The 144,179-nt window shown below is 44.7% G+C and overlaps 1 protein-coding gene across 2 annotated transcripts; it reads left to right on the top strand.

Moving 5' to 3' along the window:
* Positions 1-62,652: 62,652 nt before the first annotated feature.
* On the top strand, positions 62,653-133,597 carry LHFPL1 (LHFPL tetraspan subfamily member 1). 2 transcript variants are annotated; one of them, XM_073560937.1, is made up of 4 exons: positions 62,653-62,727; positions 68,486-69,157; positions 107,480-107,578; positions 132,870-133,597. In XM_073560937.1, exons 2-4 carry the CDS (start codon positions 68,773-68,775, stop codon positions 132,986-132,988), a joined length of 603 nt encoding a protein of 200 aa, XP_073417038.1. In that variant the 5' UTR covers positions 62,653-62,727; positions 68,486-68,772; the 3' UTR covers positions 132,989-133,597. The 2 variants fall into 2 exon arrangements, with proteins under 2 accessions (XP_073417038.1, XP_073417039.1); XM_073560938.1 differs by lacking the exon at positions 62,653-62,727 and adding an exon at positions 63,852-66,884.
* The last annotated feature ends 10,582 nt before the right edge of the window (positions 133,598-144,179 follow it).

The raw sequence follows: 144,179 nt of genomic DNA, 5'->3' as shown, positions 1-144,179 counted from the left end.
CGGTTGTGACCAACTCTCCAACTTACCTGAAGATGCCCGCGGCCTCCTCAGTTCCGCCTGTGACTCCAGTGGCGGCCTGCTTCCCCTTGTCCGCGGCCGCTTCTGCTCCACCCTCGATTGCGGCCCGCCCACCGGACTCTACGGCCTATACCGGAACCTCCGTTTGGGTTGCTGAGATAATTGAAAAGAAAAAGGCCAGAGAGCGGGAGGTGTGGGCGCTACTCCATAAGGAAGGAGAGGCCGCTATGTCTGTTCCACGATCATACGGGCGGTTGGTGTACTTGAACAAAGGAAAAGGATATGGTTTCATTCGTGACCTTGCCACCGGCTATAAGTTCTATCTAAATGTAGCCTCCGTCCAGAATGTACATGACCTGCGGGAGGGAGGCTTGGTCTCGTATTATAAGGAACACTGTCCCCGTGGCCTCTACGCCATAGCGGTCATTGCTTACCCTGAGGGGTATGAGCCCCCAAAATAAAGACACTACTGGCACCCCAGAGACTCTACGGCGGTGGAGTCTCCTGTTACGGCAAGACAACGGCCGATAGGAGGTGGCCCGGAGGGCCCATACAATAGACTGCCGGGACTGCAGTGCACTGTTGCACAAAGAGGGGACTGTTCCGCTTCCCCATAGAAAGCATAAACTCCTCCTGATGTAACAGGAATGCCAGTGGGGGTGTTGTTCGTAAAGGAAGGGGGAGCACCCCTGTTCTCATTCTGTTAATACTTTATTTCTTTTTGTTTGTTTATTTAAAGAGTATTGTTTAACCCCTTAAGCCCCAAGGGTGGTTTGCACGTTCATGACCGGGCCAATTTTTACAATTCTGACCACTGTCCCTTTATGAGGTAATAACTCTGAAACGCTTCCATGGATCCCGGTGATTATGACATTGTTTTCTCGTGACATATTGTACTTCATGCTAGTGGTAAAATTTCATTCAAATAACTTGCGTTTATTTGTGAAAAAAAATGGAAATTTGGCGAAAATTTTGAAAATTTTGCAATTTTCCAACTTTGAATTTTTATGCCCTTAAATCACAGAGATACGGCACACAAAAAACTTGATAAGTAACATTTCCCACATGTTTACTTTACATCAGCACAATTTTGGAACCAAAATTTTTTTTGTTAGGAAGTTATAAGGGTTAAAAATTAACCAGCGATTTCTCATTTTTGCAACACCATTTTATTTTTACGGACCACATCACATTTGAAGCCACTTTGAGGGGTCTATATGATAGAAAATACCCAAAAGTGACACCATTCTAAAAACTGCACCCCTTAAGGTGCTCAAAACCACATTCAAGAAGTTTATTAACCCTTTAGGTGCGTTACAGGAATTTTTTGAATATTTAAAAAAAAAAAAATGAACATTTAACTTTTTTTCACAAAAAAAATACTTCAGGGTCAATTTTTTTTATTTTACCAAGGGTAACAGGAGAAATTGGACTGCAAAAGTTATTGTGCAATTAGCACTGAGTATGCTGATACCTGATATGTGGGGGGTACCACTGTTTCAGCGCATGGCAGAGCTCAGAAGGGAAGGAGCACCGTTTGACGTTTTCAATGCAAAATTGGCTGGAATTCAGATCGGACGCCATGTCACGCTTGGAGAGCCCCTGATGTACTGTACCTAAACAGTGGAAACCCCCCACAAGTGACCCCACTTTGGAAACTAGACCCCCCAAGGAGCTTATCTAGATATGTGGTGAGAACTTTGAACCCCCAAGGGCTTCACAGAAGTTTATAACGTACAGTGTTGTGAGTTCATTTTCCCCTTCGTCACTGAGGTCTGGTGAACTCCCTATTCTGGTAAAGGAAGGTAATGAGCCTGATTATCAGGCACCTGAGTCTAATGAGGATGACTGGCTGAGTGGAGTCACTGACTGGATATAAGGCTGCCGACGCCCTTCTGCTCTGCGGGTGATTTCTCTGTGGCCTTCTAGGACACCAGTCTGATTCCTGCTTCCCTAAAGCTAAGTTTCTGCTTTGCCTGTTTGCATTTATGTTTTGTGTTTGTTTTCCTTGCTTTTCTGGATTCTGCTATTCCCTGCTGGGATGAGCTGAATCTCCTTTTGCCGGTTGCTCTGTCTTCAGAATATTCCTGAGTACTGACATAGCTTTTTTGAAGCCTAGCGTCTTCAGGGCCTTTTTCACTGTCAGTCTGTTGGCTCTTATTTTCATAGGGTTTTTCACGGATTGCAGACAGCAGCCTTCCTGTCCTTTCCTATCTAGGTAGTTTGGGCCCCGTCTTTGCTCAGTCTATCTTTCTCTCTGTGTTAGTGTTTTCATCTTGCTTCACCGTCATTATACGTTGGGGGCTGCCTATTGCTTTGGGGTCTGCTCTGGGGCAGTTTAGATTTCCCCTTTCTTTCTTTAGGCCTATTTAATTCTCCGGCTGTGATCGAGGGGTCTAGGGCATCGTAGGAACCCCCACGGCTACTGTTAGTTGTTGTGATAGGATCAGGGGTCTGCAATCCGATAGCTGCCAACCTCTCTGGTTTTCTGGACTTAGCTAGCATTTTTGTTTTTGCCTCCTACGGTGACTCAATCATAACAGTACAGCCGTACAATTAAAAAATCATATTTTTTCCAAAAAATGATCTTTTCACCCCCAATTTTTATTTTCCCAAGGGTAACAGGACCCTAAAAGTTATTGTGCAATTTGTCCTGAGTACGCTGATGCCCCACATGTGGGGGTAAACCACTATTTGGGCGCATGGCAGAGCTCGGAAGGGAAGCAGCGCCATTTGACGTTTTTGGCTGGAATTGAGATCGGACACCATGTCGCGTTTGGAAAGCCCCTGATATACCAAAACAGTGGAAACCCCCCGTAAATGACAACATTTTAGATACTAGACCCCCCAAGGAACTTATCTAGATGTGTGGTGAGAACTATGAACCCCCAGTGCTTTACAGAAGTTTATAATGACCGGGCGAGAAAATAAAAAAATCGTATTTTTTCAACAAACATGATCTTTTAGTCACCAATTTTTTTTATTTTCCCAAGGGTAACAGGAGAAATTGGACCCCAAAAGTTGTTTTGCAATTTGTCCTGAGTAGGCTGATACCCTATATGTGGGGGTAAAACACTGTTTGGGCGCATGGCAGAGCTTGGAAGGGAAGGAGAACCATTTGACTTTTTCAACGCAGAATTGTCTGGAATTGAGATCAGACGCCATGTTGCATTTGGAGAGCACGTAATGTGCCCAAACAGTGGAAACCCCCAATTCTAACTCCAACCCTAAACCCAACACACCCCTAACCCTAATCTCAGCCCTAACCCTAACCCTAGCCCTAGCCCTTACCCTAATGGGAAAATGGAAATAAATACATTTTCCTGTAATTTTATTATTTTTCCCTTACTAAGGGGGTGATAAAGGGGGGGGTTTGATTTACTATTTATGGTGGGTTTTTATATTTGGCAGCTGTCACACACTAAAATACGCTTTTTATTGTAAAAATAGTTTTTGCATCACCACATATTGAGAGCTATAATTTTTCCGTATTTTGACCCACAGAGTCTTGTGAGGTCTTATTTTTTGCGGATCGGGTTGGCATTTTTATTGGTACCATTTTCGGGCACGTGACATTTTTTGATCGCTTTTTATTCCGATTTTTGGGACACAGAATGAACAAAATCCAGCGTTTCATGAATTTCTTTTGGAGGGTGCGTTTACATCGTTCCGCGTGCGGTAAAATTGATAAGGCGCTTTTATTCTTCGGGTCAGTACAGTTACAGCGATACCTCATTTAGGTCTTTTTTTAGGTTTTGTCGGTTTTATGCAATGAAAACTATTTTATATAAAAATAATTATTTTTGCATCGCTTTATTCTGTGAGCTATAACTTTTTTATTTTTTCGCTGATGATGCTGTGTGGCAGCTCGTTTTTTTGCGGGACAAGATGACGTTTTCAGCGGTACCATGGATATTTATATGCGTCTTTTTGATCGTGCGTTATTGCACTTTTTGTTCGGCGGTATAATAAATCATTATTTTTTGCTTCGTTTTTTAAGGGGTTCGCTAAAGGGGTTAACTAATGGGACAGTTTTATAGGGCAGGTCGTTACAGACGCGGCGATACCAAACATGTGTACTTTTATTGGTTTTTTTTTTTTTTTTACTTCCAAAAAATGAATATATTTTTTTCTAATTTACTTAGCGATTTTTTAAAATTATTTTAGCACTGTTTTTTTTTTTTAATAACTTTATTACATTGTCCCAGGTGAGACATCACTGTCCTGTGACAGATCGATGATCTGTCACATCACAGATCACTGTGACAGATCAGCGATCTGTCACAGGCAGTGTACCAGGCTTCCTCGTGCCTGCGCCCCTGACACATTGTGCCGGGTGTCAGCTGTGATAATTAGCTGACACCCGGCCGCGATCAGCGGCGCTCACCACGTGGGCGCCGATGATTGCTGTGACGTACTATCCCATCCTTGAGAATTAAGTCCCAGGGCACATAGACGGGATAGTACGTCACATGGGATTAAGGGGTTAAAGAAAAAAAAAAACGTGTTGCAGTAGACATGGTGAGGTGTGTGATGAAATTGCTATGTTGCAATGTTATTTTAGAAAAAATTGTGTGTTCAACAGGTTCTGGGTACATGCAGTATGACGACCACGATGTATTTAAGAAGACAGGACGTCAAGACAGGAAGAGTGTAGAGAGACCGGGGTACATGAGTCAGGCCTCCAGTACTACGTATCCCTCAGAGTAAGATTGTCGAGGACGACAATAGTCAAAGGAAGGCGGAATGTGAGGAGGTTGAGCTGATGGACAGGTCTATCTGTAGTGAGAGACAGAGAAATAGCGCAGTGTAGACTGAGATACAGAGAAAAGGGTGTTATGTGGTAGTTTGACCATTGGAGGGCAGTGGGGAGTGTAGGGGGGGGGACTGCGTAGCTGCCATGCGTCAAGGTAACTGCCATTGGTCAGAGGTTACTGTCAGGTGATAGTGGGCGGAGCTACTGGGACTGGGCGTATAAGAGGTCAGGGAAGGTTCTGGAAGTTCCAGTCAGCCAGGGGAGCTCACAAGAGAGGTGTTAGGAGCGGTGGAACGCACTAAATAAAATTATAAATAAAGTGCGTTCACTGCTCGGGGTCCACCGTGCGGTAGATGGTAAGACCGCTGCTAGGTGGTGGCAGAGGTATCTGGCGGTAGAGTGCACAGGGTTAAGGCTTCACCCGAGAGCACTGGACAAGCTCTGTTGCACTCACAGAGCACATGAACAGATAAGGCTGCAGCGAGCGCTGTTTCACTCACAGAGCTGCAAGCGTACGCAAGCTCTGTTACACACACAGAGCTGCAAGCGTACACAAGCTCTGTTACACACACAGAGCTGCAAGCGTACACAAGCTCTGTTACACACACAGAGCTGCAAGCATACACAAGCTCTGTTACACACACAGAGCTGCAAGCATACACAAGCTCTGTTACACACACAGAGCTGCAAGCATACACAAGCTCTGTTACACACACAGAGCTGCAAGTATACACAAGCTCTGTTACACACACAGAGCTGCAAGTATATACACAAGCTCTGTTACACACACAGAGCTGCAAGTATATACACAAGCTCTGTTACACACACAGAGCTGCAAGCATAAACACAAGCTCTGTTACACACAGAGCTGCAAGCATAAACACGTGCAACAATGCTGAGTCTGTTTGAATGTCACAGGAGCTCAGCGACACAGACGCGGTATCTGGTCACAGGAGCGGCCCTAGCTGACGGCACCAACTCCGTCTAGACCTACCGTGTACGTCTGGGAAATAGGGCGTTGCAAGTGCGAACGCACCTAGAGCTGCTACTGCAGCGCGGCGTTAACTAAGCCGCTGTAGAAACGCTGCTGTCAATCAGGCGCAAGCTGACGCTAGCTGCTGAGCGCTGGAGCAATGGCGCACTGGCACTAGTACTGGCTCTAACTCAAACTCTCACACATTTGTAATAACCAAGGAATGAGGGTTTCAAATGAGTCATTCACCAGTCCATGCATCCATCAACAAACATACAGCAGCAAGTATGACTATACTAGCTCATGGCGGAACAGCCATGCGCGCTTTTTATAGCGTACGGGACCTGCCGGAAATCTCCAGAACTCCAATAGGAGCCAATAGGATTCAGAGCAGGACCTGAGCACCTGACTCCCGAACTCCAATAGGAGCTCGTCCTGTGAGCATGCTCAGACGCTGGCACAAAGGACTTAGCCTCTGGAGATAAATGTGAGGACCTGGGTTTCTGCATAGGTATGGCAGAACTCAGATTCCTAACAAGAGGAGGGTCTGCTGTGAGGAGAGGCAGCAGAAGAACCCTCAGAGAGACAGACTGACAGTGGAGACGGTCACAGGGGGTGACCCAAAAGGACAGTGGCTGCGGACGGAGACAGACCGTGAGTCTCAGGTGAACGGCGTACTCTAAAGGGCGCAACGCTGTGGTGAAAGTGCCTAGAGCAGACACAGTGGGAAAGAGCCATAGAGGACGCCACGAACAGTAATACTGGGAAGAGAAAATACCCGGGTCTGTGTGCAAAATGAACTGTGAAAAAGTCCTGTGATGAAGTACGGTGGTCGCCCAGAAAACGGCCAATAAAATCTGAACTGTTGGACGCAACCCTTGTCTCTGTCTGCCGACGCCAAAAGTTGAGTCACCCCCCAGTTCTGTAGGATCAGCATCACAGCACACCTCCCCCGCTTATCCGCACTATTATCACAATCTCCTCAGCACCAACCTAATCGCCTCACTCTGCCCGAACCCTACATATGTGCCGTATCCAAAACTCTATTCACACAGCATAACATGTTATAGGCACTACACACGCTAGTCCTCCTCTGCCTAGTTCCCGTGGGTGTCTTGCACCGCTGCATCACAGCCTCTTTGCTCACACAGCCGTACACAGTCCAGGATATCCTCCAGATTGCAGCCGGGCACCATATCCACCTGTTTTGCAATCATTACACACGCCAGTCTACTTTTGGGCACAGAACTGTATACATCTGAGACCAGTCACCGTGGATGACTTGCATCTCTGTGTACACTGCCGGTTGCCAGGTCTCACTCTGGCCCTGACACACCTGAGACTCACTAAGCACTCATTCAGACCTCACAAGCCCTTTCCTGCAGGGCTTTTATCACAGAAACCTGTGGCTTTCAGCCACATGGAAAACTTGAATCTGGAATGGAACAGACTGCAACAAATTACTATCCTGCAGACTGCTTCACACACAACATCCAGTGAAGGTTTTCCCTACCTCTGTCTTGGACACTAACATGTCCAAGACTAACACTTTTATTATCAGTCTGCATTGCAGTCACAGCTACGCCCATGACTGCCATGCACACCTATGGACTTCGTACGCCTCCATGCACATCCTGGGGAGAACACATAGTGACCTCTACCTGTGACATCGGTCACTGCTTCTCTATTGCAATCCCAGCTACGCCTGTGACCGCAATGCATTCCCATAGCCTCAATATGCCTTGCTGCGCATCCTGGGGAGAACATACAGCGCTCCCTAGCTGTAACAGGGGTCACTGTCTCACACGATAGACCACATAGCAGTCAGGGCCTATGTAGGTAAGTTGTGACCCTTAAGGAATTTCAAAGTGTGTAAATTGGGTTGAACAATTTTAATTACAACTATACATACAGGGTGATGCAAGAAGGAGGGTGCAAAATAAAATCCTTGGTATTCAGAGAGAACATCACACATTTACTAACGGTTTTATATGTACACCACAAATGTTCAAAGTGATTTCCATTGGTGACATGTCAGATGTCTAGGTAGTAGTCCAGTTCTGTCCAGACACGTGCCAGCTCATCCTCAGACATGGACTCCACTGTGTCAGTGATGTGTTGTCACAGGTTGTTCAGAATCTGTGCCTGATATACTGAGTCCTTGATGTATCCTCACAGAAAGGAATCACTGTGTAAGGCCGGTTTCACATTTGCGCTCCAGGGCGCACGGCCGCCGCTAAGCCCCGCCCCTGGCACACCTCCGCCGGTAGCGCCGCCTCCGGGCGCATGACGCTGCATGCGTCATGCGTCCCCTATCTTTATCACTGAGGATGCAGGCCGTGCGCAGTATGCGTTTGGCGGCGCCTGCGTCCTTTTGACGGTGCGCCGACCAGCACCAAACGCAACCTGTTGCAATTTGGTTGCGCTCGGCGCACCGTCAAAAGGACGCAGGCGCCACCAAACGCATACTGAGCATGGCCTGCGTCCTCAGTGATAAAGACAGGGGATGCATGACGCATGCAGCGTCATGCGCCCGGAGGCGGAGCTACCGGCGGAGGCGCGGCAGGGGGCGGGGCTTAGCGGCGGCCGTGCACAGGCCGTCGCTGCGCCCTGAAGCGCAAATGTGAAACCGGCCTCAGATCTGACGATAATAGAGGCCAGGCAACATTTGTGAAATGACCTGAGACAACGCAGCACTAAACTTGTGGTATGAGTTTCATGCTCGGAAACCCTCCAATGTGGCTGAACTGCAACAATTCTGCAAAGATGAGTAGGACAAAATTCCTCCAGAGCATTGTAAAAGACTCTTTACAGTAATCACAAACACTTGATTGCAGTTGTTGCTACTAAGGGTGGTCCAACCAGTTATTAGGTTTAGAGGGCAATCACTTTTTCACACAGGGCCCTGTAGGTTTGGATTTCTTGTTACCTTAATAATAAACACCTTCATTTAAAAACTGCATTTTGTGATTACTTGTGTTATTTTTGTTTAATATTTAACATTTTTTGGTGATCTGAAACATTTAAGTGTGACGAATAGGAAACTAGGAAAGGGGCGAACACTTTTTCACACCACTGTATATTTCAGGTTTTTACCCTCACTCATGCCTTTTTAGTTTTTAATGATTGTTCAGGTTGGAACTAAGATTGCCACCAGCATCTCTATATATATATTTTCCCTTAAGCACTTCTTCTGAGGTTTTACAATTGTCTATTTCTAATTGCTATTTTCTCGCTATTATCCAGCTACATAAAGAGCACTTATAAGAGGTTTTTTTTTCTATAACCACCTAATTAGATTTTCCTCTTCTTTATGAGTGTTCCAAGCGCACACTAATATTATGAGTTATATATATATATACAGTGGTGTGAAAAAGTGTTAGCCCCCTTCCTGATTTCCTATTCTTTTGCATGTTTGTCACACTTAAATGTTTCAGATCACCAAAAAATGTTAAATATTAGACAAAGATAACACAAGTAATCACAAAATGCAGTTTTTAAATGAAGGTGTTTATTATTAAGGTAACAAGAAATCCAAACCTACAAGGCCCTGTGTGAAAAAGTGATTGCCCTCTAAACCTAATAACTGGTTGGACCACCCTTAGCAGCAACAACTGCAATCAAGTGTTTGTGATTACTGTAAAGAGTCTTTTACAATGCTCTGGAGGAATTTTGTCCTACTCATCTTTGCAGAATTGTTGCAGTTCAGTTCAACTCAATTGGAGGGTTTCCGAGCATAAAACTCATACCGCAAGATATGGCCTTCCCAAAACCTTGTCTGATGAACAAATGCACATATGGCAGGATGCAGCTGGTCTCCACTAATAAAGGCAAGGAGCAGCACAGGTGCAATCCACTGATAAAACAACCACCCCACACCTACCAGACCATGGAGGGGTTGACTGCCTAGTGGAAAAAATGCACATAGATAAAGGCTTGCTTTGGACGCCAGTCACACAGGCAAATGTGATGCACAGTGTCTGACTTGCAACCTAATAGTGACGCCGATAGTATTATCAGGCGGGCTGCTACAGCACTATAGTATGCAAAACACAGTGACAGATGCCCCAGACCAAGCTAACAGAAAGAGGCCCGGCTGCATCCTGCAAAAACTGATATAAGTGCAAAAATTTAATGCATACAATGAGTACATTAAATGAGGTATTGGTTAATATTTTGGCCAAAATAAATAAAGCTTGCAAGCCAACGTCAAGGCTCCTCATGATATTGCAGGTCCCTAACACTAATTTCAAAACGGCTTATTATAGGAAAAATTCAAAAAACTCATTCCACAAGATATGGCCTACCAAAAACCTTGTCTGATGAACAAATGCAGATATGGCAGGATGCAGCCGGCCTCCACTAATAAAGGCAAGGAGCAGCACAGGTGCAATCCACTGATAAAACAACCACCCCACACCTACCAGACCATGGAGGGGTTGGCTGCCTAGTAGAAAAAATGCACATAGATAAAGGCTTGCTTTGGATGCCTGTCACACAGGCAAGTGTGATGCACAGTGTCTGACTTGCAACCTAATAGTGACGCCGATAGTATTATCAGTAGAGTTGAGCGATACCGTCCGATACTTCAAAGTATCGGATCGGAATGGATCGGCCGATCTTAAAAAAAAGTATCGGTATCGCCGATTCCGATACCGGAAGTCCCATTCAAGTCTATGGGACTTCCGGTATCGGAATAAGAAAAACCCTGTTTTTGCCTTGTACAGCCTCTCTGGGGTCTGTACGGGCCTTTCGGGGGGCTGTGCCGGCCTGCCAGGGGGTCTGTGCAGGCTCCGGTGGTCTGTGCCGGCCTGCCGGGGGGGCTGTGCCGGCCTGCTGGTGGTCTGTGCAGGCTCCGGTGGGCTGTGCCGGCCTGCCGGTGGTCTGTGCAGGCTCCGGTGGGCTGTGCCGGCCTGCCGGTGGTCTGTGCAGGCTTCGGGGGTCTGTGCAGGCATCATCCGATAGGACTACAAGTCCCATCGGGCGATGCCTGCTACCATGACAGTGATTGACACATTAGCCAATGATGGGACAGTAGTAGTCCCATCATCCGGCTAATGTGTTGAATGTAAAAAAAAAAAAAAAAAAATTACATGCTACATACATGCTACATACATACAACATGCATTCTACATACATGCTACATTCATACTACATACTACATACATGCTACATTCATACTACATATATACTACATGCAACATACATACTACATATATACTACATGCATGCAACATGCATACTACATATATACTACATGCAACATACATACTACATATATACTACATGCATGCAACATGCATACTACATATATACTACATGCTACATACATACTACATATATGCTACATACATACTACATATATACTACATGCATGCTACATACATACTGCATGCTACATACATACTACATGCTACATACATACTACATATATGCTACATACATACTACATATATACTACATGCATGCTACATACATACTGCATGCTACATACTTACTACATGCTACATACATACCACATATATACTACATACATACTACATGCATGCTACATGCTACATACATACCACATACATACTACATACATACTACATACATACTACATGCATGCTACATGCATGCTACATGCTACATACATAACACATATATACTACATGCATGCTACATACATACTACATGCTACATACATACTACATACATACTACATGCATGCTACATACATACTACATGCTACATACATACTACATATATACTACATGCATGCTACATACATACTACATGCTACATACATACTACATATATACTACATGCATGCTACATACATACTACATACATACTACATGCATGCTACATACATACTACATGCTACATACATACCACATACATACTACATATATACTACATGCATGCTACATACATACTGCATGCTACATGCATGCTACATACATACTACATACATACTACATGCTACATACATACCACATATATACTACATACATACTACATACAATACATTCATACAATACATACATAGACATACAGTACATATAACATAGAGTAACATACTTACCAATACTTGTCACATTGTTCCCCGAAGCCATTGTCTTTTACGGAATAAATATTAACATAACAAACCACAAAAATACTCACCCACGATCCGAAGCAGTCCACGAGTGTGTCCCACGACGATCTTGGGTAGAGAACTGCAGCATCAGCTGATGCTGCCGTTCTCTACGGGCTGCAGGAATCCAATGACGGAAGGTAGGTATCCTTCCGCACTGTATTCCTCCGCCACTTAAAAAAAAAAAGTCCCTAGTCTCACTTTATGCCATTGCTGCGTGGGAAATTCCCATGTTACTCTATGTTATATGTACTGTATGTCTATGTATGTATTGTATGAATGTATTGTATGTAGTATGTATGTAGTATATATGTGGTATGTATGTAGCATGTAGTATGTATGTAGTATGTATGTAGCATGCATGTAGCATGCAGTATGTATGTAGCATGCATGTAGTATATATGTAGTATGTATGTAGCATGTAGCATGTAGTATGTATGTAGTATGTATGTGGTATGTATGTAGCATGTAGTATGTATGTAGCATGCATGTAGTATGTATGTAGTATGTATGTAGTATATATGTAGTATGTATGTAGCATGTAGTATGTATGTAGCATGCATGTAGTATATATGTAGTATGTATGTAGCATGTAGTATGTATGTAGCATGCATGTAGTATGTATGTAGTATGTATGTAGTATATATGTAGTATGTATGTAGCATGTAGTATGTATGTAGCATGCATGTAGTATATATGTAGTATGTATGTAGCATGTAGTATGTATGTAGCATGCATGTAGTATGTATGTAGCATGTATGTAGTATATATGTAGTATGTATGTAGCATGTAGTATGTATGTAGCATGCATGTAGTATATATGTGTTATGTATGTAGCATGCATGTAGTATGTATGTAGTATGTATGTAGCATGCATGTAGTATGTATGTAGTATATATGTGGTATGTAGTATGTATGTAGTATGTATGTAGCATGCATGTAGTATGTATGTAGTATATATGTGGTATGTATGTAGTATGTATGTAGTATGTATGTAGCATGCAGTATGTATGTAGCATGCATGTAGTATATATGTAGTATGTATGTAGCATGTAGTATGTATGTAGCATGCATGTAGTATATATGTAGTATGTATGTAGCATGTAGTATGTATGTAGCATGCATGTAGTATGTATGTAGTATGTATGTAGTATTTTTTTTTTTAAACATTTAACACATTAGACGGATGATGGGACTACTACTGTCCCATCATTGGCTAATGTGTCAATCACTGTCATGGTAGCAGGCATCGCCAGATGGGACTTATAGTCCCATCGGACGATGCTTGCACAGACCCCCGGACATCAGCACAGCCCCCCGGCAGGCCGGCACAGCCCCCCGGCAGGCCGGTACAGACCCCCACAGGGTGCACAGACCACCGGCAGGCCGGCACAGCCCCCCGGCAGGCTGGTACAGACCCCCACAGGGTGCACAGACCACCGGCAGGCCGGCACAGCCCCCCGGCAGGCCGGTACAGACCCCGGGCAGTCCACACAGCCCCCCGGCAGGCCGGCAGAGACCCCCGGAAGGCCCGAAATGACGGCGCATCATGATGCGCACACACCGCGCATCATGATGACGTAATTTCGGCTGTCAATCAACTTTGAACTTCCGATTCCGATGCCGACTTCCGATATTGAAAAAATATCGGAAGTCGGTATCGGAATTCCAAAACAGCAAGTATCGGTCGATACCCGATACTTGCGGTATCGGAATGCTCAACACTAATTATCAGGCAGGCTGCTACAGCACTATAGTATGCAAAACACAGTGACAGATGCCCCAGACCAAGCCAACAGAAAGAGGCCCGGCTGCATCCTGCAAAAACTGATATGATAAGTGCAAAAATTTAATGCATGCAATGAGTCATGCCACAGCATCTCAATCTGATTAAGGGCAGGACTTTGACTAGGCCACTCCAAAGTCTTACTTTTGTTTTTCTTAAGCCATTCAGAGGTGGACTTCCTTGTGTATTTTAGATCATTTTGAAGACACCAGATGCACTGTGACATCGGATAGAAGACAGGATAGAGGCTGCAGAGAGCGAGGAGTATGTATTTGGAGAGTATAAGGATTTTTATTTTTGGGTCCTGGGGGGGACTATCATACTATACAGGCGTCTGTGGGTTGGACCATACATAATGTTATATTGCAATATTATCATTGCTGTATTATTATTATTCAATCTCATATAGATGTATTATTGTTATTATTAGAAATAATGATCTTGCAGTAAATCTCGATTTCCTCGAGGGATGGTAATATTAGTAATAGACATCCCCATCTGGTGCTTAGGGAGGGGTACAATATGTGCCTGTGTGCATTCAAATGCAACATCTGTAAGGAATTTGTATGTACTTCCCGTGTTTTTGTGGATTTCCTCCCATACTCCAAAGACATACTCATAGGGAATTTATATTGTGAGCCCCAATGGGGACAGTGATGATAATGTCTGTAAAGCGCTATGGAATATGATGGCGCTATATAGGCAAAGCATAATAACAATATTTTTTTCCTACACACCCGCATCTCCTACAACTAATCTGTACGTTAGACGCTCCAGACTGCTGTATTTATATCTTGAGCCCTTTTAGTGTAGTGCTTACAACAATACCAGGTGAGCACTGCTGCATCACCATATAACACTGCTCCCTGGATAATGCTCTATTGCCCTATTTTGTCCAACCCAGCTTTCTCTCAGGATGCAGAAATTGTCTCAGTAGCGATAAAGTAAAACATGTCCATAGTTTATTGAGAGGTTCTTGGATATTAAGTAGTGACGACCATTAGTGACAACTCTCATCAGAGCCGCTGGTTTTAACTGAACGCATTGAAAACTGGTGGATCTGATGAGAGTTGTCACTACCCAGCACCTGTGAATAGCAAATCACTTCAGTGACTCCTGATCGGCTGCAAAGATTACATGAAGAGAAGTGAAGAGACGGGGGACACAAGGAGCCGTATTGAGGAACGCTATTATTATTTTATTATTATAAGTGGATATGTAAATGAGGTCTGGTTAGTTGGATGGCCACAACGGTTACCAGACCTTACTCAGATGGATTTTATTTTTATTTTGGGGAGTCATCAAAAATTAGATACAATCATAGAATGGTAGCGTCGGAAGGGACCTCCTGGGCCATCTGGTCCAACCCCCTGCTCAAAGCAGGATTCGCTAAATCATCCCAGACAGATGTCTGTCTAGCCTCTGTTTGAAGACTTCTGTTGAAGGAGAACTCACCACCTCTCGTGGCAGCCTGTTCCACTCATTGATCACCCTCACTGTCAGAAAGTTTTTTTCTAATATCTAATCTGTGTCTCCTCCCACATTTCAAGAACATATATTCAAGAAAATCATACACAGAAGATAATGTGGCCATAATTCAAAGATTATTTAAAACTTCAGCACCTCCTGTATATATATTCAATCCACCATGGGCCCATTTTTAAAATGTAAGAGGGATGGTCAATCTCCTTAAATTGTTGTCATATAGACTAGGAAAATACATATATTTCATTTTTAAAAATGTTTTAACTGTAGGTGACAGAATTTAATTAAGGCTTGTGCCTTCTCAATTGAATAAAAAATCATAGGACCAGGTCCGGACTGAGCCACAAGGGAACAGGAATAATGTGATCACTGGTTGGGGATTCACTACAAGGTTTACTGTCCTGACATTATGTGCACGGTTCCATCTGCTCATAGCTACCTTACACTTCATCCTTCTGCTGTGGAAAAACACTCACGACCTTCTAATTATTATTCCAAGCACTAACCAGGGTGCTAACATCTGCACAAAGTATCTTTGTTTTCCCTGTTTTTGCGTGGATTTCCGCTAGGTTCATTTCTCTTCGGAAAATTATTTGTTTAAATTAAAAATTATTTTACTTGTATTTTTAAAACATTTTGGCATTTTTATATATTTTGATGTGTATGAAAAAACTAAATTAGCAATCTTCACATTGGCCACTGGGGCCATTTTAGACTCATACTTTCTGTTCTCTCAGTAAGAGTTTTCAGCATTCTCATTATCATCACAGGAGGAGGTCATCAAAATTTGCTGCAGTCAGCATTATTTTCATCATAAGCAAAATATCAAGTTCATTACTATCAAAAAATAAACCCTAGGCCATCTAGCCTCTAACTTAACACAAGCTCCTAGCTCCACATGCGTTGGGTCTACTGTACTGGAGTAGACCCATGTTGTCCATGTCCTTATGCTGGTAACTTCCACGAGCCTTGGAAAACCATTTCCTTACCAACTTACCAATAGAGCTAGCTTCTACTGAGCTGAATGGTTCATCTCAAAACATGTATGGAGGAATATCACGAAACAATCACTGACCTCAGGGAGACCAGTCAAAGAAAATACTGCGGCAGCCGGCAAAGGCGTTCAATCACAGTGAAATCCTAGGTTCATTGCTCCCTGGGAAATACAAATATGCAAATAAAGTCCATGGAGCCTCAATTAAGAGTCTCAAACACGGGACTAGCCAGATCTTCCTCCAGAGAAGGACCCAGACAAGGAGTGGCTCCTTTCAGAAACCACCATTACCACCATATTAAGTGGCCCTTTAAGTCAATATCCAGCTCTTTACGAGTTTACAGATATGACAAGGGAAATACCAAGGCCAGGTATCCATCCACAAACAGCTGTTTCGGGGTGTTGTCCCTCATCAGTGTGGAGTAGGATTCTGGCTAGGTGGGAGCAATGCCTAGTAGACCAACATCACGAAACAATCACTGACCTTAGGGAGACCAGTCAAAGAAAACACTGCGGCAGCCGGCAAAGGCGCTCAATCACAGTGAAATCCTAGGTGCTTTGCTCCCTGGGAAATACAAATATGCAAATAAAGTCCGTGGAGCCTCATTTAAGAGTCTCAAACACTGGACTAGCCAGATCTTCCTCCAGGGAAGGACCCAGCCAAGGAGTGGCTCCTTTCGGAAACCACCATTACCACCATATTAAGTGGCCCTTTAAGTCAATATCCAGCTCTTTACGAGTTTACAGATATGACAAGGGAAATACCAAGGCCAGGTATCCATCCACAGACAGCTGTTTCGGGGTGTTGTCCCTCATCAGTGTGGAGTAGGATTCTGGCTAGGTGGGAGCAATGCCTAGTAGACCAACATCACAAAACAATCACTGACCTCAGGGAGACCAGTCAAAGAAAACACTGCAGCAGTCGGCAAAGGCGTTCAATCACAGTGAAATCCTAGGTTCATTGCTCCCTGGGAAATACAAATATGCAAATAAAGTCCGTGGAGCCTCATTTAAGAGTCTCAAACACGGTACTAGCCAGATCTTCCTCCAGGGAAGGACCCAGACAAGGAGTGGCTCCTTTCGGAAACCACCATTACCACCATATTAAGTGGCCCTTTAAGTCAATATCCAGCTCTTTACGAGTTTACAGATATGACAAGGGAAATACCTAGGCCAGGTATCCATCCACAGACAGCTGTTTCGGGGTGTTGTCCCTCATCAGTGTGGAGTAGGATTCTGGCTAGGTGGGAGCAATGCCTAGTAGACCAACATCACGAAACAATCACTGACCTCAGGGAGACCAGTCAAAGAAAACACTGCTCGAGCCGGCAAAGGCGCTCAATCACAGTGAAATCCTAGGTGCATTGCTCCCTGGGAAATATGAATATGCAAATAATGTCTGTGGAGCCTCATTTAAGAGTCTCAAACACGGGCTCTTCAGCTAGTCAGCTTATAAAACCCCTTCCGTCACTGCCAGCTAGCCCACCTGGCCAGAGCACACTTCGCTGCCACCAGCTTCCGTTCTCTCTATTAATATTTAAAATTAATAAAGGGGTACGAAGCCAACCCAAATTAGTAGCGTAATTATCTTCAGGCACGTATGAATTCATCACAGAGCAAGTAGATGGAACAAAGAAATTTTATATTTACTCCAGAAAAAGTTAGGCAGTGTTTACAGAAGATATAAAAAGGATTTTACAAAATGAGACAATTTTAAAAGTATGTACAAAGCGAGTTCAAATAAAAGAGGATGAAAACAGAAAATGAACACTCACATGATGCTTAGATCATTTCAGGCAGAACCATGCTGGCGGAGGAAGAGCCAGACATCACAATGCATTTGAGATCTTGGAGCCACAGCGTCCCAGGCTAGAAATGACTGCCCATGGAGGGAAAGTACCTTATACCTCTGGGCTTGTGACATCACTAAAGGGGCTGAGTCATGGCCGCCCTCCCCTTCTCTCAGAGTACAGGCTTGGTTCTGAAAACTTATATTAATCATATCTCGCAGAGGGTACCTCGTATAGAACTGCACTTGGTATCATGTTATCCAGCTTGTCGCTGGCATTCATTCAAAACCAAACAGAGCATCGGGCTACCCCGGCTGCACAGGAATCCACTTCTCGGATTCCGTGGAAGTTAGAACTGGGGAAAACACAGGTTAAATAGTCCTGTTGAAGAACGACCCAAATATGTAGCTTTCATCTTTCTAGCACAACCTCCCGCTTTATGACCAAATGATTAGATTCTCATTATTGTCTATGGGGAGTGAGAGCACGAGAGGACAAAGAAGCCCCCTGCTGTGAGGTGGGAAGCAAGTCACTGGTATTTCAGGTTACACTGAGTGTGTGTGTGTAGGCTGAGGGGGGGTGGGAGGAGTATGGACAGTGTCACAGGCTTTAAGGGTACCGTTACACCTAGCGATGCAGCAGCGATCCCGACCAGAGATATGACGCGGTCAGGATCGCTGGTGCATCGCTAGGTGGTCGCTAGTGAGCTGCCACACAGGCAGATCTCACCAGCGACATCGCAGGGGTCGGGATCGCTACTTACCTGTCAGACGCGGCGATCCTGCGTCCTCCCGCCCGGCTCCACACGTCGCTCGTCGGCGCCACAGGAAGCGCCACAGGAAGTTACCAACGAGGAATGGTCCAGGAGCTTCTCACGCGATCAGCGATAACCAGCGGGGGAGCCGGTCAGAGGTAAGTATCACATGCAGCGATATCGCTAGCAATATCGCTGCAACGTCACAAAATCGGTGACTTTACAGCGATATTGCTAGTGATATCGTAGTGTGTAACGGGGGCTTAAGAGAGGAAATTTGCAGCTGCTAGCAGACTGACAAGAAGGGGAAAGGAAGGGGGATCACTAGTCGCTGGCAGCTATGAAATTATTCTAGAAAAGTGTAATAACAAGGAACATCATACATGATACTTTACATTATCATTACAACTGTACTTGTTAATAAATAAATGAAAAAAAAACGACTTGGGGGTCCCACCTATCTATTTATATAATTGCCTTGTAATGTTTTCATTTCCTGTTCTGTCAAGATGTCACCGTATCCCAGAATTCCAAGCGGAGGAAGTTAACCGACCGCCATATTGGGACACCCAAGTGATGGGTGTCTCAATATGGAAACTGCTGCTGGTACCAACCTATTGCGCGGTACCACCAGCGGAACACCGTCGCACCACACACACACACACACACACACTCTATACGCCGTATGCACCACACACACACACTCACAAACTCACACTTACACACACATTCACACACTCACACACTCAGTGACACACACACTCAGTCACACTCAAAAACTCACATTCGCACACTCACACTCACACTCATGCAGCCTCTTGCGCGGTACCACTAGTGGAACACTGTCGCACTGCACCCGCATGAATTCCGCGCAGGTGCAGTGAATCATTCGGCTGATCCCGGCGGCAGATGTTCGATGTGTCTACAGGCAGAGGAAGCAGTGGCGTAGGAAGGGGGGTGCGGGGGGGGGCGGGCCGCCCCAGGCGGCACGTGTGTGGGGGTGGCGCAGCACGGCAGGAGCAGAAATTCCTCCTCTGTGTGCTGTGGGAGAGAAGCGTGGAGGCGGCCGAGGCACAGGTGGGTCACTCACCATTTGGGAGGAGGACGCTCTGCCTCTCCCCAGCCTCCCTCCATGCTCAGTCAGCTGCTGAGCTCTCCCTGCGGGCGGCTTCCTTCGTCAGTGTCACACACACACAGCAGGCAGCCGCAGGGGGGGTGCCAGATTCGGGAACAGCCCCGGGCGGCAAAAGCTCTAGCTACGCCTCTGAGTGGAAGCTGGTCACATTAAAGGGTTTTTCCCATGAACGAAAGTTCATTTTAAAAATTGTCTGTGTCTGACCGTGTACAGAGCATACCACATCTCCTGGGCAGGGGAGGAAACAAAAGACAATACTGAAATTACAGGAGGGGATCACAGAGGATTCATTTTGTGAGGTAAAATATTTCACTATTTTACCTCACAAAATGTATCCTCTGCGATCTCCTGCTGTAATGATCAGTATTGTCTTTTGCTTCCTCCCCTGCCCAGGAGCTGTGGTACGTTCTGCACACGGTCAGACACAGTCAATTTTTAAAATTAACTTTCATTAGTGGGAAAACCCCTTTGAATAGAAATTTTTCCTGACATGCTGTGCACTGTGTAGTGATGGAGTACACAGGTCAAACAAGAGATGACATGAAAAGAGAAGACAGCAGATGGGGGAGAGAGAAAGCACACAGGGGGGTGACAGCTCAAAAGGGACAGCACATGAGGGGCGAACACAGCAGGAAGGAGAGAGACAGCAGACAAAGGGGATAGCACATGGGGTAGACAGGTCAAAGAAGAGAGCACAAATGGGAGAAGTCAGCACATGGGGAATGAGAGAGTGCATAGGTGGTGAGCATATGGGGGTGAAATTCTCAACGCTGCAAAGCCTGCCCCCATCATGACATTACCGCCCTCCCGATGCGATAGCCTCCATCTAGTTTTTTAATAAACAGTCAAGGGAAAGCATACAGCTGTGACCTTGTCTTATTATGCTGGGAAAAGGCAAATATCCATGAACCATCCTAGCATATTAATATCAGCCCCCAGCTGTCTGTTTTGACTTTGCTGGTTATTAAAAATGGGGGGACCAAAGAAAAATTAGATAGTTCCCCTTATTTTTAATAAGCAGCTAAAGCAAAGCAAACAGCTGGGTGCTGTTATTAATAGGCTGGGAAAAGCCATGCATATTGGTCTCTTCCCAGCCTAATAAGACCAGCCCTCAGCCGCCCCAGAAATGGTGCATCCATTAGACGCACCAATTCTAGCACTTTGCCTCAGCTCTTCCCAATTGCCCTGGTGTATTGGCAATAGGTGTAATAGTTTTTCGGGTTGCTGTCAGCTGTGTAATTCCAGCTGGCATCAAATCCAGCGGTTAGTAATGGACAGGCATCTATTAGACACACCCGTTACTATTTACAAATAAAAAGACACACACAGGGAAAAAAAGTTTATTTGAATAAAGACTCTCCCCCACACACTTTCCATGGTTTACCCATTTATTAAAAATAATCCCAGTAGCTCAGACGTAATCCATTGTGGTTCTCCAGCGATTCTCTTCTGCAACCTATGTCATTGTTACTCGTGGGCGATGATGTTACTGACGTCATTGCCCATGAGGCATGACTAGGAGTTACCTATGGAGCCTCGGTCTCAAGAACACTTGGCATGGCTGTGATAGCTCTGGAAGTGCCCACAGCCTAAAAGCTTGCTGATTGGCTGCTCTGCAGCCTTTCAACTTTATTTGGCACTGAACCCGAACAGTAAGGCTACTTTCACACATCCGTCTTTTTGAATCCGGCATGATGCGGCGAAAAGTGTGAAAACCGGATCTGGAATTGGATCCGGTTTTGTCACATAGAACGTAATGATCTCCGCATCGTGCCGGATGTACATGCGGCGGCACCGGTTTTTCCGGATACGGCAAAAATGCGCCGTCCGGCGTCTGCAAAAATCGCTCCCTGCAACGTTTTTTGCATCGCCGAAAAATGGCTTTTTAAAGTGCGAAAGCCCAGACACTATGAGATTTAACCCCACAAGTGCCCGGCAAGTTCTCTCCTCTCTCTCTCTCCTTCTCTCCTCTCTCTCTCCTTCTTTCTCTCTCTCTCTCGTTCTCTCTCTCCTTCCTCCATACCTTTCTTTGCTTTCTTTGTCTGCCTCACTCGTCCCCCGCTCTCTCCAGATGGCTCTCATTGCTGCGGCTCCGCTCTCTACAGCTGGCTCTCGTCCCCCGGTGCTGCGGCTCCTTTAAATATTATCCAAGCCGAATCAGGCGATGCATCCACATCCGGTGTCACCGCTACAGGCCGGATCCGGCCGCACGCCGCCGGAACCCTGACACCGGATGTGTGAAAGAGGCCTAAAACAGAAGTCTGGGAAATAGTTCGTGTTCGGTACTGGAGATATTTCTGCTCAATTGTCATTCTGTGCTCTCTGTTTGTGTTCGAGTCAGTGGGTGGTATGAACAGTGTCCTACCGACTTGTTCATATGTGTGCATGTCACATGTGCTTTTAATCCCCTTTCTTTGCTTTCTTTGTCTGCCTCACTCGTCCCCCGCTCTCTCCAGATGGCTCTCATCGTTGTGGCTCCGCTCTCTACAGCTGGCTCTCGTCCCCCGGTGCTGCGGCTCCTTTAAATTTAAATATTATCCAAGCCGCATCAGGCGACGCATCCACATCCGGTGTCACCGCTACAAGCCGGTTCCGGCCACACGCCGCCGAAACCCTGACACCGGATGTGTGAAAGAGGCCTAAAACAGACGTCTGGGAAATAGTCCGTGTTCGGTACTGGAGACTACGTGTTTGGGTTCGCTCATTCATATGCACTCAGTTGTCCTTATTGGTTGCTGCATGTAGCTGAAGTTTTATTATATATCATATAAAGAGAAGTGGAGAATACAGACTATAAGGATAAGGGCATTTACATATTTAGTACTATGTATGGTAAGTATATTAGTATATTATTGTCTTTATTCCAAAAATATGGTGTTCGGGCTGAGTATTGTATTTTCTGATATACACATTAGGTAACAAGGAAAATGTGCCAAAGTTGAGCAGAGCAGAAATTGTTTATACGAAATGTAATTATTATCTACTTTCAAAGGTCTGATGTTGCAGTTTCAGCCCAACCCAGTGTGTACCCCATTGATAAATGAATATTACACATTACATGAGGGAGAGATATTGGCAGTCAGTCAATTTAAAGGGGATTACCCCTTTAATTTAAAATAGTGTCTGGAGGCAGATTCTCGGGGAGATCTATGTCTGGCCAATAGATCTTAATAGCTCATTTACATATTAAGAAAAATGAGGATTTATTTGGAATAAGACATCGGAGCGCAGTCATCAAGGTATCATTTTATTCAGCTTCCAATGACTCACATGCCCATGTAGGCAGCTTAGGACAGTTGATCTTACTGACAGGTTTGCTTTAAAGGCAACCACAGTCCTTGTTAAAGCATGCCGACATCAAAGAGGGGGTCTTCATTCTACAAGAGTTGCCTTTAAAAAATAACTAAACTTACATTTTTTATTGAAAAATTTTTTATGAAACTTTGCAAATCACCTTATTTGGGGATTTATCTTCATTCCTGTAAAATATTTTCATGTAAGTGTCCTCCATACTCCTACTTTTCTCCAGTCTATTTACCTGCTATCAGCTGCATTGATATCAGAATGTACTAATTTGGAGTACAGATGATGGCAGTGATGGATCATCACCTATCTCCTCCTCTGAGTGTTGTATTTATCAAAACAATCCCCTGCAGCAGCTTATCCCCAGAGTTAATGAGACACTGGTGCTGTTCCTTTCTCTGCCATCATCTGTACTCCAAATGAGAGTGTTCTGATAGAATTTGAAGGCAGGTTCAACATCTGCGTTGGCTTCTGCTTTGGCCACTAGCATCAATCCTATTTTATTCCTGGAACTTGTAGCTCTGGCAGGTCCACAAGCTATGGGGTTAATCTTGTTGATTTGGTTTCTGTATGCTGTCAGCACTGGGTGGCCTGTTCTATATAAACCCCTGAGAACCAGCTCCCGCTGTCAGTCAATGGTTCAGCTATCCTGGTCAGACCCCTGTGTTTTGTCCTGATAATTCACATTCTTTGACCTTGGCTTGATATTTGACTACCCGCTTGTTTTATAATTCTGTTCCTGATGAGACCTCTTGGCTTTGACCCTGCATGGCAACCATTCTTACCTCTTGATTGCACTTTTGGACGACAGTCCTTCCATGGTAGCTATCCACTGGATCCCTGTATAGGGGATAAGGGTATAAGAGTTCGTCCGGGATCACACATGCGAGAAACACGGCTGAGTCTCACATGTTAATACCCGGCACTGCCGCTGGCACTCGGGAGTGGAGCATGCGGCTCCATGTATTGCTATGCGGCCACACGCTCCGATCCGAGTGGCAGTGGCAGTGCTGGGTATTAAGATGCGTGACTCGGCCGTGTTTCTCGCATGTGTGATCCTGGCCTTCCCCTGGAATCTGTTAGACAGAGTGGTTTGTGCCAAGTCTGTCCAAGGTAGCCTTTTTGAGCCACTGGCCTCAGTCAGACGTGATAGCAGGCGAATAAAAAAATCAGGGGTTGGGAAATCACTTACATGCATTTTTTTTATTTACAGGAATGGAGACAAAATCCCTAATAAAATGATTTATGAAGTTTTCTAAATTTCCATGCTGCACAAAATTAGAAAAAAAGACGCTTAGTTACTCTTTAAATTTTTCACTTCCTGGCGCCGCTGGAGTGGCAGCCTGTTACAGTAGCTCCTTCTTTGCTCTCTTTTTTTTCTATTTTTCCTTTCTCTTTTTTTTTTTTTTTTTTTTTATTGTTACTCCAAAGGGTCATTGCACTATGGAAAACTATAAGAGGACCTGGACCTTTGATGGACTTTTTACCTTGTTTTTACTTGGATCTATTGTGTTGGGAAATCCATGAACTGAACAAGACCCTATTGTCTACTCCAGAGAAGCTATACTGCTGCTTAGGGATACAGCAAGGCAGCATGCTGCTAATAGACCAGAGGACATTCCACCAGAAATAAGGAAGACTAAGAGAAGAGGTTGCAGAGCAGGAGCCCTCAGGAAAGCTAGAAGAAGGCGCTATAGACCTGCTCTTCCCTCCGTCATTATGGGCAATGTGAGATCACTTGGGAATAAGATGGACGAACTGTCGGCGCTGACCAGACATCATCGGGAATTAAGGGAGAGCAGCATGTTGCTGTTTACAGAGACCTGGCTCACCGAAGGTACTCCTGACACTGTTGTCTCGTTGTTTGGCTTTAAACTCATTCGCGCGGACAGGACAAGGGAGAGCGGTAAGAGGAAAGGCGGAGGGCTGGCGATATTTGTGAATGATAGATGGTGTGACTCTAGGCACATCGTGGTCAAAGAGCAAACATGCTGTAAGGACATTGAGCTATTAGCTGTGGGCATGAGACCTTTTTATTTACCGAGGGAACTATCGCATGTAATCATGATAGCTGCATATGTCCCCCCTTCTGCGAAAGCTGATGCCGCCACTGAGGTCCTACAATCCACAGTGAGCATGATGCAGTCCCTTCACCCCCAAGCACTCCTTCTGGTTTCGGGAGACTTCAATCATGTGTCTCCAGCATCCATACTACCCAGTTGCACACAGTATGTTACCTGCCTCACTAGAGACAACAAAACATTGGACTTGTTCTTTGCCAATGTGAGAGGGGCATATGCCTCGTCAGCCCTACCGCCCCTTGGAAGATCGGATCACAATCTAGTGCACCTCCAAACCGTGTACAAGTCACTTGTACAGAGAGAACCTGCTGTCACTCGCACAGTGAGGATATGGACTGAGGAGAGTGATGATGCTCTGAGAGACTGCTTTGAAACAACCACTTGGGAAGTGCTGCAAGATTCCTATGGTGATGACATAGATGGTCTCACACACTGTATAACGGACTACATTAATTTCTGTGTAGACAACACGGTACCCACAAAAGTACTGAGGTGCTTCTCTAACAACAAACCATGGATCAGCCCCGGAATAAAGGCTCTTCTCAAAGAGAAGAAGTTGGCCTTCAGATCAGGTGACAAGGGCAGGCTGAGAGAGGTTCAGAAGGATCTGAAGTATCTAATCAGGCAGGGAAAGGCTAATTATAAGAGAAGGATTGAACTGAAATTGTCACAGAAAAGGATCCATGAAGTCTGGGAGGGTCTAAAGTCTATATCTGGGCATAGACAGACTGTCTCCAGGATGGTTGTAGATAAAGAGGGGCTTAATGAACTTAATCTATTCTTTAACAGATTTAATCACACACTGGCTGCTCCTGCCCCTGCATACCATTCACACCTCTCTGCTACAATAACCTCACCCCCTGCTGCAACTTGTCAACTGAGCCAGGGTCTGTTCTTCTTAAGTACCCAGGTTGCAAAAGAACTAAATAAGATCAAAGTTTTGAAGGCTGCAGGTCCTGATGGCATCAGTGCAAGGCTAATCAAAACTTGTGGGCACCAGCTGAGTGAGATCATTACATATCTGTTCAATATGAGCCTGAGAATGGGTATAGTACCACAACTGTGGAAATTATCGTGTGTGGTACCAGTTCCGAAGAAACCTTATCCGAAAGACCTTAATGACTATAGACCTGTAGCATTGACATCACACCTGATGAAGGTATTATAGAGATTGGTTCTCACACGTCTCCGTCCTCTAGTGAGCTCAGATATGGACCCTCTCCAGTTTGCCTACAGGCCGGGCATTGGTGTGGATGATGCCATTATCCACCTTCTAGATAGGACTCTCTCTCACCTGGAGAAACCTGGGAACACTGTGAGAATAATGTTCTTCGATTTCTCTAGTGCTTTTAACACCATACAGCCAGGTCTACTGAGAGACAAGCTGGGCCTTGTTGGTGTGGACCTCCAACTCTCCACCTGGATCCTTAACTACCTCACGAACCGACCTCAGTTTGTAAAGGTTCGGGACAGTGTGTCAGACACAGTGATCTGCAATACAGGGGCACCTCAAGGTACATTTCTTGCCCCTTTTCTCTTCACACTGTACACTGCGGATTTTAGGTGCAACTCATCTAGCTGCTACTTGCAGAAGTATTCTGATGACTCTGCAATAGTAGGCCTCATCACAGGAGGAGATGAAAGAGAGTACAGAGATACTAACCAAGCTTTTGTGGAGTGGTGTCAGAGGAACCACCTTAGGATTAATTCCGGAAAGACCAAGGAATTGGTGGTGGACTTTCGCAAGGGCAAAAATCCACCAGTAGTGGTGAACATTCAGGGAAATGACATTGTGATAGTCGACACCTATAAGTACCTTGGTGTGATCCTCAATAATAAGCTTGACTGGGTCCATCACTTGGATGCAGTGTACAGGAAGGGCCAAAGCAGGCTTTATCTGCTCAGAAGGCTGAAAGCCTTCGGAGTTAGAGGGGCACTCCTTGCATCCTTCTTCAACTCTGTTGTGGCATCAGTCATCTTCTTTGGTGTGGTGTGCTGGGGTAGTGGCATATCAACCAGGGACAGGAATAGGCTGGACAAACTGATTAGAAGGGCCAGCTCTGTCCTGGGATGCCCCCTTGACCCAGTTCAGGAAGTAGGCGACAGGAGGATACTGGCCAAGGTGAGCTACATGGTGCAGAATGATTCCCATCCCATGCATGAGACCGTGACAAAGATGTGCAGTACTGTCAGTGACCGGCTACTTCATCCTAAATGTGAGAGGGAGCGCTATCGAAAGTCCTTCCTTCCTGCTGCAGTTAGGCTGTATAACCAGCACTGTCCAAAACGGAGAACGATCCAAACAGAGAACTGATAGATCCAAAGTTGTGACAGTCCGGTTACATTTTTTTTTTTTTTTGTATATGTACCTACCTACTGTCAATGTAATGTCTTTATGCATCTGTATCTGTACTTGTTCCTGCCTTGCTGCTGTAATGCTCTGAATTTCCCCATGGTGGGACGATTAAAGGATTATCTTATCTTATCTTAAATGGTTAGATAATAAGAAAATAATAAATTATGAGTGTGAATAGGACATTTTTAAACAATATACTGATGTTCATTCAAAATTCTGCTGCTGTTTCCTGATTTAGACATGGCTGAATTCAGATGCCCATAAAATACAGTTATTGAGGTTGTATCAGAAGATCTGGGATCACTACCCAATAAGGACCATGTGTCACAGATGTCTGAATTCAGCCTAATCTACAGACAAATGTAAACAATAGAGATGTAGGTGAGGGTATACTGAGAGTCTCTTGGGGCTTAGGCATACTTTCCAACTTTTGAAGGGAGGGATAAAGGCTGGCAAATTTTAGGCCACGCCCCCGACCAGACACTTTTCACAAATAGTCAAACCCATGTCCATGCCCAACCACACCCATTTAGCACTGATGATCACACTGACTGGTACTGAGGGCACCGTGGCTGGTACTGTGGGCACACTGACTGGTACTGAGGAAAAGAAAGAACAGAGAGAGCGAAAAAAGAAAACAGAGAAAGAGAGAAAGAAAGGAGAGAGAGACAAAGAAAGGAGAGTGAGAAAAAGAAAGATCAGAGAGAGAAAAAAGAACAGAGAGAGAAAGAAAGAACAGAGAGAGAGAAAGAAAGAGGGGAAGAAAGAAAGAACAGAGAGTGAAAGAAAGAACAGAGACAAAGAAAGAAAGGGAAAAGAAAGAACAGAGAGAAATAAAGAAAGAGGGGAATGAAAGAAAGAACAGAGAGAAAGAAAGAAAGAGAAAGAAAGAACAGAGAGAGAAAGAAAGTGGGGACAGAAAAAAAAGAACAGAGAGAGAAAGTAAGAGGGGAAAGAAAAAAAGAGAGTGAAAAGAAAGAACAGAGAGAGAACAGAGAGAAAGAAAGAACAGAGAGAAAGAGAAAGGAAGAACAGAGAGAGAGACATAAAGAGGGGAAGAAAGAAAGAACAGAGAGAAATAAAGAAATAGGGGAAAGAAAGAAATAGCAGAGAGAAAGAAAGAAAGAGAAAGAAAGAACAGAGAGAGAAAGAAAGTGGGGACAGAAAAAAGAACAGAGAGAGAAAGAAAGAGGGGGAAGAAAGAACAGAGAGAGAAAGAGGGGAAAGAAAAAACTGAGAAAAAGAAGGAAAGAGAAAGAAAGAACAGAGAGAGAAAGAAAGAGGGGAAAGAAAGAAAGAACAGAGACAGAAAGAAAGAAAGAAAGAAAGAAGGGAAAGAAAGAAAGAACAGAGAGATAGAGGGGAAAGAAAGAACAGAGAGACAGAAAGAACAGAGAGAGAAAAAGACAGAAAGAACAGAGAGAAAAAAAAGAAAGAAAGAGAGGAAAGAAATAAAGACGGGAAAGAAAGAGCAGAGAGAGAGAAAGAGGGGAAAGAAAGAACAGAGAGATAGAAAGAAAGGGGAAAAACAGAGAGAAAGAAAGAGAGGGGAAAGAAAGAACAGAGAGAGAAAAGGAACGAACAGAGAGAGAAAGAAAGAACAGAGAGAGAAAGAAAAAGAAAGATTAGAGAGAGAAAGAAAGAAAGCGAAAGAAACAGGGAGAAAGAAACAGAGAGTGAAAGAAAGAACAGAGAAGGAAAGAAACAGAGAGACAAAGAAAGAAAGATCCTATAAAGATAGTATAGCAGCCCGGCTCCCATTGTAATGCCCACCTGAGCCTCCTGGTGCAGGACATATCATGATCTGCTCACTTGGCCAGCATCCCCGATTCCAAGGCTATCCCGCGGTCCGCACTGTCGGAGGAGGACATGGTGATGGATCTGAAGCATTCCCTAAAGTGCCTCCATGGTTCTGTCAAATCTCCTCCTGAAATTACCTTATTTCTGGTCAGCTTCAAGCACATCACTTCCGGTGGAACGTCACATGCGAGTTTTAAAGTGCTCCTCGGGGCTCCGCCGTGTACTCCTGTGTCTGTGGGAAAAGTAAGCTCCCAGCCGGGACAGCGGGGCAGACTCTCAAAATTGGGACTGTCCCGCTGGATCCGGGACATTTGGGAGGTATGAATGCTCCTCACCATACACCTTGTACACGCACTGCTCCGCACACACGGTTCCACTTTATATGCCTCGTACACACGGCTCTGCTCTGTTCACCTCGCACACACATGGCTCCACTCAATACACATACGGCTCTGCACCGTACACATCGTACACACACGGCTCCACTCCGCACAACAAGTAAACACATGGCTTTGCTCCGTACACCTCGTACACACACGGCTCCGCTCCACACACCCCATAGACACACGGCTCAGCTCCGTACATCTCGTACACACATGGCTCTACTCCGCACACCCCATACACACGTGGCTCTGCTCCTTACACCTCATACACACACGGCTCCGCTCCGTACACCTCGTACACAGCTCTGCTACATCCACTCTGTAAACCCCTCCTGACCCCACACATAAACTTCCTCTCATTCAGCACCATGACAACCTGTCCTACATACACTGAGGCCCCTGATCATGTGACCCCTGACTCCTCCCCTCCTGTGACCTCATCACAGGTCCTGTGAGCACAGAGCAGCCCAGCGATGCCATTGCTTGGATTTATCAGTGAGGTGCTGCGGTGGGTCTCTCTGGGAGGGTGATGATGGGGTCAGTGCATGGGGGGGCGTGGCGGCTCAGTGCAATGCAGGAAAAATAAGCTTCCGTGTGGGACAGCGGGGCAGGCGGTCAAAATTGGGACTGTCCCGCTGGATCCGGGACAGTTGGGAGGCTTGCTTAGGGTATGTGCCCACATTTAGTATTTGATGCAGTAATTTCTGCACCGTTTCTGCATCTCTTGTCAGGAAAAGTGAAGCGTAAAAAAAAAAGGAAATCGTGTTTTTTGCTGAATTTTTTACTTGCGTTTTTAGTGCAGATTTTTCCCTTCTCATTAATATGGGTGAAATCTGCAGCAAAATAGCTGAAAGTATTTACATGTTACAAATTTTTAATCTGCACTTAATCTGCAAGTCACAAATATGCAGAGGTGTATCTAGGTTTTCTGGCACCGGGGGCAAGAATTTCAGTTTGGCACGCTCTCCCCCAAGCACATATGCTATTTGCATACTTAGGCTGGGGTCAGACATGCGGGAAACTCGCATGAGTCTCGCATCTCAGTACATGGCAGTGCCGCTGGCAATCGGGACGGAATGTGCGGCTGCATGTACTTCTATGTATTCAGATGCGAGACTCGTGCGAGTTTCTCGCAAGTCTGACCCCGGCCTTAGTCATGTGCCGACGAGCTGCTTGCCCTAATTCAATGTTCAGTTGAAAACTGAGAGAAGTAGAAGAGAAGCTCTTTGTTACGTAACAGTATGAAAATCGCATATGAGTGACGTGGCCATGTTATGACTGCTGGAACCAGCAAGCAGAGCTGAATCCTGACAGTGAGGATATTACACGCTGTTAGGTTTGGCTGCAGGGCTTCATTTTATAATTAAAGGGTGCGCCCAGGTTTGAGATGAAAGTCTGCAGTCACTATAAGTGGCTGCAGGCTTCTGAATTCTCACAGTGCATGCACTGTACATTTTTAGGGTTCTCCATTGCACAAGTATGTGATTTGTATACTTCTGGCCACATTCCGACTAGACGTGCCCAACCTTGCTCAATTCTTTTTCAGTGAGTGAGGCCACGCATGTTAAGTCAGCATGTGACCACATGTATGTATGTGGCACCCCCAGGAGTATGGTTGCCACACTGGCTTTGCCTTCCTCCAGGGGAGGGTAATGCCAGGCTTGGAAGCAGTGATGGGTCTCTCCAGCAGTTAACCTAATGCATGCAACACAGTTCAACTCCGGACCAGCAGGGGGAACTCTGAACCAGGATTCTGGAAAGGGGTGTCCTCTGTGGGCCAGGAGGAAAAGGGGTCAGATAGTCTGTGGAGGGTGAAGTGTGCAGACTGGAGGTGCGAAGCTGAGAGGTTGAGCTGCAGAAGGCGAGCTCCCTCAGCTTGAGAGCGCACAGAACTGGAGCCTGGTCTCCACGGTGGTACAGATACTGACGGTCCTACCACAGATACCAGAGGAGTAGGAGGCTGTAAATGCCCTGCTCCCAGCAAAGACTTGGGACACAACAGCAATTGACTAGTGAGCCAGGACTCAGGAGAAGAGTCCCCGAGAGAGGCTACAACTGTCTGTCATACAAGTAAAGACTAGGAACACCTAAAGAGAGGCATTTCAGAGTAACTAAGTACTGGAGTGCTTCACACTACAAAGCGCTAGGAAGGAGACTGCACAGCCCTTCTGCTGAGAGAGAATCCTGATCTGCTTCCAGGCTAACCTGCCCCAATACCATCTGTAATCAGGACTCTGGACTGCATATCCTCAGTAAAGGTACAGAAACTACAATCGCTGTGTATTGTCTGTTCCCTACGCTTTCGGCACTGCTACATCCCCGTGCCAGCTACATCTACACTGCCCTGGGACTACAGCTCCACCTGTGGGGAACTTTACCATCTAAGCTGCACCTACCATCAGTCCCAGCGGATCTGTATGCAGCGTTGGCCAAACACCATATCTGCCAAACACCACGGGTGGCGTCACGAACTATCCTACCATTAACTACATCTCCCCATTGCTTGGGCGCCCAGGGCCACGGACTGGGTCACCGCTGCTGTGACACATCCCCCTGACACTGGCCCGGTACCGAGTACCCCAGAGCCCTGGAAGGGCGACCCATGTGGCCACATGCTGATTTAGAATAGAATGACTGCAGACTCATCACAAATCTGGACAACCCCTCTAATATTCGTAATCATAACATAAATAAAAATATGAGACTTAGAATCACAAAAAAGAATTTACTTCCAGGTACCTGATAGATGTTGTCTCTGGAGTCGTTCTCTTTCTTTTCTTCTTCATCTTGTCCAGACTCCATGAGTTTTCTCATCCACAGCTGTCTCTACAGCACATCCCCACACGATGCCCGTAAAGATAGCAGTGTCATTATAATAACAAATAAATCTTTATTTTTATATAGTGCTAATGTGGCACCCCTGAGGCTCAGTCGCCACAGAGGTACTGCACCTTCTCCTAAGGTGTAATGCCCCTCCATCCTGGTAAGTTGGGAACTCCTTTCCACACTCCAACACCTGCATCCCACACACAGGATAGTTCAGCAGGGCCACATTGCAGCTTCAGGCTCAGGGTAGCAGAGCACCCTTCGTGGAACCCTGCTTCGTAACACGAGATGTGCTGGGAGGTGGGTGGAGTTAGTATAAAAGATGGGGAAAGTATAGAATTACAGGTCAGTCTCACAGGAGAGTGTGAGGGAAGGAAGTCACTCAGAGAGGAGTGAGGATCCCTGGAAGAAGGGATGGAGGAAGGAGTGCTGCAGCTGCCTCAGTGACCTGAGCCAGCTGGCACGGGAAAGGAAGAGAAGGAGAAAGATGTAGAACTGTAACCTAAGTTTCCATAGAAAGAGAAGGACAAGTATGGAACGAAGGAGAGAGAACAGAGAGGAGTTGTGGGTTGGAAGAGGAACCCTGCCTATAGGTTCTCAGCGCAGGGCGGGGCCCGGTCTCCGAGGTTGTATGGACACTTATGGTTCTGCAGCAGACACCGGTGGAGTAGCTGGCTGTGAATGCACTACTCCCATCCAAGACTTGGGACACAACAGCAACTGAATAGAGAGCCGGGATCCAGGAGGTCCCCGAGCAGGCTACAGCTGTCTGCCATACAAGTAGAGTTCTAGGAACATCTGAAGAGAGGCATTCCAGGGTAACTAAGTACTGGAGTGCTTCGCACTTAAAGGCGCATTGGAGGAGTCGTTCAGGATAGGTACATGTTGGCGGAGTGTTGGAGAGGAGAACCCTGATTTGCCCGGGAGGTTGATTGAGTCTCATCCCCAGAGGACACGGCACGGAGGCAGGCACCAGTGTGTACCAAGAACTGTGAGTAAAGTTTTGAAACTGCGAGCCTGGTGTCCTCCATTCATTCGTGCACATGCGCAACACCTCCAGCACCGCTACATCTGGGCATCAACGTCCTCACTGCCCGCGCCTCCTCATCCATTGCACCCACACTGCCCTGGGACTACAGCTCCACCTGTGGGGAGCTACACCATCTTGGCTGCACCACACCATCAGTCCCAGTGGATCTGCACGCAGCGTTGGCCTAACATCTTACTTGCCAAACACCACAGGTGACGTCACGAACTACTCCTATAAACCATTACATTAAACCACCATGTTATTGGGCACCCAGGGCCACGGACCGGGTCACCGCCACCGCAGCACATCCCCCTGACACCGGCCCGGTACCGAGTAACCCACAGCCCTGGGAGGGCGACCCAATTTTGGCGTCACGAATAGGATGACGAGACCCGATACCATCGGGTTCTGTGCGCCTGAAATTTATTGGACTTTGCATTTTTGTAGATGTGTAGAAGACCTAATTTAATAGACTGTGACATGAATCTCAAAAATAGCCGCTGGCGTGGAGAAGAAGGGCGTGAAGAGATGGGAGGTCCTAGGAAAAGACCGCGAAGAGTATTGGGCCTTCCCTGCCTGAATTACTATGTGACAGATACATGGCCCACCCCCCGAGGGGTACATATACTGGCTTGGTATGGAGGCGCGGGAAGAAGGCGCCACCCCCGGAAGGAGGGGCACAAGAAGCCAGTGCGGGAAAGGGGCCGAGGCAGGAAGAAGAACGCCAGAATGCCATTTTGGGAAGAGAGGGAAGGAGGCCTGCGGAGCGCGGGGAACCAAATCTCCCCGGCGCCATGGCTGACGGCTCCAACCCTGACTCCGGCATGAACACGAGATCACTGAATTGACCACCCGTCTGCAGCTGAGGCAGGAGGCCTTGGAAGAGCTGAGATGGCAACGCGTCACGGAGAGGCCTACGCCTGCGGTACCCGCTCCACCGGTACCTGCTGCCGCTGCATCGGACTGTCCCCCGGCAGCGTTGATTTTCACCTCTACGCTGTCTGTGCAGCTGAGCACGCTTGCCCGAAGAAGTCACCGGAGGGCCTGGGAGCTGAGACCGTGCTCCCGCCCGGACCTGTTGCGGCTGCGCAGGTCCCAACTGAAACCCCCGCGGACCCGGAGCCGCCATCGGCTACACCACCACCGACATCGGGACTGCACCGCCAGGAGGCCCCAGGTGCGTCAGATGTCCCTTCACCTGGGAGGGCCCTGGGGTTTACCATGGCTGCCGCGGCTGGCCAGGTTGTGCTAGACCTGGTTTGGGACCGGGAAGCCAGTCCCCAGGGGGAGACACCGGAGCCCCTGACGGTGGTGCCGCGGGACCCAGTGGATAGACGCAGGTCCCGGGAGGAGCAGGAAAAGACTGAGGCCTATTGCCGAGCTACCATCCGGCCGCTGGCGGCTGAATACTGGGAGAGGGAACAGCGGAGATTGGCTGTGCTGGGCCCGGATATGGAAAGGAAGGAGAGGGCCTGTGCTGGGCATTATGGTTCCCGGGATGCAGCTGGATGGGGGCAAGTGCTGAATGTGAACCATGAAAGAGGATTCGGGTTCATTGCCGACCCCAAGAGGATTAGTGACTTGTTCTTTAGTAGGAGGGATGTCGAGTCACACCTGAGAAGAGGACATCCTGACAGAGACCTGCGGAAAGGGGACTATGTGACATTCACCCGGCATGAGGGGCTCAGGGGGTGGTATGCCCTGAATGTACGTCGTATCCCAGAAGAATTTATTGAGAGGTACAAGCCGAAGGGACCTGTTGCTGCTCCTCCACTCACAGTTGCCACTCAAACTGTTCAGGTACCTGCTTCCAGGAATCCGGCCGCTCATGCATCAACTCCAGTTCGACAGCCCAAACCAAAGATCCCTGGATTGACACCTTGGGAAGAAGACTACTTAAAGATGGCCAATGATTACTTTGAATCTGGTAACGGTTCCAGTTCCAGAACCCCAGGAAGGGATCACCAATAAAAGAAAATTTCCACAATCTCGTTACTCAGGAGGGCTTGTTGCACCAGTTGTGCCTTTTTCATTTTTGTTCATCATGTTGTGCACCTAGTTGCCTAGTTTCATTGGCAGCATTTTCCTTCAATTGAACTGAAGAGATCATAGACGCTGATTGATCCAAAACTTTATTGTAAATAGTTTGCACCTCTTTAGGTGCTCTCTCTTGGTTTTACATTTAAAGACACTTTGCGAAGATAGTATTTTGCATGGACACTTTTCGAAGAATGACGTTTACCTCAAGAGACACTGCAAGAAATCCCGGCTGGGAGCAGTGTTCAGCACTTACAAGAATCTTTGACATGTCTTATTGAAAAGTATTTGATAATGTGTTTTATAAGAATGTGAGTAAATGAGAAATAACTTTTATAGAAAATTAGGAATGTCTGATATAGAGATAAGCAATGTGAATAAAGAATTGAAAGTGACAGGTGACGGACCAGGTATCTGCGGTCAGCGTCTTGCGTCTAAAAGAGAAAGTGAAAGTAGAAAATGTGAGAAAGGAAAAGTAATAAAGAAATGTGTTACAGAGAATAGCACTTTGAATTGTGAATTGCACTTAGAATTAAAAATTTTAGATAGAATTGTTTGTAACGTTCAAGAATGAGTACCTCCTATACTAGGAAGATTAGTATAAGTAAAGTTTGTTATGCATTACAAAATTTTTGTATGTTTCTCTGCTGTCAACTCTGTTTACCTTGCAGCCCGTGGACATGCTGTGTTTAACGGGGGGTATGTGGCGCCCCTGAGGCTCAGTCGCCACAGAGGTACTGCACCTTCTCCTAAGGTGTAGTGCCCCTCCATCCTGGTAAGTTGGGAACTCCTTTCCAAACTCCAGCACCTGCATCCCACACACAGGATAGTTCAGCAGGGCCACATTGCAGCTTCAGGCTCAGAGTAGCAGAGCACCCTTCGTGGAACCCTGCTTCGTAACACGAGATGTGCTGGGAGGTGGGTGGAGTTAGTATAAAAGATGGGGAAAGTATAGAATTACAGGTCAGTCTCACAGGAGAGTGTGAGGGAAGGAAGTCACTCAGAGAGGAGTGAGGATCCCTGGAAGAAGGGATGGAGGAAGGAGTGCTGCAGCTGCCTCAGTGACCTGAGCCAGCTGGCACGGAAAAGGAAGAGAAGGAGAAAGATGTAGAACTGTAACCTAAGTTTCCATAGAAAGAGAAGGACAAGTACGGAACGAAGGAGAGAGAACAGAGAGGAGTTGTGGGTTGGAAGAGGAACCCTGCCTATAGGTTCTCAGCGCAAGGCCGGGGCCCGGTCTCTGAGGTTGCATGGACACTTATGGTTCTGCAGCAGACACCGGTGGAGTAGCTGGCTGTGAATGCACTACTCCCATCCAAGACTTGGGACACAACAGCAACTGAATAGAGCCGGGATCCAGGAGGTCCCCGAGCAGGCTACAGCTGTCTGTCATACAAGTAGAGTTCTAGGAACATCTGAAGAGAGGCATTCCAGGGTAACTAAGTACTGGAGTGCTTCGCACTTAAAGGCGCATTGGAGGAGTAGTTCAGGATAGGTACATGTTGGCGGAGTGTTGGAGAGGAGAACCCTGATTTGCCCGGGAGGTTGATTGAGTCTCATCCCCAGAGGACACGGCACGGAGGCAGGCACCAGTGTGTACCAAGAACTGTGAGTAAAGCTTTGAGACTGCGAGCCTGGTGTCCTCCATTCATTCGTGCGCAACACCTCCAGCACCGCTACATCTGGGCATCAACGTCCTCACTGCCCGCGCCTCCTCATCCATTGCACCTACACTGCTCTGCGACTACAGTTCCACCTGTGGGGAGCTACACCATCTTGGCTGCACCACACCATCAGTCCCAGTGGATCTGCACGCAGCGCTGGCCTAACATCTTACTTGCCAAACACCACGGGTGGCGTCACGAACTACTCCTATAAACCATTATATTAAACCACCATTTTATTGGGCACCCAGGGCCACGGACCGGGTCACCGCCACCGTAGCACGTCCCCCTGACACTGGCCCGGTACCGAGTACCCCACAGCCCTGGGAGGGCGACCCACTAACATATTCCGCAGTGCTTTACAGTTTTTGCACATATTATCATCGCTGTCCCCTATGGGGCTCACAATCTAAATTATAATGCTCATAAATAAAAATATCTGCCCTACGCTGAGCCCCTAAATAAATAATTGCCCCTCACTATATGCCCTGCACAAAATATGACCCCCAAACTCCCCTTCTTATGGTACATGCCCTCCTCTCCACACTGTCCACCGCTTTCCATGGTGGGTCACCTCTTCACACTTTTCTCTCACACTGAGTCACCCATATAGGGCCCAGTCTCTAAACTGTGCCACCTTACCACACTCCCCCTCCTTGGTATAGTGTCACCTCCTGACTGTTCCCTCATGCAACACCCCCCACACTGCTCAATCTCTATTCTGTGCCCACTCGCACTTTTTTTTACGACCATACTGCCTCCTCGTATGTTTCCGCCTCCCTCCTCATACATTTATCTTCTCACTTTCCATATTGCCTCCTCACACATCCCTCCGACTTCCCATATTGTGTCCGCACCCATCCAATCACCCTCACTGCCCATACTGTGGCCTCATGCATTTTTACCTCGTTCCTCATACTGTGTCCACACCCATACCACCACTCACCATACGGCGTCTGCACCTATTCCTCTATACATGCCCCACATCTCATACCTTCCTCCTCATATTGTGTCTTCAAATTTCTCCTGCTCCCCATATTATGTCAGCACAGTAAATACCCACTCACACAGTAAATACCCCCTCACACACAATAAATACCCTCCTCACACACATAGTAAATACCCCCTCACACACACACACAATAAATACCCCCTCACACACACAGTAAATACCCCCCCACACACACAAAAAATACCCCCTCACATACAGTAAATATTCATCTCATAGAAAAAGTAAATACCCCCACACATAGTAAATCCCCCTCACACACAGTAAATCCCCCCTCACACACACAGTAAATTCCCTCACACAAAATATAACCACACACACACACACACACACACACACACACACACACACACACACACACACACACACACACACAGAGTAAATGCACAACCCCCAGTAAATACCACCCACCCATAGTAAATACTCCCCACTAGAGTTGAGCGAAACGGGTCGAAAAAATTCAAAAGTCGCCGACTTTTGGCAAAGTCGGGTTTCATGAAACGAAACCCGACCCTAGGATGAGGTCGGCCACGAGGTCGGCGACTTACGCGCCAAAGTCGCGTTTCAAAAGTTTGTTTTGCGCTCTTTTTCAGCCAATCAGGATCCACGGACACTGTGGGCAACGTGATGACATAGGCACGGGTCACCACCATCTTTCAGAAGGGCATGCAAGTGATTGGCTTGCTTTGGTGGGCGTCACAGGGGGTATAAAAGGGCGTGCACGCCGACCGCCATCTTACTTCTGCCGATCTTAGCATAGGGAGAGGTTGCTGCTGATTCTGTAGGGAGAGCGTTAGGCAGGGAAGAAGACAGAAAAACTACTTCTGCTGCTAGTGATTTGGCCTGCACAACACACCAGTCACTGTGTGTGCAGTGCAAGGGGAGTCTATATAGTGGTGTATCAGTGGTGTTGGTTGTTGGACTGCCTTCTAAGGCTTCCTGACAGGCTGGCATTGCTGTTTACCCACTGCTCCGCAAACTGCTTTTTTAAAAGCAATCCAATCTCCCTTATCCTCTAGTCACTTTGGTCACAGCTGCGCCATCGAGCCTGTCACATAGCGCTCAGATATTCATTGGGCCTCAAACGGCTTTTTTAAAAGCAAGCCCAATTTTTTTTTTGTCCTGCTGAGAAGAAAAAAAAACTGCTTCTGCTGCTGATAGCAATTTGGCCTGCACAACACACCAGTCACTGTGTGTGCAGTGCAAGGGGAGGCTATATTGTGGTGTATCAGTAGTGTTGGTTGTTGGGCTGCCTTTTAAGGCTTCCTGACAAGCTGGCATTGCTGTTTACCCACTGCTCCGCAAACTGCTTTTTTAAAAGCAATCCAATCTCCCTTATCCTCTAGTCACTTTGGTCACAGCTGTGCCATCGAGCCTGTCACATAGCGCTCAGATATTCATTGGGCCTCACACAATCCAAAAGTGTCCAGTGTCCAAAATTGTGTGCAGAGATTCAAAATCTCCCTTATCCTCTAGTCACTTAGGTCACAGCTGTGCCATCGAGCCTGTCACATAGCGCTCAGATATTCATTGGGCCTCACACAATCCAAAAGTGTCCAGTGTCCAAAAGTGTGTGCAGAGATTCAAAATCTCACTTATCCTCTAGTCACTTAGGTCACAGCTGTGCCATCGAGCCTGTCTCATAGTGCTCAGATATTCATTGGGCCTCACACAATCCAAAAGTGTCCAGTGTCCAAAAGTGTGTGCAGAGATTCAAAATCTCCCTTATCCTCTAGTCACTTAGGTCACAGCTGTGCCATCGAGCCTGTCACATAGCGCTCAGATATTCATTGGGCCTCACACAATCCAAAAGTGTCCAGTGTCCAAAAGTGTGTGCAGAGATTCAAAATCTCACTTATCCTCTAGTCACTTAGGTCACAGCTGTGCCATCGAGCCTGTCACATAGCGCTCAGATATCAGTGGGCCTCACACAATCCAAAAGTGTCCAGTGTCCAAAAGTATGTGCAGAGATTCAAAATCTCACTTATCCTCTAGTCACTTAGGTCACAGCTGTGCCATCGAGCCTGTCACATAGCGCTCAGATATCAGTGGGCCTCACACAATCCAAAAGTGTCCAGTGTCCAAAAGTGTGTGCAGAGATTCAAAATCTCACTTATCCTCTAGTCACTTAGGTCACAGCTGTGCCATCGAGCCTGTCACATAGCGCTCAGATATCAGTGGGCCTCACACAATCCAAAAGTGTCCAGTGTCCAAAAGTGTGTGCAGAGATTCAAAATCTCCCTTATCCTCTAGTCACTTAGGTCACAGCTGTGCCATCGAGCCTGTCACATAGCGCTCAGATATCAGTGGGCCTCACACAATCCAAAAGTGTCCAGTGTCCAAAAGTGTGTGCAGAGATTCAAAATCTCACTTATCCTCTAGTCACTTAGGTCACAGCTGTGCCATCGAGCCTGTCACATAGCGCTCAGATATTCATTGGGCCTCACACAATCCAAAAGTGTCCAGTGTCCAAAAGTGTGTGCAGAGATTCAAAATCTCACTTATCCTCTAGTCACTTAGGTCACAGCTGTGCCATCGAGCCTGTCTCATAGTGCTCAGATATTCATTGGGCCTCACACAATCCAAAAGTGTCCAGTGTCCAAAAGTGTGTGCAGAGATTCAAAATCTCCCTTATCCTCTAGTCACTTAGGTCACAGCTGTGCCATCGAGCCTGTCACATAGCGCTCAGATATTCATTGGGCCTCACACAATCCAAAAGTGTCCAGTGTCCAAAAGTGTGTGCAGAGATTCAAAATCTCACTTATCCTCTAGTCACTTAGGTCACAGCTGTGCCATCGAGCCTGTCACATAGCGCTCAGATATCAGTGGGCCTCACACAATCCAAAAGTGTCCAGTGTCCAAAAGTGTGTGCAGAGATTCAAAATCTCACTTATCCTTTAGTCACTTAGGTCACAGCTGTGCCATCGAGCCTGTCACATAGCGCTCAGATATCAGTGGGCCTCACACAATCCAAAAGTGTCCAGTGTCCAAAAGTGTGTGCAGAGATTCAAAATCTCACTTATCCTCTAGTCACTTAGGTCACAGCTGTGCCATCGAGCCTGTCACATAGCGCTCAGATATCAGTGGGCCTCACACAATCCAAAAGTGTCCAGTGTCCAAAAGTGTGTGCAGAGATTCAAAATCTCACTTATCCTCTAGTCACTTAGGTCACAGCTGTGCCATCGAGCCTGTCACATAGCGCTCAGATATCAGTGGGCCTCACACAATCCAAAAGTATCCAGTGTCCAAAAGTGTGTGCAGAGATTCAAAATCTCACTTATCCTCTAGTCACTTAGATCACAGCTGTGCCATCGAGCCTGTCACATAGCGCTCAGATATTCATTGGGCCTCACACAATCCAAAAGTGTCCAGTGTCCAAAAGTGTGTGCAGAGATTCAAAATCTCACTTATCCTCTAGTCACTTAGGTCACAGCTGTGCCATCGAGCCTGTTTCATAGTGCTCAGATATTCATTGGGCCTCACACAATCCAAAAGTGTCCAGTGTCCAAAAGTGTGTGCAGAGATTCAAAATCTCACTTATCCTCTAGTCACTTAGGTCACAGCTGTGCCATCGAGCCTGTCACATAGCGCTCAGATATCAGTGGGCCTCACACAATCCAAAAGTGTCCAGTGTCCAAAAGTGTGTGCAGAGATTCAAAATCTCACTTATCCTCTAGTCACTTAGGTCACAGCTGTGCCATCGAGCCTGTCACATAGCGCTCAGATATCAGTGGGCCTCACACAATCCAAAAGTGTCCAGTGTCCAAAAGTGTGTGCAGAGATTCAAAATCTCACTTATCCTCTAGTCACTTAGGTCACAGCTGTGCCATCGAGCCTGTCACATAGCGCTCAGATATCAGTGGGCCTCACACAATCCAAAAGTGTCCAGTGTCCAAAAGTGTGTGCAGAGATTCAAAATCTCACTTATCCTCTAGTCACTTAGGTCACAGCTGTGCCATCGAGCCTGTCACATAGCGCTCAGATATTCATTGGGCCTCACACAATCCAAAAGTGTCCAGTGTCCAAAAGTGTGTGCAGAAATTCAAAATCTCCCCTGTCCTATAGACACCTTGTACCTTGTTTTACATACTATATAGTTTGTTGGATTTTGTCTACCTTTCTACCAAAAATTAGCAAGGCTGGTGGAAGAGGCCGTGGAATTGGGCGGGGGTTGGCAGCTGGTAATGATGGTGTTGGTGGTGGATCTGATGGTAGTGGCAAGAGCAAAATAGGACCGAATGCAGGAGGTGTTGAGCCTGCGTCATCGTCTGGCTACATAAGGCCTCGAACGCTTAGTTTTCTAGGAGTTGGCAAACCGCTTTTAAAGCCAGAGCATCAGGAAAAAGTTTTGTCTTACATTGCTGACTCAGCCTCCAGCTCTATCGCCTCCTCTTCTTCAGTTGTAAAAAGTAAAAGCACTGAGTCGTCATTGGAGGCTCATGTTCATGAACCACACCTTTCCTTGTGTCCTTCACCCCAACCAAGATTGAAGGATGACGCAGGCCATACTACTGATTACTCCATGGAGCTGTTTTCACATACCATGCCTGGATTATCAAGTGATATGGTGAATTACCCAGGCCAAGATGAATCTGACATGGAGTGCACTGATGCACAGCCGCTGATGGATGATTCTGCTGGTACATTCACTCAGAGCACTACATTGTCCTCGCAGTGTACAGAGCCAGATTCTGACCCTGATGAGACTCAGGTGCCCCTTCCCGCACACTATACCACCATACACGGTGACACAGAGGAAGGTGCACATGACATAGAAGAGGAGGTGATGGATGACCCAGTTGTTGACCCAGATTGGCATCCATTGGGGGAAGAGGGTGCTGCTTCCAATAGCTCAGATGAGGAGCATCCACAGCAGACATCGACATCGCAACAGCTGTTATCTGGCAGGCCCGGAGCACTCCAAAGACAGGTTCCAAACATCAAAAGAGTTGCTGGACAGCTTGTCCAGAGGGTCAACACCAAACCTCAAGTGCCACATGTGCAACTGATCACAACGAAGGTAGTCAGCAATGCTACATTGTTTCCCCCACTGTAAGCCCACCGGTTAGCACAGCAGCAAATGTTGAGGTGTCGTTGCAAGGCCACAGCAGTCAGGGAATCCCACTGTTATATCAACAAAAGACTGATTCTAGGCCATCAGAAAGAACACCAACTCCATCACCATCATCAACCCTCTCTCAGTCCGCCCTGTCCACCGCTACTTCCACCATATGCAGCTCTCAAGTCCAGCTCACCCTCCCAGACACTATGAGTAGGTCAAGAAAGTACTCAGTCTCTCATGCGCGTACACTGGGTTTGAACGCCCACATTGCCAAACTAATCTCGTTTGAGATGATGCCCTTTCGGTTGGTGGAAAGCACAGCTTTCCGCGAACTCATGGCCTATGCAGTACCACGCTATGACCTACCCAGTCGCCACTTCTTCTCTCGCAAAGCCATCCCAGCCCTCCACCATCATGTGAAAGACCGCATTGTCCATGCACTCAAGCAGTCAGTGAGCGGAAAGGTGCACCTCACTACTGATGCATGGTCCAGTCGGCATGGCCAGGGCCATTACGTGTCCATCACTGCGCACTGGGTTAATGTGGTGGATGCAGGGTCCACAGGGGACAGCGGTGGTGGGACAGTGCAGCCTAGCCCACGGTATAGGAAACAGTTGGCTGTAGGCGTTCCACCCTCCTCCTCCTCCTCCTCCTCCAGAAGCGAAAGCTCGTCCACAGAGCGCAGTCGTACGAGCACTCCATCTGCAGCTGCCACTGTTGCACACGATGTGTCCCCCTATCGAGCAGCTAGTGGAAAGCGTCAGCAGGCTGTGTTGCAGATGATGTGTTTGGGCGACAGACATACCGCCGAGGTGCTGGCCGAGTACTTGAAGCGACAAACTGAGTCATGGCTGGGCAGTGTACATCTTGAGGCAGGCAAGGTAGTTAGTGATAACGGCCGTAATTTTGTGGCAGCCATAGCCCTTTCAAAACTCAGCCACATACCTTGCTTGGCTCACACCTTGAACCTGGTGGTGCAGTGCTTCCTCAAAAATTATCCGGAGTTAACAGCCCTGCTCCAGAAGGTGCGAAGACTGTGCGCGCACATCCGCCGGTCGCCTGTACACTCCGTTCGTATGCAGAAGCTGCAGCGATTGCTCCACCTTCCCAACCACCGCCTCATTATCGACATTGCAACAAGGTGGAACTCCACCCTGCACATGGTGGAGCGGCTGTGCGAGCAGAGGCAGGCCATAATGCATTTGTGGGAGGATACACGGCCAGGCACTTTGAGAGCAGACATGGAGTTGACAGGTGTGCAGTGGTCGAAGCTGAAAGACCTCTGTAAAGTCCTTCAGTGTTTTGAGGAATGCACACGGCTGGTAAGCGCAGACTACGCCATCCTAAGCATGAGCATCCCACTTATGCGTCTGCTCATGCAAACTTTGACGCACCTTAAGGAGCAGGCGTCTGCAGCCAATGTTGATGAGGAGAAAGAGGAGGAGGGAATCCTTGATGACATTCAGCCATTGTCTGCTCAGGGACCTCTCCTGGACGAGGTGGAGGAAGAAGAGGAGGAGGAGGATGATGATGGGGATGATTACTTAGGGGAGGAGGATGCATCTCGTGGGGCAAGTGAAAATGTTGGCGTGGCAAGGCCTGGTACAGGGTTTGTGCGTGACTGGAGGGATGTGGATTTGCCAGAAAGTGCTCCTCCAGCCAGCACTCGCAGTGCATCATTGACACCGGGAACATTGGCCCACATGTCAGATTATGCCTTGTGGATCCTAAAAAGGGACCCCCGCATTGCCAAAATGATGAACGATGACGACTACTGGTTGGCCAGCATCCTGGATCCACGCTATAAAGGCAAATTACAAAACATCATGCCACAGGAGAACCTTGACCTAATATTGGCTAATAAACAAGCAACTCTGGTAAATCGGTTGCTTGAGGCATTCCCCGCACACAGCAGCGGTGATGGTTCTCACACGAGCCGTACGGGCCGGGGGCAGCTTGGCAGAGGTGTTCGTGGTGCACACAGCAGAAGTGGCGTTGGAGACAGGGGTTTCATGACAATGTTGTGGACTGATTTTTCAAATACCGCTCACACAACTGGTAATACTGCATCGATGGAAAGTGACAGGAGACAGCAGTTGTCAACCATGGTTACAAACTACTTTTCCTCCCATATCGATGTTCTCCCACACAGGTCATTCCCCTTTGACTATTGGGCCGCTAAACTGGACACCTGGCCTGAATTGGCCCAATATGCCTTACAGGAGCTCGCTTGCCCAGCTGCAAGTGTGCTATCGGAAAGAGTCTTCAGTGCAGCTGGATCAATCCTGACAGAAAAAAGGACCCGTCTGTCAACCCAAAATGTGGATGATCTAACCTTCATTAAAATGAACCATGCATGGGTTTCCAAGGATTTTGTCCCACCTTCCCCTGATGACACATAGGGTGACAGAAAAATGGCTTGCTTTGGTCCACCTCTTCCTGGGACTTGACCTATTTCGCCTTTTGCATCAGCTGAATGTCCAACATCAACATATGCCACTTTCTAAAACTCCCTAACTGTGCTGCCTCCCCCCCCATGGCCGGGGTCACCACCTAGCGCACGACACCGTGCGAGTGCCGTTGCCCTGGACAGGTGGGTAGGCCGACTCTTGGGCGCGGGCACTGGCACAGGGTCCCTCATAGTGCAATCAAGTGTCTCTGACGGTGGTGGTGCACACCCGCCGTCAGACACACCGCTGTACTATGAGGGGCCCAGTGCCAGTACCGACGCCCACGAGTGGGCCCCCCTTGCTTGGGCAGGGCCCCAGCATTTGCAATCTTTACCTCTCCCTGCTCCTCCGCTGTGTAATCTGGGCCGTCAAATCCATACTGTGCCTGACACCGTCTGAGCCTGCCTCCTGAGACATATATTTTGAATGTGTACGCTATCCATACATGTTATCCGGGGATACGGTACCCTTTCTAACCTTTGTACAATCACGTGCAATCCATACTGGGCCTAACACCGTCTGAGCCTGCCTCCTGAGACATATATTTTGAATGTGTACGCTATCCATACATGTTATCCGGGGATACGGTACCCTTTCTAACCTTTGTGCAATCACGTGCAATCCATACTGGGCCTAACACCGTCTGAGCCTGCCTCCTGAGACATATATTTTGAATGTGTACGCTATCCATACATGTTATCCGGGGATACGGTACCCTTTCTAACCTTTGTGCAATCACGTGCAATCCATACTGGGCCTAACACCGTCTGAGCCTGCCTCCTGAGACATATATTTTGAATGTGTACGCTATCCATACATGTTATCCGGGGATACGGTACCCTTTCTAACCTTTGTGCAATCGCGTGCAATCCATACTGGGCCTAACACCGTCTGAGCCTGCCTCCTGAGACATATATTTTGAATGTGTACGCTATCCATACATGTTATCTGGGGATACGGTACCCTTTCTAACCTTTGTGCAATCACGTGTAATCCATACTGGGCGTGAGAACGGCTGGTGAGCTGTTAAGCAAGCTACAGCACCTGTGGTTTGCACACGTAAGTTTTTCATTTTTTCAGGAATGACGGTTAGGCCTAATTCCGGAACTGCAGTTGACCTGCACTTACTGGGAAATCATTGTTCGCGGGTAATAATTGTAATCAGTGATCCCCATCACTAACGTTGTTCAGCGGGTTATCTGCACCTGTAAGCGACAAACGCTGGCCTTTTCAGTGTAGCGCACATGCAGCCACGGACATGTAAGGGCATGACACACCAGTTATTGGCCAATCTCATGTTCCAGAGCCTCACGTGTCCCTCTAGTAAGCCGGACTCGGACCGCGGGGCATGACGGAGTCTCGTTCGTTAACGGAATTAAGCTTGCAATGTGTGCATCTGTTCTGTAGCTGGCATGGTTGAGGTTTCCCAGGTGGAGTCGAATTTAACCGTAGGTTCCACTCCTGGTGGTGCCCTTCTGGACATTCCTTTAAGGTTCAGCTTTGCAACCATACTGCCCACGTAAAACAAACAATTTGCCTTCATGAACGCTGTTTGGAGGGTCATGACTCGTGGGAATAACGCCGCCCAATCAGTTAACCTGCTAGAGAGATCCTTCGTTGCTCCCAAGCATGACATCACACTCCCTAGGAGGAAGGTAATGCCACTGTGGCGACCGTACTCCTGGGGGCGACACAAGTGCACTGATGCCCAGCCACTGCTCGATGAATCTGCTGGTACATTGACCCAGACCACTACATTCCCCTCGCACGCTACACGGCCTGAATCTGACCCTGATGAAACTCAGGTTACCCTTCCCATATACAGTTCCATCTTACACGGTGACAAAAAGGAAGCTGCAGATGAAAGTGCAGGTTCGGCCCACCCGCCATCAGACACACCACCGTACTATCAGGGGCCCTGTGCCAGTGCCGTCGCCAACGAGTGGGCCCCCCCTGCTTGCTCAGGATCACAGCACTTGCAAGGTTGAAATACTGTGCAGTGAGATGGAAGATGGGGACGACGAGGAGTCCAGACTAGTACAGGGATTCCCTAGCGAGGAGACTTATTTGATTGTTTTCAATGTTGGGACAGCAATTTTTGGGGAGCACGTTACTCTGGAGAATGATAGATGGGGCCCACCATACACTGGAACATTCCAAAGGTGGACATCAGACACTGGAGCAGCATTTACAGGGCCCATTATACAATAGAGCATTAGAAATGGGGCCCATTATGTTTGGAGCATTATTTGGGCCCATAAGACAGTGGAGCTTCATCCATGGGGACCAACATATACTGTAGCATTATGTGGAGCTCATCATATACTGTTTCAAACATTATATGGGACCAATGATTCTGTATGGAGAAATAGATGGGCCTCGTCATGAGATGTAAAAAGTGAGGTATTTTTCATTGTACTATACCGCTATTTCTCTGCCGTATCGGAGCATGATGAGTTGTGGCATGTGTTAAAGGGGCGCTCTTTCGCCCAGGGCACATGAAAACCTGGAGCCAGCCCTCCCCCCCCACAGTTTGTAGCCAAATAACCCCCATTTTTCAGTGCGTAACTTGTATTATGAAGTTAATTAAGGTTGACAAGCTTAAGAAAGAAGAATTGATGCTTTTGGCATTCAAATGGGCACTGTAGGTGTGTTTCCTGTCCTCCTCTCACTGCCGACTTTTATTCCCCATTGACTTACATTGGGTTTCGTGTTTCGGGACGACCCCGACTTTTCCCTATAATCGGACGATCTTGCTCGACCCGACTTTTGGAAAAGTCGGGTTTCACGAAACGAAACGCGACCCTAAAAAACCAAAAGTCGCTCAACTCTACTCCCCACTTACACAATAAATACACATACAGAGTAAATGCACCCCCCAGGGAATGAAATACCCCTCCAAGCAGTAAATAGCCTCCCCCCATATCTTTGATGTCTTCAGCTAATGTAGAGCATCTCCATCCGTGCCTCTTCAGCTCCGGCAAGTCACGTCAGCAGCGTGATTACATGACATGATCATGCTGCTGGTGTCACTCTGACCCGGTGGTCAGAGCTTCAATTGTACTCAACGCGAGCCGGCGCCCTGCAGCTTCTCTGTTCCGGCTGTCAGCTTGCGGCGGGGGACTTGACTGTATGGCGGATAGGTATGGGATATTGTTGCTTTTTTATTTTGGATTTTTTACATGAGAACAAGGGCTTCGATTGGATTGGGAATTAAATAAAGATGGCAAAAATGTGTGTTTATTTCTGTCATTAATAGTCTTTATTCTTAAATTGTGTGTGTGTTTTTTTAACCCTTTCAGAATAGTGGATTACAATGCAATGGGAAGAGAGGGGGTAAGTGCCAGAATTGGCGCACCTTACAGATGCGCTTTTTCTGGGGTGGCTGGGGGCAGATTTTTTTTTAGCCGAGAGGGGGCAATAACCATGGTCCCTCACTAGGCTATTAATGCCCTCAGTCACTGGCTTTCCCTCTCTGGCAGAGAAAATTGCGCGGGAGCCCACGCCAGTTTTTCAGTGAATTAATCCTTTAATATAACACCTACAGCTCCAAAATTTTACGCATATACACTACTAACATTATTTGTGGGGGACATATATAAATCTAACGGATATGCAATGGTTTACTGTATGTCAACCATGTCTCATATCCTGTCGGGTTCTGTAATGATTGTACAAATGCCGACAATTGAATTTTCACCTATTCTGCTATCTATTATCTCTATGAAATATAAATATATATATATATATGTGTGTCAATGACATATATATATATATACTTATACTATGTGTATACATGTATTCTAACTTGTCAGTGTGATTTTACTGTATTGCGCACTGATTGCCTGCTTTTCTAAAGGACACAGGTGCGTATTTCTCGCAAGTCACACACGTAATCCATTTTTTCTTGCACCTATAGACTTGCATTGGCGAGTCTCGGACGTAATGCGGTGTAAATCGCAGCATGCTGCGATGTCACCCGCACTTATAATATGGGTATGAAAAAAACGGATGATGGGAGCTGCCCCATAGATTAACATTGATCCGAGTGCTATGCGATTTTTTTCTCGCATAGCACTCGTCCGTATTTCTCTCTAGTGTGACTCTGGCCTTAAGATCCTTCTCTATGAGCCAGAACAGTAAATTACTAACAAACCTTATCTCCGGCCCGTGCAGACCCCCACATGGCTATATATTAAATGAATTGACAATCATTTGAATGGCTATGTTATATGCCTTTGGCATTCTGCATGGGAAGTTACATGATTAGCAGGTGGCTTTTTCCACCAGACACATGGCAAATGGCTTCATCAATAAAGGCGCTGTCTTCTAGAAACATCTCTGTATGGAATTTGAGCCTAAACATTAATGTAAAGAAGACCTGTTCTTATTGATTTTCACCCCCTATTAATATATCTACGGTACTTTGTAAACAGCCTATATAATTGTGACTATGTTAATGTGTCTATATCTGCAGCATAACATATTTCTCCCTCATTTAAATACATTTGTTAAATTGCAATGGTCTAGAAGATCTGCTATTCTGGCATCTGACCAAAGTCAAGAGGATTACTGTATTCACATATAGAATAATTTCAAGTAGTGCAAGATGCCTTTTTAAAATTGCAAATCTTTCAGCAAAACAAGAGCCAGTGAAGATGGGTAAAATCTTCTGTCTCTGGGATGTGTATTAATCTCGTACTCTTCCTCTCAAGTTTTATGAAATATTAAGCAGCTCTTTAAACTTCTAAGCCTTTACGACAATAGTTGTTTGCACAGAGCTAAAATAGATTAACATTCTCAGCCATTAGCTGCAAAATCAATACCTAGGGCTTAACATACAGTGTACTTAGTGCTTTCAGACAGAGAGCCAAATCAAACCACTAAGGGGCAGGAAATGTTATGGGTCTTTCAACTGCAAGCTCCTTAGATCCATGTTGACAGAATGCAAACACTTATTTACAGTTATACAGGCAAATTGGACATAATATCACACAGAACCCCAAAAATGAGCTGGACAAAATTGTTGGCACAGTAATAGTAACATAGTAACATAGTAACATAGTTTATTAAGGTTGAAGGAAGACTTTAAGTCCATCTAGTTCAAACCATATCCTATCCTAACTTGCCCTAACATGTTGATCCAGAGGAAGGCAAAATAACCTCATGTGGCAAACAGTAGGCTTCACATTGGGGAAAAAAATTCCTTCCCGACTCCACATACGGCAATCAAACTAGCTCCCTGGATCAACTCAATATGAAGGAAACTAGTGTATATACCCTGTAATATTATACTTTTCAAGAAAGGCATCCAGTCCCTTCTTAAATTTTAGTAGGGAATCACTCATTACAACATCATATGGCAGAGAGTTCCATAGTCTCACTGCTCTTACAGTAAAGAATCTGTGTCTGTGATTATGCTTAAACCTTCTTTCCTCCAGACATAGAGGATGCCCACTTGTCCCCGTCACAGGTCTAAGAGTAAAAAGATCATTAGAAAGCTCTTGGTATTGTCCCCGCATATATTTATATATTGTAATAAGATCACCCCTAAGCCTTCGATTCTCCAAACTAAATAACCCCAAGTGTAATAACCTGTCTTGGTATTGCAGACCCCCCTAGTTCCCTAATAACCTTGGTCGCTCTTCTCTGCACCCACTCCAGTTCAGCTATGTCTTTCTTATACACCGGAGACCAGAACTGTACACAGTATTCTAAGTGTGGTCGCACTAGTGACTTATATAGAGGTAAAATTATGTTCTCCTCATGAGCATCTATGCCTCTTTTAATGCATCCCATTATTTTATTTGCCTTTGCAGCAGCTGCCTGACACTGGCCACTGACCTTACATTTATCCTCATTAAAGCTCATTTGTCATTTATCAGCCCAAGCTTCTAGTTTACATAAATCCTCCCGTAATATAAAATTGTCCTCCTCTGTATTGATTACCCTGCAGAGTTTAGTGTCATCTGCAAATATTGAAATTCTACTCTCTATGCTCCCTACAAGGTCATTAATAAATATGTTAAAAAGAAGCGGGCCCAAAACTGACCCCTGTGGTGCCCCACTGCTAACCGTGACCCAGTCCGAGTGTGCTCCATTAATAACCACCCTTTGTTTCTTATCCCTGAGCCAGCTCTTAATCCACCTACACATATTTTCCCCTATCCCCATTGTTCTCATTTTATGTATCAACCTTTTGTGTGGCACCGTATCAAAAGCTTTTGAAAAGTCCATGTACACCACGTCCACTGCATTCCCTTGGTCCAGTCCTGAACTTACCTCTTCATAAAAGCTTATCAGATTAGTCTGACAGGAACGGTCCCTTGTAAACCCATGTTGATATTGGGTCATGAGGTTATTCTTCTCCAGATACTCCAGTATAGTAGCTCTTAGAAAACCCTCCAGGATTTTACCCACAGTTGAGGTTAAACTTACTGGCCTAATTTTCAAGCTTATTATATTGTTCCAGTGCCGGCGTCACCACCCGGTGCACCCGGGCAAGTGACGGGGCCCTAAGCAAGCGGGACTACTCACTTGCCGTTAAGGACACCAGCATGCTATGGGGCCCATGAGTTGGGGGCTCAGTGCCAATCACCCCCATAGTGCTTTAAACTGTCTACAGCTCCGGTCTCTTTCATGTCTTCTGACTCTGTGACGTCTCAGGGCAGATGGTGCTATGATGTCGCTACAGCACGCCCTCTGTGCTGAGCAGTGCGGAGGGTCAGAAGATGCTGCAGAGATCCAAGCTGCAGCCAGCAAGGAACAAGGAGATGTGAGCATTTGGTTATTTATTTTTTATGCATGGAGCATCATATGGGGCCATTATTCTGTATGGAGAAATATATGGGGCCCTGTTATGATTGGGTCACCGAGGAGGATAGCAGGCCCAGGCTAAGCCACAGAAAGCCAGAGAGGTTGGTAACTAAGCATATTGCAGACCCCTGATCCTATCCACACAACTAGCAGTAGCCGTGGAGCGTGCCGACGATTATCCTAGATGCCTTGGCACAGCCAGAGAGCTAACTAAGCCTAAAGCAAGAAAGGGGAAATCTAAACTGCCCCAGAGCAGACCCCAAAGGAATAGATAGCCCCCAAACATATATTCTCGGTGAGACAAGATGAAAACACAAACGCAGGCAGGAAAATAGACTGAGCAAACGATGGGGCCCACACTGACTAGATTGGACAGGAAAGGAAAGACATTGTCTGCAATCACCCAAAAAACTCTGCAAAAAAGTACAATACGTCTGATGCAAAAAATACTGAAGTCGCACGGCTTCGCCCACTATATCAGCACTCTGGTATATTCTGAAAGCAGAGCAAAAAGAGGCCAATCTAATAAGGGACAAAAACAAACTGGCACAAGCAGTAACATATGGCTGGTGATTCAGCACAGCCCCAGCCGGAGCTGGCTGACCACACAAAACTGAGATAGACAAAGCCAGATCAAATGTAAACAGAATAGCAAATGAACACTTAGCTGAACATGCAGGGACTGAGCTGGAAACTAAGACCTCAGGAGGCAGGAAGAAAATCACCTGCAGGGATAGAGAGAGTCGGCTGTCTTAAATCCCAATCTGAAACTCCAGATCTCCAATCGTCGTCCTCATTATCAGGTGGCAAGCCTCTGTTAATCAGATCAGCTCCATTACCTCCAGTAGCCACCAAAGTGAGCCCAGAAAGAGAACTCGCAACCCCTCTGTCAATTTGACCAGCTCCACTACCTTCAGTAGTAACCAGAGGGAGGCCAGAAAACGAATTCACAACAGGGCCCATTATACTGTATGGAGCATTATATGGGGTCTATTATTCTGTATGGAGTGCTATATGTGGCTCATTTTACTGTATGGAGCAATATATGTGGCCCATTATACTGAATGGAACAATGTATGGGGTCTAATATACTGTATGGGGCACTATGTGGTGACGATAATACTAAATGGAGGACTATGTAGTGCTCATAATACTTTATGGAGGATTATGTGGTGCCCATAATACTGTATTGAGGACTGTACTGTTCAATCTAAAATTAAAAGTCTGCAGGTATCACTCATGTAATGTAAGAAGTTACTGAATTCTTTGGCTTTATACTATACCTATATTACTCTGCCATATCATTTTTATCATGAATTGTGGTATATGTTAAAAGTGTCCACTAAGAATCTGTCTCCCAGGACCCACAAAAACCTGGAGTTCCACATCCTTTGGAATAAATAACTGCAGTTAATCACTTCCTATAACCAGCAACACGCTTCTTACACCTCTCAACTGGAATTTTTGACAACCCTCCTTCTGCAAACTGTTCCAGGTCTCTCATATTTGAAGGATGCCTTGTTCCAACAGTAATTTTAAGATCGCTCCACAGGTGTTTTTTCAATGGAAATTATCTAGACTCATTGCTGGCCACTTCAGAACTCTCCTGTCACTATTGCTGTTGTCCTTCTGCAGTTTGTCCACTAGTGGCTGTTAGGCGTCAGGTTTCTGCATCTGCTCTGCAGGAATCCAGAGCCTCACATTCTGCGGTCTCCTGCTGTCTATCTACCGCAGAGGAGATTGCTTTGCAGCAGATCGTTCCAGAGACTAAGTCCATCTGTTCTCCTACTGGGCATGCTCACGAGACGATCTCCCATTGGAGATCGGGAGTCATGTGCCCAGGTCCTGCTCCAGATCTCATTGGTCCATCTCAGAGATCTGGAAGCTTCCGTTCGGCCATGCGCTAGTATAGTCTCTAATTGCTACTGTGTGAATGATGATGGATGTATGAACCTGCAAATGACTCATTAAGATCCCCTCCCTCTGATATTACGTGTGTGGATAGGGACTTAGCCTTAGAGTAAGCGCCAGTCAGTGGCATGCTACAAGCCACAGTGCTCATCTCCACAGGGCTAGCGTCCGACAGTGCACCCCTCCTGGGCATTGTCGTATAGCAGCTGAGTCAGTTGCCACGCTGCGGTCAGCAGCACTTGTGGGCGTCCGCGGTAGCGACACCGCATGCACGGTAGGTCTAGACGGACACCGACCCTGTGTCTTGGGCCCGAGACCTGTGACCATATACCGTGCGTGCACACCGCTGAGACCTGTGAGGTCAACAGGCTCGGCATTTATGTTTTTGCCTTAAAGCGACTCTGTGAATATAACAGAGTACGCCCAGTGCACACCAGTTGACGTTCAACCCGTGTGGGATATACCGTCATATTGTGCGTCTGCCATTATAGAGCAGCAGTTCAACACCTCTGCACGGTGAACCCCGGGCGGCGAACGCACTTTCTATTATTTTATATTTAGTGCGTTCCGCCGTCCCTAACAGTGGCTGCTATTGTTCACCTTGATAATTGTGCTGCAATTCCACTCTTTACTACTGGAGGCTGCTGTTGTGTTCTGTAATTGCCCTTTACTAAGATGACAGATTCTGAGCCTGTGGAAGCCATCTTGTTTCCTGTTTGGGCCTACTTAAAGTTACCTGGATCTCTCACTCATTGCTTGAGTATTGTGTCTACCTGTTTAGTCTAGTTCCAGTCTCAAGCTCCTGAACTGTCTTACCCAGACTGTTCTCACTTATCTCCGGATACTTTCCTACAACTCCTTTGCTATCTCCAAGAACTTCTATTCACTATCTGTTCCATGCTCGTGCACCTCTTGTCACTGGATTCCAGCAGTGCTACACCCATATCATAACATCTCGAGTTCTTTGTTTCCATCCATTTCTTGGTACTTCTTGAAATATGTTTGTGGTCAATGTCCTGCTGGAAGACCCATGACCTAAGACACAAACCTAACTTTCAGACAATGGGCACTAAATTGCGACCCAAAATGTTTTGGTAATCTTCAGATTTCAAGATGCCTTGAACACAGTCAAGGCACCCAGTGCCATAGGCAACTAAACAATGCCAAAACACATTTGATTCTCCACCATATTTGACTGTAGGTACTGTGTTCTTTTCTTTATAGACTTCATTTCATTTTGGTAAACAGTAGAATATGTTTTAACAAAAAGCTTTAACTTAGTTTTATCTGTCCACAAGATATTTTCTCAGAAGTATTTAGGCTTACTCATGTACATTTTGGCATACTGCAGTCTAGCTTTTTTACATCTGTCTGTCAGCAGTGGGGTCCTTCTGGGTCTCCCACCATAGTGTTTCATTTCATTCAAATGTCTACGGATCATTCACGTTGACACTGATGCACCCTGAGCCTGCAGGACAGCTTGAATTTCTTTGAAACTTGATTGGGGATGGTTATCCACCAACCAGACTATTGTGCATTCCAACCTTTCATCAATTTTTCGCTGCTGTCCACATCCAAGGAGATTAGCTACAGTTCATGGGTTGCAAACTTCTTGATTATGTTTCTCACTGTGGACAAAGGAAAATGAAGATCTCTGGAGATAGATTTGAACCTTGAGATTGTTGATATTGTTCAACTATTTTGGTTCTCAAGTCCTCAGACAGTTCTCTTCTTCTCTTTCTCAGTGTAGCACACACAGACACATAATGTAAAGATTGAGTCAACTTCTTCACTTTTTATCTGGCTTTGGGTGTGATTTTTATATTGCCCACAACTGTTACTTGCCACAGGTGAGTTTGAACAAGCGCCACAAGCTTGAAACAAAGTTGCTTCCCCACAATTTTGGAAACTTGCCATCAATTTTGTCAGGTCCTTTTTTGCGATTTTGTGTGAATTTATGTCAAAGTTGCCATTTATTCTGTTTTTATTGTGTTGTTCTAATACACGCAAAGAAATAAAAAAGTGTAAAACAAAATATGTGTAATTGCAGTAATTTTCTTGGATAAATACTTCATTTTCTGGAACAATTTCAAGGGTGTCAACACTTTTGACCATAACTGTGCCGTTGTGTTTTCGGGTTTAGGAAAAGCATTTCTGTCAAATGTTTTCAATAGCGCATCTCTTCATAATCAGGGGACCAAGTGACAATTTCAAGGGAACCTGACTGCTTCCCAATGCCCCCCAACCACCAGCATGTTTTATTCATATGCTAATTTTCTGCCTAACAAGCCCTTTGTACTGTACACCTGATTCCAGTATATGGCAAAAAAAAAAGAATATAAATCTGTTTTCAATATGTAATTACCTTTAGATTAGTCAATGGTGCATTGGTTTCCCCAGACTAGTCAACCTACTGTCCTTGTTGTCAACACCATCCCTTTGCAAATCTTGTGCATGTGTGACTTTTGTAATTTCCTTTCAGTATGCTTCTTAAGTCAACTGTATGCTCTTCTTCATTTGAACCGCACTGCGCATGTCAGGAGAGAACAAAGGAACCTGGTATGCATGGAGAAGTCAATGTGCTGAACGAGAGCACTGTAAGGCTGGCTGAACTTACAGGACCACTCTACAACAAATTAATCCCACACACTAGGGATGATCACAATTTGTTTTTTTAATAAACCAAATTAAAAGATTCAACTCTTTACAAACATGTACAAGTATTTCATTGGACCTTTCTCTTTAAGTGTAAATGCTGATCTGTTGATGTATATGGCAAAACATAATCACCTGCGGTATGCATTAATAGAGCACCATTTGAGGTTCACATCACTAAACTTTGAGCAGCACTCAACAAACACAGCTCAATTTTTGTCACCCACTATACACAGAGACTCCTATTCCAGTATAAATCTTCTCTCATCCACCTGTATACAGCCTGTTCAGCAATGTATCTCTTTCCTGTCTGCTCCCTCAATATATGGCCCATCTTGAAGCATATACAATGGGAAAAATAATTATTTGATTCACAGCCGATTTTGCAAGTTTGGCCACCTACAAAGAATGGAGAGGTCTGTAGTTTTTATTGTAGGTACACTTCAACTTTAAGAGAGAGAATCTTAAAAAGTCACATTGTATAATTTTTACATAATTATTTTCCATTTTATTGCATGAAATAAGTTTGTTTGCAATTACAGAGGTCAGATGTTTCCTATAGTTCTTGACCGAGTATGCACACACTGCAGCAGGGAGTTTGGTCCACTCCTACATATAGATCTCCAGATGTTTCAGGTTTCGGGGTTGTCACTGGGCAACATTCAGTTTCAGCTCCCTCCAAAGATTTTCTATTGGGTTCAGGTCTGGAGACTGGCTAGGCCATTCCAGTACCTTGAAATGCTTCTTACGGAGCTACTCCTTAGTTTCCCTGGCTGTATTGTCATTCTGGAATACTCAACCACAACTCTAATTCAATGTTCTTAGGCCGGGTTCACATTAGCGTTTGTGTCTTCAGCGTGGTGCTGCATATTTCTTTTCTTAAGCTCTGCCTACTTCCGCATGCGTCCTGCGTACCTATCTTTAACTTTGTCTACGCGGGGACATGCATTGCATGCGGATGTGTCCATGTGTGTCGTTTTGAAGTGCCCTCCGAACGCATGTTGCATTTTCTTGCGTTCGACGGGCACGTCAAAACAACGCACGCAGACGCATCCACATACAATACATGTCCCCGCGTAGACAAAGTTAAAAATAGGTACGCAGGACGCATGCGGAAGTAGGCAGAGCTTAAGAAAAGAAATATGCAGCACCACGCTGAGGACACAAACGCTAATGTGAACCCAGCCTTACTGAGGGAAGAAGGTTGTTGTGCAAAATCTCAAAATACATGATCCCATCAATCCTCCGTTCAATACTGTGCAGTCATCCTGTCCCCTTTGTGGGTAACGACCCCCAAAGTATGATGTTTCTCCCACCGTGCGTCATGGTTGGGACAGTGTTGTTTGGGTTGTACTCATCCTTCCACTTCCTCCAAACACCAGGATAGTGGAGTTGATAGAACTTTTTGGTATTTTCATATCATCTGACCACATGGGGTTCTCCCATGCCTCCTATGCATTGTCCAAATGGTCATTGGCATACTTCAAATGGGCCTGGACATGTGCTGGAGTGAGCAGGGGGACTTTGCGTGCCCTGCAGGATTTTAATCCACGACGGCATAGTGTGTTACTAATGGTAATGTTTGAGACTGTCATCCCAGCTCTCTTCAGGTCTTTGACCAGGTCCTCCAGTGCAGTTCTGAGCCAATTCCTGACCTTTCTCAGAATCATCTTTAACCCACCATGCGAGAACTTGCATGGAGCCCCAGACTGAGGAAGATTGATAGTTCTCTTATTAATAATAATAGTAATAATTATTATTATATTATTATTATTAGTTCTCTTGAGTTTTTCCATTTTCTAATAATTGTACCAACAATTGTGCCTTCTTACCAAGCTTCTTACCTATTGTCCTGGGGCCTATCTCAGCCTTGTGCAAGTCAACAATTTTGTCCCAGCTCTTTGGTCTTAACCATTGTGGAGTATTTGGAGTGTGATTGATTGAGTGTGTAGACAGGTGTCTTTTATACAGGTAACAAGTTCACACAGGTGCAATTAATGCAGTAATAAGTGCAGAGAAGGAGGGCTTCTTAAATAAAAACTAACAGGTCTGTGAGAGCTAGAATGTCTCTACTATATACAGCCTAGCCTGTAGCAGAACTCGTTTCTGTCTCTCCTATATACAGTCCATCCTGCAATATATCTATCCTTTGTGTCTCCTCTATATGCACATCATCCTGCACTATATCTCTCCTTTCTATCATCTTTATACATAGCCCCATCCTGCAGTACAATGATCTTAATAGTTGCCAGCACACATGAACTGCTGTGTCCGGCTATGAGCTCTCAACACTGTAATAAAGGAGGCTGCACCTCTTTTTGTGACATCGTCCCTCATATTAGAAGTTCCATTCTAGGCATAGCACAGCTATGCTGGTAAGATCCCAGCTGAGAGAGACTACACTATGCAAAATAAAACAGGGCCTCTGGAACTATAAAATGGTTCCAATGGTAGCTGAACGGTAAATAGAGCCTGGAGTGGCATCCTTAAGGTGATGAAATATACAAAAAAGGGCAGATTTACTAATAGATTATGTTGGCATGGATAAATAAGTCTATGTGTGCATTATCATAAGACCAGATTGTGATTTTGGGAATACACCTTTAAGATATCGCTGTTATTTTTATACTGAGTAAGTCTATGCAGTAATGAAACTTAATAATGGAAAACAACTTTAAAGTAAAATCATTAATCAGAAAATACGCCATTGTTTAAATCAGGTTTTTATTTTAAATGTATTTTTTTTTTACATTTATTACAATGTTTTTTCATAGTTAAAAATACATGTCGTGTTTATATATTTATTCAGGACTTCTTACCAGATGCAATACTCCAAGGACAATGTCATGATAATTCTTGTAACAAAATATGATTTATTGGATTGTCCTCAAATGAACTATTGCAGCAAAATTCTGAATTCTGAATATGTGAAGTAGTTATAGTAGTCCATTTTCTGTGGTCAGCTCATTAGATTTGATGAGATTTATATCACTCTTCTTTTCCTAGATCCTGTGTGGAAGCTTTATGTCAGATGTTTTTTCCATGCATGTTAGTGTCCGAACTCCGGGTTCAGCCGCGGCCGAAGCGCATGTTAGCATCTGTGTATAGACCCCTTAAGAGAAGAGACCCCGCTATATGCCACATGGTGATATAAATATGTCCTGGTCTCATCACCTGTTGCCTATCTATGGTCTTACCATCCATATCCTGAGCTAAGTGCACTGAAATATCTTGTGTAAATGGCAGCAAAACCTTCCATTAAGGTAAAGCAATGTACCCAGTACAGAGTGGAGATTAATTTGAATTTGATTTGACTTAATTAACATTTATCATTCATATCAGAATCTGTATTAACAATCAAAAATAGAAATCTTGCAATATTCCCCCTGCCACTAGGGCTTATTTTGACTCATACTTCCAATAATTTCAAGAAATCCAGATATACATTATCCACAAAGATAACACAACAGTAGGTGAAGTCACAGCTGACCCTGCTCCCCCCCTTCATATTGACCCTTGCACACGTTCGTTAGACACTACAAAATAAAAGATAGAGTCTGGGATCTGTTATTGTGGCTTGTACATTTGTTGTTTCCTGAAAATAACAGGGAGGTAGAGTCTAAAAAAGCCCCAGTGACCAATGTGAAAATTGCAAGATTTAATTATTTTTTATTTTTTATTCAAGTTGTGAGATATGTAAAAAAAAATCTGGCATATTTAAAAAAATACATTTAACACATAAACCAGATTTAAACAATAGGTCTTTTTCTCATGATACAGTAGTTTTCCCTTAAAAGCCTTGATGATTAGATGGTGTCTTATTATTTACCTGATAGTAGAAGTAGCAGTGGGAATCACAATGGGGGTTCTAGCAATGGAATCAGATACATTTTGCTTATGCTAATAAGTGAAAAGTTTTGATTCAGGAAACACATATACACTTGAAAGCAACACATGATAAAATAATATCCATTTTAGCTTAGTTAGTTGTTGTGAGTTCATTTTCCCCTTCACCATTGAGGTCTGATGAACTCCCTCTTCTGGTGAAGGAAGGTAGTGAGGCTGATTACAAAGCACCTGAGCAGAATGATGATGACTGGGTGACTGGAATTGCTGACTGGATATAAGGCAGCCGATGCCCTTCTGCCTTGCGGGTGATTACTCTGAGGGATTCTTGGAGACCAGTCTGTTTCCTGCTCCTCAAAAGCTAAGTTTTCTGCTCTACTTTTTGCATTTGTGTTTTGGTTTTGTTTTGCCTTGTTTTTCTGGATTTCTGCCTTTCCCTGCTGGGTGAGCTGAATTCCTTTTTGCTCTGTCTTCAGAAAATACCTGAGTACTGATATAGTCTTTTTGAAGCCTAGCGTCTTCAGGGCTTTTTTCCCTATCAGTCTGTTGGCTCTTGTTTTTGAGAGGGTTTTGGCGGATTGCAGACAGCAGCTTTTCTATTCTGTCCTATTTAGTTAGCTTGGGCCCCATCATTTGCTCAGCCTATCTTTCTATCTGTGTGAGTGTTTTTTCATCTTGCTTCACCGTCATTATATGTTGGGGGCTGCCTATTGCTTTGGGGTCTGCTCTGGGGCAGTTTAGATTTCCCTTTCTGTCTTTAGGCTATGTAGTTCTCCGGCTGTGATCGAGGGGTCTAGGGCACCGTAGGAACCCCCCACGGCTACTGCTAGTTGTTGTTGTTAGGTTCAGGGGTCTGCAATCCGATAGCTGCCAACTTCTCTGGTTTTCTGGACTTAGCTAGTATTTCTGTTTTTGCCTCCTACGGTGACTCATTCATAACAGTTAGTCCTACTATGTGACTGCAGACTTGTAAATCCTCACGTTGCGCATTCTTTGGAGCCGGCAGTGGGAGTAGGCAGTGATGTAAACACAAGAATGCAATATGAATATTCTCGGCCACATTCTGACTAGACGTGCATGATCTCAAGTGATGCGAACAGTCTAGTCGGAATGTGGCCAGGAGTATTCTCCAGGCAGCGGAGAATCCTCATAGCGCACAGTATGCGCAATGTGAGGAATCAGAAGTTTGCAGTTATGTAGAGTGAATGCAGATGTGTAGCTTAAAACCAGACAACACTTTTAAAAGTTGTCCATTTTGGCGATCGTACAACAATGGATTCAAAATATCCAGCTGCATTTTCATTATGGAGGCTTTTTCCCCCCTTATAAGCATTCCTACACAGCTGTAGCATACAGTATATTGGGACTATGTATGTATGGTCTGTCAATGCAAATTTGGAGGCTATTGAACATGCAAAGTATGTAAGGAAGGTGCAGGACTTATTGATTTAGCTTTATTACAAGATTCTGATTACAGAATCACTCCTTGATGTTTATGACCTGCAATAAAGAAGGCCGATTCCTTGGGGTGAATATTCTGATGCACCTTCTAAAATGATATTTGTAGCTCACTGGATCCTGTGATAATAAACTCCACCTCTCTGTGTAAAGTGAATTGACTGCTCCAGGAAAACTCACCAGAAGATCCTGAGGTGCACAAGAAGCCACAGTCCTTCTATCTGTGTGGTAAGAAGTTACATTCCTTCACCTTCATTAATTCTTCTCCACTTTAATTAGCAGGCTTATTGCAATGATATAAAACCAACTCATTCTTGTGTGCACGAATAACCTGGAGTACCTTACATGGAAAAAGCCCTCTGATATATAATGTGCAAAAATGTTGCAAAATGTAATTTTGACACTTAAAATCTATGTATTCCTCTGCATAAAAAGGATTTTTTATTATAATCGAGGTCAATGTAAATGCAATTACCATTATAGTCTATGCTGCATTAATGCGTGTTGTCCTTAGACAGGAAACCCAGGGGGGAGCATTGGGTTAAAATAGAAATGAACTAATGGTTTCGGATGATTTTTTTACAAGTAGCTTAAATGCTTCCTTAATGTTTGCTCAATGAACTAAATCTTATTTTAATAGTGTAAAATCATTAGAATTCTCAGTCGAGTCCTCCGGTATGATAATTGTTATTTTATTAGCTTCACATCATATCATAAAAATGTGAGAGTGGAGTTGCAGTCATTTGTGTTCTGCATTTTAAGGATGCAAGCATTGTTAAGAGATCATTCCGTGTTTATGGTTATTATTCTATGTTTTATATATATACTGTATTTATGCACATAAATAATATTTACATTTTATTTAAAACAAAGGTACTTTTGTGTTTTAGGCATCGTTGAGGTGAGTGTGTGCAGAGGATTTAAGCAATGCTCCAAATTGGAGACACTTCACCAATATTAAGGAATTGTATATCTACAGCAGCAATCCCCTATTAAAATGTATTTATCTCAATGGCTTCTTCATTTACAAGTGGGTGCAGCCTTCTAATAAGCCTGCAGTGCTGCAAGGGATTTTGGAATGCAGAGATGTTAATTGCAATGACATAATTCTCTTATACTGCACCCCCAAAGCAAGCATCTATTTATACTTGTGAAAGTTCGTCTTTTTACCAGGAGTTTCTACATCGGTAATGAGGGTTCTGGCTGAGTCAACCTTTGATGCCCAAAGAGCATCGCAGCAAAAAAATAAAAATAAAATCGCACATTCCATTTGCTTTAGGTGTAATTTAAAGGGATATTTTATTAAGGAAACAATTCTTGCAAGCATTAATAGATGCATTTTGATACTATTTCACTTTATTTTCACTTAGTAGTTTGCATCATGTTTCATCATGCCAAAGTATTTACTACTTTCTTAGTAGTCAGTTTGTGAGTACATTAAAGTCATGGTCTTCTACATTACCAAAATCACAGGAACGCATATAGACTAGAAAGTTAACCCAATAAAGTATTTTTATATAGAGTAAATTCCTTTAGATGGAATATGTAAGCAGGTTTTCTATGTAATCTGACAGCAGCATGCGATATGGACAGAGACCCTGATTCCAGCGATGTATCACATAGTTTACCAGTTGCAACAGTTGTGATAGAGTCACAGTTTTCTCTGCTGCAGATCTCAGTTGCTGAGCTGTGTATAACCTTGCCCACACCACAGCTTTCTGTGTACATTGTATAGTGATACAGAGCTGCTAATCAGTGGGGGTGTGGCTGGACTAGGAGGCATGAGGCCATTTGTCCTGTAGTGATAATCACCTGCTGATAAAACACTGATTGTATTGAAACAACAAAACACAGCCCAGTAAGTGAGACATCCCTGTAATCAGGGTCTCTGCTCCTACATTATGGAGCTCTTAGATTATATAGCAAAAACCTGCTGACAGATTCCCTTTAATAACACCTATAGTAATACACAAATTCTGATAATCTGTCAACCATTTTCAGCATTAATTTGCCTTACGTTGCAGCAGTTGGTTTCATGTGAATCTGCATTTCTGACCATGTACTGTCCACCTGCAGCAGCACTGTTTGGTGACATTCATTAGGGTATATACAAAAGAGAATGTCTCACAGAATGTCTTGCGTTATAGAAATAGAAGGAACATTGCTTCTGTTTTTTATTTGTGCCAATAAACTCATCATTGAGTGATTGGGTTATGCCATGCCTCACAGAAGAGACCAGTGACAAGGCTCTTTAGTCATGTATGCCCACTTAGCTATTTTATTGCATTGTCTTGGGGGTCTCTGTGCAGACTACAGACCCTTAGACTGTACAGCAGCTGCCTTTATTCCTTTTATCACAGAGTCTAAAAGGTTTTTCTCTTATTTTCGGCACATAGATAAATGACTTTCAGATATATCCGGTGCCATTTAACTTAGGAAAATCTAACTGTCAGATTTTTTTCTGATGGTAAATCATCAATGAAAGACATCCAAAGAAAATGTGCGTAAAGTGAAGATTTATAGCTGCAGCATTGCCCGGAGCACATGGTAGTGTTACTGATCCATTGGTGAGAAACATAAAAAATTGTGATGGCTATAACACATGAAGGTGAACAGATGACATGAAATCGCTATTAAATGGCCATCAAGCTCTGAATATATCTCTTTTTGTAATCTGGTAGACTTATCCACTTCTGAATGTTACAGAGGATAAAGAAAGTTGTAGGTAAGGGGTGTGCGCTTATATCCAGTGCTATTACCACACCTAAGTTGATGAGGACAGCAAAAGCCGACCCGGGTGTGGTAATAAGTTTCCTTCCAGTTCCCATACCTCCTTTGTTGATGAAGTAACTTGAAACAGAATTAATGACTCTGTGTCTGATTTGCTTTGTAGTTGACAACTTTGTAGGGCTTATTTGCCATTTTTCAGTATTCTGTTCCATCACAGAAACAGAAAACTGAAAATGAAGTACAACATCATGGACACCGACCTACAATAGGGTCTGTTGGGTTCCATTGCAGAGTCCATTAATTTGACACTTGTGACGGAAACTGCCATGGAGCCTCCGACGCAAATGTGAATTCAGCCTCATTCTTGTAAATATGAACGCGAGAATACTATTATTACAGGTAAATAGATGTTACATTCTGTAATGAATGTGTGTTATATACCGTTCTTGTGGTAGTTGTGGTAGAGTGTTTGTTCTGTCTTCAACATCAGATTTATAATCCTCGATTATCTGCTTGTTAATGTTTTCTGTGTTTTTAGCTCCCTCTAGTGACCAGAGTCATAACTGCAGTGTTATTGTGTTATTTTACTTTCACTTTGATGCTTGAATTTTTTTCCCTGTGTTGCAGTGCATTCTGGTAGGTTTTGTAAAGCATTATGGCTAGTTCAGCCTCCATTTCCCTCCAGTTAACTATTTTCCTTCTGCCTGCATTCAGGAAACATCTCATTTCTCTTCTCCCCTTGTGATAGCATTGCTGGTATGCATTTATGCTTCCTGTATCGAATTCCTGTCTCATATTAGCCTGGATAATTAGTTCTTCCCATGGTTAGCTATTAGTGCAGATGTTGATTTATAATGTATTATGTATATATGAATTCCTGATGTACCCTGCATTGACTGAGTGTATATATATGTTTTGCTTGTAGTTTCACCGCGCATCAATATGCCATCACGTTCAATAAAGCACAGATTCAACTACAGTCTCCTTTTTGGACCCCGGTATAGCAGTTTAGCTGCCTGTATAGCTACATGAATTCTGCTTCATTTAGTGAGGACAGAACAACTTTGTTTCCTGATATAAGCTCCACATTCCCTGCATAGGATTAGAGGCAAAATATAACATATTGGCCACATGCAATCTCCCCTAGAAGAAGTTGCATATGCTGTAATGCATTTAAAGGGATTATGCAGGCTTAGCTACAGGTAGTCTCTACTATGCTTGGGAGCTTACTGCATGCAATACTTATTTTTTATTTAACGAGGTTGTCTAAGCGTGGACCCAAAATCTTTAGACATTTCATGTGACTGTAGAGTGCTGAGTTGTGACTGTATGTGATGCGTATGCTGCTTTTATTTCCCGGTATTCAGCGTGCGTCTACTGCTTGTATGCAATTTGTGGTCACAAGCCGACTAAACTCATCCATGATACCACGATTAAGGCGTTAAGCTGAAACTAGTTGGTCTGCATCTCCTATATCTATGGATCTCTTCTGGTGACCTGCTACTACAGATTTTAATGTGATTAATAAACTATATTTTTTATATTTTTCGCTACCGCTGGAGAATATTCTCTTTTTTTCTGCCATTTATCTCCACGTCCGAGACTGGGACGGCTCCGTGCACTGCCTAACAGATGAAGACTGCTAATCAAAATTGGTGAGCTGACTATTCCTGTACCACATATTTCCCTCTGTTTAATAAGTATTGAAAGAATATGAACACGTCTAGCCTGCACGTGACTGCAAGTATACAAATTGGATACATGATGTCCCATGACCGCCAACTATCATGGGGAGTACCGATTCGTCAGTCTGAGGTCACTTAGAATGTCTGCTGTCTGCAGACTTCTGTCCCGAGCCAGTACAACCTCTAAGTTCCCAAGCATAGGAGTATCTAGATGCCACCATGCTTGTTGCTTTCAATGTTATCTCTATGCAGTGGAAGATTAATATTATAAAAAAGTGGCCCCTATTGCTAATGAGATGGAAAAGCGTCATGGTCTCAAAAAATTGTAGATTTGCTTTAAGCTAGCCATGTAAATTACATAACTGCTGCACACAAGGATCTAAGAGCATTGTGAATTTTTTATATTTCACTGGAGGTATGTTTTTTTTTTATTAATTCAGATCTTTAAACAAAACGTAATATACGGCAAAGATAACCTGCAGTAAAATTGAAAAAAAAAATAGCCAAAGCTGTAATGACTTGTGAAAATTCAAGAGAAGAATGCAAGAAATCTGGGCTATAGAGTGGGGGATGTTTCAGTCCATTCTAGAAGAGCTGGCCTTCGGGGAATAAGGGTTATGGTTTGTTGACTTGCTAAGAACAGCATTTGTGGGCCCTGTGCTTTATATCATAGCATTGCTAATCATTTCTAACTCTTGGAATTATAAAAGGACTTTTAATGACATTTTGATCCGGCGTAATCATTGCAAGAGGAAGTAAGGCTGGAGTCACACTAACCTGCGCAAAATACGGTCAGTATTTTACATGCGTAATACGGATGACAGACCCCTAAACAGTGCTCCGTATGTCATCCGTAATCAAGGTGTGGTCGCGTATTTTGCGCATGTCAGCATCCGTATGGCATCCGTATGTAATCCGTATGGTGAGATTTTCTCGCAGGCTTGCAAAATGGACATATAATGGAGCCCTATGACAGTTTTAATAAAGAAATGAAAGAATAGATATAGACACATAGAATGCATATATATATATATATGTATTCTATGTGTCTATATCTATTCTTTCGTTTCTTTATTAAACCTGTCAGTGTGAGTTTACTGTATAGTGCACTGAATTGCCGGCTTTGCTAAAAGACACCTGGTGCATATTTCTCGCAAGTCACACGTGTGGTCTGTGTGTAATCCGTATTTTTTGCGCACCCATAGACTTGCATTGGCATATTACGGGCGTAGTACGCTGACAATCGCAGCATGCTGCGAGTGGCACGGAGCGTAGGATACTGAGGAGAAATATACGCCTGGTGCGAGTGACCCCATAGAGAATCATTTGTCCGTGTCTAATGCGTGCTTTTTGCGCCTCTCACTCTCCCGTATTCCTCGCCAGTGTGACCCCGGCCTAAGACATTTCCCTGCGGTAACGGCAAACAATACATGGCGGCTCCCCTCGAAGTATTATAAAGAGTATACGGTATATTAGCTGACTGCTCCCATAAAGACTGCACCTGCAGCTAATGCTCCTCTGTGTGACTAAGCAGTAATTTAACTCATTGTCCTTATATTTCCCCTCAACAGGAAGAGTCTGTTAGTGGCTACAATAGAACAGTTCATAGTAGAGTGCTGGGGAGAAGATTCACCACCATCATCTCCAAGATTGCGATGAAGTGACAACAATCGGCGGGTGAAGATATCATAAGTTCTTTGCTATTTGCAAATGCTTCAAGATCCAACATTCAGATGAAGAAGCACAAAAGTGGAACAGAAGATTGTTGTGTAACACTAGGAACAAGCAAAGACAAATGATTGCAGATCAAGTTCTCTAACAATGCCAACTCTTGTTCTAAGGATCTGAAATTCTGTGAATGATGGCAAGCAGTCTGACACTACTTGGTGCCCTCTGGGCACTTCTGTCTTTTCTATCGGCTGCTGCCAGCTGCACCAGTTTCTTCATGCCTTATTGGCTGTATGGCTTCCAAATGGGAAAACCAGTTTCATTCAGCACTTTCCGCAGGTGTACTTATCCTGCTCAAGCTGATGAGAAGAGCTTGGTGATGGTGGAAGAATGTGGAAGATATGCCAGCTTTAGCGCCATTCCAAGTCTGTCATGGCAGATCTGTACCCTTGTGACGGGCATTGGTTGCGCTTTACTCCTTTTAGTGTCTTTAGCTGCGGTCCTTGGCTGTTGTATCGGGGACCTCATCTCCAGAATGACGGGTAGAGTCCAAGGAGCTATACAGTTTATTGGAGGTAAGTAAACTGCCTACTGTATATACGTACATGGGGCAATTCTCTCTTTATTGATTTAATAGATACCATTACTAATATTTATGCAGCATAAACATAACATTTATATATTATAGATGTAGGGCTGGGTATAGGCGTAATAATAATGTTAGGTGGTGCTAAACATGCAGGTTCAATAATTACAAAAATGGTTAAAACATAGTTAAAAATGGTTAGAACATGCAGTTAAAAAAGACCTGAAGCAAAAACTAATTGAAAAAATGTTGTAAACTTACTATAGGACTACGTTCACACGCAGCGTTTTTTGCAGTGTGTTTACTATGTTTTTTTATGCAAATAAGCAGCGTTTTACAGTACCAGCAAAAGCTATCAGATTTCAAAAGTCTCATGCTTCTTTTTTTTCCCTCAATTTGAATTTGAGAACAGCAGAATTTTTCAAATCTGCAGAATGTCAATTCTTTCAGCGCTTTTGCAGCGTTCTTTCACCATAGGAAGTGTAAAAATGCTGCACAAAAATTCAACAATCTGGTTTTTCCTCCACTTTTTGATGCATTTTTGCTGAATAAAATGACATTTATTAAACATGTACTGTAAATAAATTTCTCATATAGTTCACACCCAAAAAGAGCAGCTAAAAAAGCATAAATGCCACAAATCCACAGCAAAACCTGCATTGTGAACACAGCATTTTTTACTGGCAAAACAGCAGGTTTTGGCTGCAGAGAAAAAGCACTGCAAAAACGCTGAGTTACAAGTTTCATTCATTTGGTGAATTTTCCCATACAACAAATCCAAAGTGCACCTGTAGTGGACTCAATATCAGATATCCAAGGCTGATCTTTAGGCTATGTGCACACACTGCGGAATGGTCTGCGGATTTTGCAAAATCCGCAGGTAAATCCTCAGGTCAAAAGACCTGTGGTTTATCTGCGGATTAGCCTGCGGTTTTCCCCTGCGGTTTATCACCTCTACAATGGAGGAGATGGCAAACCGCAGCGGAATCCGCAGAAAAGAAGTGACATGTCAATTCTTTCTGCGGATTGGAAACTGCAGCAAAAACCGCGCGGAAAATTCCGCTCCGTCTGCACTGCGGTTTCCATTTTCCATAGGATATAATGGTACTGTACAACGCAGCTAATTCTGCTGCGGACCCGCAGGGCTAAATCCGCTGCGGATCCGCAGCAGAATCCACACCGTGTGCACATACCCTTAGATTTCTGCTGCAGATTTGAATGAAGCAAATTCTTATACTTCTTCCATAAAAGAACAGGTCACTTTTTGATGCGCCTTTTTCAGTCCTGCTGCATATAAATTGGCGGCCACATTGACGGCACTGCAGATTTTACATTGAAAACAGTGGGAGGTGGTTTGGGGCACTTTTGATGCAGATTTAAAATTTCACCTAACAAAAAACAATGTGTGAGTATATCATTATTTTATGCATAATTGGGCCCATCAATATAGATCAGTTGCGCAGAAAATTAGAATGGATGCATCCTAAGGAAAAAAAAATCACATTTTACATAAGGCTTTTGTCCTATTTAATAGGTTGAATGTGACAGGGTGCTCGATGTGCTACAAAAGCATTCCCTGTATAGTAATAATATTAAGCATAAAATTCTGACAGCTGCTATTAGATAAAATTATACAGCTCCCATTGAACTTATAATAAATCTGTCTTCCATAAGTTGTCCATTCAGGCTGCTAAAATTTTATCTTCTAAAGGGAATCTGTCAGCACAAAATGACTGTTCAGACCAAGCACAGCACGTAGTCCTAATAAAAAATCATACCGTTGGTGTCCAAAACCTCTGCCACAAGGCATTCATTCTTCTAACGAGGTGATCAGTGTACCCTGGGCATGGCGAAGTGCACCTTCTCACCTACTGGTTTTGCATCTATCTTCGTCACTTCTTCTTTGTTTGACAGCTCTGGCTTTACAAGGGCCAGAGAAAGCCAGAGATAAATTGCAAACAAGTAGACGGGAAAGTGCACTGATCTGCTGGATGCACCGAGCTCTCCATTAGCGCAAGCAAATAAATAACGATTTATGGCAAATGCAGCAACGTATTTGAACACTAAAGAAACAGCTATTTTTGTAAGCCTATGTCCTCTACAGGGCGCTGTGCTTGGTTTCTATAGTCATTTTGAGATGATAGACTCTATTTAAAGGGAACCTATGAGGTTGGATATACAATCTGATCTGCCAGGATCATGTTTTAGGGAAGGAAAAGCTGTGCAAATTAATATAACTTGTAAGGGCATGTGCACACGCTGCGGATCCGAAGCGGTTTTGGCCCTGCGGACCCGCAGCAGAATTAGCTGCGTTGTACACTACCATTATATCCTATGGAAAATGGAAACCGCAGTGTGGATGGTGCGGAATTTTCCACGCTTTTTTTGCTGCGGTTTCCAATCCGCAGAAAGAACTGACATGTCATTCTTTTCTGGGGATTCCGCTGTGGTTTACCATCTCCTCCATTGTAGAGATGAAAAACTGCAGGGCAAAACCGCAGAGCAATCCGCAGGTAAACCGCAGGTCTTTTGACCTGCGGATTTTGCAAAATCTGCGTGGAAAAATCCGCAGACCAATCCGCAGCGTGTGCACATAGCCTATCTTTTAGATTGTGGACCAAGCAGGCAACCCTAGTCAGTGACTGACAACCTTCTCTGAATTATCATTCATACAGAGATAGCTGTCATTCCCTGATTAGGACCACCCAGTGGACTCCTAAATGTAACATCCATGTCAGAACTTGTCTCCTCTGTTTCTTCTTCAGTTGCAGGGCAGTCCTCCTGGTTTTAGCTTACAAATACTGACCAAATACTGAATGTGTGAGGCTGTGTTCACACACAGCGTTTTTTTAGCGGTTTTTACCATGGTTTTCACTATAAAACCGCTATAAAACCGCTAAAAATAAGCTGCACAGTCATTTCTATGCATTTTGCACTTTCTGTGCACATTGTGCGTTTTTTACTGCGAAAAAACCACATCGCGGTAAAAAACGCAGCATGCACATTAATTTTGCGTTTTTTTTCCGCGGTTTAGGCTTCTCCCATGCTTTTAGAAACCGCTGCGGTAAAAAACGCATCAAAACCGCGCAAAAAACACGCAAAAACCGCTGCGGAAAAATAGGTGCGGTTTCTGGGAAGGGATTCAGGTTTTTGTGCAGAAATTTTCTGCAACGTGTGCACATACCCTGAATGTGGCCTTAATCTGGCATGTAAAAGTTTGGGCACCCCTCGTCAGAATGACTGTTAGGCCGGAGTCACACTAGCGATAAAATCAGACGAATGCAATGATATAAAAAAATCGCATTGCATTCGTCCCAATGTTATTCTATGGTGCTGCTCCCATCATGCGTTTTTTTATCGGATCCGTTCCTCGGACCGAGACAACCTCAGCATGCTGCGATTGTCACCGATTTTCGGATTGGACTCGCCAATGCAAGTCTATGGATGCGATTAAATCGCAAGACTTCTCCAGGTCAACAGGAAAGAGCATCAGGCATTGGCATTGGATGTCAGTTTGATGCTTAGATGCGAATAAAATCGGTTCATCGCCGGAAAATGGGATGACAGACGGATCCCTGGACAAGAAATCTTTGTGCGATTTCTTACCGTTAAAATCGGACCGATTTTTTTAATGGTTGTGTGTGACTCCAGCCTTATTGTGAACAGTTATGCAAGTTAAAGATGAAATGATCTCTAGAAGGCCTAAAGTTAAATATGACACATTTCCTTGTATTTTAGGCAAAAAAAAATAAAAATATTTTCATTGTTTACATTATAAAAATTACAAAAAGCAAAATGGGCCACTGCAAAAGTTTGGGCACCCTGCATGGTTAGTACCTTTTAGCACCCCCTTTTGCAAGTATCACAGCTTGTAAACACTTTTTGTAGCTAGTCAAGAGTCTTTCAATTCTTTTTTGAGGGATTTTCATCCATTCTTCCTTGGAAAATTCTTCCAGTTCTGTGAGATTCCTGGGTTGTCTTGCATTAACTGCTATTTTGAGGTCTAGCCACATATTTTCAATGAAGTTCAGATCAGGTGACTGTGAGGCCATTGAAAACCTTCAGCTTGCGCCTTTTGAGGTCTATGGTGGATTTTGATTTGTGTTTAGGATCATTATCCATTTGTAGAAGCCATCCTCTTTTCAACTCTCACTTTTTTACAGATGGTGTAATGTTTGCATCAAGAATTTGTTGAAATTTCAATGAAATTATTCTTCCCTCTACCCATGAAATGTTCCCCCGTGCCATTGGCTGCAACACAACCCCAAAACATGATTGATCTACCCCATGCTTAACCCCTTATCGACCGCCGATACGCCCTTTAGCGGTCTGTAATTAAGGCCACTTAAACCACAGCGCCGTTAATTCACGGCGCTGTGGAGAAAGTAAATAGCGCCCTCCAGTGTCGGATTTTTTCCGGGGTCTTGGCTGCCGGGGGTAGCCGAGACCCCAGAGAACATGAATCGGGTCGGTTTTTACCGACCCGGCTTTTGCGATCGCCGTTATTAACCCTATAACGGCGATCGCAAAAAAAAAAAAGCAGCGATTTTGCATTTAATTTCTCTTTCCTCTGATGTGATCGCACATCAGAGGAGAGAGAAACAGGGTCCCCGATCCCCCCCCCCGTACCTCAGGGTGGTCCTGGATTCCCTCCTGGTGGTCCTCTGTCCCACCGGTGTTCTCTGGTGGGCGCCGCCATCTTGGATCCGGAAGAAAATGGCGACAGATCCATTTTGATCACTATGATAAACTATCACAATGATCAAAATAAAAAAAATAATAAATAACCCCCCCGTTTATCACCCCCTTAGTTAGGCAAACATAATGAAATAAAGAAAATATTTATTTTTTTTAATTTTTCCATTAGGCTGAGTTCACACGTGGCGTTTTTTTCGCGTTTCCGTGGCGGTTTTAACCGCGCGATTTTGCAGCGAAAACGCGACAAATAAGCATCCCATGCATTCCTATGGGATTCCGCAATGCTGTGCTAATGCTGCGGATTTTACCGTGGCGGAATCGCTTCGCGGTAAAAACCGCAGCATGCCCATTAATTTGCGGAATCGCGGCGATCCCGCACCCATAGGAATGCATTGTTCCGCTTACTTCCCGCATGTGGCTGTGCACACCATGCGGAAAGTAAGCAGAACATTTGCGGATGGTACCCACGGTCCGGAGGAGAGGAGACTGTCCTCCGGGCTTTGGGTACCATATCCCTGTAAAAAATAGAATTTAAAAATAAAAAATATTGTTATTCTCACCCTCCGGCGTCCCGCGCAGCCTTCCCGCCTCTCTCCACGCTCTCGTTCCCAGTAAGCCTTTGCGAAAATGCCCGCGATGGCGTCTGTTCTCGCGGGATCGCGAAGTCTCGCGGTCATTCGCGCGACGTCATCGCGAATGACCGCGAGACATTGCGATCCCGCGAGAACGGACGTCATCGCGGGCATTTTCGCAAAGGATTACTGGGAACGGATGCGCGGGACGTCGGAGGGTAAGAATAACACCATTTTTTATTTTTTTTTTACATTCTATCTTTTACTACTGATGCTACATAACACTATGTTTGACGAGTGTGACCAACCTGTCAATCAGTTCTCCAAGCGATGCTACAGATCGCTTGGAAAACGCTAGCATTTTGCAAGCTAAATACGCTTGCAAAATGCTAGTTTTTCCGCGGGAAAATCGCGGGAATTTAAAATGCGATTTTTCCCGCGGACTGGAATTCCAGAATTCTCGCGGTAATTTCCGCGAGAGTTCCGGTACGTGTGCACTTAGCCTTAGGGTTAGGGCTAGGGCTAGGGTTAGGGTTTGGGTTTGGGCTAGGGCTAGGGTTAGGGTTAGGGTTAGAATTAGGGTTAGGGTTAGAATTAAGGTTAGGGTTGGAATTAGGGTTAGGGCTAGGGCTACGGTTAGGGTTTGGGTTTGGGCAAAGGCTAGGGTTAGGGTTAGGGCTAGGGTTAGGGTTAGAATTTGGGTTAGGGTTGGAATCAGGGTTAGGTTTGGAATTAGGGTTAGGGCTAGGTTTAGGGCTAGGTTTTGGGTTAGAATTAGGGATAGGGTTAGAATTAGGGTTAGGGCTGGAATTAGGGTTAGGGTTGGAATTAGGGTTAGGGTTGGAATTAGGGTTAGGGTTAGGGTTGGAATTAGGGTTAGGGCTAGGGTTGGAATTAGGGTTAGGGTTAGGGCTAGGGTTAGGATTAGAATTAGGGTTAGGGTTGGAATTAGGGTTAGGGCTAGGGTTAGGGCTAGAATTTGATTTGGGTTGTAATTAGGGTTAGGGTTGTAATTAGGGTTAGGACTAGGGTTAGGATTAGAATTAGGGTTAGGGTTGGAATTAGGGTTAGGGCTAGGGTTAGGGTTGGAATTAGGGTTAGGGTTGGAATTAGGGTTAGGGCTAGGGTTAGGGTTAGAATTAGGGTTAGGGTTAGAATTGGGGTTAGGGCGAATTAGGATTAGGGTTAGAATTAGGATTAGGGATTAGGTTTGGGATTAGGGTTAGGGGTGTGTTGGGATTAGTGTTGGAGCAAGAATTGAGGGGTTTCCACTATTTACCAACTTTGGGGGTCTAATTTCTCCTGTTACCCTTGGGAAAATAAAAAAATTGGGGGCTAAAAAAAATCACTTTTGTGGAAAACAAAAAGACTTTTTTCTTTTCACGGCTCTGTGTTATAAACTTCTGTGAAGCACTTAGGGGTTCAAAGTGCTCACCACACATCTAGATAAGCTCCTTGGGGGGTCTAGTTTCCAAAATGGGGTCACTTGTGAGGGGTTTATACTGTTTAGGCACATCAGGGGTTCTGCAAGAGCAACATGACGCCCGCAGACCATTCCATCAAAGTCTGCATTCCAAAATGGCGCTCCTTCTCTTTCGAGGTCTCCCATGCGCCCAAACAGTGGTTCCCCCCACAAATGGGGTAACAGCATACTTAGGACAAATTGCACAACAACTTTTGTGGTCCAATTTCTCCTGTTACCCTTTGGAAAATAAAAAAGAGCGGGCTAAAAAAATCATTTTTGAGGAAAAAAATGTTTTTTTATTTTCACGGCTCTGCGTTATATACTTCTGTGAATCACTTGGGGGTTCAAAGTGCTCACCACATATCTAGATAAGCTCCTTCGGGGGTCTAGTTTCCAAACTGGGGTCACTTGTGGGGGGTTTATACTGTTTAGGCACATCAGTGGCTCTGCAAACGCAACATGACGCCCGCAGACCATTCCATCAAAGTCTGCATTATAAAATGGCACTTCTTCCCTTCCGATCTCTCCCATGCGCACAAACAGTGGTTCCCCCCACATATGGGGTATCATCATACTCAGGACAACTTGCACAACAACTTTTGTGGTCCAATTTCTCCTGTTAAAACATAGCGGGCTAAATTATCATTTTTGAGGAAAAAAAAGTGATTATTTTATTTTCACTGCTCTGCGTTATAAACTCCTGTGAATTACTTGGGGGTTCAAAGTGCTCACCACACATCTAGATAAGTTCCTTAACCCCTTCATGACCATGCCTATTTTGACCTTAATGACCAGGCCATTTTTTGCAATTCTGACCAGTGTCCCTTTATGAGGTAATAACTCAGGAACACTTCAACGCATCCTAGCGATTCCGAGATTATTTTTTCGTGACATATTGGGCTTCATGTTAGTAGTAAATTTAGGTTGATAATTTTAACGTTTCTTTGTGAAGAAAATGGAAATTTGGCAAAAATTGTGAAAATTTTGCAATTTTCAAATTTTGAATTATTATTCTGTTAAACCAGAGAGTTATGTTACACAAAATAGTTAATAAATAACATTTCCCACATGTCTACTTTACATCTGCACAATTTTGGAAACAACATTTTTTTTTTTTAGGAAGTTATAAGGGTTAAAAGTTGACCAGCGATTTCTCAGTTTTACAGCAAAATTTACAAAACCATTTTTTTAGGGACCACCTGACATTTGAAGTCACTTTGAGGGGTCTATATGGCAGAAAAAACCCAAAAGTGACACCATTCTAAAAACTGCTCCTCTCAAGCTACTCAAAACTATGTTCAAGAAGATTATTAACCCTTCAGGTGCTTCACAGGAACTAAAGCAACATGGAAGGAAAAAATGTACATATTAATTTTTCCAACAAAAATTTTATTTTAGCATCAATCTTTTCATTTTCACATGGGCAACAGGATAAAATGTATCCTAAAATATGTTGGGCAATTTCTCCTGAGTACAACGATACCTCATATGTGGTCATAAACCACTGTTTGGGCGCACGGCAGGGCTCAGAAGGGAAGGAGTGCCATTTAACTTTTTGAATGGAAAATATGCTGGAATATTTAGCGTTTGCCATGTTGCGTTTAGAGAGCCCCTGTGCGCCTAAACATTGGAGCACCCCCACAACTGACCCCATTTTGGAAACTAGACCCCCCAAGGAACTTATCTAGATGCATAATGAGCACTTTGAACTCCCAGGTGCTTCACTAATTGATCCGTAAAAAAAAGGACTTTTTTCTCAAAAATTTTCTTTTAGCCTCAGTTTTTTCATTTTCACATGGGCAGCAGGATAAAATGGATCCTAAAATTTGTTGGGCAATTTCTCCTGAGTACACTTATACCTCATATGTGGTCATAAACCACTGTTTAGGCGCACGGCAGGGCCCAGAAGGGAAGGAGCGCCATTTGACTTTTTGAATGGAAAATTAGCTCCAATCGTTATCGGACACCATGTCGCGTTTGGAGAGCTCCTGTGAGCCTAAACATTGGAGCTCCCCCACAAGTGACCCCATTTTGAAAACTAGACCCCCGAAGGAACTTATTTAGATGTGCAGTGAGCACTTTGAACCCCCAAGTGCTTCACAGAAGTTTATAACGCAGAGCAGTGAAAATAAAAAAATCATTTTTTTTCCTCAAAAATGAATTTTTAGCCCGCTATTTTTTATTTTCACAAGGGTAACAGGAGAAATTGGACAACAAAAGTTGTTGTGCAATTTGTCCTGAGTACACTGATACCCCATATGTGGGGGGAACCACTGTTTGGAAGCATGGGAGAGCTCAGAAGGGAAGGACCGCTATTTTGGAATGCAGAGTTTGATGGAATGTTGTGCAGGCATCATGTTGCGTTTGCAGAGCCCCTGATGTGCCTAAACAGTAGAAACCCCCCACAAGTAACCCCATTTTGGAAACTAGAACCCCCAAGGAGCTTATCTAGATGTGTAGTGAGCACTTTGAACCCCCAAGAGCTTCACAGAAGTTTATAACGCAGAGCCATGAAAATAAAATTTTTTTTTCTCAAAAATGATTTTTTAGCCCGCTATTATTTATTTTCCCAAGGGTAACAGGATAAATTGGTCCCCAAAAGTTGTTGTCCAATTTGTCCTGAGTACGCTGGTACCCAGTATGTGGGGGGAAACCACTGTTTGGGCGCACGGCAGGGCTCAGAAGGGAAGGAGTGTCATTTGACTTTTTGAATGGAAAATTAGCTCCAATCGTTAGCGGACACCATGTCATGTTTGGAGAGCCCCTGTGTGCCTAAACATTGGAGCTCCCCCATAAATGACCCCATTTTGGAAACTACACCCCCTAAGGAACATATTTAGATGCATAGTGAGCACTTTGAACCCCCAGATGCTTCATAGAAGTTTATAACGCGGATTCGTGAAAATAAAAATATTTTTTTATTCCTCAAAAAATGATTTTTAGCCCACTATTTTTTATTTTCACAAGGGTAACAGGATAAATTAGACCCCAAAAGTTGTTGTCCAGTTTGTCCTGAGTACGTTGGTACCCCATATGTGGGGGAGGACCACTGTTTGGGCACACGTCAGGGCTCAGAAGGGAAGTAGTGACGTTTTGAAATGCCGACTTGATGGAATGGTCTGTGGGCATCATGTTACATTTGCAGAGCCCCTGATGTATCTAAACAGTGGAAACCCCCCCCAAAAGTGACCCCATTTTGTAGACTAGACCACCCAAGGATCTAATCTAGATGTGTGGTGAGCACTTTGAACCCCCAAGTGCTTCACAGAAGTTTATAACGCAAAGCCGTGAAAATAAAAAATAATTTTTTTTCCACAAAAATATTTTTTTTAGCCCCCAATTTTTTATTTTCCCAAGGGTAACAGAAGAAATTAAACCCCCAAAGATGTTGTGCAATTTTTCCGGAGTACGCTGATGCCTCATATGTGGGGGTAAACCACTGTTTGGGCACACGTCGGGGCTCGGAATGGAGGGAGCGCTGTTTGACTTTTTGTACGCAAAATTGGCTGGAATAAATGGTGGCACCATGTCACATTTGGAGACTCCCTGATGTGCCTAAACAGTGGAAACCCCTCAATTCTATCTCCAACCCTAACTCCAACACACCCCTAACCACAGACCTTACCCCAACACACCCCTAACCCTAATCCCAACCCTAATTATAACCCTAACCACAATCCCAACCCCAACACATCCTTAACCCTAATCCCAACTCTAACCCTAATCTTAACCCTAATTACAACCCTAACCCTAATTACAACCCTAACCCTAATTACAACCGTACCCTTAATTCCAACCGTACCCCTAACTAATTCCAACCATACCCCTAATTCCAACCGTACCCCTAATTCCAACCCTAACCCTATTTCTAACCCTAGCCGTAATTCTGACCCTAACCCTATTTCTAACCCTAACCCTATTTCAAACCCTAATTCTAACCCTAGCCCTAACCCTAATGGAAAAATAAAAAAAAAATTTCTTTATTTTATTATATGTCCCTACATATGGGGGTGATAAGGGGGCGGTGATTTACTTTTTTTTATTTTGATCACTGTGAGACTTTATCACAGTGATCAAAATAAATGAATGAATCTGCAGCATTGCAGATTCGGAGACGGCGGGACCCCGGGACGGCCAGAGGGACGTCGGAGGCACCGTGGAGGGTGAGGGGGGGATCGGAAGGCGGGGGGAGCGGAGGGAAGGGGGGCAGATTATGACGGCGGCTGCCGATCGGTGCCGTCAGTCGATGGCGGCAGCTGATCGGCACCTCCAGTGGGTGGGGGGGGGCTGATCGGTTTCTCCAGCCATGGCAGATGCTATTGCAGCATCTGCCATGGCTGAATTGTAATATTTCACCAAATTTCGTTGGTGAAATATTACAATCGCTCTGATTGGCTGTCAAAAGTGAAACATCCAATCAGAGCAATCGTAGGCACGTGGGGGCTAAGCCACGCCCCCTGGGGTTAACTTTGAAGGGTCCTCTGTGTGCGGGTCGGGTGACCTTTCAGTGACTCCGGTCACCTGACTCGCAGGGGGGCTTTAAAGTCATGACGCCTATGTGGCGTCATTGGTCGGGAAGGGGTTAAGGGGGTCTAGTTTCCAAAATAGTGTCACTTGTGGTTTTTTTCACTGTTTAGGCACACCAGGGGCTCTCGAAAAACGACATGGCGTCCAATCTCAATTCCAGCCAATTCTGCATTGAAAAAGGCAAACGGTGCTCCTTCCCTTCTGAGGTCTGCCATGCGCCCAAACAGTGGTTTACCCCCAAATATGGGGTATCAGCGTACTCAGGACAAATCGCACAACAACTGTGGGGGTATGATTTCTCCTGTTACCCTTGTAAAAATAAAAATTTGGGGGCAAAAAGATCATTTTTGTGGTAAAAAATGATTTTTTATTTTCATGGCTCTACGTTATAAACTTCTGTGAAGCTCTTGAAGGTTCAAAGTGCTCACCACACATCTAGATAAGTTCCTTAATGGGTCTAGTTTCCAAAATGGGGTCACTTGTTGGGGGTTTCCACTGTATAGGAACATCAGGGGCTCTCCGAACACAATATGGCATCCGATCTCAATTCCAGCCAATTCTGCATTGAAAAAGTCAAATGGCGCTCCCTCCCTTGCGAGCTCTGTCGTTCGCTGAAAAAGTGGTTTTCCCCCACATTTTGGGTATCAACGTATTCAGGAGAAATTGCACAACAAATTTTATGGTTCATTTTCTCTTTTAACGCTTGTGAAAATAAAAAAAATTGGTTCTGAAGTAAATTTTTTTTGCAAAAAAAAGTTAAATGTTAATTTTTTCCTTCCACATTGCTTTAGTTCCTGTGAAGCACGTAAGGGGTTAATAAACTTCTTGAATGTAGTTTTGAGCACCTTGAGGGGTCTAGGTTTTAGAATGGTGTCACTTTTGGGTATTTTCTGTCATGTACACCCCTCAAAATGACTTTAAATATGATGTGGTCCCTAAAAAAATGGTTTTGTAAATTTTGTTGTGAAAATAAGAAATCACTAGTTAACTTTTAACCCTTATAACTTCCTAACAAAAAAAAATGTTGTTTCCAAAATTGTGCTGATGTAAAGTAGACATGTGGGAAATGTTATTTATTAAGAAATTTGTGTGATCCATCTCTCTGATTTTAAGGGCATAACAATGTAAAGTTTTAAAATTGCTAAATTTTCAAAATTTTCGCCATATTTCCGTTTTTTTCATAAATAAACACAAGACATATCGAATAAATTTTACCACTAACATGAAGTACAATATGTCATTAAAAAAATCTCAGAATCAGCGGGATCCGTTAAAGCGTTCCAGAGTTATAACCTCATAAAGTGACAGTGGTCAGAATTGCAAAAATTTGCCAGGTCATTAAGCTGCAAACTGGCTCTGTCACTAAGGGGTTAAAGGTTGGCGAGATGTTCTTTTCCTGAAATTCTGTGGTATTTTTCTCCACGCACATATCTTTGATGATTGGGGCTAAAGAGTTCTATTTTAGCCTCACTGGTCCACAGGATTTGTTTACCAAATACATCGGGCTTGTTTAGATGATCTTTTGCATATTTATGATGCTGAATTTTATGGTGAGGACGCAGGAGAGTTTTTCTTCTGATGACTCTTCCATGAAGTCCATATTTGTTCAGGTGTCTCTGAACAGTAGAAAAATGTACCACAACTTCAGTGTCTGATTTGAGTCTCTGGCAATACTACAAGCACCTCTCATTGAAATTTTGCTTGGTATTCCAGACCTTATCTTGACCTCCACTGTTCCTGTTAAATGCCATTTCTTAATTACATTTCAAACTGAGTAAAGTGCAACTTGAAAACGCTTTGCTATCTTCTCATAGCCTTCTCCTGCTTTGTGGGCCGCCACCATTTTCATTTTCAGAGTGCTAGGCAGCTGCTTAGAAGAACCCATGGCTGCTGTTTTTTGGTACAAGATTAGAGATGGCTGGGTTTTTATACAGCTCAGAAATTTGCACCACTGGCCTTTCCTAACAATGATTGTGAACATAATAACCATAAGCCAAACTGGCTAAGGTCTGGAACATTGATCAAAGTTATTTGAGCACACAAATCTCCTAGGGTGCCCAAACGTTTGCATCAACCCATTTTCCATGTTGTAATTTTTAAAATGTAAAAGATGAAAATATATACCGTAGATATTTTTTGCCTAAATTACAAAGGAAATGTGTCATTTTTAACTTTAGGCCTTTTAGAGATCATTTATCTTCAATTTACTTAACTGTTCACAATAGCAGTAATTTTGACCACAGGTGTCCAAATGTTTATATGCCACTGTAAGTCTGCTCAACTCTGGTAGTCCTAGTACTTTGTCCTGTTTAAAATCTTAGCCCTTTTACAGGCCATTCTTCTGATCTAAGATTTTGTTCCTTGTCTGTAACTCTTGATTGTGACTCAGCAATCTGACCATTCCTGCCAACACCATCCACCAGCCAGAAACTACTACAAGAACCACCAGAGTCCCTGTGTAAGTTTACATCCTTGTTCAGGGGTTAAAGGGTGAAGGCCATGGCTCCCCTGGGTCCTGATAGTTAGAGTAGCTAAGGCAAAGCCTGTCTATAGAAGTCCTATTTAGAACTGCCACGTGAACACGGTCGAGCCACTTTACCCTAAGCATAGAAATGTACAAGTTATACTATATACAAGAGTATGCTATATAAAACTATATGTATAATGCAGGAGATTAGATAGCGTTGTCATGATGGTAGGATTTCTTTTGTTTTAGATCTTTGAGAAGGGTGGCAAGTTGAAGCTTTGGATTTGAAAAAAATGTGATCTATGGCGTAACGTTTCTTCTTGTGGAGAGTGACAAGCCAGGCCTAGCATGTCAGAGTGAGGAGACTTATATGTCATGCATGGTCCTCTAGGAAATTAAATATGCAAATTGCCTCTTCAGAGAGGAAGCGGACTAGAACTCTAGTGCCACTTAGTGGAAGTAGTATTCCTAAAAGTCAAAATCGACTATTTTAACGAGCCTTGCAAAATGACTTAGGATAAAAAACAATCCAAAATCGAAAAAAGTGTTAAAAAAATGTTAAAAGAAGAAAAAGAAAAAAAAGTCAAGATCATTGCAACGGAAACAGTTTTTTTTTGCAGCAGCTTTAAGTGCACATAACATTTTATAAATTATGCATCCAAAAGGCCTAATTTATGCTTATGATAATGAGACTGAATATAAGTTATAGTGTAACATGCAAAACTAGATCACTTAGAAAACAGGTCTGGGAGCAATACTATCTCTCAAACATCTTGGCATGAATTTAGGGTACTGTCACACATAGCGACTCACCAGCAATCCCGACAAAGATATCAACGTGTCAGGATCGCTGGTCAGTCGCTATGTGATCGCCGGTGAGCTGTCAAACAGGCAACTTCACCAGCGATCAGCACCAGCGACGCCGAGCGCCCGGCATCGCTGTGTACTTTAGATACCAGGGCGCTGATGCAGGGAGTTGGTAACTAAGGTACACATCGGGTTTCTAAGGGACGTGCATCACTTAGAAACCCGATGTGTACCTTAGTTACCAGCTCCCTGCATCAGCGCGCTGGTAACTAAGGTACACAGAGGGTTTCTAAGCACTGCACGGTGCTTAGAAACCTTGCATTTACCTTAGTTACTAGCTGATTGCTGGTCTCCCGCCTGTCACATGCAGCGATGCGTGAGGTCCAGCGGGAGACCAGCGATCAAAGAAATGTCCAGGGCTTTCCAAGAGCGACCAGCGATACCGGCAGGGGGGGTGGTCGCTGATCGCTGTCACACACAGCTTTCTCGCTGGCATGGCCGGTTTTAGGCAAAGTGGGGCCCTAGGCAAAGTTTAAAATGGGGCCCCAAATGCTAACATATTGCACATCACACAGAAGCATTTCGGTTTTATTTACATGCGCTGAGTTCAGGCCGCTAAACGAGTGTGATCAACATTACTGAAATAGTTCAACACTTGTTTCCCGGCCTCTTTCCACCGGCTGAGGAACAATGATGGGGACAGAACGATCACTAATGGATCACTAAGGGCGTGTGCACACGTTGCGGTTTTTGCTGCGGATCCGCAGCGGATTTGGTCCTGCGGATCTGCAGCAGTTTCCATGCGGTTTACAGTACCATGTAATCCTATGGAAAACCAAATCCGCCGTGCACATGCTGCGGAAAATTCCGCACAGATTTGCTGCGGTTTATTTTCCGCAGCATGTTACTTCTTTTTTGCGGAACTGCAGCTGCAGTGTACGTTCCGGGACATACAAATCAATCAATCTCTCATCCGCACTGCCAAACCACACTAGAACCTGTATCAAATCCGCTGTACACATGCTAGGAATCCACAGGAAAAATGCATGTGTTTTACCCTGCGGTTTCTGCCAAGAGATATGGATTCTCTGCAGAAAAAGCTGCAGGCTAATCCGCAACGTGTGCACACACCCTAATAGATCACCATACAGTATCATGTTATCAGCAGCACATCTACAGTTTACACCCCATAATCCTCCATATAATATAATCTGCCCCATAGTCCTCCATATTGTCATGATCCAGGTTGGATTATGACAGATAAATGCACTAGTAACCTTGTTCTTCCTTAAGCTGTGTGCTTAAAGGTAGTTTTGCCCCGGTTGCCATTAGGGTCATTGCACTGTGGTGGTCTCAGTTCTATTTTTGCCCCCGGTGGCCGTTAGGGTCATTGCACTCTGGTTACTTTAGTTTAGTGCACGTGATTATAAGGCAGGTGTGATTGCTCTGGCTCTGCTATAAAAGAGTGTCAGGTGTTGCAATCACTGTTGGTGATAGTGGTCATTTCCAACCATCCTTGGTGGAGGAAGGAGCTAGAGAGAGTTCCTTGCAGCACAGTCAGAGTCCTGGTGTGGAAGGAGTCACAGAGGGGATTTCCTTGCAGCTCTGACAGAGCTTGGTGGCAGCTATTCAGGAGGAAAGCTGCATTCTGGTGGTGGACTCTGTTGCTGGGAGCAAGAGCAACAGAGCAAAGCTAAGTGGTGTTTTCCTGTTTGTGACTTCCCTTATGTGTGTTTCAGTGCAGTGGTGGGATTAGTTTCTGCACCGTCCATTTCATTAGAAAGGGCTAGGTGCAGGGCGAGCTAGGGTTCTTAGGTTCCAGCTCGGCGACAGGTGCGGAGCCTGTATAGGGACTGTTAGGAGTGTAGAGACTGGCTCAGGGGAGTGCAGGAGGTCTCCACATCCCAGTTCCCTATCGCAGGGCCCTCCATTGTATCGGTTTCCCCTTATTATTTAAATTTGCCCTGCTGGAGGCGGTGTATCCAGTTTCACGTGTAATTCTGAAATTCGCTTGTTGGAGGCGGTGTATCCGGCTGCACGTTATATTATTTAAATTCTCCCTACTGGAGGCGGTGTATCCAGGGTCACGTGTGTGATAGAAATTTGCCCTGCTGGAGGCGGTGTGTCCAGTCACACGTAGACCATCACACATATAGTATAATACACTCCTCAGTCCTCCATATAGTATAATACACTCCTTATAGCCCTCCATATATTAAAATACACTGCTCAGTCCTCCATATAGTATAATACACTCCCCATAGTCCTCCATATAGTATATTACACTCCTCAGTCCTCCATATAGTATAATACACTTCTCATAGCCCTCCATATATTAAAATACACTGCTCAGTCCTCCATATAGTATAATATGCTCCTCATAGTTCTCCATATAGTATAATGCACTGCCATAGTCACCCATGTAGTACAATTCACTTCCCATAGCATAATGCACCCCATAGTTCTTGATATAATGTATTCCCCATAGTCCTCAATACAGTATAATGCAGCCCACATATAGTATAATGTAGCCACCCAATAGAGCATAATGCAGCCACCCCACAGAGTATAATGCAGCCCCACCATACAATATAATGTAACCCCCATAGAATATAATGCAGCCCCCCTCTTATAGTATAATGCAGCCACCAACTTGGAGAATAATGCAGCTACCCCAGAGTATAATGCAGCCACTCCACAGAATATAATGTAACCCCCCATAGAATATAATGCAGCCCCACCCCCCATATAGTATAGTGCAGCCCCACCATACAACATATGGCAACCCCCTCATAGGATATAATGCAGCCCCTTATATAGTATAATGTAGCCCCTCCATAGAATACAATGTAGCCCTCCTCATATAGTATAATGCAGCCCCCATCGAATATAATAAATACCCCCCATAGAATATAATGTAGCCCCAAATAGAATATAATACAGCCCACCTCGCCAAAGAATATAATGTAACCCCCCACATTATATAACACAGCCTCCCCCTATAGAATATAATGTAAAATGTACCCCCCATGGTATATAACACAGCCGCTTAGTATATAGCCCAGCACCACATGGTATATAGCCCAGCACCATATGGTATACAGCCCAGCCCACCATGGTATACAGCCCAGCCCACCATGGTATGCAGCACAGCATGGTATATAGCCCCCCAGAATGGTATAATACAGCCCAGCAAGGTATAATACAGCCCAGCATGGTATATAGCCCCCCAGAATGGTATAATACAGCCCAGCATGGTATATAGCCCCCCCAGAATGGTATAATACAGCCCAGCATGGTATAATACAGCCCAGCATGGTATATGCCCCCCAGAATGGTATAATACAGCACGGTATAATACAGCTCAGCATGGTATATAGCCCCCCAGCATGGTATAATACAGCCCAGCATGGTATAATACAGCCCAGCATGGTATATGGCCCAGCATGGTATAATACAGCCCTGCATGGTATATAGCCCACCCAGCATGGTATTATACAGCCCAGCATGGTATATAGCCCCCCCAGAATGGTATAATACAGCCCAGCATGGTATAATATAACCCAGCATGGAATAAAGCCCCCCAGAATGGTATAATACGGCCCAGCACGGTATATAGCCCCCCCAGCATAGTATGCTATAGCCCAGCATGGTATATAGCCCCCCTAGAATGGTGTATTACAGCCTAGCATGGTATATAGCCCCCCAGCATGGTATAATACAGCCCAGCATGGTATATAGCCCCCCCAGCATGGTATAATACAGCCCAGCATGGTATACAGCCCCCCCAGCATGGTATGATACAGCCCAGCATGGTATATAGCCCCCCAGAATGGTATAATACGGCCCAGCATGGTATATAGCCCCCCAGCATGGTATGATACAGCCCAGCATGGTATATAGCCCCCTAGCACGGTATAATACAGCCCAGCATGGTATATAGCCCACCCAGCATGGTATAATACAGCCCAGCATGGTATATAGTCCCCCCAGAGTTGCCCCACAGTCTAGTACTCTCACTGATTTAAAAAAACAAAACAAAAAAAAAAACACTTCCCACCTTCTCCTCATGCCCGCGCTGCTGGCTGCTCCTGTCTCCTCCTGCTCTGTCTGGCACACAGTGAGAGCGTGATGACGTCATCGCGCCCCCACTGTGTCAGAGACAGAGCGGGGAATGATGGGAGAGGGAGCGTCCGCTGACACTCTCTCCTCCATCACTGCCTCCTTCAGTGCGGCGGCGGGAGGCGGCGCTGGGGGAAGGCGGGCCCCCCTGCCTCACAGGGGCCCCATAGCGGCTGTGTAATGTGCCGCTGGCTGGGGGCCCCTGGAGGAGCGGGGGCCCTAGGCAGCTGCCTGGTCTGCCTGCCCATAACACCGGCCCTGCTCGCTGGTGAGATCGCTGTTGCGTCACAAATCTTGTGACTCAGCAGCAATCTAGTTAGCGAGATCTCTATGTGTGACAGGGCCCTTAGCCTCTTGGATTATCCTTTGCCATTGTGTAGGTGTACTGTAGAATTTCAAGAGGACAGAGAAAATAATGGTGAATTGAAAAACTTGTTCTGGTTCTAAAAAGAACATTTCCATGTAACTGTACTTTTACAGTGATTTAATCTGTCCCTACGGACACTATTCTGTCTGCATTTTTGGGTTTGCTTCATTGCTTATCAAAACGAAATAAAAAAGGAAACCAAGGTTGTTGAAGTCTATGAAATTTTCCATTGTTCGTCACTATTAGGCTATGATCACACGTTGCATTTTTGCTGCAGTTTTTTTATGCAAAGTTTAAGTTGCGTTTAAGCTGCTTACAAAAAGCAGGTTTTGCTTACTTTTTGCAGCGTTTTTATTGCTTAGTTTTTGTTAGGGTACATTTGTCTTTTGTGCATGCTGATAAAGTTTAGTGCATATGTAGGGAAGTGGACTGACCTATGGACCTGTCTGAAGAGGAACAGTGAATGGAAAATGTGCAGTAGATATACTTGACGTGAATTTGTATATACATGTGGGGAGACAGCTAGAAACAGTGAAAGATGGTGAAGTACTGGGTTTTGACCACTAGGGGGAGACAAAGAACAGCAAGAGAAGGAGACGGTGCAGTACTAAGGTTTGGCCACTAGAGGGAGACAGAAGGAGGCAGGAAAAGGACTTAACAGCAGCTAATGCTAGAGAAACCGCAAAGTCATGGTGGGCGGAGTTACGGGGGATAGAGAGGGGAATTCCCACGGAGGGGAATAAAAAGGGAGAGAGAGCCCGAGGGAAACCAGTCCAGGAGGAGGAGTTCAGCTGAGGGAAAGATTGAAGGCGGAAGAGACTGAAAGAGGAAGAGCTCCGGAAGGGACTGGAAGGAGAGACAGTCAGGGGGGCTGCCCTGACAGGAGAGCCTTAGGACAGAGGAAGCCCGGGGGTACCAGACGGACGGACTAGGACAGGCGAAGTGCTGTGGTGGTAGGCCTAGGGCAGCCACAGCGATAGAACCGTGAGGGATGTCAATTTAGGAAAGAGAAGAAGATGAAAGGTACACGGGCCTGTGTGTACAGAAGCTGTCGTGCTGCTGTGGTCGTCGGGAGGACGGCCAATAAAGAGGACCTGTTGAACGTGCATCGGTTTCTGTCTCCAGTCTGTTTGCGAAAAGGGACCACCCCCCAGTCGGCACACATACCTACAATTGGCGTAGTCAGCAGGATCATCACCGCCTAATCCACCAACGCCAGCGGTGAGACCGCGCCGAAGATCCAAAGGACCCAAGCTGAACGGGTTGAAGATCTACCGCTGAGGATTAAAAAAATCGGACTGTGTTTGAGATTGCTGGCTTTAATCAGAAGAACCTTGAACGAAAAGGACTCTGCAGAAATGGCTGTGGCTTATACTTTAAGCGTCTGAAAGAATCGTAGTAGTTTGCTGCCAAATTGGACTTTCAGGGGCTGTGCCGAACCCACCCCTGGGGGGAGCGGTGTACATCTAGTGACAGCCGCCCCTTCCCACTGAACGCTGACAAATTGGTGGAGGGGCCGGCCCATGCCCCACCCAAGAACAGGAGTGACCCTGGTGAAAAGGCTGGATGCGGCTGCTTGGTGCTATTAAGCTTCTGGACATTGGACACTATGCGACGCTGCAGCTGCCGTGGCCTCGGACGCATGGAGTGGAAATGGCGTCAGTAGGTCGAGGCCCACCATGTCACCTGCGCCTGGGAGTCACTGCCGGTGTATCGGACACTCACCCTAGAGGAAGACCGACCTGGGACTCCACTACAGCTGCCAACTCTCCTTGCGGAACCATCGGGCCTGGAAGCTGGTCCTGCCAGATGGCAGGATGAAGAGCAGTGGTGCGCTCCAGACGACGGGATCGGGAGCAACAGAGGAGCAATGGAGACCAGCGACACCTTGGGCACGGATGCACCGGCTCCTGGGGGAGTCGAGGGATGGCCTGTGGGGAGCCGCAGCACTGGGGAAGGTGAGCATTTCCCCGGTCCAGTTGACGGCACCACAGGCAGTTCCTGCCCTCACACCCTGTGCACGAGACAGGCCTCAGGGCTCTGACACCAACTCTCAGCTTTCCCGCTCGGCCTCCCCTCGTCCAGCATCCTCGGCTCCCGATGGATCCATGGCCCGCGCAGGGCCGACCAATGTCTGCGTCATCGGCCCCGAGCTGCCCCGCTCGGCGGCGCCACGTCCTGCGTCTCCGGCGCAGAGTGGACCCGCGGCCTGCCCACCAAGGCCCGCGGTCACCGCTGCCATGCTCTACATCCCGGCGGTGGCCTATTCATCGAGGCCCGCCGCCACTTTGGCCCTGCTTCAGACTGCCGTGGTGGCCGGGCCGCCGGGCTCCGTGTCCTACTCACCGGTACCCGCGGCCACCTCCGCTCCACTCTCAGCCTCGGCTGCGGCCTGCTCACTGGTGCCCGCGGCCGCCTCTGCTCCACTCTCGGCCCCGGCTGCGGCCCACTCGCTGGTACCCACAGCCGCCTCTGTCCCACTTTCGGCCCTAGCTGCGGCCTATCCGCCAGTACCCGCGGCCGCCTCTGCCCCGCTCTCCGTTTCGGCCACATCCTACCTGCCAGGCTCAGAGGCCTATACCAGGCCTTCTGTCTGGATCACTGACGTCATCTTGCAGAAGAAGGCCAAGGAGCGGGAGGTCTTAGCGCTGCTGCATAAAAAGGGGGAGGCGGCCATGTCTGTCCCTCGGTGTACCGGGCAGCTCGTATACACATATGTCAAGAAGGGCTATGGTTTTATCAGAGAGGCAGAGACTGGCCACAAGGTGTACCTGAACGTGGCCTCCATCAAGCATGGGCGGGCCCCCTTCGGATGGGAGACCGGGTATCCTTTTATAAAGAATACTGCCCCCGCGGCTACTATGCCGTGGCAGCTATTGCGTACCCCGAAGGACATAACCCCCGTAAAGGGGAGGAGGACTCCTGGGCCTTGGGCACAAAGGATATTTGTGGCACAGGGACCACCAGACATCCCAGAGACTCCATGGCTGTGGAGTTCCTTGCTGTTGGCGGAAGACCGGCATCAGGAGACGGCCCGGAGCACCGCTGAAAAAGGGATTACTGGGACTGCTGTGCGCTGTTGCGCAGCATGGGGACTGTTCCGCGTCCCCTCGGGGATAAAATACTCCATCTCCTGATGTGGCAGGGATGTGTGGGGGTGCTTCCCACAAAGGAAGGGGGCGCACCACTGTTTAGAATGTTGTTGGGAAATGTTTATAATAATACATCATGAAGGAGTGTAATGGTGTACAATTTAATAAGGTTGTAGAAATGATGTCCATGAAGAAACGGGGATAGTGCCTAGTTTATATGTTGTCTGTATTAAAAATGAAAAATGTTCAACAGGCCCCGGGTACTAAATTGGAGAAAAAATGCTTGCCATGACTGATCATAATTGAAGGTATAAGATGGTTTATAGAATTGAAACAGACAGTGGTCCATGGATCAGGTTTAAGTAGCACAAACACCACAAAGTGAAAGAGGGGAGCACACGGTGACGTGGTAGGCCAGAGCCTTGGTCATTCTGCCCCAGATTTGAAAAATGGTTCTGAAAGTGAGAAAAATGGGGGAGAGCACCCGTTGAGAAGTTGGGGTGGTCCTACCTCAATAAAAGGGAATTGCCGTAAGCTACTCAGAGCAGGATTGCTCCCGGCTCTGTTTAGCATCCCGTGAAGAGCTAGAAGGCTCTGGGCTCTGCTCAACAGGCAGTCACACCGACAAAAGAAAGTGGGGGAGTTCAAAAAGGGAAAACGAAGGGGATGATATTGTCGGGGACGACAATGGTAAAAGGAAGGGGTATGTAGGGAAATGGACTGACCTATGGACCTGTCTGAAGAGGAACAGTGAATGGAAAATGTGCAGTAGATATACTTGACATGAATTTGTATATAAATTTGGGGACACAGCTCGAAACAGTGAAAGATGGTGAAGTACTGGGTTTTGACCACTAGGGGGAGTCAAAGAACAGCAGGAGAAGGAGACGGTGCAGTACTAAGGTTTGGCCACTAGAGGGAGACAGAAGGAAGCAGGAAAAGAACTTAACAGCAGCTAATGCTAGAGAAACCGCAAAGTCATGGTGGGCGGAGTTACGGGGGATAGAGGGGGCAATTCCCATGGAGGGGAATAAAAAGGGAGAGAGAGAGCCCCAGGGAAGCCAGTCCAGGAGGAGGAGTTCAGCTGAGGGAAAGACTGAAGGAAGAAGAGACTGAAGGAGGAAGAGCTCCGGAAGGGACTGGAAGGAGAGACAGTCGGTGGGGTGGCCCTGACAGGAGAGCCTTAGGACAGAGGAAGCCCAGGGGTACCAGACGGACAGACTCAGACAGGTGAAGCGCTGTGGTGGTAGGCCTAGGGCAGCCACAGCGATAGAACCACGAGGGACGTCAATTTAGGAAAGAGAAGAAGGTGAAAGGTACCCAGGCCTGTGTGTATGGAAGCTGTCGTGCTGCTGTGGTCGTCAGGAGGACAGCCAATAAAGAAGACCTGTTGTTGCATTGATTTCTGTCTCCAGTCTGTTTGCGGTGAAAAAGGGACCACCCCCCAGACGGCACACGTACCTACACATAAAAAAATAACCTGATTCAACTTCATCAGGTTTTTTGCACCACCCATTGCTTTCAATGGCAATTGCTTTCAATGGGTGAAAAATGTTGAAAAAGCACTGAAAGAAGTGACTCACTGCATTTTGCAAAATCGCAGCTCTTTGACAAAACAGTCAGGAAAAAAAACAAGGTGTGTGCCTGAGATTTCTGAAATCTCATAGATTTTGCAAGTACTGTGAAACGTAGCTCAAAAAACGCTATGTGTGAACATAGCCTTAATGTCCCAGAACAGCGGTGGAGAACCTTTTTTTGCCAAGGGCCATTTGGATATTTATACAGTAGGGAAAAAAATATTTAGTCAGCTACCAATTTTGCAAGTTCTCCCACTTAAAAAGCTTAGAGAGGCCTGCAATTGACATCATAGGTAGACCACATCTATGGCTACTTTCACACTAGCGTCGGTACGGGCCCGTCGCAATGCGTCGGGCCGACATACCGACGCACGTTGTGAAAGATTTGCACAACGGGGGCAGCGGATGGAGTTTTTCAACGCATCCGCTGCCCCATTGTAATGTCCAGGGAGGAGGGGGCGGAGTTTCAGCCTCGCATGTGCGGTCGAAAATGGCGGGCACGACGCAGAAGAAAACATTACATGTAACGTTTTTTTGTGCGTTGTGGCCGCCAAAACACGACGCATCCGTCGCACGATGGATGCGACGTGTGGCCATACGTCGCAATGAGTCGCTAATGCAAGTCTATGGAGAAAAAACGCATCCTGCGGGCAACTTTGCAGGATGCGTTTTTTCTCCAAAACGGTGCATTGCGACATACGTCACACGACGCTAGTGTGAAAGTAGCCTATGAGAGTCAAAATGAGAAAACAAATCCAGAAAATCACCTTGTCTGATTTATTTTTCAAATTATGGTGGAAAATAAGTATTTGGTCATTAACAAAAGTTTATCTTAATATTTTATTATATATCCTTTGTTGGCAATGACAGAGGTCAAACGTTTTCTGTAAGTCTTCACAAGGTTGGCACACACTCTTTGTGGTATGTTGGCCCATTCCTCCATGAAGATCTCCTCTAGAGCAGTGATGTTTTGGGCCTGTCGCTGGCCAACACAGATTTTCAAATCCCTCCAAAGGATTGGGGTTGAGATCTGGAGACTGGCTAGGCCACTCCAGGACCTTCCATATGCTTCTTACGAAGCCACTCCTTCATCGCCCTGGTGGTGTGCTTGGGATCATTAACATGCTGAAAGACCCATCCACGTTTCATCTTCAATGCTCTTGCTGATGGAGGGGGGTTTGGACTCAAAATCTCATGATACATGGTCCCATTCATTCTTTCATGTACACGGATCAGTTGTCCTGTTCCCTTTGCAGAGAAACAGCCCCAAAGCATGATATTGCCACCCCCATGCTTCACAGTAGGTATGGTTTTCTTTGGATGCAACTCAGCATTCTGTCTCCTCCAAACATGATGAGTTTTGTTTCTACCGAACAGTTCTACTTTGGTTTCACCAGACCATATGACATTCTCCCAATACTCTTCTGGATAATCCAAATGCTCTCTAGCAAACTTCAGACGGGTCTGGACATGTACTGGCTTAAGCAGGGGGACACGTTTGGCACTGCAGGATCTGAGTCCCAGGCGGCGTAGTGTGTTGCTGATGGTAGCCTTTGTTACAGTGGTCCCAGCTCTATGCAGGTCATTCACTAGGTGAGATCTTGCATGTAGCCCCAGATCGAGGGAGATTATCAGTGGTCTTGTATGTCTTCCATTTTGTTATTATTTCTCCCACAGTGGATTTCATCACACCAAGCTGCTAGCCTATTGCAGATTCAGTCTTCCCAGCCTGGTGCAGGGCTACAATTTTGTTTCTGGTGTCCTTTGACAGCTCTTTGGTCTTCGTCATAGTGGAGTTTGGAGTGTGACTGTTTGAGGTTGTGGACAGGTGTCTTTTATACTGATAACAAGTTCAAACATGTGCCATTACTTTAGGTAATGAATGGAGGACAGAGGAGCCTCTTAAAGAAGAAGTTACAGGTCTGTGAGAGCCAGAAATCTTGCATGTTTTTAGGTGACCAAATACTTATTTTCCACAATAATTTGAAAAATAAATCTTGCCAAATCAGACAAGGTGATTTTCTGGATTTGTTTTCTCCTTTTGACTCTCATAGTTGTGGTCTACCTATGATGTCAGTTACAGGCCTCTCTCATCTTTTTAAGTGGGAGAACTTGCAGAATTGGAGGCTGACTAAATACTTTTTTTCTCCATTGTAGCATCATTTGCATGCTTTACAAAATCATCAACTTTAGGACTCACATCTGGTGATTCTCTCATGTGAGAGAATCGGATGCTATATGCAGCTGTGATCCGAGTTTCTCACATGCAAGAATCAGATCACAGGATCGAAGAAGATGGAAAACTTAATTTCTCCATTCTTTCCATTCTGTAAGTTGGAGTATATCGGTTTGCACTAGGATGACATGTGAGTGCAGTTTGATGTTTTACACGCACCCATAGACTTGTATGTGTGTGGGCTGTGTGATATATGCTGCCAATTGCAGCATACAGCGACTTTTTTTTGCCGAGTCGACATGAGAAAAAAAATGCTAGTCGGCACTGCTTCATAGTATAACATAGGAGTGAGTGCTACCCAATGAAACATCAGATAGCACTCGTCTGAGCTATACGTTGGCATCTTGCCAGTGTGAGCAAACCCTAAAAATTACCCTGCTATATTTAGTCAAACATTTAACTAACTCACCCCTAATATGATGGCCGGAACTGTTTCTCTTTGGTAAGGCTGTGATGTTCGGTGATATTGATACTACTAGAAACTGCTTTTCCAAGTTTGTGTTAGTCATTCTGGAGCACAGCTGACTATTGACAATAGTATGTTTCAAAAACAACTCTGCAGTAAGTTGTTCCAAATGCAGCCATATAGCCAACCTACAAAAATATCCACTAAAACCCCTAGAAACAATTTCTGAAATCAAAAAGAATTTTCCAATTGGGAAAGTTACAAAAACATAAATAGTATGCCCAATAAAGAAAAAGCAACAAATAGGAGCAATCAAAATTAAAAAAGTTAAGTTAATAAATAAATTCAAATTAATACAAAGTGGTAGGGAGAGGTCAGACTAAAAGACACAAAACAGGAAAAGATTCTGGAAAACGATCCATAATAAGGACCCAAAATCGCTGATGTGAGAGGCAACCCCCGCCTACCTTTGATCTTTTGTGATAGTGACATACATATGAGCAGGGCTTTTTTTGTAAAAAAATATTTGCCGGTACGCATTTCTCATGATAGTTCTTATAATGGGATAGGGATGGCTCTCTCACTATAGCACACCATTAAACAAAGCAATGATCAGGCTTGCCATCTGGTAACAACGCCATTGTCATTGTCATTCTATCTACGATGTAAATTCTACTTTTGGATCAATCAGAGCAGTATGGCTGTTTTTTTGGATGTGTCGTCATTTTCAGAAGTCAGATTCCAAAAACGTTCCTCTCCATCCTGACCTGCTGCCCCACCTGATCCCATTATTTACTCCTGCACTTGGTGCCAGTGTGTTAATGGGCTGGGAGGGTTTAAACTGGAAATTGTGCCATCATCACTACGAAGCAGGGGGTGACACGTCAATGGCATAATGGATCAGGATATCTTGTGTACTCTAAATTTATAAAGCTATATTATGCCCATTGCCCACCATATGAATATTCATTACCTTCGTCACCGCCACCGTTGCCAGTCCCTGCTTCTTCCTGCTTTCGCCGGCGTCATGTGACAGGCGCAGCAGCGATGATGACATTGCTGCTGCGCCGATAATAGCCGGGTACAAGCAGGAAGAAGCAGGAACTGGAGGATGGCAGCGGTGACAGAGCGACGGAGGGTAAGAATGAACGATTTTTTATTTTAAGGTGGGCGGCAGCACCCTCAGATTTTCCAGTACGCTGTACCGGTGCAAAAAAAGCACTGCATATGAGTCGCTTAAAAAAACATACAAGTAGACATCATCATGGATGAAACTTGGATGACTTTTGTATATATACTGGGTGGCCATTTATAAAGTTGGATCCAAAATGGCAGGCTTAAAAATGGCCACCATGGTCACCACCCATCTTGAAAAGTTTTTCCCCTCTCATATACTAATGTGCCACAAACAGGAAGTTGATATCACCAACCATTCCCATTTTATTTTAGGTGTATCCATATAAATGGCCCACCCTGTACTTTGTGCTTTATAGGTCAGCTGGTTGAGTTCTTCACCTACCAGAGCACTGTATTTGTATGCTTGCAGGTTGCACCTACTCTTGGTGCCTGTGTATTGTATATGTCTTTTTGTGTGTATTTGGTCAGTAGACCTTTTTGCACTGCATCACCTAGTAAAGGTTAAGTTTTCATAATCACTTTTCTTGCTGGATTAATGCTATGTTATTGATGGTCCTTTATGGTTCATCCGTATATTGCTATTTTTCTGCAAGGACCATTTTTTTAAAGTTAAAAGCCGCAATATGGGGGACAGGGAGACATGATGGATGTGGGGCTAGAAGACATGATGGAGACATGATGGATGTGGAGTCAGAAGACATGATGGAGACATAATGGATGTGGGCTAGGAGACATGATGGATATGGGGCCAGGAAACATGATTGTAGACATGATGGATGTGGAGCTGTAATGGTTGTGGACAGGGTTCCTTCTCTGTCCTGTCAGGGTTAATTTTGTATGGCCTCCTTTTGGTTTGGGGAGGGCTATATTTATCTGCCTTCGTCTAGGGATCCTTGTCGACCCCCTGGTGTGCTTGCATACTATGTAGTCCTTTTGCCTTCTTGTATATGATCCGGTCTGTTTTCTCATTCTGTGCATTGCTTTGTGATTCTGTGCTTACTGTCTGTTTCTGGCTCTGACCTTCGCCTTGCTACTCTTTCTAAACTACTGTAGCACCGTTTGTACTGCACCGCTATCTTCGGCTACCTGACCTTTTGCTATGTCCTGACCACTCTCAGAGTCTCACTCTTTGGCACTTCATCAACCTCCTGGCTTGATTTAGGCATGTTCAGACTGCTCTCCGGTTTCTCCGGTCGCCCCCGCTACTCAGCGTCTGTCTCCGCCTCCGGCCACTCCCACGGTGGTCACGTGTTTCAGGTCCTGCGCTCAGGCAGGTAATCTCACCGCAGTGCTCCTCTTTCACCCATGTCCTTCTGTATCTTGTGCACAGACTTCTGCTGTAAGTCTGCAGCAGGGTTCTTGATAGGGGCCAGGAATGAGACACATGGGGGACAGGAATGAGACACATGAGGGCCAGGAATGAAACACATGGGGGGCCAGGAATGAAAACATGAGGAACATTATTACTGTAAGGGGCCAGGATGTAGGACATTATTACCGGAAGAGCCATGATATGGGACATTATTATCAGAAGGAGCCATGATGTGAAACATTATTACTGTAGGGGCTAATTAAAGGATATTATGTGATGTATTTTATTTTTGAGACTATTGTTTTCAGTGGGTGGGGGTCCTGTTACTGTACAGGGCGGCAGTGCATCGCTTTTTTTATCTGTCGTAGTGTAGAGTTTGGGGAAGAAGTGGGGAATGTGTTCTGGAAGTGGTGCTCTAGAAAGCGGTGTGTTATTTTCTGCAGAGACGAGTCCTGACTGTAAGAAGTGATGACGGTCTGCACTGTATGAAGAAGAAAAGTGAAGATGAAGGACTTCAGCTAGAGATGTCATTGGTGACTCAGTGTGTTACTTGTACACTTACACTATACAGTGTATACTATTTACAGAGCTCCTGTGTATAATGGCACTTATGGAAATATTAGTATTGTGTTTTTTTAATTAATGATCAGTATTGTAGTACTCGGTCACTATGTGGTTGTAATATGTGATCTGGTCCTGGTGTGGCGGTGTTTGCTCCTTGTATGTGGTATTATTTGGTCACTATATGGTGGTAATATGTGGTCTTGTCATGGTGTGGTGTTAGGTGTCAGATTCCTGCCTCTGCACAGGAGGAATCTCGAGCCTTGCCTTCTGCAGTCTCCCATTCAGTCCCGGCCGCAGAGGAGGTTGTTCAGCAAAGACGTCATTCCTGGCGTCTTGTTCAGACTAGCACTGTGGGTTCGGCTGCTGCTGCCACTTCTGGTCCAGCTATAGCAACGCATGCTGGTCAGCAGCGAGCTACTCCAGGGACTAAGTCCTCCTTTCGGTCCACTGAGCATGCCCGTTGGACGATCTCTCATTGGAGATCTGAGGTCACATGCTCAGGTCCTTCTCCAGCTCGGACTGGACAATCAGGAAGGTCCCGGAAGGACGCAGTTATAAAAGGTTTGCATGGCTGCTTGGCCATGCTCTAATATAGACTCTGATGGTTAGTTGTGTGTGTGATGACTGATGTATGAGATAGTGACTGACTCATTATGAAACCCCTACCCTCGGTTGTGTATGAGTTAGGGTTTAGGGAGAGAGAGTCAGCACCAGTAGTGGCATAATTTATGTGCCACACAGCATCCCGCTCTCCACACGAGTGTTAGCACCAGATAGCGCCAGTCAGCACAAGGCACCACTGGACCGCATGTGCAACAGCGTTCCTAACAGCGGTGCCATGCGCAAGTCAAGCGCTTACTTCCCTGCTCTGGGTGGTTAGTGGCGTCCGCTGAACCGGTGCAGTGCGCACGTGGTGCGATTACATTATTTAGTTCAGGCATCGCAGTTGCGGTGTCGAACGCTAGTGGGCTAGAGGGACTCTAACCCTGTGTCCTTGGGGCAGAGTCCTGTGTCTCTTAACTAGTGTTCACCTTGCCGAGCCCTGTGAGGTTAACAGGCTCCGGCACTTGTGTTCTGCGGCTCTGTGCAGTAACAGAGTTCTCTCCTGTACACACCGGGTCAGCGGTTACCCCGCCGGTGTTCAGTCAGTGTTCACCATTACTGAGCAGCAGTATACCATCTCTGCACGTGGACTACGGGTTGCGAACGCACCTTATTATTGTATTTTATTTGGTGCATTCCGTCAACCCTAACATGTGGTGGTATTTGTCACTTGTATGTGGTATTATTCAGTCATTTTAAAAAATGTATGTGACACATTCCCTTTAAGAAAAATAAATAAAAATATACCTAAAAATAGTAGAAGGTAATTTAAGAAATGTTTAATAGGTTAGTGTAGAGTAGGGCCTGGCCAAAAGAGTCTATTTTATTGTAGTGGCAGGCTTAAAAAAATCTTTTGGCCAACACAAAAGCTGATGGCTATGTATATGATATGGTGTACAATGGGAACTGTTAATGTGTGATTAGTGAGGATGTGGTGCAGAAGTGGAATTTTTCGAAGAGTGGATGGTGGGACTGTGGAAGGTTCGAGTGGTGAAAGCAGAGCTGGGGTGGAGTCTGGGCGGAGTCTCCATGGGGCCCAGAAATTTTGCCAGTGTGGGCCCCTGAAACTCCTGGTGGCAGCCCTGCTGGCTGGTGACCAAGTCATGCAACTTTATTTGAAATCCTCTATTATAATGATGGCCAGACCATAAATGACAAGGACTTTTTACATATTGTGTCCCCTCATTCCCCTATAGATTGTAAGCTTGTGAGCAGGGCCCTAACTCCTCCTGCAACTGTTGAACTATATGTTACTCAGTAATGTCTTTATTGTCTGTACATGTCTCTGCTTAATTGTAAAGTTCTGCAGAATATGTTGGCGCTATATAAATAAAATTACTATTGTTCTTTATGACTGCTGTATATACATCACATAGTTGACACTAACTAATGCATATATCACACAGGAAATACCAAAGTTGCTGAATATACAGTACATCACGTAGGTGACTATGATTGTTGTATATATCACATAGGAGACACTGAGACTGCTGCATATATTACATAGAAAACACAGAGGCTGCTTTATTTACATCACATAGGAAACACTATGATTGTTGTATATATCACATAGAAGACACTTCAATTGCTGCATTCATCATAGCAACTTTTGAGTATCTAGGGCAGGCGTGACATCATCTGTGTCATGTCACACAGATGACGTTGGGCCAACCGTTATAGTGTCCATAATGGTAGTTCCCTTTGCACCACTCCATAGGCTCTGTGCTTCCTTTTGACACCGAGTTACCAGTAGGTTTAGAGAAAGATTGTATCCAAGGCACCAGAGAAATGGTTCTATTCCTTTATTCTTCCAAAATGCATCATAAAAGTAACATTTCGGCTACCAAGCGGCCTTTTTTAAACAAAATGGCAGATAAAGCTAAAATACATGCAGCACACAGAGCCATTTTATATCTGGGAACCATTGGGTCACTCCTTCCGACTCCTCCTTCAGGTCCTTCCCATGTTACCATGGAGACTGTATACAATTGAAAGACACAGAGTTAAAAATATAATACAATTTAAAAAACAACACTTACATAAAATCACATAGCGAGTCTCAGTGTCTCTTCTTTCTCTGTGCCAGCCCTTACAAATCAAATCAAATGCTGTGCTGGGGATGGCAGTAAAATAAGTATTGGGGCCTCCCCTCTGACCAGCAGGTACTGCTGACCTAGATGCCGGACCAGAGACTTGTGAATCAATCAACTCATCTTTATTTGCAAAGTGAATGCATTTACATCCTCTAAGGGTGTGTGCACAGATTTTTCCATGCAGATTTGGCTAAATCAGCAGGTAAATCCACAGATCAAATGACCTGCGTTTTACCTGCGGATTTAGTGCGGATTAGCCTGCGGTTTTCCCCTGCGTTTTGACACCTCTACAATGGAGCAGGTGTCAAACCGCTGCGGATTCCGCACAAAGAAGTGACATGCTGCGGATTTAAAACCGCAGCTAATCTGAGCGGAAAAATCTGCAGCAAGTGCACAGCGTTTTTCATTTTCCATTGACTATAGTGGTACTGTACAACCCAGCAGGGCCAAATCTGCTGTGGATCCGCAGCAGAATCCGCAAAGGGTGCACACACCCTAAGGTAGAAGATGTTTGTCCTGCAGACTTTTTCATATTTGTTTTGTTATTTGTTAACAGGAAGTTTTGATCATTGTTTGCCATGTCACAGATACAGTGCAGCTGCCGCCCTGTCACTAGTCACGGTCAGATTGCCTGCATAGATCAGTGCCAGTGCTGCTGGGATCACAGGACTTCGTTAGTTATCAGGAGACTTTGGCTTTACAGATTGCAAAGATCTTGTAATTCCATATTCCTTCCCCTACCCTGCCACAAGTTTGGCAATGGAGTGTGCAAGCTAAAACAGCAGAGAACATCTAATTTTAACAGTACATTAAAAAAACAGTAATTTACACATTATGATAAATCTCATTTTTGGGACTCTAAGTTTTGTTCGCTGATGTCTCTTATCGTACCAATAGTCTCTATAAGGAGGTTTGTTTACTGGTGAAGATATATTATTTTGCTATTAGCTGAGTGTTAAATAACCAGCTCTTAAATGTCCCAGGCGGCATCCGCTACTGCAAACTTCACAGCGATGATCGTTTTTCTGTTTTTTCTGATGTTGCAGGTGCAGTTGATAATAACACAACATTAAAGGCTAATAACCTTGCACTTTAGGATGAACACTTTTAATCTGTCTGAATGTCATTCATTAAAATAAAACATTCATGCAGAAGCGGCTAAGGCATCATTACATCAGCTTTAATGGCTTTAAATGCACGTAGTTCCAAAGAAGAAACTATTTCAATGTAATTTTACCCTAGTGACTTACAGGAAATTTGTAAAAAGAATTTGTAAATCAAACTGGCTAAGATCAGATGTTCAAAACATTCAAAATTCTGCTGGCTTCAGAGCAAAAATCTCAGTATAATTTATAAATGCATTCAGCTGCTTATTTTGTACAGATTCTAAGTTACAGTCGTTATCATAGCTCAAAGCAGCATTCACTATTTTTCAATGTTCGGAGCTGAAATCTTCCAGCTTTTTTTTTTTTTTTTAAAGAACACCAGGCTATGCACAAGAATCTGAAAATCAAAAAAGAACTGTCCTACTACATCAGAATTGCGCTTATGCCGGATTCACACATCTGACTTTTTGCAGTCTTAGTATGGACATCGATATTCAATCTGGCCAAAGGACTTTAGATCCAAACTTGGGTCAGGAGACCCGTGGACCAGTCTGTATATATACGGGAGCTGAAGAGCAAAAAAGCGCAATAGGGTCTTACCCGAAATGAAACAGAAATTAAATATGTTGTGCAAACCTGATGGAGTTGTGATCAACACAACAATGTAAAGGTATAAAAACTCCAGCTGCTGCAGATCCATAGGTCATACCACTGATACAATGGATTTGGGAGAGAAAACATAAATATTCCACCTCTGCTGATCAGTAGATCGAAGATCCAAAGCCAGGAATTAGTATAATTGCGTTTTTCAATTTACGCATTTTGAAGTCCACACATTTCTTCTTCAGGATATAACCACATTGTGAATTTTGAAGTACACACATTTCTTCTTCAGGATATAATCACATTGTGATGTGTACTTCGAAATGTGTAGATTAAAAAACACAATTATACTATTTCCTGGCTTTGGACCTACAAATCTACTCATCAGCAGAGCGGAAATATCCACGTTTCCTCTCCCAAATCAAGTGAACCAGTGTGGACATTGTGGTTCATTCTTGCACTATGAAACTCGAATATGTGAAACCACTCTAAATGTTGATGACTGCTTCCAATACATCCCAGCAAAATTATTAAAACACCTTTTGAACAGTAGTAAAGGCTATAAATTAAGATCAATACAAGATGGGCTCTTGCCCTCACTGATTGCCTCTACATATGTAGCTTGCAGAGCATCTCTACCCGTAGCGTTTGGGAAAGGTGTATCAAAACTGCTGCAAAGAAAAAATGGTGTAAAAATAGTTGTCAATAGTGACCAATCAGATTTCATCTCTCATTTTTCATTGGGTGTTTAGAAAATGAAAGCAGTGGCTTGATTGGTTGCCAGTTTTACACAATGTAATTTGATTTAAAAAAAAAACCCCATACACTTTGGATAGCTGACAGATGAACAATGGTGTGGGGGATTATTCGGCCAGCAGCCACCTCTCCCGATTCTTCTGTAGACTGGAACACTCGCTCTGCCAAGATCTCCTGTGTTCTTTATGAGAAAGCCGCTGCCAAACATCTCTGGCGATAGCTTATCTCTTAGAGAACAAAAGGATTGTCAGTCTGAATTCCGAAATGCTGGATTCGTCTGTCACGTGACATCATCTGTCCGGAACCCCCATACACATTAGACTGTCAGCTGAACCCACCAATATCAGCAGGTTCAGAGGTCATTAGTCTAAAATGTATGAAGGGCTTTAGTCTTCGATTTCTAGGTTATAATTGCAGATCGATAAGAATCTGGATCGACCTGAGAATGGTCCGAGAGGAGGCTCCAAATTTCTGACTCACCTTTTCTGGCCCTATTTCTATTGTAGTCACAGCATCAAGAGCAGCTAGACTAAAGGCCCCGTCACACATAGCGATCTCGCTAGCGAGATTGCGGCTGAGTCACAAGTTTTGTGACACAACAGCGATCACACCAGCGAGATCGCTGTGTGTGACAGTGATCAGCGACCGGCCCCCCTGCCGGTATCGCTGATCGCTGTAGGAAAGCCCAGGACTTTTCTTTGGTCGCTGGTCTCCCGCTGGCCAGCACGCATCGCTGCATGTTACAGGCGGGAGACCAGCGATCAGCTGGTAACTAATGTACACATCGGGTATCCAAGAGACGTGCGTCCCTTAGAAACTCGATGTGTACGTTAGACACCAGCGCGCTGATGAAGGGAGCTGGTAACTAACGTACACATTGGGTATCTAACGAACACAGCGACGCCGCGCGATCCTGACACGTTGATATCATTGTCGGGATCGCTGGTGAGTCATTATGTGTGACGGGGCCTTAACTAACAGATGGATTCTTGATGTTCATTGTCACAGAAGCATCCAAATACTGCCGTTCCCATTTGAGTACCCAATACTTGCATTGTGTTCATGAATCATGATCATGGCTGCAGGGGAAATTATGCTTTATTTAAATTGTTCATATTCATTCAAAACAGCAAGAAAATGCAAAATATTAAGCTGGGACATTGAAATTCCTTCAATATGGTACCCAGTCTGGTTATCTGACCCTAGTCTGCAGACTAATTAGAAATTGGAAAAAAACAAGCTATATTAGCAAATATTGTATTAGTGCTTTATTGCTGTCTTTCTCTCTGATAGTTCTTTACTTTTACAAGTTTTATAAACATTTTCTGTGAGATAACACAGAAATCATAATAAACTAACGTAGTCCAGTATTACATGTGTCAGATTAATAGAATTGTACCTACAATAGCAGATCAGCAGTGCAACTACATTTTCTGAAAATGCATTCGTCTACACTGGTCCTTAAATTAGGCATGATAAGGAAGAGCTAATGATCCTAAGTTTTAGAGCGAATTAAGATGTCTGTGAAATACGTTTCAGGTATGGATCGTGATGATCTTACCGGCCATGAGTCTCAAGATCCAAACTCAAAAGCCTTATAGGCAAATATTAGGTGCCAAGAGGTGTCTGGGACCTCTGCTATTTCTGCCATTTTTTCTATTGTCAGAAATAGCTTAGGCAAATATTAGGCTGTTGAGACACGCAGTGTGTTTCAGATATCACAGTCAGCAATATGACTGTGTTTTTACAGATGTCTGATTTCAGCCTTAGACACCATGAAATAAAATTATGGCAAAAGTATCACTGTGGTTCATGCTGGATGATAAATATGGTGCATCATTAGTCACTTTATGTTACCTTATTTTTCTTACTTTGCCCAATAATGTGTGCCAAATTGTTTGGATCAAGTTTGACACATGGTACTGCATTGAAGAGGACCTTTCACTAAATGTTTCTTTTCGAACTGGACACACAATGTAATAGAGACCACAGAGCGGAATATAACATAACATTTTTTTTTATTTTGCCTCCCAGTTGTGGAGATATTAGCAATCAGACTATTTGGCCCCAAATGAGTTAATTTTTGTTAAGTTCAAGGGGGTATAATTGGACAGTTTTCACTGGAGGTGTGTGCTTCTTCTCCCTGTATGACGCTTACCAATCATAAGCAGGCAGCAACACTCATACAAAAGAGCAATACTCCTCCACAGCATAGAGCAGGTTCCTCAGTGTATGTGAGATGTAATTATACTTATATCTGCTGTGATCAAACAACTTGTACTCGCTCTGCAGTGAGGTCAGAGCTGTCATTATGTCTTACACAGGAGTAGCCTGTTCTGGTCTACCTCTCTGTGACATATAATGAGACCCTGCTCTGACTTCACTGCAGAGTGAATACATGTTGCCTGGAGCACAACAGACATAAGTGTGATTATTGACACATCTTGGTACTGGCAGTATAGGGGAGGGGTAATACAGCAGGGTTGACAATCCTATGCGAGGAGGAGAGCTGATAGAAGTGTTTGTAATGTGACACAGCTAAACTCAGTTGCCCCCACCAAGTACTTTTTCTAAAAGGTGTTGGTCATTTGTGTTCTACTCCCAGAACTTTCTAATCATGCAGGAGGTTATACCCAGGAGATCAGAGCTATATCATTACATCTCACATCCTGAGAAACCCGCTCTAAGCTATATCTGCTGTGTTGCGGCCAGCTTATAGTTGGTCAACTTTATTCAGTAAGAAGTACCTCCGCCCCAACCTGTGAAAACTATCTGATAAAACCCACTTGGACTTAATAATTATTAACTCATTAGGTGCCAAATACTTTGCTGATATCTCTGCAAATATTGTATTCTGTTCTGCAGCCAATATTTTATAGTGTGTCTAATTCAACATGAAAAATGTGGTCCTCTTTAATCACAACCTTTCCTTCTCAGCTATGCACCCTTGCTGAATGAGCACACAAATAGGAAAATTGATCATTACTGTTTGGATAATCTTAAAATGAGTCTGATTTTTATTAGTGGTTCATGATGTTTGATAAATATGGCTCCTCTCTAGACTGTCTTGTTTCAGTTTACACAACCTGTCAGTAGGGTTAGATTGTGTCAGAAATTTGTGCCACTATTTCAACATATTTTTTAAGCACGTTGGTACATTTTTTGGTCATGCCTCCCTCTCTGCTAAGCCACGATCTCTCAGTAAAGCTTTGCCCCTTGTTGGACACAGTTCTGAAAGACTAAAGCAAAAATAAAAAAACAAATCTCTGTAGTGCTACTTTAATAAATGTGGTGCAAACAATGTATTCTGGGTTTCTAGTGGATTTGTTTAGTAGATATCTCATATTATTTTTGACAAATCATTTTCTGTGTTGTGTGTATCCTTCTCTTTTTTTAAACTTTTACTGAGAATCTCTTTTACCTATTATATATAATTGGATTTTTTTTATCATGTGCTTTTTTATTTTTCTTATTTTTATGTTTTAATTAAAAATATATATTTAAATATTTGGAGGTTGTGACTTTATAACTTTGTAGGCATTATATACTTTTGGGAGTCCTCTCATTTTTTTACATGGTTTTGATCCAGATATATCTTTCCTTTAAAATTAATATGTGTATTTGTCTATTTTTTGTTCATTTTGTGTGACCTTGTGTTTTCTGAAGCAGTAAATATACAAGACAAGAATATTCTGTATAAATGTAAGCGTGTAATTGGTCGTAATGAATAGGGAAGAATGCTGCGTGGCTCACGCTGAGTAAACAAACATGTCCTTTTTGTCTCCGTGTGAATCTCTGTAGGACTCCTCATTAGCTGCGGATGTGCCCTGTATCCACTGGGGTGGAACAGCCCTGAAATCCAGCAGGCCTGTGGCAATATGTCCAGTCAATTCCAATTAGGTAACAAGTGACTCACAATTGCGGATCGTGGCCTATACTGTATCTATGAGAGTTACAAGCTGTGCATCCGCGTAAGATTCATTAGGGCCAGGAGAGACTGAAACCAATGTAGCAGTCTTTTCATGTGTACAGTACACCATAGACAATTTAGTTGTGTGTATATGACACAGTATAGACTTGTATACTGGTTTGAAACACGTTAGTCATTGAGGGTGAACTTGAACTTGTTATATGTATGCTCTAGATAAAATAATAAATCATAATAAATAAACTTAAATTCAAATTTGGATTGGTGCTCTAAAGGGGTTGTCCAGGTTTGTGATGAAAGTCTTTAGGCCTCTTTCACACTTCAGTTTTTTGCATCAGTTATAATCCGCCAAAAAGGCGGACAAGCGGATCCGTTCTCAACTGATGTGAACGGATGGCACAGGATCCGTTTTCAGACGGATCCTGAAAATGAAGAAATTTAAAGGAATCGCTGGCCGGGAAGGGGGAGAGAGAGAGAGGGAGAGAGAGAGAGGGAGAGAGGGAGAGGGAGAGAGAGGGAGAGAGAGAGAGGGGGAGAGAGGGGGAGAGAGGGGGAGAGAGAGGGAGAGAGAGGGAGAGAGAGGGAGAGAGAGAGAGAGAGAGAGAGAGAGAGAGAATTTTTTTTTTGTCCGGCACCCAGAAAGAAATTCGGGTTAAATCAGTGTTTGCAGGATCCGCCAGAGAAAAAAACGTTACAAGCTCCGTTTTGAAATTTTTGAGGATGGTGATGGACAGCAACTTTTGGCGGATCCTCACAAAAAACGGATGCAACGGACAGCAATCGTCACAATCCGCCATTAATGCAAGTCAATGGGAAAAAAACGGATCCTCAAAAAAAATTTGAGGATCCGTTTTTTTCAAAACCTGGCGGATTGTGACTGATTGTAAAAAACGGAAGTGTGAAAGAGGCCTTAGTCACTCTATAATTCTCACGGCTTGTGCACTGAGTGCTGTCAGGATTATCCCGTACCAGGAGCAGATGGTCGTGTGACACCTAGTATACGATTTTCATACTTCCAGACACATTTTGACTAGATTTGTGCAACCTTAAAAAAAGTGAATTGTGAACATACTTGCGGTTGCATGACCTTCCGTTCTTGTGGCTGCCACCAGAGAATCCAGACAGCGTGCAGTGCATCTCAATCATGGACAACGCCTTTAATGCTCGTAACATAGATACAAATGTAGTAACGCTTAACTTATTTATTATGCTTTGCTTAAGTAGTGCTATCATATTCTGAAGCGCTTTACATACTTTATCATTGCTGTCCCCATTGGGGCTCACAATCTAAATTCCCTATCAGGATGTCTTTGGAATGTGGGAGGTAACTGGAGTGCCCAGAGGAAACCCACACGAACACAGGGAGAACATATAAATTCCTTGCAGATGTTGTCTTTGGTAGGATGTGAACCCAGGACCCCAGCGCTGCAATGCTAACCACTGAGCCACTGTGCTGCCCATTCACTTGTCAAACAATACTTTATTACCATGGTCATGAATTCTTATAAGTTATGGATTATTACATGTGTACAAGATCAGAACTAATAACAGCACAGGAATAGATCACTAAAACCCCCATCAGTACAAAAATACATAACCAGAACCACCATCAGTACAGCAATACATCCCCTGACCACCATCCGTACATGAAAACAGCACAAGAAACACTACATATATACACTCACTGGCCACTTTATTAGGTACACCATGCTAGTAAGGGGTTGGACCCCCTTTTGCCTTCAGAACTGCCTCAATTCTTCGTGGCAGAGATTCAACAAGGTGCTGGAAGCATTCCTCAGAGATTTTGGACCATATTGACATGATGGCATCACACAGTTGGCGCAGATTTGTCGGCTGCACATCCCTGATGCGAATCTCCCGTTCCACCACATCCCAAAGATGCTCTATTGGATTGAGATCTGGTGACTGAGGAGGCCATTTGAGTACAGTAAACTCATTGTCATGTTCAAGAAACCAATCTGAGATGATTCGAGCTTTATGACATGGCGCATTATCCTGCTGAAAGTAGCCATCAGATGTTGGGTACATTGTGGTCATAAAGGGATGGACATGGTCAGCAACAATACTCAGGTAGGCTGTGGCATTGCAACGATGCTCAATTGGTACCAAGGGGCCCAAAGAGTGCCCAGAAAAAATTCCCCACACCATGACACCACCACCACCAGCCTGAACCATTGATACAAGGCAGGATGGATCCATGCTTTCATGTTGTTTACGCCAAATTCTGACCCTACCATCCGAATGTCGCAGCAGAAATCGAGACTCATCAGACCAGGCAACGTTTTTCCAATCTTCTACTGTCCAATTTCGATGAGCTTGTGCAAATTGTAGCCTCAGTTTCCTGTTCTTAGCTGAGAGGAGTGGTACCCAGTGTGGTCTTCTGCTGCTGTAGCCCATCTGCCTCAAAGTTCGACGCACTGTGCGTTCAGAGATGCTCTTCTGCCTACCTTGGTTGTAACGGGTGGCAATTTGAGTCACTGTTGCCTTTCTATCAGCTCGAACCAGTCTGCCCATTCTCCTCTGACCTCTGGCATCAACATGGCATTTCCGGCCACTGAACTGCCGCTCACTGGATTTTTTTTCTTTTTCGGACCATTCTCTGTAAACCCTAGAGATGGTTGTGCGTGAAAATCCCAGTAGATCAGCAGTTTCTGAAATTCTCAGACCAGCCCTTCTGGCACCAACAATCATGCCACGTTCAAAGGCACTCAAATCACCTTTCTTCCCCATACTGATGCTCGGTTTGAACTGCAGGAGATTGTCTTGACCATGTCTACATGCCTAAATGCACTGAGTTGCCGCCATGTGATTGGCTGATTAGAAATTAAGTCTTAACACACAGTTGGACAGGTGTACCTAATAAAGTGGCCAGTGAGTGTACATCCCCAGAAACATAATTAGTACATGAATAAGGCACCAATCTAACTACAACAATCAATTGTAATGTTAGGTCAGCCCCATATACAATTATATTGCATGACCCTACAATTCCCAGCAAGTCCTTAACAATGGTAAGGAGATGCTGGGAGCTGTTGTTATCAGTCATTATCAGAATGTAGACCATACCGGAATCCCAGAAGTGATGAGACAGTATCATAAATAAACATTTACATCAATGTGCATTATATGTTACATCTTCTCTGTTTGAATTTGTTCTCCTTCTTTAGTCCTTCATTTTCGCCATGATATCTTTTTTCACTACAACAACTCATCTCTGCTAAACTTCCAGACACAGTACCTTTAAAACTTAACAGTAGAGTTGAGTGACTTTGGACGGATCGGGTTTCATGAAACAAAATTAGTTTCAGATGAAACTGGTCCGACTAGGGCAAAAAAAGTCGGCGTTTCGTCCGAAACCCGACCACAATGCAAGTCAATGGGGGATAAAAGTCGGCATTGAGCAGATGACATTCATCCACTCAATGCCGACTTTTATCCCCCATTGACTTGCATTGGGGTCGGGTTTCGGACCGACTTTTTTTGCCCTAGTCGGATCAGTTTCGTCTGAAACAAATTTTGTTTCATGAAACCCGATCCGACCAAAGTCGCTCAACTCTACTTAACAGTGTCATTATAATGCTTTTGAATGAAAATACCAGCCCTGTGCTGAGCCCCTGAATAAATAATTGCCCCTGTCTGTGCTCACTGCAAAAAATATGACCTCTACATTATCCCTCTTATGGTAAATAATTTTACTCAGCTCATCCAGTTTAATCACAGAAACAGCACAAGATTCTTCGCAAAATATCACAATTCCCTGCACTGTCCCTCACTCCTCCAGAAATAGCCACTGAATCCGCCGGTCTCACAGCTTTTTGACTGGGCAGACTAACCCGCTTCAGGAGTTCCCTACCTGCTTCCCTTTCTGAGGGTGAAGTCGAGAAATAGCTCTTCCATTCCTTACTAGGCCGCAGGCCTCGGACGTTTAGGGTTGTTCCCACGAAGTTAGTTCAGATATTCCTCCACCACATGTGACTGTCAGCTCTTAAGCCCCCGTCACACATAGCGACGCACCAGCGATCCCGACAATGATATGACCTTGTCAGGATCGCTGGTGTGTCGCTACATGATCACTGGTGAGCTGCCAAATAGGCAGATCTCAGCAGCGATCAGAACCAGCGACGACGCAGGTAACAAGCGTGGGCATTGCTTAGTTACCCGCTGTGTACCTTAGATACCAGCGTGCTGGTGCAGGGAGCTGATATCCAAGGTAAACAGCGGGTTTCTAAGCGCCAGGACGCCAATATCTAAGGTACACAGCGGGTAACTAAGTGACGCGCGTGCTTAGTTCCCCACGGTTTACCTTCGATACCAGCTCCAGCTCGCTGATCGATGGTCTCCAGCCTGCCACACGCAGCGATGCATGCTGGCCAGCGGGAGACCAACGATCAAAAAAAGTCCAGGGCTTTTGTGCACGATCAGCGATACCCGGCGGGGGGGCCGGTCGCTGATACATGTCACACACAGTGATATCGCTGGTGAGATCGCTGTTGCGTCACAAAACTTGTGACTCAGCAGTGATCTCGCTAGCGATCTCGCTGTGTGTGACGGGGGCTTAAGACCCCGAACCGCTGGGCTCCTCAGCTTGAATGTTCCCCTGGACATGGCTGTCCTGTCCCTGCTTCGGACTCAGACTGACCAACTCCAGGAAGCTCCCCAACTACTCTTCTCCTAGCCCCTCCTAACCAAGCAAAATCCTATTTTTCTAACCAGTCCCTATTCTATTCTATTGTAATCTATTCTATTGTGCTACCCCTACTGGGCTAAGTCCTACACTACCCCTATATCCTTACAACACATGTACATAAGTACATTCCAATACACAATATATATACACACATTACATGACATATGAAATAAACCAGGGACGTATGCAAGAAATGCAGGGCATTAAACTAGCCCCTGTACCCCTTACACAGTCTGACACAAGCAGCGTGATAAGGTGATGTTATTGCGCTGCCAACCTTCTTTGTGTGACCCAAATTTATTGAAAACTATAGGATGAATTGTCCTGTGGCTTGCCAGAGTGGTTAATCAATGACTCCCTGCTCTACCACACTTTTATATGTCCACATCCTAAGGACATGAATAATGTTAAAAGTGATGTGCATCCAAAAGGAACTTGACTATCTGGCATTTGCCACAATTGCTAGATAGGTAGCCCAGTCCTTGTCTTCTATAATGTTCATTAGCAACAATATGACATAATTAAATGTGTGTTTGTAGGGAGGCAAACCTATCAATTGCACTTCAATGATTACTTAAAGAATAGTATTGTACAGTAGATAGATACCTCTATACATGTGGATTAATAAAAATCTTGTTCTCTGTGAACGCTATCTCTGTGAGCAGGTCTTATAGGCATAATACGCTGTTAAAATGCCAGAATATATTCAGGTATCAACAGACAATCACAGGTGAAGCTGAAGACAATGGCAAAACATTAAAAATTAATTGTGCAGTTACCAGGCCGGTACATTATTCCTGTCCCCTGAAACACATTAAACCTCATCTACATAATTACAGATGAATAAAAAACAAATCTGAACTGAGAAAAGTAAGTTAATGTGTATGCACAATGTAAGTGCATATTAACACATGACCATTAACCAGAGAAAACAAAAAGCAAAAAACACAAATATCCTGAACTAAAAGTAAAAAATATACTGCAAATAATGCATAAAGGTAATAATAATAATAAGGGTATTTAGTAAACATAATTTTGATCAAAATAACGAACAAGCCATCCCGCCATGTCACGGCAACCCTTGTGGGACAGTCCCTACTCTAGTATTTAAAACCTTTTCACTTGCCAAGTGGCGTGAATGTGAATAAGGGTCGAGCGGCTGAACCACTAGTAACAGCTTAGGCCAGACTGGATGGCTTTCCCAGCTCAGAAAGAGGGCGGTCACACCCATATATGCACTGAATGCACAATGAAATGAATAAAAAACAAATCTGAACTGAGAAAAGTAAGTTAATGTGTATGCACAATGTAAGTGCATATTAACACATGACCATTAACCAGAGAAAACAAAAAGCAAAAAACACAAATATCCTGAACTAAAAGTAAAAAATATATTTTTTACTTTTAGTTCAGGATATTTGTGTTTTTTGCTTTTTGTTTTCTATAATTACAGATGAGTCTGGTACACTGTGGACCTTGTAACTGGCCTCCTCAGGGATGATGCGCTAATGTAATTCCACAATCAAACTGATCCTGGTCTTGTCAATTTCCCTAAGTTACCTTTTAACCCCTTCCTGACATGAGACGTACTATCCCGTCCATGGGACCCGGGCCCCTATGCCCATGGACGGGATAGTACGTCTACCGCGATCAGCGGCGCCCACGTGGTGAGCGCCGCTGATCGCGGCCGGGTGTCAGCTGATTATCACAGCTGACACCCGGCACAATGTGTCAGGGGCGGTCCCGACACGTTAACCCCTTGCACACCATGATCAAACATGATCGCGGTGTACCGGGGGTTAAAGGGAAGCATCGGCAGGGAGGGGGCTCCCTCCGTGCTTCCCTGAGCCCCCCACGGCAGCGCAATGTGCAGCGCTGCTGCCGGGGGCTCCTTTCCTGCAGGCCCCCGAATCCAAGATGGCGACGGGGGCCTTCGGGGGCCTGCAGGAAACTGGCTTCCTCAGTGCCTGCAAAGCGCAGGCATGAGGAAGCCTTCTGCAGTGCCTGTGACAGATTGCTGATCTGTCACAGTGATCTGTGATGTGACAGATCAGCGATCTGTCACAGGAAAGTGATGTCCCACCTGGGACTATTTAATAAAGTAAAAAAAAAAATAAAAAAAAGTGTTAAAATAAATTTAAAAAAATCGCCAAATAAATTAGAAAAAAAAAAAATATTCCCCCAAATAAATCCATTTTTTAGAAATAAAAAAAAAACAAAACAATAAAAGTACACATATTAGGTATCGCTGCGTCCGTAACGACCCGCCCTATAAAACTGTCCCATTACTTAACCCCTTTAGCAAACCCCTTAAAAAATAAAAATAAAAAACGAAGCAAAAAATAATGATTTATTATCATACCGCCAAACAAAAAGTGTAATAACACGCGATCAAAAAGACGCATATAAATATCCATGGTACCGCTGAAAACGTCATCTTGTGCCGCAAAAAACGAGCTGCCACACAGCATCATCAGCGAAAAAATAAAAAAGTTATAGCTCACAGAATAAAGCGATGCAAAAATAATTATTTTTTATATAAAATAGTTTTCATTGCATAAAACCGACAAAACATAAAAAAACGACCTAAATAAGGTATCTCTGCAAGCATACTGACCCGAAGAATAAAACCGCTTTATCAATTTTATCGCACGCGGAACAGTGTAAACGCACCCCCCCAAAAGAAATTCATGAAACGCTGGTTTTTGTTCATTCTGCGTCCCAAAAATCGGAATAAAAAGCGATCAAAAAATGTCACGTGCCCGAAAATGGTACCAATAAAAACGTCAACTTGTCCCGCAAAAAATAAGACCTCACATGACTCGGTGGGTCAAAATACGGAAAAATTAGAGCTCTCAATATGTTGTGATGCAAAAACTATTTTTACAATAAAAAGCGCCTTTTAGCGTGTGACAGCCGCCAAAGATAAAAAACGCCATAAATAGTAAATCAAACCCCCCGTTATCACCCCCTTAGTTAGGGAAAAATAATAAAATTAAAAAAATGTATTTATTTCCATTTTTCCATTAGGGTTAGGGCTAGGGCTAGGGCTAGGGTTAGGGTTAGGGTTAGGGCTGAGATTAGGGTTAGGGGTGTGTTGGGGTTCGGGTTGGAGTTAGAATTGGGGGTTTCCACTGTTTGGGCACATCAGGTGCTCTCCAAATGCAACATGGCGTCTGATCTCAATTCCAGCCAATTCTGAGTTGAAAAAGTCAAATGGTGCTCCTTCCCTTCCAAGCTCTGCCATGCGCCCAAACAGTGTTTTACCCCCACATGTAGGGTATCAGCCTACTCAGGTCAAATTGCTAAACAATTTTTGGGGTCCAATTTCTCCTGCTACCCTTAGGAAAATAAAAAATTGGGGGCAAAAATATCATTTTTGTGGAAAAAAATGATTTTTTTATTTTCACGCCCGAGCGTTATAAACTTCTGTGAAGCACTTGGGGGTTCAAAATGCTCACCAGACATCTAGATAAGTTCCGTGGGGGGCCTAGTGTTGAAAATGGGGTCACTTGTGGGGAGTTTCAATAGTTTAGGTACATCAGGGGCTCTCCAAACGCACATGACACCCGCAGACCATTCCATCAAAGTCTGCATTCCAAAATGTCACTGCTTCCCTTCCGAGCCCCGACGTGTGTCCATACAGTAGTTTTCTCCCACATATGGGGTGTCAGCGTACTCATGACAAATTGGACAACTTTTGGGGTCCAATTTCTCCTGTTACCCTTGGGAAAATAAAAAATTGGGGACTAATTGATCATGTTTGTGGAAAAAATACAATTTTTTTATTTTCATGCCTGGGCATTATAAACTTCTGTGAAGCCTTTGGGGGTTCAAAGTGCTCACCTCACATCTAGATAAGTTCCTTAGGGGGTCTAGTTTTCAAAATGGGGTCATTTGTGGGGGGTTTCCACTGTTTAGGTACATTAGGGGCTCTCCAAAGGCAACATGACACCCGCAGACCATTCCATCAAAGTCTGCATTCCAAAACGTCACTACTTCCCTTCCGAGCCCCAACGTGTGCCCATACAGTAGTTTTCTCCCACATATGGGGTATCAGCATACTCAGGACAAATTGGACATCAACTTTTGGGGTCCAATTTCTCCTGGTACCCTTGGGAAAATAAAAAAATGGTGACTAAAAGATCATGTTTGTGGAAAAAATACGAATTTTTTATTTTCACGCCCGGGCGTTATAAACTTCTGTGAAGCCCTTGGGGGGTTCAAAGTTCTCACCACACATCTAGATAAGTTCCTTAGGGGGTCTAGTTTCCAAAATGGTGTCATTTGTGGGGTGTTTCCACTGTTTTGGTACATCAGGGGTTTTCCAATCGCGACATGGTGTACGATCTCAATTCCAGCCAAAAACGTCAAATGGCGCTGCTTCCCTTCCGAGCTCTGCCATGCGCCCAAATAGTGGTTTACCCCCACATGTGGGGTATCAGCGTACTCAGGACAAACTGCACAATAACTTTTAGGGTCCTGTTACCCTTGGAAAAATAAGAATTGAGGGTGAAAAGATCATTTTTGTGGAAAAAATATGATTTTTTAATTGTACGGCTGTATGTTATAAACTTCTGTAAAGCCCTTGGGGGTTCAAAGTTCTCACCACATATCTAGATAAGGTCCTTGGGGGGGTCTAGTTTCCAAAATGGGGTCACTTGTATGGGGTTTCCACTGTTTAGGTACATCAGGGACTCTCCAAACGTGACATGGCGTCCGATCTGAATTCCAGCCAATTTTGCATTGAAAAAGTCAAACGGCGCTCCTTCCATTCTGAGCTCTGCCATGTGCCGAAACAGTCATTCCCCCCCACATATCAGGTATCAGCGTACTCAGGACAAATTGCACAATAACTTTTGCAGTCCAATTTCTCCTGTTACCCTTGGTAAAATAAAAAAAATTGAACCTGAAGTATTTTTTTTGTGAAAAAAAGTTAGATGTTCACTTTTTTTTAAATATTCAAAAAAATTCCTGTGATGCACCTAAAGGGTTAATAAACTTCTTGAATGTGGTTTTGAGCACCTTAAGGGGTGCAGTTTTTAGAATGGTGTCACTTTTGGGTATTTTCTATCATATAGACCCCTCAAAGTGACCTCAAATGTGATGTGGTCCTAAAAATAAAATGGTGTTGTAAAAATGAGAAATCACTGGTCAACTTTTAATCCTTATAGCTTCCTAACAAAAAAAAATTTTGGTTCCAAAATTGTGCTGATGTAAAGTAAACATGTGGGAAATGTTAGTTATCAAGTTTTTTGTGTGCTGTATCTCTGTTATTTAAGGGCATAAAAATTCAAAGTTGGAAAATTGCGAAATTTTCAAAATTTTCACCAAATTTCCGTTTTTCTCACAAATAAACGCAAGTTATTTGAATGAAATTTTACCACTAACATGAAGTACAATATGTCACGAGAAAACAATGTCAGAATCACCGGGATCCATGGAAGCGTTCCAGAGTTATGACCTCATAAAGGTACAGTGGTCAGAATTGTAAAAATTGGCCCGGTCATGAACGTGCAAACCACCCTTGGGGTGAAGGGGTTAATGCACATTTTTAGATATCTGCTCATTTACAAAGTGGTTAAGTCAGTTTGTTGTAAGGTCAGCTGTTATAATTATTCCACGAAATACTGAATTGGTAGTGATATCTGCTATCTTCTCTATGGTACCTAAGAATTTCGCTAAAAACTCAACATGACATCCTTGATTCATACAAGTTTACATCTGGTTTCAAATGAGCAACCCATCCCAACAGAGTCAGATATTCAGTATCCTGCCTCGGCCAATATGCATTTAGCGGAGCTGCCCAGCTTCACAACTAATCACATTCAGCTGTTGCTGGCACCAAGAACAGCTGTTTAGCATGGGTGCCAGTGTGACACCCCCACAGATATGGAATTGATAACCTAGGCATAGGTCTTCAATACTAAAGTACTGGACAACCCCTTCATGTGCTCTAAGAGTATCAATGCACTTTTCAAGCCTCCATTTGGGAAGTGCTTTGACACTCCCAGAGCACTTAATCCTCATTTGCATATAATGTAAACCAGCAATTTTGCTTGCCATGGAGCAACATATGTAAAGGTGTGAATGACATTATCTTTCAGAATGCAACATGACCATATACAGTGTTTGGATTGGGGTGTTTTAGGGGCCTACTAGTAACATTGATACTGGGGCTCACTGTTCAGCTACATAAAATATTATCTGACCCCTTGTTCATAAAGTCACCTATTCTTCTATATGTTAAACTGGGTAGTTTGCTAACTGAATCATCAGATGCTACTTTTGTTTGGGAACAACGCATTAATTGTACTGTGCCAAGGGTGCTCATATGCCACTTCTGCACATGGGCCCACTGTGGGAGTCACCTGTATTTTTTATGGGGGGGGGGGTTGGACAGTAGTAGATTCCTTTTAACTAAACTGTACATTTCTGAGAGAACTTTTTCACATTGCCACTTTTATTAATATATTTGCATCCTTAATAAGAGACCTGCTCAACTAGGCCTATACGGCCGACAGATTGTGTCCAACAGGGCACACGATGACTGTCTGCAGCATTACAGTCAATGCGTTTATGCCCCAAACCAGTTTTCCAGGACTTCAGACATAAGCCCCGATGGAGACACTGACAGTATGTGATGTGAACATAGCCTTACAGAGAGCAACAAGGTTATCTTTACCTTACATTTCCAACAAGGTCAGTGGTCCAAGGGTAGTATCTTCACCTATTTACTATTCATTATCTGTCCTGAGTAGAGTTGAGCGAAACGGGTCGAAAAATGTCAAAAGTCGCCGACTTTTGGCAAAGTCAGGTTTCATGAAACGAAACCCAACCCTAGGATGAGGTCGGCCACGAGGTCGGCGACTTACGCGCCAAAGTCGCGTTTCAAAAGTTTGTTTTGCGCTCTTTTTCAGCCAATCAGGATCCACGGACACTGTGGGCAACGTGATGACATAGGCAGGGGTCACCACCATCTTTCAGAAGGGCATGCAAGTGATTGGCTTGCTTTGGTGGGCGTCACAGGGGTTATAAAAGGGTGTGCACGCCGACCGCCATCTTACTTCTGCCCATCTTAGCATAGGGAGAGGTTGCTGCTGCTGATTCTGTAGGGAGAGCGTTAGGCAGGGAAGAAGAAAAAAAAACTGCTTCTGCTGCTAGCGATTTTGCCTGTACAACACACCAGTCACTGTGTGTGCAGTGCAAGAGGAGGCTATATTGTGGTGGATCAGCGGTGTTGGTTGTTAGGCTGTCTTCTAAGGCTTCCTGACAGCTGCATTGCTGTTTACCCACTGCTCTTCAAACTGCTTTTTTAAAAGCAATCCCAATTTTTTTTTTTGTCCTGCTGAGGTACTGAGCGTGCATTTTTTCACACCATACAGCGGTGTACGCTCCTCACACAGTACCGTGTAACGGCTGTTATCACAGCCACAGTGAAGCTATCTGTGTGTCACTCTGTGAGAATAAGTCGAGGACATGTTCTGTTCTTACAGATCTGCACCTACTAGTTTTGTCTAGCTTTCAAACAGTTAAATATATTTGCTGTTTGATCACATTCAAAACTATAGAGAGACAGCGTGTGTCAGTCCGTATACTTAAAAAACACGGAGCTTGACAATTTTACGTACACAGGACAGCCGTGTACGTGCACGCTCCTCTAAGTACCGTGTAACGGCTGTTATCACGGCCACAGTGAAGCTATCTGTGTGTCACTGTGGAAGGATAAGTGGAGGACTTGTTCTGTTCTAACAGACCTACACTCTAGGGAAATTCCTATTCTGCCCAATTCTACATACACCTTGTAGTTTGTGATACACTAGCCAATTTCTGCCTGTGACATAGCGCTCTGATATTCAGTGGGCCTCACACAATCCAAAAGTGTCCAGTGTCCACTAGTGTGTGCAGAAATTCAAAATCTCCCTTATCCTGTAGTCACTTTTTTCACACCTGTGCCATCGAGCCTGTGACATAGCGCTGTGATATTCAGTGGGCCTCACACAATCCATAAGTGTCCAGTGTCCACAAGTGTGTGCAGAAATTCAAAATCTCTGTGATCCTGTAGTCACTTTTTTCACACCTGTGCCATCGAGCCTGTGACATAGCGCTCTGATATTCAGTGGGCCTCACACAATCCAAAAGTGTCCAGTGTCCACTAGTGTGTGCAGAAATTCAAAATCTCCCTTATCCTGTAGTCACTTTTTTCACACCTGTGCCATCGAGCCTGTGACATAGCGCTCTGATATTCAGTGGGCCTCACACAATCCAAAAGTGTCCAGTGTCCACTAGTGTGTGCAGAAATTCAAAATCTCCCTTATCCTGTAGTCACTTTTTTCACACCTGTGCCATCGAGCCTGTGACATAGCGCTGTGATATTCAGTGGGCCTCACACAATCCATAAGTGTCCAGTGTCCACAAGTGTGTGCAGAAATTCAAAATCTCCCTTATCCTGTAGTCACTTTTTTCACACCTGTGCCATCGAGCCTGTGACATAGCGCTCTGATATTCAGTGGGCCTCACACAATCCAAAAGTGTCCAGTTTCCACTAGTGTGTGCAGAAATTCAAAATCCCCCTTATCCTGTAGTCACTTTTTTCACACCTGTGCCATCGAGCCTGTGACATAGCGCTGTGATATTCAGTGGGCCTCACACAATCCAAGTGTCCAGTGTCCACTAGTGTGTGCAGAAATTCAAAATCTCCCCTGTCCTATAGACACCTTGTACCTTGTTTTACATTACTATATAGTTTGTTGGATTTTGTCTACATTTCTACAAAAAATGAGGAAGGCTGGTGGAAGAGGCCGTGGAATTGGGCGGGGGTTGGCAGCTGGTAATGATGGTGTTGGTGGTGGATCTGATGGTAGTGGCAAGAGCAAAATAGGACCGAATGCAGGAGGTGTTGAGCCTGCGTCATCGTCTGGCTCCATAAGGCTTCGAAGGCTTAGTTTTCTAGGAGTTGGCAAACCGCTTTTAAAGCCAGAGCATCAGGAAAAAGTTTTGTCTTACATTGCTGACTCAGCCTCCAGCTCTATCGCCTCCTCTTCTGAAGTTGTAAAAAGTAAAAGCACTGAGTCGTCATTGGAGGCTCATGTTCATGAACCACACCTTTCCTTGTGTCCTTCACCCCAACCAAGATTGAAGGATGATGCAGGCCATACTACTGATTACTCCATGGAGCTGTTTTCACATACCATGCCTGGATTATCAAGTGAAATGGTGAATTACCCAGGCCAAGATGAATCTGACATGGAGTGCACTGATGCACAGCCGCTGATAGATGATTCTGCTGGTACATTCACTCAGAGCACTACATTGTCCTCGCAGTGTACAGAGACAGATTCTGACCCTGATGAGACTCAGGTGCCCCTTCCTGCACACTATACCACCATACACGGTGACACAGAGGAAGGTGCACATGACATTGAAGAGGAGGTGATGGATGACCCAGTTGTTGACCCAGATTGGCATCCATTGGGGGAAGAGGGTGCTGCTTCCAATAGCTCAGATGAGGAGCATCCACAGCAGACATCGACATCGCAACAGCTATTATCTGGCAGGCCCGGAGCACTTCAAAGACAGGTTCCAAACATCAAAAGAGTTGCTGGACAGCTTGTCCAGAGGGTCAAAAGATCACAGCGTGCTAGGCCGCAAAATGTCTGCCAAAGTAGGAAGAGTGCAGTGTGGCACTTTTTTGAACAAAATCCTCATGATCAGGCCAAGGTTATCTGTAAGAAGTGCGCAAAGACCTTTAGCCGAGGGAAAAATCTGAAAAATTTGAATACCAGTTGCATGCTTAGACATTTAAACACCATGCACTTGCAAGCGTGGACACAACACCAAACCTCAAGTGCCACATGTGCAACTGATCACAAAGAAGGTAGTCAGCAACGCTACATTGTTTCCCCCACTGTAAGCCCACCGGTTAGCACAGCAGCAAATGTTGAGGTGTCGTTGCAAGGCCACAGCAGTCAGGGAATCCCACTGTTATATCAACGAAATACTGAATCTAGGCCATCAGAAAGAACACCAACTCCATCACCATCATCAACCCTCTCTCAGTCCTCCCTGTCCACCGCTACTCCCACCATATGCAGCCCTCAAGTCCAGCTCACCCTCCCAGACACTATGAGTAGGTCAAGAAAGTACTCAGTCTCTCATCCGCGTACACTGGGTTTGAACGCCCACATTGCCAAACTAATCTTGTTTGAGATGATGCCCTATCGGTTGGTGGAAAGCGCAGATTTCCGCGAACTCATGGCCTATGCAGTACCACGCTATGACCTACCCAGTCGCCACTTCTCTCGCAAAGCCATCCCAGCCCTCCACCATCATGTAAAAGACCGCATTGTCCATGCACTCAAGCAGTCCGTGAGTGGAAAGGTGCACCTCACAACTGATGCATGGTCCAGTCGGCATGGCCAGGGCCGTTACGTGTCCATCACTGCGCACTGGGTTAATGTGGTGGATGCAGGGTCCACAGGGGACAGCGGTGGTGGGACAGTGCTGCCTAGCCCACGGTATAGGAAACAGTTGGCTGTAGGCGTTCGACCCTCCTCCTCCTCTTCCTCCAGAAGCGAAAGCTCGTCCACAGAGCGCAGTCGTACGAGCACTCCATCTGCAGCTGCCACTGTTGCACACGAGGTGTCCCCCTATCGAGCAGCTAGTGGAAAGCATCAGCAGGCTGTGTTGCAGATGATGTGTTAGGGCGACAGACACACCGCCGAGGTGCTGGCCGAGTACTTGAAGCGACAAACTGAGTCATGGCTGGGCAGTGTACATCTTGAGGCAGGCAAGGTAGTTAGTGATAACGGCCGTAATTTTGTGGCAGCCATAGCCCTTTCAAAACTCAGCCACATACCTTGCTTGGCTCACACCTTGAACCTGGTGGTGCAGTGCTTCCTCAAAAATTATCCGGAGTTAACAGCCCTGCTCCAGAAGGTGCGAAGACTGTGCGCGCACATCCGCCGGTCGCCTGTACACTCCGTTCGTATGCAGAAGCTGCAGCGATTGCTCCACCTTCCCAACCACTGCCTCATTATCGACATTGCAACAAGGTGGAACTCCACCCTGCACATGGTGGAGCGGCTGTGCGAGCAGAGGCAGGCCATAATGCATTTGTGGGAGGATACACGGCCAGGCACTTTGAGAGCAGACATGGAGTTGACAGGTGTGCAGTGGTCGAAGCTGAAAGACCTCTGTAAAGTCCATCAGTGTTTTGAGGAATGCACACGGCTGGTAAGCGCAGACGACGCCATCCTAAGCATTAGCATCCCACTTATGCGTCTGCTCATGCAAACTTTGACGCACCTTAAGGAGCAGGCGTCTGCAGCCAATGTTGATGAGGAGGAAGAGGAGGAGGGAATCCTTGATGACATTCAGCTATTGTCTGCTCAGGGACCTCTCCTGGACGAGGTGGAGGAAGAAGAGGAGGAGGAGGATGATGATGGGGATGATTACTTAGGGGAGGAGGATGCATCTCGTGGGGCAAGTGAAAATGTTGGCGTGGCAAGGTCTGGTACAGGGTTTGTGCGTGACTGGAGGGATGTGGATTTGCCAGAAAGTGCTCCTCAAACCAGCACTCGCAGTGCATCATTGACACCGGGAACATTGGCCCACATGTCAGATTATGCCTTGCAGATCCTAAAAAGGGACCCCCGCATTGCCAAAATGATGAACGATGACGACTACTGGTTGGCCAGCATCCTGGATCCACGCTATAAAGGCAAATTACAAAACATCATACCACAGGAGAACCTTGACAGCAACTCTGGTAAATCGGTTGCTTGAGGCATTCCCAGCACACAGCAGCGGTGATGGTTCTCACACGAGCCGTATGGGCCAGAGGCAGCTTGGCAGAGGTGTTCATGGTGCACACAGCAGAAGTGGCGTTGGAGACAGGGGTTTCATGACAATGTTGTGGACTGATTTTTCAAATACCGCTCACACAACTGGTAATACTGCATCGATGGAAAGTGACAGGAGACAGCAGTTGTCAACTATGGTTACAAACTACTTTTCCTCCCATATCGATGTTCTCCCACACAGGTCATTCCCCTTTGACTATTGGGCCGCTAAACTGGACACCTGGCCTGAATTGGCACAATATGCCTTACAGGAGCTCGCTTGCCCAGCTGCAAGTGTGCTATCGGAAAGAGTCTTCAGTGCAGCTGGATCAATCCTGACAGAAAAAAGGACCCGTCTGTCAACCCAAAATGTGGATGATCTAACCTTCATTAAAATGAACCATGCATGGGTTTCCAAGGATTTTGTCCCACCTTCCCCTGATGACACATAGGGTGACAGAAAAATGGCTTGCTTTGGTCCACCTCTTCCTGGGACTTCACCTATTTCGCCTTTTGCATCAGCTGAATGTCCAACATCAACATATGCCACTTTCTAAAACTCCCTAACTGTGCTGCCTCCCCCCCCATGGCCGGGGTCACCACCTAGCGCACGACACCGTGCGAGTGCCGTTGCCCTGGACAGGTGGGTAGGCCAACTCTTGGGCACGGGCACTGGCACAGGGTCCCTCATAGAGCAATCAAGTGTCTCTGACGGTGGTGGTGCACTCCCGCCGTCAGACACACCGCCGTACTATGAGGGGCCCAGTGCCAGTACCGACGCCCACGAGTGGGGCCCCCCTTGCTTGGGCAGGGCCCCAGCATTTGCAATCTTTACCTCTCCCTGCTCCTCCGCTGTGTCGTCTGGGCCGTCAAATCCATACTGTGCCTGACACCGTCTGAGCCTGCCTCCTGATGTATAGACATATATTTTGAATGTGTACGCTATCCATACATGTTATCCGGGGATACGGTACCCTTTCTCACCTTTGTGCAATCACGTGCAATCCATACTGGGCCTAACACCGTCTGAGCCTGCCTCCTGATGTATAGACATATATTTTGAATGTGTACGCTATCCATACATGTTATCCGGGGATACGGTACCCTTTCTCACCTTTGTGCAATCACGTGCAATCCATACTGGGCCTAACACCGTCTGAGCCTGCCTCCTGATGTATAGACATATATTTTGAATGTGTACGCTATCCATACATGTTATCCGGGGATACGGTACCCTTTCTCACCTTTGTGCAATCACATGTAATCCATACTGGGCGTGAGAACGGCCCTGCGAGCTGTTAAGCAAGCTGCAGCACCTGTGGTTTGCACACGTAAGTTTTTCAGGAATGACGGTTAGGCCTAATTCCGGAACTGCGGTTGACCTGCACTTACTGGGAAATCATCGTTCGCGGGTAATAATTGTAATCAGTGATCCCCATCACTAACGTTGTTCAGCGGGTTATCTGCACCTGTAAGCGACAAACGCTGGCCTTTTCAGTGTAGCGCACATGCAGCCACGGACATGTAAGGGCATGACACACCAGTTATTGGCCAATCTCATGTGCCAGAGCCTCACGTGTCCCTCTAGTAAGCCGGACTCGGACCGCGGGGCATGACGGAGTCTCGTTCGTTAACGGAATTAAGCTTGCAATGTGTGCATCTTATCTGTAGCTGGCATGGTTGAGGTTTCCCAGGTGGAGTCGAGTTTAACCATAGGCTCCATTCCTGGTGGTGCCCTTCTGGACATTCCTTTAAGGTTCAGCTTTGCAACCATACTGCCCACGTAAAACAAACACTTTGCCTTCATGAACGCTGTTTGGAGGGTCATGACTCGTGGGAATAACGCCGCCCAATCAGTTAACCTGCTAGAGAGATCCTTCGTTGCTCCCAAGCATGACATCACACTCCCTAGGAGGAAAGTAATGCCACTGTGGCGACCGTACTCCTGGGGGCGACACAAGTGCACTGATGCCTAGCCACTGCTCGATGAATCTGCTGGTACATTGACCCAGACCACTACATTCCCCTCGCACGCTACACGGCCTGAATCTGACCCTGATGAAACTCAGGTTACCCTTCCCATATACAGTTCCATCTTACACGGTGACAAAGAGGAAGCTGCAGATGAAAGTGCAGGTTCGGCCCACCCGCCATCAGACACACCACCGTACTATCAGGGGCCCTTTGCCAGTGCCGTCGCCAACGAGTGGGCCCCCCCTGCTTGCTCAGGATCACAGCACTTGCAAGGTTGAAATACTGTGCAGTGAGATGGAAGATGGGGATGACGAGGAGTCCAGACTAGTACAGGGATTCCCTAGCGAGGAGACTTATTTGATTGTTTTCAATGTTGGGACAGCAATTTTTGGGAGCACTATACTCTGGAGAATGATAGATGGGGCCCACTATACACTGGAACATTCCAAAGGTGGACATCAGACACTGGAGCAGCATTTACAGGGCCCATTATACACTAGAGCATTAGAAATGGGGCCCATTATGTTTGGAGCATTATTTGGGCCCATAAGACAGTGGAGCTTCATCCATGGGGACCAACATATACTGTAGCATTATGTGGAGCTCATCATATACTGTTTCAAACATTATATGGGACCAATGATTCTGTATGGAGAAATAGATGGGCCTCGTCATGAGATGTAAAAAGTGAAGTATTTTTCATTGTACTATACCGCTATTTCTCTGCCGTATCGGGGCATGATGAGTTGTGGTATGTGTTAAAGGGGCGCTCTTTCGCCCAGGGCACATGAAAACCTGGAGCCAGCCCTACCCCCCCACAACTTTAGCCAAATAACCCCCATTTTTCAGTCCGTAACTTGTATTATGAAGTTAATTAAGGTTGACAAGCTTAACCCCTTCACCCCCAAGGGTGGTTTGCACGTTCATGACCGGGCCAATTTTTACAATTCTGACCACTGTACCTTTATGAGGTCATAACTCTGGAACGCTTCCATTGATCCCGGTGATTCTGACATTGTTTTCTCGTGACATATTGTACTTCATGTTAGTGGTAAAATTTCATTCAAATAACTTGCGTTTATTTGTGAAAAAAATGGAAATTTGGCAAAAATTTTGAAAATTTCACAATTTTCCAACTTTGAATTTTTATGCTCTTAAATCACAGAGATACGGCACACAAAAAACTTGATAAGTAACATTTCCGACATGTTTACTTTACATCAGCACAATTTTGGAACCAAAATTTTTTTTTGTTAGGAAGTTATAAGGGTTAAAAGTTGACCAGCGATTTCTCATTTTTACAACACCATTTTATTTTTAGGACCACATCACATTTGAAGCCACTTTGAGGGGTCTATATGATAGAAAATACCCAAAAGTGACACCATTCTAAAAACTGAACCCCTTAAGGTGCTCAAAACCACATTCAAGAAGTTTATTAACCCATTAGGTGCGTCACAGGAATTTTTTTGAATATTTAAAAAGAAATGAACATCTAACTTTTTTTCACAAAAAAAATACTTCAGGTTCAATTTTTTTTATTTTACCAAGGGTAACAGGAGAAATTGGACTGCAAAAGTTATTGTGCAATTTGTCCTGAGTACGCTGATACCTGATTTGTGGGGGGGAACGACTGTTTCGGCGCATGGCAGAGCTCAGAATGGAAGGAGCGCCGTTTGACTTTTTCAATGCAAAATTGGCTGGAATTCAGATCGGACGCCATGTCACGTTTGGAGAGTCCCTGATGTACCTAAACAGTGGAAACCCCCTACAAGTGACCCCATTTTGGAAACTAGACCCCCCAAGGAACTTATCTAGATATGTGGTGAGAACTTTGAACCCACAAGGGCTTTACAGAAGTTTATAACGTACTGCGGTACAATTAAAAAATCATATTTTTTCCACAAAAATGATCTTTTCACCCCAATTTTTATTTTCCCAAGGGTAACAGGACCCTAAAAGTTATTGTGCAATTTGTCCTGAGTACGCTGATACCCCACATGTGGGGGTAAACCACTATTTGGGCGCATGGCAGAGCTCGGAAGGGAAGCAGTGCCATTTGACGTTTTTGGCTGGAATTGAGATCGGACACCATGTCGCGTTTGGAAAACCCCTGATGTACCAAAACAGTGGAAACCCCCCACAAATGACACCATTTTGGAAACTAGACCCCCTAAGGAACTTATCTAGATGTGTGGTGAGAACTTTGAACCCCCATGGGCTTCACAGAAGTTTATAACATAAAGCCATACAATTAAAAAATCATATTTTTACCACAAAAATGATCTTTTCACCCTCAATTCTTATTTTTCCAAGGGTAACAGGACCCTAAAAGTTATTGTGCAATTTGTCCTGAGTACGCTGATACCCCACATGTGGGGGTAAACCACTATTTGGGCGCATGGCAGAGCTCGGAAGGGAAGCAGTGCCATTTGACGTTTTTGGCTGGAATTGAGATCGGACACCATGTCGCGTTTGGAAAACCCCTGATGTACCAAAACAGTGGAAACCCCCCACAAATGACACCATTTTGGAAACTAGACCCCCTAAGGAACTTATCTAGATGTGTGGTGAGAACTTTGAACCCCCATGGGCTTCACAGAAGTTTATAACATAAAGCCATACAATTAAAAAATCATATTTTTTCCACAAAAATGATCTTTTCACCATCAATTCTTATTTTTCCAAGGGTAACAGGACCCTAAAAGTTATTGTGCAATTTGTTCTGAGTACGCTGATACCCCACATGTGGGGGTAAACCACTATTTGGGCGCATGGCAGAGCTCGGAAGGGAAGCAGCGCCATTTGAAGTTTTTGGCTGGAATTGAGATCGGACACCATGTCGCGTTTGGAAAACCCCTGATGTACCAAAACAGTGGAAATCCCCCACAAATGACACCATTTTGGAAACTAGACCCCCTAAGGAACTTATCTAGATGTGTGGTGAGCACTTTGACCCCCCAGTGCTTCACAGAAGTTTATAATGCCCGGGCGTGAAAATAAATAATTCGTATTTTTTCCACAAACATGATCTTTTAGTCACCATTTTTTTATTTTCCCAAGGGTACCAGGAGAAATGGGACCCCAAAAGTTGTTGTCCAATTTGTCCTGAGTATGCTGATACCCCATATGTGGGAGAAAACTACTGTATGGGCACACGTCGGGGCTCGGAAGGGAAGTAGTGACGTTTTGGAATGCAGACTTTGATGGAATGGTCTGCGGGTGTCATGTTGCCTTTGGAGAGCCCCTAATGTACCTAAACAGTGGAAACCCCCCACAAATGACACCATTTTGTAAACTAGACCCCCCAACGAACTTATCTAGATGTGTGGGGAGCACTTTGAACCCCCCAGTGCTTCACAGAAGTTTATAACGCCCGGGCGTGAAAATAAAAAATTCGTATTTTTTCCACAAACATGATCTTTTAGTCACCATTTTTTTATTTTCCCAAGGGTACCAGGTGAAATTGGACCCCAAAAGTTGTTGTCCAATTTGTCCTGAGTATGCTGATACCCCATATGTGGGAGAAAACTACTGTATGGGCACACGTCGGGGCTCGGAAGGGAAGTAGTGACGTTTTGGAATGCAGACTTTGATGGAATGGTCTGCGGGTGTCATGTTGCCTTTGGAGAGCCCCTAATGTACCTAAACAGTGGAAACCCCCCACAAATGACCCCATTTTGAAAACTAGACCCACTAAGGAACTTATCTAGATGTGAGGTGAGCACTTTGAACCCCCAAGGGCTTCACTGAAGTTTATAATGCCAGGGCATGAAAATAAAAAAATCGTATTTTTTCCAGAAACATGATCAATTAGTCCCCAATTTTTTCATTTTCCCAAGTGTAACAGGAGAAATTGGACCCCCAAAAGTTGTTGTCCAATTTGGCCTGAGTACGCTGACACCCCATATGTGGGAGAAAACTACTGTATGGACACATGTCGGGGCTCGGAAGGGAAGCAGTGACGTTTTGGAATGCAGACTTTGATGGAATGGTCTGCGGGTGTCATGTGCGTTTGGAGAGCCCCTGATGTACCTAAACTATTGAAACTCCCCACAAGTGACCCCATTTTGGACACTAGACCCCCCACGGAACTTATCTAGATGTGTGGTGAGCACTTTGAACCCCCAAGTGCTTCACAGAAGTTTATAACACTCGGACGTGAAAATAAAAAAATCATTTTTTTCCACAAAAACGATATTTTTGCCCCCAATTTTTTATTTTCCTAAGGGTAACAGGAGAAATTGGACCCCAAAAATTGTTTTGAAATTTGTCCTGAGTAGGCTGATACCCTACATGTGGGGGTAAAACACTGTCTGGGCGCATGGCAGAGCTTGGAAGGGAAGGAGCACCATTTGACTTTTTCAACTCAGAATTGGCTGGAATTGAGATCAGACGCCATGTTGCATTTGGAGAGCCCCTGATGTGCCCAAACAGTGGAAACCCCCAATTATAACTCCAACCCGAACCCCAACACACCCCTAAACCCTAATCTGAGCCCTAACCCTAGCCCTAACCCTAGCCCTAACCCTAAGGCTGTGTGCACACGCTGCGGATTTTGCTGCGGTTCCGCAGCGGTTTTGGCTGCTGCGGACCCGCAGCAGTTTCTGCTGCGGTGTACAGTACCATGATTCCCTATGGGAATCAAAAACCGCAGTGCAGACGGTGCGGAATTTTCCACGCGGATTATCTGCGGTTTTCAATCCGCAGAAAGAATTGACATGTCAATTCTTTCTGCGGATTCTCCTGCGGTTTGCCATCTCCTCTATTGAGGAGATGAAAAACCGCAGGACAAAACCGCAGAGCAATCCGCAGGTAAAACCGCAGGTCTTTTGACCTGCGGTTTCACCTGCGGATTTTACAAAATCCGCGCAGATGAATCCGCACCTAATCCGCAGCGTGTGCACACAGCCTTACCCTAACGGGAAAATGGAGATAAATACTTTTTTTTTAGTTTTATTATTTTTCCCTAACTAAGGGGGTGATAACGGGGGGTTTGACTTACTATTTATGGCGGTTTTTATGTTTGGCGGCTGTCACATGCTAAAAGACGCTTTTTATTGTAAAATAGTTTTTGCATCACCACATTTTGAGAGCTATAATTTTTCCGTATTTTGACCCACTGAGTCATGTGAGGTCTTATTTTTTGCGGGACGAGTTGACGTTTTTATTGGTACCATTTTCGGGCACGTGACATTTTTTGATCGCTTTTTATTCCTATTTTTGGGATGCAGAATGAACAAAAACCAGCGTTTCATGAATTTCTTTTGGGGAGGTGCGTTTACACCGTTCCACGTGCGGTAAAATTGATAAAGCGGTTTTATTCTTCGGGTCAGTACGGTTACAGCGATACCTCATTTAGGTCATTTTTTTTATGTTTTTGTCGGTTTTATGCAATGAAAACTATTTTATATAAAAAATAATTATTTTTGCATCGCTTTATTCTGTGAGCTATAACTTTTTTATTTTTTCGCTGATGATGCTGTGTGGTGGCTTGTTTTTTGCGGGACAAGATGACGTTTTCAGCGGTACCATGGATATTTATATGCGTCTTTTTGATCGCGCGTTATTACACTTTTTGTTTGGCGGTATGATAATAAATCATTATTTTCTGCTTCGTTTTTTATTTTTATTTTTTAAGGGGTTCGCTAAAGGGGTTAACTAATGGGACAGTTTTATAGGGCAGGTCGTTACGGACGCGGCGATACCTAATATGTGTACTTTTATTGGTTTTTTTTTTTTATTATTTTCAAAAAATGAATTTATTGGGGAATATTTTTTTTTTTTTACTAATTTATTTGGCGATTTTTTTTTAATTTATTTTTACATTTTTTTTTTAATTTTTTTTTTACTTTATTACATAGTCCCAGGTGGGACATCACTGTCCTGTGACAGATCGCTGATCTGTCACATCACAGATCACTGTGACAGATCAGCAATCTGTCACAGGCATTGAAGAAGACTTCCTCTTGCCTGCGCTTTGCAGGCACTGAGGAAGCCAGCTTCCTCAGGTCCCCGAAGGCCCCCGTCGCCATCTTGGATTCGGGGGCCTGGAGGATAGGAGCCCCCCGCAGCAGCGCTGCACATTGCGCTGCCGTGGGGGGCTCAGGGAAGCACGGAGGGAGCCCCCTCCCTGCCGATGCTTCCCTTTAACTCCCGGTACACCGCGATCATGTTTGATCGCGGTGTGCAAGGGGTTAACGTGTCGGGGGCGGTCCGTGACCGCCCCTGACACATAGAGCCGGGTGTCAGCTGTGATAATCAGCTGACACCCGGCCGCGATCAGCGGCGCTCACCACGTGGGCGCCGCTGATCGCGGTAGACGTACTATCCCGTCCACGGTCATACGGGCCCGGGTACCGTGGACGGGATAGTACGTCGGATGTCAGGAAGGGGTTAAGTAAGAAGAATTGATGCTTTTGGCATTCAAATGGGCACTGTAGGTGTGTTTCCTGTCCTCCTCTCACTGCCGACTTTTATTCCCCATTGACTTACATTGGGTTTCGTGTTTCGGGACGACCCCGACTTTTCCCTATAATCGGCCGATCTTGTTCGACCCGACTTTTGGAAAAGTCGGGTTTCACGAAACGAAACTCGACCCTAAAAAAACAAAAGTCGCTCAACTCTAGTCCTGAGGATTATGGGGATAATATTCTATGAATAGTTTGGAATAAATGGACTGTGTGGCCATACTTTCTGACTGTTGTCCACAGAAAATAACATTTTATTCTTTCATAGGAACCTGCAAGATTGGCTGGGCTTATTACAGCACTGGCGGTGGAGCAGCAGTCGCCATGCTGATCTGTACATGGATGTCGTGTTTTGCTGGAAAAAAGAATAAGCCATCCACCTATTGACAATGACAATGGACTTAACATGAGCTCATATGAAAGCCCAATGTTAAAGACTGACAAATAGATTACACTGAAGTGAAGGACTATGAGTCTGTGCAGTGCATGAAAGAATGTCATACACAGATATTTATAAAAAAATGATTTAAATTAGAAATCATGGAGATTTTATATACAAGGCTCTTTCCAAGACATGTTCATTTCTGACAGTTTTTTAATTGCTTACTTCTTATGGTGTATTGCCATTTTAGCCTATTACTGAAAGAATTGTGGCATCGAATTCGAGGAGCAGGGAACAGGGTAGTGACAGAGAATGCGGCAAGGGGCTAAAATGTGTGACTCCATTACTTAAAGGGAGGACTATGGAATAGTACATATTTAGGGAAGTTGTCCATGAAATCCAATTCTTGTCTGCCATGGGCAAGTTCTCCACTTTTCCTCTGTGCAAATTATAATTAATCTCCCATCAATCACTTTGTAGGTATCTGTTGATGTATGTTAGTGATGCATCCATGTGGTCTGTGCATATTGTGTGGCTTTTACCTTGGTTTTTCTGTTTTCTGTATGTTATCCATCCCTATGTTTGTTAAAATATAATCTTTTTGTCGTATCTTATTTGTTGTGTTATGTGATGGATCAAATGTTACTTTGGCTTTCCCTCCCCTCTCATGATATACAGTATCTTCAGGAACGCACCACTCCCCTGCCTCCCGACTTCTTGCTTGCCAGGAGGCAGTGCCATCCTGATTGATTGACAGTTTAGCTGCATCGCTGACCCTTTTTTTGCACTCTGCAATCCTACATGCGGAGGCGGCTTTACTTCTGCAGAAGTGGGACTGAACCTGTCCAGAATCAATGGCAAACAGCATAATCCTTGGATCCCAGCCAGTTTCAGAGCAGTGATTACAATCTCTATAAAAAAAGAGCTTGCAAGTGCTGTGCTCCATGCCACAGCTGTTAGACCGGAAAGAAAAGAGAACCAGGGACAGGAAGAGAACTGAGGAACGGAGAAGAAGCAAGTTGTAAATTCTCACTTTCTGAGGTTCTCTACCAATCTTAAAAAACACAAAAATAACTTTTTTTTATTACTGCATCGTTTCTTTTCCTGATAGATACGTTTTCTGAACAAAGAGGGTAAAGGCAACGAAAGGTAAACGACGGGCTGCTGGACCGTGATGAAGATGGTTATTCTTACCTTGTGCGATTGCTTAGAAAGAAAGCTACCATGATTTTCAAATCCTTGAAGTTAACTTTAAATACATTAACAAAGAGAAGAAATCCCCAAATTCCCGTGTTCTATTTCTGATTTCCCTATTTGCTGATTTGTCCCCGCAGCTAGTTGTATGGACACAAGAATAAATTCACTTGCTGTACATTTTGTCTCATTCATTAGAATAGGAGGTGTAGAAGTCCATGTCCTGGTTGTCAAAGTATTCAAATGAATGTTGAAATAAATGAGATGTTCTTTTGCATAAATTTCTGCAACAAAATCTACATAGTATGAAAAAAAAATAGACTGCAGGCAAATATTTTGTTGAATTATCTTTCCCTTCATCTAATTTCTCCCTATTGTCCATAGCTTATTATAGCATGCAGTAATGACCAGAATGTACTGCATACAGTTGGAGATCAAGAAATGTATATTGGAGACACAAAACTGGAATGCATTTTCAGTTCTCTGTCTGACACCTTTTGAGTCTCATTCTGACGGCCATTTTTTTTTATACGTAATTTTTTTTAATGATTGCTTTTTATCAGTGCGCTGGATCATATTTTCACCAGCGATTATATAATGTTTCTGTTTTTTAAGGGTCAGCCAGGACCGTAGTCAAGGCCGAGGACTCCGGGGCAACCGTGTCCTGGCCTCCCCTCACATAGACATGACAGCTTCCTGTCAGCATACCTGCAGCTCCATTCTTCTCAGGGATTTCTGTAATGTGCTGCACGTTCTCCTCAGACGATGTGGAACAAACAGAGTCACAGTCCCGTTCAACTTTAACAATAAGGCCGGGGTCACACTAACCGACGCAAAATACGGTCCATAGTTTACTGGCGTAATACGGATGAATGTCCCCTAAATAGTGCTCCGTAGGTCATCCGTAAGCAAGGTGCGGTCCCGTATTTTGCGCATGTCAGCATCCGTATGTAATCCGTATGGCATCCGTATGCAATCCGTATGCTGAGATTTTCTCGCAGCCTTGCAAAATGGACATTTAACGGTTTTGAGGCCTGCTAACAATTTAAATCATTAGCCTGCACCCTATTTATACACTCAGGAACAGGTGGCTGCCTCAATTCTGTCCATTTGTGACCTTGCTTTCATGAGGTGTGTTGGTGTTCTTTGTGCAACATGGCAGAGGGTCTGAGTTTCACAACAACTGAGCAGGTTCTCTTCAACTGGCTTTTGTCACGCCGCTTTGGCCAACCATACCCAGTGATAGTGGATCCGCGGAGGAGGAGACACATGTGGGTATATCCACTTTTGAGGCAACGACTCACAAGAGGTCATTTTCACCGCCTCTATTCTTCTCTGCGGGAGCATCCAGTCAAATTTTACCAATACTGTCGCATGAGCATTGCGACATTTGATCAACTCTTGGAGACAGTGCGCCCTGGGATAACCTTTCAGGACACAAGGATGCGCAAAGCCATATCTGCAGAGGAGCGACTTCTACTCACAATACGGTATGTACTACAAAACCACATTCTCTAACTTCATAATGTGTGTGCCAAAGTATGTATTTTTTGCTTCTTGGACTAAGTTTAAAGCCCTCATCTTAGTCCACATATGTTTAAACTTACAGACCAGAATGTTAGGTCAAATATGTACTCAATATCACTTAGTCATTGTGCAACCAAATATGTGTGTGTTAGTCTATCTCAATTCCTACCAAGTTTGGTCGGTATGTAACTGATTTTTTTGGCATTTCTGCACTCTAAAATTATACATGTCTGTTGTTCTTCAGCTTCCTGTCCACTGGCCTGTCTTATGCCGCCCTCCACCATGAATTTCTCATTGGAATATCTACCATTTCGGGCATAGTCAACATGTATAGAAATCTGGACAAGACTCCATCAAGTCGTCATGCCCGAGCCCAGGATGGAAGACTGGTTGAGGATATCAAGGGACTATGAGGAGGAATGCCAGTTTCCGAATTGTATTGGGGCCCTTGATGGCAAACATATCCAGGTGCGTAAGCCGCCGAACTCTGGCTCCCAATTCTTCAATTATAAACAATACTTTTCTGTTGTATTGTTGGCTCTGGCAGACCCTCAATACAAGTTTATAATTGTTGACATTGGGGCCTATGGAAGGACGGGAGACTCTTGAGTCTTCAATACTTCCATAATGACTTGGCAGCTACGCACCAACCAGTTGGATATACCACCACCACGCCAGCTACCAGGCTCCACTGAAGAATCAGTCCCTTATGTCCTTGTGGCAGATGAGGCGTTTCGGTTAGCACGCAATGTCATGAGGCCATATCCCCGGCGCAACCTTGACCACAGGCGCAGAATTTTTAACTTGCGCCTATCACGTGCTAGGCGACTGGTGGAGTGTTCCTTTGGAATTCTTTGTGCCAAATGGCGGGTACTCCAGTCTGCCATTCAGCTGAGTGAACAAAATGTAAATGAAGTAGTTAAAGCCTGTGTGGTTCTTCATAACTTCACCAGGATACATGATTGTTCCTCCTCTGCTGGTGTTGTGCATAGGCCGGACAATGTGCGTAGGGTGAGACCACCTATGAACCATCAACGTAGACCGCTCTCTGGCCTCATAGTGCGTGATATTTACACTAATTACTTTATTTCACCTGAGGGGGCAACTTCTTGGCAAGAGCATGCTGTGTCTATGTTCTAATTTTTGTTTTGATGTGTGTCTAAATATATATATTTATACCCCTTCTGATTCTATGACTGTTTCATTGCATTGGTAAGCGTTTGTTATTATGCTGACACTGTTTTTGAGAAATCACACAGATACTTAAAGTGTAGTAGACAAATTTTTACTTTTGCCTTTTTTTTTTTTTTTTTTTAAGGCAAACATATTCTTGCCATATTAAAACTGTGGCAATGGGCCCAATTGCCCTTTTGGCATAAGCAAACTTTTTTGAAAAGTAACATTTTCAAACATAACACAAATTTACATTATGCAATAACAACATTGCTACATTCGAATTTTACAATCCAAAGGCAAAAAGAGGTGGTCTCCAGCACCAAAATTCTTGCTAAAAGATAACACTCACATTTCTTCAGAATGTTTGCCAATCATATTAATAATCCTCCATGACCGGCAAGGCTACCTTACGCCTTTCAGACAGATATTGCATGTCTGTACAAAAGAGAATATTGAACCACGCTATTCTGTAAAGTCAAAGGATGAAAATACACTACTCACTAGTTAAGACATAGAGAGAGCGTGATGTTCTTATGGCTGGTCACCTTGATTTGTGACTATAGTTAGCTTGCAAAAAAGTGACTCCTTCACTAAGGCCAGCACGCCTTTTCTAGGCATTAGCAAGTGAGTACTGTATTTTCATCCTTTGACTTTACAGTATAGCATGGTTCAATATTGTCTTTTGTATAGACATGTAATATCTGTCTGAAAGGCGTAAGGTAGCCCTGTCATGGTGGATGTTTATTATGATTGGCAAACTGTTGTGTTCATTTTCCCCTTCACTACTGAGGCCCGAGGAACTCCCTCTTCTGGTGAAGAAAGGTAGTGAGCCTGATTGTCAAACACCTGGGGCCAGCGTCGGACTGGAACACCTTGGGCCCACCAGAGAAAATCATTCTTGGGGCCCACTATGTAGCTGCATAGAGTTAAATACCAGACCACCAATTATGCGGTAAAACACACTTATATCCGGGTATAATATAAGGTTGTACATGTCTTAATTATGTAGCAGGAGTTGGGGTAGCCCCCTCACATAGTATAATGCAGCCATCTCATAGAATATAATGCAGCCATCTCATAGAATATAATACTGCCCCCCTCATAGGGTATAATGCTGCCCCCCTCATAAGGTATAATGTACCCCCTCATAGGGTATAATGCACCCCCTCATAGGGTATAATGCACCCCCTCATAGGGTATAATACTGCCCCCCTCATAGGGTATAATACTGCCCCCCTCATAGGGTATAATGCTGCCCCCCCTCATAGGGAATAATGCACCCCCTCATAGGGTATAATACTGCCCCCCTCATAGGGTATAATACTGCCCCCCTCATAGGGTATAATGCACCCCCTCATAGGGAATAATGCACCACCTCATAGGGAATAATGCTGCCCCCTCATAGGGTATAATACTGCCCCCCTCATAGGGTATAATGCTGCCCCCCTCATAGGGAATAATGCTGCCCCCCTCATAGGGAATAATGCTGCCCTCCTCATAGGGTATGATGCTGCCTCCTCATAGGGTATGATGCTGCCTCCTCATGGGGTATAATGCTGCCCCCTCATAGGGAATAATGCACCCCCTCATAGGGTATAATGCTGCCCCCTCATAGGGTATAATGCTATATAGATATATAGATATAGAGTTAGATAGATAAAGATAGAAAGATAGATGTAGAAATAGATAGATATAGAGATAGATAGTAGATAATGGATAGAAAGTAGATAATGGATAGATAGAGATAGATATAAAGATAGATATAGATAGGTAGATAGATCGATAGGTAGATAGATATAGAGATAGATAGAAAATAGATAATGGATAGATAGATATAGAGATAGATAGCTATAGATAGAAAGATATAGAGATAGATATAGAGATAGATAATAGATAGAGATAGATAATAGATAGAGATATACAGATATAATAATAATAATAATATAGACATATATAGATAGATATAGAGATAAATATATATAGATAGATGGCTATAAATAAAAATAGATATAGAGATATATATAGAGATAGATAGATACAGAGATAGATATAGAGACAGATAGATATAGAAAGATAGATATAGAGATATGTATAGAGATAGGTATAGAGTTAGAAAGATAGATAGAGATAGATAGATGGATAGATAGATATAGATAATAGAGATAATAGATAGATATAGAGATAGATATAGAGATAGATATAGAGAAAGATGGATAGATCAATAGATAGATAAAGATAGAGATAGATAGATAATGAGATATAGTGTTAGATAGAAAGATAGATATAGAGATAGATATGGATATAGAGATAGATAGATATAGAGATAATATATAGCTATAGAGAGAGATATAGAGAGAAACAGATATAGATATAGAGATAGATATAGAGATAGATAGGTAGATAGATATAGAGATAATAGATAGATATAGAGATAGATATAGATATAAAGATAGATAGAGATAGAGAGAGCGGTAGATAGAGAGAGAGAGATAGATATAGAGAGAGATAGATACAGAGATCGATAAATAGATAGAGAGATAGATATAGATATAGATAATAGATAGAGATAGATAATAAATATAGAGATAACAGATAGATATAGAGATAGAGTAAGATAGAAAGATATAGAGATAGGTAGATATAGATAATAGAGATAGCTAGATAGATAGACATAATAGATAGATATAGATATAGAGATATATAGAAAGATAGATATAGAGATAGATGTAGAGATAGAAAGATAGATATAGAGCGATAGATAGTGATAGATATAGATAATAGATAGAGATAGATAATAAATATAGAGATAACAGATAGATATAGAGATAGAGTAAGATAGAAAGATATAGAGATAGGTAGATATAGATAATAGAGATAGCTAGATAGATAGACATAATAGATAGATATAGATATAGAGATATATAGAAAGATAGATGTAGAGATAGAAAGATAGATATAGAGCGATAGATAGTGATAGATATAGATAATAGATAGAGATAGATAGATAAAGATAGATAGATATAGAGATAGAAAGATAGATAGATATACAGAGAGATAGATCTAGAGATAGCGATAAATAGATATAGATATAGAGATAATAGATATAGAGATAGATAGATATAGATATATAGAGAGATAGATACAGAGAAAAGATATAGAGATAGATAGAGAAAGATAGATATAGAGAGAGAGCGATAGATAGATATACAGAGAGATATAGAGATAGATAGATAGAGATCTATAGATAGATAGCTATAGAGAGAGATATAGAGATATAGATATAAAGATAGATATAGAGATAGATATAGAGATAGAGCGATAGATAGCGAGAGATATAGATATAGAGATAGATAGATACAGAGAAAAGATATAGAGATAGATAACGGATAGATAAATAGATAGATAGGTATAGAGATAGATAGATATAGATATTAGATAGAGATATATATATAGATAAAGATAGATATATATAGATGGTAGCTAGATAGATAATAAATATAGAGATAATAGATATAGAGATAGATAGAGATAGATAGATAGATATAGATAGACATAATAGATAGATATAGAGATATATATATAGAAAGATATAGAGATAGATAGATGTAGAGATAGAAAGATAGATATAAAGATAGAGCGATAGATATAGAAATAGATAGATATAGATAATAGAGATAGATATAGATAATAGATAGAGATAGAAAGATAGATAGATATAAGAGAGATAGAGAGAGACAAATAGAGAGAGCGAGAGAGATATAAACAAAAAAAACAAAACACAATACTCACCTCTCCTCCTCGCTCCCACGCTGATCCCGGCTTCAGTGTCAGGAGCTGCCCCCTCTGCCAGACACACAGCGGGTGCGCGATGTAGTGACGTCATCGTGCACTGGCTGTGAGCCAGGAGCAGAGAGGACTGAGGGCGGCGCCGGCCCTGATTTACAGCTGTAGTCTGCAGAGCAGCTTACTGGGCTGGGGGCGGGGCCTCTGGGGGTGTGGAGACCTGAAATGATATTCACTGCTTCGCAGTGAATATTCATTTCTCTTTAGCAGCGGGGACAGGGACTCCTGACACCCGCTGCTGCTCCGCTGGCAGGGGCCCCCATAGCAGCTGCATGGTGTGCGAAACACCACTGGCTGGGGGCCCCTGGAGCAGCGGGGGCCCTAGGCAACTGCTGGCCCTGTATGCCAGCAGGTGAAAGGGCCCACCAGATGCCAGGGCCCACCGGAGAATCCTCCGGTTCTCCGGTGGGCCAGTCCGACGCTGCCTGGGGCTGATGATGATGACTGGCTGAGTGGAGTTAATGACTGGATATAAGGCTGCCGACGCCCTTCTGGCCTGCGGGTGATTTCTCTGTGGACTTCTAGGAAACCAGTCTGATTCCTGCTCATCTAAAGCTAAGATTTCTGCTTTGCCTTTTTGCATTAGTGTTTTGTTTTCCTTGCTTTTCTGGATTCTGCCATTCCCTGCTGGGGTGAGCTGAATCTCCTTTTGCCTGTTGCTCTGTCTTCAGAATATTCCTGAGTACTGACATAGCTTTTTTGAAGCCTAGCGTCTTCAGGGCCTTTTTACTGTCAGTTTGTTGGCTCTTATTTTCATAGGGTTTTTCACGGATTGCAGACAGCAGCCTTCCTGTCCTTTCCTATCTAAGCTAGCGTGGGCCCCATCTTTGCTCAGTCTATCTTTCTGTCTGTGTTTTGTTCTTTCTTCTTGCTTCACCGTCATTATATGTGGGGGGCTGCCTTTTGCTTTGGGGTCTGCTCTGGGGCAGTTTAGGTTTCCCTTTCTGTCTGTGACATCGGCGGCCGTGCCCGCCGATGCCCCTTCAGCGGCGGTGCCCGCCGCAGCGTCCCCTCACCTGCGCACTCCTGTCCACGCGCACTTCCGCTCTGGTCTCCGCTCTGCTGCGGGTAACCGCGCCGGCCTTAGGCCGCGCACGCGCGTTCCCCCGCTCTCTTCTGCTAGTAGGGGGCGTCGCTGAGGGGGCGGGTCTGTAGGACGTACTTCCGGGTTCTGGATAGATCAGGCGTCCGCTCTATTCTGAGGGCGCCTGGTGATTGTGTGACTTCCCTGCACTCATCGGCCCCATATCTACTCTAGTGAATCCTGCCTGTCCTTCTGCTGTTTTCCCCTGTGTGCTCTGTGCCCTGCTCCACTTCCGTCTGTCTGTCTCTGCCCTGTTTCCCCCTCTCCGATCCTCCTCCTGTGGACTCCTGCCCAGTATTTTCCGCTATCCCGTCCTGCTATCCTTGTTCTGCCTGCCTGTCCATCGAGCCGTCCCTCCTGGTACCGGCTGTCGCGGTTCTGCCCCCTGCGGTCCTGCCCCTAACGATCCCTGTACAGGGGTCGGTCTTCACCAGGTGTGCTCGGCCCAGGGGCTCCTGATCCACGACCCAGAGGGTCCACTCTTGGATGTATTAGACCAGAATTGTCACAGTATCACCAGGCCATGGATCCCGCCGGTGCCGCGGCCGCTACACAAAAGGAATTACTTTTCCTTCGAGAAAATCAGACCCGGATAATGTCTTTTATGAAGTCTATGGACACCCGGCTATCCGCCCTGCAGACCTCAGACCCCGGGCACGCCCCCCTCCTGGTCAGCCTCCAGCAGGAGCTCGCGCAGCAGCGCGACGCTCAATCCCACATCTTAAGTTACATGGCATCCGTGGATGATCGATTGCTTGCTCTGCAATCCTCTGCAGCCGCAGCAACTTCCCCCCGAGACGTAGTCTCTGCCCCGTCTCCCCGTCTGGGTAAACCCCCCAGGTACAGCGGAGACCCTAAGTTATGCCGGGGTTTTCTGAATCAATGCAGGCTACACTTTGAGCTAGCCCCCCTTCAGTATCCTACTGACCGCGCCAAGGTGGCGTTCATTGTGTCCCATCTCGAGGGTGAGGCCCTGTCCTGGGTGAATCCCTTGTGGGAGAGGGATGACCCCGTAGTGTCAAGCATTCAGACTTTCTTGGAAACCTTTCGCAAGGTATTCGATGAACCGGGTCGCTTAGCATCCACCACGGAGGCCCTTTTTAACCTCCGCCAGGGTTCCCTTACAGTGGGGCAATACGCCATCCGCTTTCGGACCCTGTCTTCAGAGTTGGGGTGGAACAATGAGGCTCTTGTGGGAGCCTTTTGGAGAGGCCTCTCCAGTAAGATCAAGGATGAGCTTGCCGGGCGAGACACTCCCACCACTCTGGAGGACCTTATTTCACTGGCCACTCGTATTGATCTACGCTTTCAGGAGCGCGCTCGAGAGGCGGTCGGAGAGAGAAGGTCCTTTAGGCTGTACCAGGCTCCTGTCCCTCGTTTCCCTGCATCTCCTGTTAGTACCGCTCCTGAGCCCATGCAGATTGATCGTGTCAGACTGTCCGAGCAGCGGCGCAGGGAGAGGATGACCAAGGGACTCTGCCTGTACTGCGGAGGGGCCAACCATTTTGTGCGATCTTGTCCGGAGAAGCCAGAGAGGTCGGGAAATGCCTCCACCTAGGTCAGGTAAGAGAGGACCCCCTAGGTGATCAAAATTCCTCTCTCCCCCTTACCCTTTCAGCTTTGATAATTGCAGGTCGGGAGCGTGGATCTGTGGAGGCGTATGTGGACTCGGGTGCTACTGGTAATTTCATCCGCCAGGAGGAGGTTGATAAACTCCGGATCCCGGTGAATGTATTGAGGAACCCTCGTGCTATTTCCTCCGTTGATGGTAAACCTTTACCCGGACTCATCACCACGGTTACCGTCGAAGTAGACCTTCAAATCGGAGCACTCCACCTCGAGAGAATAGCCTTTTATGTCCTGCCACAACTAGCCCATGCTGTTCTTCTAGGGCTACCCTGGCTCAGACGGCACGAGCCGGTGATTGACTGGCGCTCTGGGGAAGTTCTCCGTTGGGGGCACTCCTGCCAGGAGCACTGCCTACGGGCTCTCACTCGTCCCCGTCCATGGTCGAAGCCTGCCGACCTTCCGGGCCTTCCCGCACCCTATCACACGTATGCTGATGTGTTCAGCAAAAAGGAGGCGGACTCCTTACCACCTCATCGCTCCTATGACTGCCCTATTGACCTGGTCCCCGGAGCCACCCCTCCCAGAGGGAGAACTTATCCTCTATCCCCAGCAGAGACCACGGCTATGACGGAATACATACAGGAGAATCTGGCCAAGGGGTTCATCCGGAAATCCTCGTCCCCTGCGGGCGCAGGTTTCTTCTTCGTTCGGAAGAAAGATGGGTCCCTGCAACCCTGTATTGATTACCGGGGCCTGAACAACATCACTGTTAAAAACCGGTACCCGCTCCCGCTGATTCCAGA

This window comes from Dendrobates tinctorius, unplaced genomic scaffold (assembly GCF_039654945.1).
Source record: "Dendrobates tinctorius isolate UK_male_01 unplaced genomic scaffold, ASM3965494v1 ptg000309l, whole genome shotgun sequence".
In the NCBI taxonomy this organism is placed as follows: Eukaryota; Metazoa; Chordata; class Amphibia; order Anura; family Dendrobatidae; genus Dendrobates; species Dendrobates tinctorius.
The sequence above is the reverse complement of the archived record's forward strand: the minus strand, read 5'-3'. Positions and strand labels throughout refer to the sequence as shown.

Bases quoted from the DNA above. Each gene is read 5' to 3' on its own strand.
- LHFPL1 (XM_073560937.1), top strand. From the start codon at position 68,773: ATGATGGCAAGCAGTCTGACACTACTTGGTGCCCTCTGGGCACTTCTG. The intron at 69,158-107,479 runs GTAAGTAAACTG...GAATCTCTGTAG, and splicing joins AGCTATACAGTTTATTGGAG to GACTCCTCATTAGCTGCGGA. The intron at 107,579-132,869 runs GTAACAAGTGAC...ATTCTTTCATAG, and splicing joins GTCCAGTCAATTCCAATTAG to GAACCTGCAAGATTGGCTGG.